Source organism: Echeneis naucrates, chromosome 13 (assembly GCF_900963305.1).
Source record: "Echeneis naucrates chromosome 13, fEcheNa1.1, whole genome shotgun sequence".
Classification (NCBI taxonomy): domain Eukaryota; kingdom Metazoa; phylum Chordata; class Actinopteri; order Carangiformes; family Echeneidae; genus Echeneis; species Echeneis naucrates.
Window position 1 is genome coordinate 19,211,043 of NC_042523.1, and position 105,394 is coordinate 19,316,436.

Consider the following 105,394-nt stretch of genomic DNA (forward strand, 5'->3'; position numbering starts at 1 on the left):
TTCTCAATGTAACCTTTTCTTCACCCCTACTGCTAATATTTACTACTTCACATTTAGTGCTACCAGGTTGCGATCACTGTATGTTTTCTGTATGTTTTGTGTGCATTATATCTTCTCTTCTCCTGTTGTTGTTCTCTCTTCATCCCTCTACCAAGTCCCCCCCCTCAGCCAAACTGGCTTTCAATGCCACTGCCTCTTTTTCTCTCTCTCCTGCTCTCAACCTGACCAGTCGAGGCAGATGGCCGCCCCCCCTGAGCCTGGTTCTGCCTGAGGTTCCTGTCTCTTAAAGGAAGTTTTTCCTGGCCACTGTGGCCAAGTCCTTGCCCTTGGAGTGATATGTTGGGTGTCTTTAACAACTTCCTAAAGACTTTGGTCTTAAAGTGCCTTGAGTGTGTAAAGAGGTTCACATCTAGCTTTTGAACTCTGACGTCATCGCTCCCATAAATCAAGACCAGAAGCAGCAGTTACAGTAAAATCACAAATTTACAGTATTAAGCGGGGCAAAGTTTGGCAAAAATTATTTAGAGATATGCCTGAACTGAACACATCAACTCTATCTCATGCAATATCCAAATCACGATCTCACAAGGCCAGTTAAGTCATCATTGAATATTTTATTTGCAAATGAAAGAGTAATAACTCAGAAGTCGTAAAAATATACATTTTTTACTTGTGATATTTACATGGATTGTTTTCATCAAACGAACAAACGAAAAACGTCCGTATTGTTTTACAAACCAAAGAGAAGCCACAGCAGAATAAACAGATGAGAGTAAAGAAAACCAAAGTGTCTTATATTTCCCTTTAGTAGAGCCGTGCTGAGCGTGTCTCCCTCTGACATCAACAACAACGCAGTCAAGAGAAACAGCCAACCACGCCGATCCCACAAAGGCCGGTTATGAGCATAGCACACAAAAAAGGGCAAAGTACATGAATGACAAAATCAAAATAAAGAAGACAAAAATAAAGCTTCATAAAATCTTTCTGTGAATATATTTACAATTGTAGATTTTCTTTTTTTTTTCTTTTTCTTTTAGCTGAATACAGTTATGTTACATCAAAGCAAAGCATTCCCGATCATCTGCTCAATCTCCTATGACATGCAGGTACCTTTGCTTTCCTTCTTGAGGTTGACTTCAGCCCCATCCGTCCACTGTCTTAAAAGTAACGACACATCACATTCTCTTAACTGAGACACAAGGCCGAACCACAAAGTCAGAGCACGACTTTGTCCTGCTCAACAGCTTTAATCAGAAATGAAACTGTCTAATAGAACATAAAACATTGTGGCTATATGAGATTCATACTCCTTTCATATAACGCAGGATTACCGTTAATGAGTCCGCGTTTACTGCACCTTTGAGTGGTGATCATAAGACTATATATACTGCCGATGGGTACTTTTTCAAAGAATGTTGTCAGATGTGTTGCTGACACTCTCAGTTGTGTAAAGACTTCCCACCTCCATTCTCGACTGTGCTGACAAAAGCTCCTTAAAATTCATCTGTTGGAAAGACCACAAGTTTGTCAGGCCATAAAGCCGCACACATGAGAGGAGAGATGCAACGCGAGGGCTCATAAACTGGGGAATCTGCCACCTGAGACTTGCAGTTGCTGGAAAGCAAATCAAAAAGCTTGGAGGAATTAAACAGCTGGAAGACTTGCATCCCATCCTCCACCTCCTCTGCTACTTTCATCTTTGGTGGAGGGAATTTCAGTGGCAGGAGCCTACAGCCCTGGCTCAATATCAGTCCTGTTTTACCTCTCCTCATTCTCCAGAAAAAAGTCTTCAGTCGTATGCTACCTTGATTTTTTTTTTTAAGATGCATAGCAGTGTCTGTCTGTCCTAGTGCATGTCTGTTTGCATGCATGTGTGTGTTGTTACAGGTGCTGTTTTTGTATATTTGTGTATGCATGTGTGTGCAGCTGTCCCCTGGGTGACGCAGTGTGGGCTGTCTCTTTCTGTGCTGCATTTAGTTTCCTGGTTCCATCAGTCAGTCGTAATACCTCCAGACATTCAATCCATCAAATTAATTCTGAAGGAGCAGAAATGACAAAGGTTGCTTTTTGGGCTTTTATTTGTGCAAACCGTATGTGTGTTCATGAGAGTGTGTTCGTGTGTTCATGTGCAACTGTGAATGTGCTTGAAGCATACACCTGTGTTCCCATGTGCATCTGGACGTTCCACGTGTGTTTGTATGTACAACCTTTACCTGTGTGTTTTGTATATAAATATGTGCCTTGAGATGACATCGGTACACCCAGGCCCAAGTGCATTATCGGTTAAGAGACAGCAGGAGCAAGGAGAGAGCTCACTTATGGCCTCCAGAGCTGACGCTTGTTTATGAATTATGGACATGCTTTGTCTCCAGATGCCACCCCCATAAGCGAAGAAAAATTGTGAAGCCAAGTTCAACGAGCATGGAAGTCAATGAAAATGAAAATAAACACTGCTAGTCTGCAGTCATATCTATTTGGATGGAGGTTACTTTGCCTGACTGGATCCTTCTCACTCATTGAATGGCTAACAAGAGAATGTGTGGGTGCGGCCCAAGGGCCTATACTGAATTGACATGCACACACCCACACATACACTCTCACACACATTCAAATACATGCATGCATGCATGCAAGCATGCACGCATACACAAACACACGCACGCACACGCATAGTAGCTTCCCTGGTCAAATACAAACCGCTGTCTCTAGTTGAATATAAAAGGCTTTTTTTTTTTTTTTCTTTCCCCAAAAAAAAATCTCCATCACTGTTAAGTCACAAGAAAAAGCCTGCATGTGAAGTGAAACCACATGTGCTTTCTTAGACGGATGTTAATATAGTTATATCAGGAGTGGAAATGTTAGCTGGATGGTGTGCTGGATTAAAGGTAAGGCCACACCAAAATATTTATCATTGCAGATTCCGTGGAAATTTGGAGGAGACTTTTTAAGATGATCGACTATAGTGTTGGTCAAGGCGGAAATATTGAGCCAGTGGTGATGCCTCAGGAAAGGGTTCAGTGAGTTTAATGAAAATAAATACTCCTTATAGGATTAATAAAATCCATACACAATCTTATTTGAATTTGGCCAGTGGTTGTGGACAGAAAAAGGTGTTTAGCCTTCCATATGCTTATATTGCTTCTATTTGTTAATATTTGCTTCACATGAATTCACGTGTATTCACAAATTGAACACACAATTCACAAAAGAGCACGGTTTAATTTCACTTTTGGGTTTTGCATTTGACTCATTTGTTTGGGGGAAACCTTTCCTCACACACCCTTATTTATTAAATTATATGACATCATGTGCGTATATCTATCTTTATGTACAATATAAAACAAGACTGATTACAGAATATACAGTACATTGTCCCGTGACATGGGATTGCTTTCTCACCACGGATAATTCACTCTGCTTGGTGCTTCCTAGGCTGCATGTGTTATAACTCGGGCAAGTTTGTAAAGATGTATCTCTGAGTATTTGCTGCTGTTGACCCTCAAAGCCGGATTGTGAACAGAGACTTAACCACTGGTGTGCTGAAGATAAGGACGAAGAAAGAAACCATCAAAGGGAAGAGGGATTGCAAAGGCACACTAGATAGGCTACTTGCCCTTTTTTCAGCTACTTTCAATCAAACTGCTCTGGGTCTCTCTGAGGATACGACTAAAGGGGGGACTGGCTGATAGCACAGCTCAGCCAATAGCCAGGCAGGACCCAATGATTCAGCAAGACAGCAATCGAGTGCCACTCCATTGTTATGGATCCAGGGAGAGTACTGAAAATGATAGCATACACACCCGATAAAATTAGAGTCTGCAGAATCATACTCCTCCTTCCCCTCATTCAGGATTAGTAATTTCACATCAAGGTCGATTCTTTGTGCCTTGGCTGGAATATTAATTCAGTACCTTACAGGAGGCTGAAAACAATGGGATCCACCGTCTTTGTACATCACACATTCATGGTGACAGATTTTGGTTTCACTTCAGAAATGTAGCACGTAAACACAAGAGTTTAAAAAAAAAAAAAAAAAGCAACGATAATAACCCATCCTAGGGATTGGTGGCACTTCTTAATATGGATCAATGCACACAGAACTGTCTGTCACCCTTTATAACCTGTCCAGAGAGAAGAGACACAGGAAAACAGAATAAAAATAAAAGAAAAACAAGTTCAGCTGGTCTACTAGATGCTTATCCCCTATACTTAAAGTAGTGACTCGCTATAGGCCTAATACATACTATTTAATTATTCAGGGAATATATTCAGTACCAGAAAAGGATGTCCATAAATGTGAATGTGGTGGTGGGAGGGGGAGAGAGGGTGGGGGTAACATCTCCACTGATTTGACTCTGCTGCCACTGCTTCATCCTTTTACCTGAAGTTTCCCCTGCTGATTGGTAAAGCAGATGAGCTGTTTGTGAGCCAGCTGAGTCAGTCTCAGGACCACTGTGGTCTCTCGCAGGTTCGTTATGAGAGCACGGAAAGACAGAGAGCAGTGATGCAGATGATGTACACGCCGCACACTGTTTCTGTCCACATGGATGGGCATTTTGGGCCCAGCCCTTGGGAGGCAAAGGGGTTTGTGGTTCCGGAGCAGGTGCTGGAAACAGCGAGTCGGAGGCGCAGGGTGACGTGAATCACATAATCACCGCGTGTCCCCTAGTCCCCTCCACCCAGAGAAAAAACTGGTAGCTGTCTGATGCTCCTGCACTTCCTCCATGTTTTCTTCTGGCTTGTATCCAGCTTGTATTTGTTGACAGGAGAAGCTCAATAGACTCGTTGGTATCAGGCTCGGGGTTTGGATCTACTTTATTATCCAGCCTTCCCTTTTTCCCCTTTTCTCTGTTGCATGCTTAACCGTTTGATTTGATAAATAACTAAAACTGTACTTCGGGCTCCTTCCACCTCACTGCACATGGTGCTTCCCTGTGCCTTCCGAAGCCAAATGAAGGAACTCAGAAAATAAGTTCTGCCTTTTACCCATGAGACACAAACAGTTGCATCTAGGGTCTTGTTTTTTCTTTTGTTTTGTTTGTTTTATGTAATTCAGAAGGGGGCAAGCATGTCGTATTTTCCCTTTTTAAATATGCATTCATTAAAAGTTTTGGACTTAGAGTATTGATTCTTTTAATTACATCCTTTAACTAGTTGCATTTCTTTGTTCATGGAAGAGTCTTTAGGAGGGGGCTAGGGGGCTTGGGCAGGGATGGGAGTCTCACATGGCTGCAGGAAGGGCATGGCTTTCAGTCCTACACAGTCTGAAAGGCCTTGGTCTGGGCGGGGACCATGAGGGTTGGGGGTGTGGGCCCAGACATGTTCCTAGAGTTGAATTTGGGAGTGGTAGGGGGCTCGGGGGTCTTAGGGGGCACCACTGTGTTGTAGGCTGGAGGGGACTGGGGGAAACCTGGAGGCTGTCCATTTTCCTTGAGTGCTGCCACAGCAGGTGGGCGGGGGCGGTGACCACGCTGGGCGCTGTTGTGCACCATAGACTGAGTGGAGGAGGCTCCAGAGCGTGAGCTGCCGGAGCGGGACGAGGAGAGAGAGTTGGGCTTGACCAGCTTGGCCTTGGGAGCCTCCGCATCCTCCCTGTAATTAGAGATATAGAAACACATGCACACACAGACAAAACATAGATAAAGGTTCATATGCATGAACTGTTCCTTTGAAACAGAAGAGAACAGGAGCGCGCACACACACACACTATTTTAAGACACTATTCACAGGAGACAAGTTTTATGTGGGAACCTCATGTAATTCATGAGATACCTCCCAGCCTTCGAGTTTCGCAAAAGTATTTGCATGGAATAATGAAATCTGCTGAAATCACTGTTCCCCTGATACAGTGGTTGAAGGAAAAAAGTTTTTTCCTGAGAACATAATGAATTTTACTCACAATTTCACTTCTGCTTGAGTTTTTTCACAGCAAATGGAGAATAAATATGTGGCAGTAACATTAGAATTCAGTTGAAAGGGGTACTAATCAACAAAACCGAGGTCATTTTGCTGCGGCTGTTACTTGGATGGTGTTAATATTTTTTTTTTTTTTTGTAGTTATGGATTATTATAAATCACGGACTCCAAGTCAGCACAGTGCGTGGATTGGGAGCCTGAGCCTAACTCGGCAGGGAATTTTATCTCATTAATATACAGCTCATGATTCGACAGAAAGTCAGAGACAGTGCTCTGTCTGTGTGCACAGTTCTATCCAGAAGATTTGAACCACCCCAGAGGAAAAAAAGTTTTCAGCAGCATTGTTGGGTTTGGGGGCAGCACGGCGGCAGAGTGGGTTTGCGCTATTGCCCCCCAACAAGAAGGTTGAGGGTTCAGTTCCTGGCCCTGCGACCTTTCTGTTAGCACGTTCTCCCCATGTTTGCATGGGTTTCCTCCGGGTACTCCGGTTTTGTCCCACCATCCAGAGACATCATATTTAGGTTCATTGGTGACTCTACATTGTCTGTAGGCCCCGCCTTTAGGCCCCGCAACCTGGAAATGGATGAGCGGTGGAAGATGGATGAATGAATGAATGTTAGGTTTGGCTTTAAATCCACGCCCAGGAGATGCACATCTTGTGTGGTCAGGTTCAGCATATTATTGAAAATGGTCTGAATATGGCAGAAAAAAAAAAAAAAAACAAACTTCATCACATCTACATTATTTACTTGAAGCCCTCCTTCAACCATGCTGCATAATTTAGTGTTACATCAGTAAATATGCTCCTACACCAACTCCAGGCTGTCACACAAAAGAATAATAAAAAAAAAAAAAGTTGTAGCTTTAGTGTCATTAGTGGTTCACAGGAACAACCAGTGAGCACAAGCATAAGAGTGAGAAATAAACACTATTGTGACCTGTCAAAATGCACACATGCACACATGCACACACAGGGAGACAGGCAGACAGCATCCAAGCGTGTATAGAGGCTGTTGCTGTGCCACTTTGCATTTGAATGGCTTAACTGATTGACTGATTGACATCAATGCTCCATCAGATCAACCTCGAGGAACGCTGAATGTCACACAAAAAAACAAACCCATAAAAGGAACAAAACAAAACTGTGGTGTGAATTGAATTTCATGCTGCTTTCCTTCTTTCTTTAAGCAGTCAGCAGAACAGAAATATTGCCTTGTTTGTATTTGATTCTTTTAATGTGTAGCTATTGTACAATTGCATTATCAATTTTTAATAGCCTATATAATTTTCAAACGATGTCTTTCTCCTCACATTTTTCTCCTAAGAAGGTGCATTGGACTCTATTTAATTTAAATTCATAGATAAAAGTAATTATGAAGAAAGACCTTTGGCCTGCAGACCTTCATCAAACCAAGCTCTTCATCTGTTCATGCTTAAAGATTTGACCTATTAGGAAATTATTGCATTGGACCTCAGCAGGACCAACATAAATCACCCATTTAAAGTGGACAGTCATTCACTGTAACACTGCAACTTTTTAAACAATTTGAAGTGCAGTTAATTAACACACAGCAACAGCTCTATAACAAAGAAAAAAAAAAAAAAAACCCACACACAGACTTCTAATCCCACCCAGTTTTAACATTTTGACAGTATAAAATGAGAACGAAAGTTAAATCAGAAGAAAGGAAGATGAATAAACCTGATCTCATTTGGGGTCTCCTCCTCCTCGTACTTCTTTTTCTCTTTCTTCCGGAAGACGAGCCAGATGATTAAAATGACGATGAGGATACCGAGGGATATACCCACCACCGCCCCTGCCACCTTACCCACATCCTTCACATCTGTGGACAGAGGGGGAACTGTGATAAGAGATAAAGTCACTTTCTGTCACATGTGCTGTTCTTGAGCATTTTTCATAATTTTCAGAAAAATGATTATGGTTTAAGAGGAAAGACTTCCACACTCTGTTGGTGACCCAACGGCCAAATACACTTTCCCGCTGTTTCTGCTGAGGTGGTACAAATGTAATTTTCCCAGCGTATGACCCCAACAGTCCTGCACATGTCAGGAAATGAATTAGAGCGACACTGGAACATAACTGCTGGAGCAGAGGTGGTGACCAGCAGTTTTGGTTTCGTTCAGCCCGTCATGTTTGAGCACTGGGAGGAAAATGGGAAGGGTGAACGGGCGGGAAGATAGAAAGGCAGAGAGCGGGAATAAATGTATTTTCTGCCAAAACTATAACCATCAATCAATGTGGCAGTGTGGCAGTGTGGCAGTCTGGCATGAGGTGAACACTGTGAGGTCAACTCTCCCCTCCCACCCCCAAAAACTTACGCTGCATTGTGACCTCAATGGTGCAGTTTTCCTCTCCCACGTCGTTGCTTGCCGTGCACCTGTAGACACCTGTGCTGTCCATGGTGAGATTCCTCAGAGTCACAATCTCTGGGTTCTTGAGATCTGGGAATTAAAAACCATAAATGCAGACATCTGGTGAGACAGTTGGTTTTTGCCACTTACTGATTGTGGTCAAGCATTCCTGCATGTCTGCTGTCGTTTCTATCAATTGCAGGACGTGAGAGGCCACTGAGATGCTTACTAAGGTCAGAGAGCGAGAGAAAGATAGACACACAGTGGGACAGACATCAGCGCCATGTTTATTTAAAGCCCGTCACACTGAAGAAGACTTGAGGAGAGTAGTGAGAGCGTGTCTAAGAGCGATGAAGCCCCACGGCCCCATGGGATATTTAGTCATCACCACCAATGACAACCATGTGATATTACCTTTCACCAGTCCCATAAATAATGGCTGCTGACTCTGTGTGTTATCGTCCAATGAAAACTAATTAGACTGAACAGGTGTTGTTTGGTGGAGGTCATTAATTTGAAGGTTTCCGTCTGGGCACTTGCCATCGCGGATGCCAGTTGAACATTGGAGACAGTTTGGCAACCCTGGGGTGTTTGTTACAGTTTAGAGAGTATACAAGGAGGCTGGAGCTGCCTTAAAATGGGCTTCCTTTGCTACAGACTGTCTGTACCACTATTTAAAAACAAACATGCTTGGTTATGATCCAAGAGGAATGCCAGAATCCACACCATGTGACTGAAGTGTGCCTCAGGGCCACAACTCTTTTTTGTTGTTTCTCAGCACAGAATGTCGTGGGAGCTGCCAGTGCAATTCTACATTTTGCATTTGATTCTCTCTGTTTTACAAACGATCCAAGATAATAGTCACTTCAGATTGACTTTGTACAAACAGGTACAATTCACTTGAGCCAAGCTGACATTTCAACGTCACAGACGTCTACATCAAATCATAGTATCAGCCTGGATTCTTGTGTTTGTATAACGTGTCCCAACAGGGCAAAACAAGAAGTAACAGACCTGCGTTCTGTTTGATTTCCTGGAGAAAAATGTGTGGTGCACCTAATGTGGTTCTAGGAGCATTACTTAAATTTGGAGGTAGTTAAAGAAAATAAAGGCATGAAGAATCAGTGTCCTATGCGAGACAATTTGAGCCTATCTAAGCGCTCTTGAGCAAAAATATTAAACTGTTAATTACCGCATGAATCAGCTGAGGAATGAATGGTAGGAGGATGTGGCTATACTGGGCAGATTTAGGTGCCAGTGTTTGCAAATGTATGAAAGTAAAGATGGGAGAAGGTGAAAGAAAGATGATGTGCTCAGCAAAACACTTCCTTGGATAAATGCAGCCTATAAAAATCATTAATATGAAAATGAATCCTCACAGCATTTCTCTGCAGAGAACTGAATGGTGAATCAGCGCATCACTGCAGTGCCAATTATTTTTCTTACCTATCAGCGCAAGGTTTGGCAGCTTGCCCAGACTCTTGCCTTTGTCCAGGACTCGCTCCCACTTGTAGCTGATGGGGTCTGAACCATCGGTGGACTTGCAGCTCAGCTTGACGTTACTGCCCTCCAGGAGCTCGCCGTCTTTCCAGCACCGCGGCTTGGAAGGCTTGACTATAAAGACACATCGGAATCAAACACAGTTCAATACCGATGTGAAACAAACAAGCAATTTGTTTTTGTCTTTGATCATACAGGAGATTTTATGAGCTACAAATCAATACAATGCTGACTTTTGCATCCAAATGCATCAAGCAGCATTATTAACATTATTACTTTTACTTACTATATAAACAAAGGAGAAGGATAAATTATATATATGTGTATAAGAGATATATAAAAACAACACCAAAGATGAATATGCAGCACCAGTTACACATGCATGCTGTGTTTATGCTATGGACTGATCTATGAGACCACAGGCTGAATTTATATATATATATGATTTATATAAAGTTTAAAAGCCTCATAAATTCAAATATCCAATTCACTATTGGCAGGTAGATTAGTGATGACAGTATTGTCTAAATGTCAAAAATAAGATGAATTATACTTTACAATTGACTATAAATAGAACATTTCCTGATGCATGGATTAACCCATAATGTAAAGTCAAGTGAAACAGTTCAACGCCTGTGCACATTACTTCACAATAAAAATAGAACACAATAAAAGACTTCATAAAACAAAGAGCATGGGCATAAAAGTGAGATAATAACAAAACAAAGGGGTTATTAAGGTGGTTTAGTTGCAATGTTTGAGCGTACGTGATAAACTTGTCTATATCCATTACTGGCGTCATGAGTTTTTATGAGGGATAGGTGGATCTCGTTTGCAAATGCAGTCATTTCTCAGAGCTGGTGACACACCCAGAAAAAAACAAAAAACAAACTGCAAACCAATCACATAGGGTGTGAATTAATGTGAGCCCCAAGCTGCCTGTGAAAGCTTGTGGTAATATGTTCTCCACAGGTCAAAGGTTTTGCTCATAGCTCATTGTCCAGTAGCTGGAGCTTGCTGAGCACCGTGCAGCTGCTCCGTTTAGAAGTCGCTGCTACACTGTGAATGCAGGAAAATGGCACACTCTTTCCTCCCTTCCAAGTGTCATATTTTTAGATCAGCGGTGAGCTAAATTTAGACATCTGTTTTGTATTTTTGTTGTGCCATCATATTAGCAATGTCGGCTCTCATGTATCTGGATGTTACTGCTCGTCAGCAAAAGAGATCATAAGTAACTCTTGAGTAATGCTGAGATGCAGCGACTTTGCAATAGCTGGAACATAAAGCCAGATAGCTTTTGCGCACCTCTCCCTCTGCTTGTCTAACCCTGCAGCTCTCAGAAGGAGAGTGTTTTCTGGTCACACACTCTGAGTGGAATCTCGTGAGAAGAGATGAGTGAGGAGCACCGACGCTTCATCTGTGCGTCTCGCGGCTCCGTCAGGGTAAGTTAGGCCTAACTGTAGCGGGGGCAGTCGGAGCACGTAACCTCAGACAAACACACCCAAATACAAATGAACTTTTCTTTACAGAGTCAGGCACACAAAAGTACAACACTTGCTGTCGACGCTTAAAGAAATGAAGTGAAAAGGTATGCAGATGCAAATCCACACACAGTGCAGGCATCCAGGCAGGAACATGTAAAGCTTGTCCATAAACACATACACAACTCTTAGAGGCACCAATAAACCCTGGCACGCACACAAATTCATACACTCGCGCTCTGTCTCATGCTAAGCCAGCTACCAGCTTGGCTGCCAAGCTATTATCTTAGTGTGGGAAGTGAGAGAAAAATGCAAATGTTCGTCTCTCTCAAAATCGAAAGTGTCACCGCAAAGCTGAGGGCAATTTGCAAAAATGGAGGCACTAACTCACTGAAATGTCTTCATGGAAGAGAGAGGAGAGTGAGAGTGAGAGGATTAACACACTGTTCCATTAGAAAACCAATAACCGCGGGTTGAACTAATCTCCCATGATGTTTTAATAAATCTCCTGCTTTTCTGACATTGAGAACGATCTCGCTCCTCCCGCCGGACTTTGTGGCTGGCTTTTGTGGCGAAGCCGTTCCTCTTTTCCAGTCTGTCCTTCAGAGTTGTTTAGGTATTTGCGATATGCAGGCGGAGACACATATTACCACAGCGCTAGCTGTAAAGCTAAGCCATTTATTACCATCTGTATATTGGACAAATGAGGGAAACAAAAAGAGTGAAAAAGACGGGGATAAAATATACAATGACGGCTTTGCTGTGGCTTATGGAGCCAAAACAGGCATTTCTATAGATGCTAAGGGACTAAGGGAGGACTTGCACAAGTGATTTTCCTAAGTAGATTATCAGTAGCTAGATTGATGAGAATTGCCTTTTTCAATGTAATTTTCAACAACTAAATTTCGTTAGAGAATGTACCTCAAACTTGATGAAGAAGAGTCTGTTGCCTGTTTTCTTATAGACCTTACAGAGGACAGAAATGCATTTAACTTGCTGCTTAGCCATGTAACTCAGTCCCTAACTCAATCAATCAGCTCTGTGCTCTTCCAGACCCAGTCGCATGTTTCTGGTCTCACCTCAACAACAAACCAATCCAAACGAACCCAAACAGCATGAGCAAAATCAAATCACACCGTCTGAATCAAATTGAATCATTAGATCAGTCAGCATGACGGAGGAAATGTGCCAGGCTAATGATACAGTGATTAGGTCTGTGTGTGTGCATGTGGGCTTGTATGTCTGTGTGTGCGCAGGACAAGGTGTAGGTGTGTACGTCCATTTTCCTTGTGCAGATGAATTCATAACCTGATGGCATGTGGGCAAATGTGCACCTGAGCGTGAACTGTCTGTAACTTGTGTGTGTATTGTCACGTGTCCTAGAATAACTCACCCAGCACAATGAGGTTGACCTGGCTCCAGTGGTACTTTCCACCAGTCTTCACTTTACAGTAGTATTCCCCAGAGTCGGTCAGCAGCAGGTCACTGATAAGCAGGGAGGCGTCTCCACTGAGGTACTCCCCAGCAAAGGACAGACGGCTGGCCTCGCTGCCCGTCGCCTCATTGGTGTACACGTGGCCCCCAAAGAAGGTGATGATCTAGAAATGGAGGCGAAGAAAACTACAGATTTATTTACATGTTCACAATCACAAATACCAGCTCCTAACTCCTTCCCCGATGGCTGGATCACTGCTCACCTGCCTTTTCCTTCAATTTAATAGAATTTAATAGAATGTTCTTCCCGGCTTGAGCTGGTAGGTATTTTATTGTTGGTGATAATTAATGCAGACAACTCCACAAATAAGGCTTTATATCTTTAACAATACATATGGTTGATTCAATTTCCATGTCTCAACAGTAATAGTCACGAGATCTGGCTGATAGCCTACCGTTAACATTTATTACTACATAACTCTAGTTTTGGTGTACGCACAGCTCAGACAAATCCATAGTCTCTCAGTGGGTGCACAATTTTGAGGAAAACAGAATGCCAGCAGTCATGGGTAACACTGTTAACAATCACTTTTTAATTAATTAACGTTTGGTAAATAATATTTTACAAATTAATGCATTTGCTGGAATGCCAGTGTTCATTTCGCTGATTGTCTGTGAGCACTGTTATCTCCTCGTGTTCTCTCTACAAGCGTAGCTGTCAAATTGACCAAATAAAAATGTATTCTGGGGCTGAGATGAAAGATTAACGCACCCACAGTGGCACTGATGTGATGTTAGCACAACGGCTAGAACAAACTAATGCCTCGTACCCAACTTACTCCAAAGTAAACAACCTGCGGGTTCAGACAGTAAAATCCCCTTCATATTTTTTTTTTTTTGTGTGTGTGTTTGTTTGTTTGTTTGTTTAGCAGCAGCATCTAAGCAACAGGGCTGAAAAAATGAACTGTAGTGTGTGTTTATCAAAGTCTCCTTTGATAAATGTAATAAAATGGTGAAATGACTTATTGGGGGTTCCTCTACAGTAATAATAAAATGTTACTGTAGAGGAAAAGCAGGCTGGATGTAGTTATACAGTCTGTTGGTATGTATGGTGTGCAGTGTGTGTAACTTCCATGCATGCATATTGATGGGCAGTATATAATAATGTGGGTACATGTTATATATGTAGTGTAAATGAAATGAAGAAGATGTAGAATATAAAAGTTGTGTTATGCGAACACAATCCGTTCTTTTTTTTTTTCATTTTTATTTTTAGCACACGATCTTTGGAAAGGCTTGGTCTTCCGAAGAAGTCTCCCATGATTTGGAACTTCACTGTGGACGTAAAGTTTGTGAACCTGTCCTGGAAAGCTTTCATTTCTTCTCCTCTCTGCCTGTTTATGGCTTTGTTTTTTCCCATCCTCTCCTTGTTTATGTTCACTCCCCCTCCCCTGATCTATTTCTCTCTCACTCCATTCACAAACACAAACAAACACAGCTGTCACAGTGGCCTATTGCTAAGGGCCAGTGAGAGCCTGCAGATGGGGACTGCTAAATGCCGGTGCCACAGCACATCAGCGCCGAAGAAACAGGGGCACCTGCTGTGATCACAGGTGATGACCGGCCGCGCACGCACACGCACACGCACACGTGCGTACACACACAGACACACACACATAACTAGCTCCTAAACAAACATGCACGGAAATACATTGAACGCAAACAGACATACATTGTGCCACAGCTGCTGGCACAAAATGACAAAGCCCTCACACCCAAACAAAGTGGGACATATTTTCAAAGCACCTGCTTATGGGCACGCTGCTGCTGCCCTCACGATCCGGACATTTGTTACGCACAACTGTTACTATAAGTTGGTTTGAGCCCTGCTATCAGGATTAGTGTATGCTGTTGCTTCAGGTTATGTTTGGGTATTTCTGAGCGGAGCAGAGTTATGAGACTGATAAAAAGAGAATTAAAATGACAGCGAGCATGAGGAATTTAAGGGTGTTTTAGTAAAGTGGCCTGGAGCTGTCAGTGTTGTTTGCAATTAAAATGAGTTGGTTTGTTTATTCAGTAAAATCTGAAAATACTAATACTGGGCATGACGCGTTACTGCCACCTCTGGCTTTTCAATGACCACGCTATTTTTCAACTATTTCTACTTCCTACAGCCTAAATATTCAAATTGACGGGTTGATTATTAATAAAATATTTTATTAACAACAAAGTAATTTCAAGCTACTGTTTTTCAGCTATTCTCTGATGATGGGGGATCAATCAGACCGTCTTATCCAAAAAATATAAGACGCTGTCATTTTGCCACGATCTGAGACACACTCCACTTTTTCACCGTCAGTGCGTGACACTTAAAAAAAATGCTCAGAACAGCTGAAACTGAAACAGTAAACTGTAAGCGAGAACTAATATCACACTGCTGCCGGTGTCATTTTTTAAGGGAGGATGTTAATTTGTGGAAGGCGTCTTGGCTTTACTGTTTCCTTAAAGTGAAATCCTTCCATGCTTGTGCGCACAGTTGTGTTTTGAGCAGCCGCACCATTTTATGATCCATCTTGATGAATGTGGAAGAACTTTGGTCATCTCCACACACGCCCAGTCTCTCACTCCTGTGTCCTAAACATGTGTAGCCTGTACATTTGCTAATGGAGGCTGAGTGTTGACAAGCTGCTCTTTCCCTCTCAACACAGCCTTCCAGCAGAACAAAAGAATGATTTATTCATCCAGCTACAGGCGCAGCCTCTGTTCTAATCAAATTTTCAGACATTTGATTTTAATTAATGGCGCCTTCAATGTTATCTTCCTGTTAAATATTCATCGCAATGTGGCAGCCCTACTCTGAATCATCAAAGCGTAAGACACTTGTTTTCCTTTTCCTTTCATTCCTTTCCCCTGCTTACCCCTTTCCCCTCGACGCTGTCCTCTTTCTCACAGCGTCACACTTCTCTGTGCTAACCAATACATCAGTGCTCGAACAAACGACTTCCAAAGTGAAAGGAAATCTCTTTCTTCCGACAGAAAGCCGGCGAGATTTTACGCTCTGTCTGTTATCAGTTACAGTGCTCACTTTGGGTGAAAGAGGACAATGACTCAAAACTGATGAAACGATACCAAAATGTTGTCAGATGCTATGAGAAAACAGAACTCACTTAAGGGCATTTAAGGACTTTCAGCCAGGTAAAAGTTGTGCTGCTGTTTCAGACGAAAAGTTATTAAATGCAATGACTTTTATAAGTTTTTTTGCAGCTTCTAGCCTTCAGCAAAATGTACCCAAGAAATGCTCGCTGTGAGTGAATGATTTTCTGAGCAGAGCAGAACATGCAATAATAACACAAATCAAATACATAGAAGGTTTTTGCCTCTTTTGTTTTCACAGAAGATTAGTTTGCTCATTCCTTTAGTTGTGGTTCATTTGTAGGTAAATAATTGAATAGACAGGGATGCTTATTCGTGATTAAATATAGTTCGATTTTATGATGTGAATCCTAGAAAGTCAGTGCGCTAACATTCCAGAGAAAGTGTTTTCTAAAGAAACGCATGCATGGTTTTCGTCCTACCACTGCTGTGTGCATGTTGTTGAAAATCTCTAGAGGACGTGCAAGGAGGACCTTTTGAAGTTTTAAAGGGAAAAATACAGCAGTAATATTACAGCTAAGCCTGAATTAAACATTTCCAGTAAGCTTAAAAGATTTTACTTAAAGTTTATAGTCAGTCTTGATATAATTGATTGAAAGTGATGAAATTCTTTTTGTGTTCCTAGAGACGTGGAAAGTCACATTTATAACTTTATGAACTGCAAATTTAAGATGTCAGGTTGTTCCACAGTTTGTTCTTTTCTGTGGTCTGTGTGGGCTACAAGGTCACACCTGGAAGATGAGTCGAGCAACGTTCTGCTACATGATTGGTCTTTTGTGGAAGGCACTAAAACTCCACAGTAAGTGTCATTGTAACTTTGGGCATTGAATTAATGTACAACTATTGTGGTCCTTGTTGGAAATCAATCGGTATGACACAAATGGAAGTAAGAATGAGTTGAAGGGGCTGTGGAGGTATCGGATGCAGAGTTTAGTTTTAGTATTTCATTTAAAGTACAAATTCTCTGCAATTATAGATGTCAGAGAAACAATACATACTATGTACATTTCCAGGATATTGCTTGTGTTAACCTCTTTGTATTAATCCCTTCTGACAACAGCACATTCTTAAGGTTTAAGAATACGTATTTATTCAACCATGATGCATCAAGGAGAAGAAAGATGAGTACGCAATGAGTGACATGTGCAGCCTGAGTGGAAACTCTTAGTAATGAAAGGAAATAAAACGTGTTATATTCTTTCACAGTCTAGCTAGGTCCCTAATTGTGAAATAAATAATAATTCATTGTTATTTTAATCATGATAAAATGAAATAAATGTAATGGCGCGCCAAATAATCATGGACAGCGGGGTAAAAAATAAGGATGCTTATCTCACCACTCTCTGTTTGGAGTTTGGTTTCTGCAGTAGCCACTCAATGTCAAGGGAGTTGGACGATGGGAGCTGGTGGTGGCATGGTAAGGTGGCATTGTCCCCAACAACTTTCTTCATCTCCGTCTGAGCACCCACTGAGAGCAGGCTAAAAAGAACTGAGAGAGAGACAGAGAAAGAAAAAAAAAAAAAGGCACAGTGAGATAGAGAGATGTCAGATGGGGATACTAGCTTGATGCAAACTTGAGACAAAAGACAGATGCTGCAGATAGCAAACTGAAACGGAAGACGCAGTGAGCGATATGACCCAGAATCCCAATCACTATCCGACAGATGCTGAGATATGTCACTTCCCGACACTGAAGAGAGACAGAGTGGGGATTCTTTTCACACGAGACGGAGCTTGGTATAGGAGGTCAGAGAGAGAGAGGTATTATGGTGATCTTTGTGTTAACCCCTTTTGACAAGGGCGGTCAAAGAACACATTCTTATTCACAACAACACCTGTGGGAGTTGTTGCCTGTGAAAGGGAAGGTACTGATATTGTGAGTGTTGAGGGACTGCACTGCCTGCACACTGACAATTCTACTGTAAGACTGAAGTGATAAAATTATAGACCCACTAAATTACTTTAAAGGGGACAAAATCCAGACAAGTTAGAGATTGGACACATCTCGAAACCTTTGAAAGGGAGTTGTGCATGCATGATTGCTTAAATACAGAAAACAAGCATACCAAATGTATTATCCACTCAGTAAAGAAGTGGGACTGCAGTAAAAAGTAGCGACTATTTTTTGTGTACCAGCGAGGGACTTTGGACACCAGCCAGACTGTCAGGGCCTGTGTCTCAGTAGGGGAGCAGCAAGGCTAATTTATTGGAGGATGCTGGACAGCCTGGTGGGCTTGAGGGGAATTAGCCAGAGGCGTCACAGAGGGTTTGCTGGAAGCTGAAGCTATGGATGTTTGTGTGTGTGTCTAGATGAGGTGGTGCACTGCTGAGATATTCAACTCCCTGCACCTGGTAGAAACGCTGTACTATGCTGCAGACCTCTGCTGAGCTTACACACTCACACGTGACAGATATTTTTTTGGCTTCACAACATTAAATGCAACTACCTGGCTTTAATTTAATTGGCAAACGAGCCAACAGCACTGGGGGACAAGGAGCGCTCAAAATAAAGTTATCCAGCCATTTGCTCATTTGGAATAAAACAGGACAGTACAGTTGTGCAAATATTGTTACATTTCTCCATTCCACGCCGCTCAATAGGTGCTCAGAGGTTAAACATATCCTCTTGTTTGTGCAGAATAAATACACATCGTGCTGTGGGACACATATTTGTACATTCACAGGTGCTGTTTCTGCAGTGGAGCGATTCAACCCAGAGCTAGTCACTGAAACAATGCCCCGGTGCTCTGCAGACACAATCACATGCTGCCAGTGGTCCCACGCGAGGCCAAATGCGGCCTGCGAATGCATCAGCACACGCTGGGTCCACTCACTTGTTCACCGGCTCAGGAGGCAACACCCTGTCCCGTAATTGATCTCCGGGCCAATGAAAATGTCAGGTCTGTGCTGTGAAAACAATGACTCAGTCCTGACACAGGGCGCGGAGGCAAAGAGCAGCCTCACAGAGACCATTTCTTTCAGCACGGCTCCACTCCCACAGTTGACATCATCAGTTTCTGCTTCGTGAGCCTTGGACTACACACCAGGATAAGTGGTATCAGTCAAATTTAATGTTTCCAATCTGCACTCCCCAGTTGGACAGAGAAACACATCTTTGTGGTTGGTGGAGTGTTTCTGGGGTTGGCCCACCTGTTCAGTTTAAACCATTAGTCAGCAGAAAAATAAGAGCTCCCGGACCCTGAAGGTATCCCCTTTTATGACTTTTTAATGCAGCATTTGCAGGGTCATTCATCTTGTGGGCTCCCCGCTGATATTAGTTTGGATGTCACAGAAAAGAGAGAGAGAACTTTGCAGTATTAAGATTATTGAGGGGGAAAAGCAGTTGGGCCATGTGTGTGTGCGCACAGTTGGTTGGACCAAATGGTGAATGTTAATGCTCTAGGGGTCTGCTGGGAGACCTGTGCCCATTTCCCCTCAGCTCCGCAGGCTAGCCTCTGTAATCGCCGCTCCCACACCCATCGGCAGCCTGAGGCTGGACCAGGCACTATGTAGCAGACCTGATAAGAAACCCCTGCTTCCTGTCTCGGCTCCCTCCTCATCCTTAAGAGCCCACTGCTTTAACTGTAGACTCCGTAAATGGAAGCACATATGTGAAAGCTAGATGGGGTCAGGGTGAAACCAAGGCATCGCAATCTTTTCCCCGCAAAAAGTACTTGACTTTCTATGAGCTGATTTTAAATTGACCTTCAAATGGTAACTTGGGTCATCTCGCACATGCTTCATGGATCCATGCTGAGAATCTGAGAAGCTTACACTGTTTGTTTGTTTGGTTGTTTTTTTTTACACACACACAAAAAAAAAAAAAAAAAAAAGGACAAAAAGCAAACAGGCTGTGTCTGTGATGGCAAGAAAATTGTCTTGATTTTTGCCAGAGAAACTTGGCAGATGAATCATGCAGGCTTGTTTTGGTTGGCACGTAATCACTCCCCTAGTTTTCCACATCTTTACGGTCTTGCAGGGGGGCTTTTGTGCTGTGGAATAGATGACACAGTACTCCAAAAATAAGCTTGCTTTGATCGGAGTGTGCGCTTGCATTTGGATTGGCCTCATTCACCGTGTGCACAGCTGGGACTGTTGGACTGCAAGACCCCTAAATTTGTGTCAACAGCAATTGTGAGTGACAACAGAATTCATTTCTGTGATAGCTGTGCAGGTAGAGTATGAAAGGAACAGTATTAACAGTCACGTTTGGATTTCTGACCTTGGCGCTTCAATTTACATTCAGGTGACCAACACGCAATAAAAAATGTGAACCATAGTTGCTGGAAGAAGCATGATAATATTCCTGCTCATGGTGCCTGTGTAAGCATTCACATGTCTTCATGAAATTTCAGAAGTACATGGGGAAGGCCAGCTAAATAAACACGACCATCTTGAAGGAGAGATAAATCTGGAGACGGCTTGTGATATGGTCATCCTTTCTTCTATTCCATTCTGTCTGCTATTTTCAGCTCCATTTGGCTCATCTTCATGCTTCCAATTGTGTTTAGGTTCAGACCTGACCCACGGAAAGAAAGGGAGGAAGCATATTATAAGGAACAAAAGAGAGTGGGAACTAACCCCAGAGGTTTAGAAAGAGGGAGTGAGTGTCTGAGTGCGAGGGATGGACACATTTGACAGAGAGAGAGAGGCTAGGGTGAAATATGGAGGAACCAATTTCTATGAAAAGGCCCTAGGGGGAGTTGTGCTCCAGTAAATCCGCCTTACGGAGCCCAGCAATCTTATTATAGTGTGGCCAGTGAGACGGACAGACAGACAAACGAGGCAGGCCCGGATCTTTCACACTGGCCAAAGTCAAGCCCCGTATCCCTTCTGTCAGCACGTCGGCCTGGCTGGGGCCTTTGCCACATCCAAAGCTTATGACCTCTGGTACTGAAACACAGCACATCACAAGGTTGGAGGGAGAGATCGCGGGGGGGGGGGGTCAAGCAACAGAGAAAAATGGGTTGAGGGATGGTGTAATGCCTTATTTTAAGCACTTACTGTAACTCATTGATGTGGAGGAAGGATTATAAAATCACAAAGGTGGTTTTAGACACAGGTTAGCGGATGCACAAAAGCAGGGAACGATGGGAGGTATCGCTGTTTTATTTACGCTGACAGTTTCCCGTTGTGTCCTTTCATGCTGTTTTTTTCCGGTGCACAATACATTTGCACCAAGCTTCGTTTTATGTGCATGCGTGACTGCCTGTGTGTATGATGCATGCTTTATGGGAACACACGCCTTGTCAAGGAAACTCATCCCCTACTGCCTGTCTGCCTAACAGAGATGGAAGAGGCTATCTTTCGCTGACAGTAAATCAGTGCCTTAGCGCTCAAAGCTATGATTTGCATAACACATGTCATCAGGCATACTGTCTGAAATCACATGAAAAAACTCGTATTGCCTCACCGCAGCAGGCAAAAGTAACAATAATGCTGAATGTGTTAAAAAAAAAAAAAACAGTAGTTAAATTTGCATTACTATCCGTACAAATTCCATAAAATATAGGACTTCATGCCCGCAACTAACCAAGTCGGATATAACAAATATAAATAAAATCCATCAATTTTTATTGCTGAAATAAAACTTGGTTTCAGCTGACTACAGGACATGCTGAGAGGAGTGTTGGGCTGATGAGACAATAGTGAAACACTTACAGCACAGCGTGTGTTACAGTTTAAAAGGCTGCGACTGCTGCCACCAATTGTACATCGCTCTTGTGTGACCTTAATTGGCTATTCAAATGCCAAATATATTTCTCATAAAATACCACCAACATGGCACACAGATATACAGATAGAAGGTTACATCTTGCCCTTTCCTCTTTCCGGATGTCTTTGAGGCTGTACAGAGGGGGACTAACCATGAAATCTTCAAATGTCTCTGCAGACAAGAGGCCGCTTCAAGTTGTTAGTGCAAACTGAGTGCCTACGAAAACAACCCCCATGCAACATGCTGGGAGAGAGTCCTTTATTCTTAAAGCCACAACTCCCTTTTTTAATTACATCTTCTTAAGGGGTAAGTCTCTTTCAATGTACCACGTTATCATGCTCCATTAAGACACATGTTTTGCATATGGCACACTACACCAGTCTCCTTGTAGTTTCAAGGTCCAACTCATGAATATGTTGCTTCTGTGAAAATCAAAGGGGGCTGTTTCTTTCCCTGACTGGAGGCTGGCTCTTTGAAGGGATAAAATCCCTTAATCCTCCTCGCCTCACACCCAGCGACCGACGCGCCGTTCTGCTGACACGGAGCTTTTGTGGGTAACACTTTGCAGTAAGGTATATAGAGTCATTACCAAAGAATCACCAAGGACAGAGGAACAAATAAGCTAATTAGCAATATCTTACATGTACTTCCTGAATAATTCTTTCCTCATTACTTATCACTAATTTTTATTCATGGCTGAAGGTACAGTATCTTGCCACAACTTGTCATCTTGGATTCCCGTCAAGAAAAGTCTCGCATCCTTCTGACCTACCTGTCGAGGTTTTAATTAACATTTTCTCATTTATTAACAAGTGCCACCAGCCAGGCATAACTGAGATAAAGAAATTTAATAAAATGAAATAAAATCCAAATATATTCAGATCCCATCACTTCTAGTCATAACTGCAGCTGCCCTACTGTCAGCCATCTATCTATTAGACATATACTGTAAAGTAATCATGAAGTAATACGAGAAGGTTACCAATTATAGTCCCACGATTCACAGAACTGAGAGAGCCACAAGAAGAATATGTTGCTTTATAAGAAAATTTCTCAAAGTGAGTGTCATCCTCTCAAGGGTTTCTAAGACCTGTGGCTGCAGCCGTAATGGGCGAGGTTGACAAGGAAAAGATAGAAAGAAATCATTTTCATGAGAATCCCTTGAACCTCAGGGGGTGGAGGGGTAGGCAAGTGGCAAAAGAGAGGGCGGGCCAATGGGTATGGCAAAAGAAATGAAATACCACTGAGGTCTGAATAATGTACAGCCCAGTTGTGAATGATCACCTCATGGTGCTTTTATTGCCTTTATTAGCATCGCTTGCATTGCTTTGTCATTGCCTTCATGCTGAGCGATAGGGATGCCATCCCACTGACAGATCACCAAAATAGACCCAAAATGAGTTTCACGACAAGCACTTTTAATTCCCCCAAAGTATTCCTCATTCATTCTCCCTCGGCAAAATGAGGAAGTAGGGAGAAGACGGGGGGGGGGGGGGCGTAATTACACCATACCCTAGAGGGAAGTGAAACCTGCTTACAGTGCTATACTGTGCTCTTATCAGCGCTGCATCTGGTGGCGTCACCCACACTCATGGGTGTAGCTGTCCGGGATGTTGCTGCTGCTCCATAAATCTTGCGGTTTTAGCACGCAGCGGCCCAAAGAGCACAGAGCTTCTCATAAAGCGTTCCATTTTGGTCTGTCATTCGCATGCAACGCTCAACAACCTGCATGACAAAATGCTGCGTGCTTTGCTCCCATCCTCCTTATTCACGTTTAGGGTTTCAGGTTTTGGTTTTCTTTATGAGAATAAGCACGCAACATAATTAGAGTGCACTAAAAAAAGACAGAGACATTGCACATTAATGTGGGCACTTTGACATTTAATTCTTTCCTCTCTTTAATGCGCCTTAAAAAAAAAAAAAAAAAAAAAAACAGAACACAGTTCCACACGTGATCAAGTGGAAAGAGTGACAAGAAGAAGACTTAGATGAACTCCTGTCTCTTGCTGAAAGAAAAACAGTGATTGTCATTGGCTGGAAGTTTTTTCCTTTTCTTTTTTAATTAAAAACCAATTCATCATTTTGGAAAGGATGGTCCCCATTTAAAATGTTAATTACAGCAATGCATCTTAGAGACTTCAGCCTGACTTGCAGAATAATCTCCAGAAGCTTGTGTGGTGATAAACCGTTTACTGTGTTACATTTGCCTTCAAAAAAAAAAAAAAAAAAAAAAAAAAAAGAAAACGAAAAAGACCATTCAAGACATTTTTCCTCCCTTTAATGTGTTGGGACTGAACGAGGTCCAAATGTCAAACGGTCTGTTTTGCAATAGATAACGCGCCTCAGTTAAATGGGGCTTGGACAGTGACCTCCTTGTTATGCTGCAGCAAGAGATCCTCCCAACATCTGGCAAAGCTTAAGCAAACCAGTGTGCGCGCACTCCCTTTGTTCTGCATGAGCGTCTCCAAATCTGAGCCTACACGGGGACACATGCAGCAAAGAAGAGAGCGAGTTAGCATCCAACAGAAACTTATCACTGAGGCTGTGTGCGTGTGTGTGCATGTAAAGGGCACATCCTCCCCGGAGCACAGCTTTGAATAAACCTGCTGTCTCCCACTGAGAAAACACATTTTAAAAGAGGATAGAGTCCTATGACAAATTCAAACATCTACACACGCCCGAAAGAGAAATCCAACATTCGCCAATGACATTTTTTTTCCAAGGACATTTTGCTGTAACTCATTCCACTAGCTAAGACTGAAAAGAAAACGACTGCTCGGTTTCAAAGCGTTAAGTCAGCGAATTGGGCTATCAAAAGAAAACAACTCCAAACCCAGTTAGAAAATGTATATTTGCTTTGACGGAAATCAAATTTCGTTTCCCTCACAAAAGAAATCTCCCTCCGTTCCTGCACAGAGCATTTCTCCTATTCATTCATTTTCAACAAGCTTTTGTCCCAGAGCTGAGCTTATTCTTGGCCTGTGTGGCATTAAGGTATTTTTGTTGGTGTGGCTTTGTGAATAGAATGGAAAATATTCATGCCAGAGCTCTCCAGTCTAGGAACAGACCCCACAGTATAGACAGCAGTGGTGAATGTTCTCTGCTGAGTTCAAGCTCTGTTTGACCCTGCAAGGCTGACAGATGGTGTGCTGAGAAACAAGATGAGCTGTATTCATTAAAACACCGTAGAAGACAGGTTTGCCTGCTGCTGATCAACTTAAAGCGTTCCTGGTGGGCATTACTATGGCATGATATCATATCAGCTAAGCACTGTTGGAGTTCAGACAGATGGGCCGGCGATGATATAAACACCCATAATGCCCACACAGCACATATAAACCACCGCTGTCTCCTACGGTTTTTCCATCAGGCAAGCAGAGATTTCTGCTCCTCTGGACAAAAAAAAAAAAAAAAAAAAATGTCCCTCAATTTCCCAGTTTATTTATGTGGTCTAATCTCTGTGGCTGGTAAGTATGTGAGCAAAGCTCTGCTCACATTGTTGGAATGGCTGGACATAGTCACTGACCTCAGCGGATCAATACTTAATAAGCTTTTGTGCTGCCAAGTCCATTTTGCTGCAATCTGCAATTTTTTGTGTCCATTAGGTTGAAAATAGAGCTGACTAGGTGTACGACCACAGGAAGTGGAATGCATCGTGGTCACCCAGGCTCTCCCTGATGATGGATGCGCCACAGCAGTGTGCGACCGATGAAAACTTCAAATACTATCCACCTCATGCACTATGAAGTATTACACCCCTGACTTTTATTAAATGCAATTCAGCACCCCCGTGGCGTTCCAAAGAAGCATTTAACAACGAGTGGGAAGACAATAAAAGGCACAGTAGGCTATATGGTTAAGTTCATTGGCACGTGACATCAAGAGGAACGGGAGAAATACAAGCCTTCAGCTGCACTATATTTGGAGCAGCGTTAAAGCTCAGCTTGAGAGGCAGCGGATGGAAGTCTGCACAACATTTTGGGAGCTCATAGTGAGGAGTGTGCAGTGATTCAGGATGCACTTCTTATTATTCCCCTTCTCATTCTTGCCTCTCTGCATCCACAGATTTAATCCTATCTTTTGGGTCGCTGAGATTATTTTTCACCATGTAAAGTCCCGAGTTCACCCGGGGTTAAATGGAAGAGTCTCTCTCAGAAAAGATGATCATTTACTTCGCTGGATCCACAGGAAAATAGGAACTGAATAGAACAGAGCAGCTCCCATGTTGTACATTTCATCAGTTAATTGAAAACAGACGGGACGCTAACTCCCTCACTCCATCCGCCCAGCACTGCGTCACTGACATATTAGCGCTGTCGCCAGTCCTATGGTATGCATCTGACATATCATTTTACTACATCAGTTAAGCAGAAAGTAACAAAGCGGGGGACTCCTCGGACACAAATACGGGGATGATACTGTTACAGCAGCTCACACTGTAGCTGCTGGTGCTGCAAAGGACAAAGAGGTAACCCATCCATCTGAGGCTGTGACTGGGAAGGACACGTCGATGGCTGCCGTTTCCCCAGAGGTAAGCAGATGCCACGCCTGTTTTGGCAGCTGCTCACTGAAAGGTGTTGACGGGTGGGGCAGTTAACAGAGGCAGAGTGGTGGCTTCACTGTGGCTGGGATGGCTAACAGGGGCTGCACGACTTCCAGGAAAGGCCTCATTTAGGAGAGCTAATGGACCAACCTTCCATCTGTCCTTACGATTAGCTAAGACCTTTCACGCAGGTTACTAATCTCAATCACCTGCTAAACACACAGATCATAAACGCACACCGAGAGTACAGTATAATCACACTGTAGCGGAACAAACACCCATAGCTGCTTTTTTTTTTTTGCCTTTGGCTGTTGCTAATTAAAAACAGCTTTTCCATAGAATGTACATGGAAGGAATTTACTTTTGCCAACGAAAAATAATGCTTTAGAAAAAAACTATTCTAGTTGTTAAAGGTCAGGCATGAAACTTGTGAATGACGCAATTCTAGATGGTTTATGTGCATCAATTTCTTTACACTCACCAAATAAAAGCCGCTAACAACCATAGCTGTTCTTAAGCAACAAGAATGAGTCCCTGTCTGCAGTTTAAAGCTTCTTAATGGTGATACAAAGGCAGCCACAGTAACACACATACACGTCTCCAAAAAATATACCTGACCTTTGTGCTGCTCAACGACACTTCTTCTTAACCTCCCCACCCCCCGCGCCTCCAGTGTCTGGAAAAGGAATGCCCACGGAGCCACATCCGAGGGCAGAGAGAAGATTGAAACCAGATGAATGGAACTCGGGTACAGCCTGCCTATATTTCACTCCCCAAAGCCTGATTAAAATGAGGTGCGGCTAGAGCTGGGAGAACGCAGCTTATTCGGGCTCAGAGAAGGACATTTGCTTGCAGTGACACCCTGGGCGAGATTGAGGAAACGTGGGCTAAGGTCACGACTAAAGCCTTTGCAACTGGCTCACACTGTCCCAGGAGACATTTCTTGGTTAAGCACAGCCAGTTCCTAAAGGTTCACCGATAAAATACATCCACGGCCCTCACTGAAAGGCAAATTTGGTCAAATACGACTCTGCCTGAAAACTGTGAGGTATCTGTAATCTTCTACGCTCCTTCTTCTTCTTTTTGTGTGCAGCAGTTGAGTATGTTTAAAGTAGGACAATGGCGTGGAAACTGTTAATTGACGTGCCAAAGGAAACGAGGACAATCTGTAAGAATTGTGGAGCAAGAATTGTGAGAATCATAGAGACTTTTCATACTGTATATGTATTCTAAAAAACAAAAACACTTGATTTAAAGATGATTGAGTTGAGATTGAGTTGAGATGATTTTAATCCATGTTTGAATGATGATTAATGTGTTTTTTTTTATGTTGGTGGGAATATACACTTCACCAAGGACTATAAAGGACCATGTAACCCATAAAGAACGTTGCACTCTTAAATGTTTAGTGTGCATGTCACACTAGTACTAGTACTTAAAGGATATGACTGTGTTTTCAAGATCTCTGAGGCATAATGTTCCCGTTTCTGTCCAAAGACATTACAGTCTGTGTTGAGCAATGTTTTCAACTTTCACCAAGAATTCACTTACGAAGAGAGAAGAGAAAAACAGCCGAACATGCCACGTGTTGTTTCCTACTGCCTCAACCACTTAATGCGTTCATCCAGCGGGCATGTCTTTACGCCATAGGCCGTGTCATTGTATGTGTATGTGTGGTTTTGTGTGTGTGTGTGAATGGAGGGAGCTTGCATTGTTTATAAGTATGAATGTGTGGAGTGATGCAGCATGGCAAAAGAGACAGGCGTGGGGTGGCAGTTTGGTTGTTGTCAAAGACGTGCTTGCTTTTGTGCGGCTGTTGACACTTGTGAGTGTGACTGACTGATTAGCGGCTTGTTTTCAACGTCTGTCTGCGTCGGCCTCTCCTGAGACAGCGAGGCACGGAGGGTGAGTTTCGTACTATTTTCTAGCGCTGGCTGCTTTTGGCATGGGCTCCTTCCCATGCACCTGGCAGGCCACACTCTCGACTTGATGCCAAACACCTTCTATCCCCTTGACGTTTTAGCTATGTTACCACTGAGAGAGTTACGGCTCGCCTGCCTGCCGCCTGCCTGTACACATCAGTAAATAAAGATGGGCTCATTTCATTTGGCCATAATGTGTAATCTACATTTGCTTGGTCAACGAGAGGTTAATCTTATTACCTTGTGCTAAATGGCATGCACGGGCTTTCTCTGACAAGATGAAGGCTAGACACGAGTTAATTAAAAGAGCAATTAAAAGAAGACAGTAAGTCTCACTGAACTGTGGTAGTATGTTTGCTCCCTCGACACCAGCAAAGTGGTGGTGAATACCACTATCCTACTGTAGTCTTGCACTAATAAACACACCACTTTTCATCACAGGCAAAGGAGGCGAGTAATGGCGGAAAAACAGAGAACGCTGGCACAAGAGCAGCTTGTTTTGTGGTTGAACATGTGCTTCAAACTAACCTTTAGCACTGGTTGTGGTTTATCTACTGTGTGACACCTTATTAAAAACACATCTTCCCATAGTACACGCACGCACACACTTATTATAGTAGTTAATCAAGTCCATGACGTTGTAAAGATCTGACATGCCATTAATTGGGACTGAACTTGTGTAGACTTGAATGTCGTAAAAAAAAAAAAAGTAAACACACACACAGACACACACACTGGAAGAAAAAATGAAATGAAATGGATAAAAAAAAAAAAATGACAATGACAAGGTAGTTCATACAATAAAATTTGCATAGCCGGTATTTTCTTTTTTGCTGGCTCGTTCCTAAGTTTATTAGAAAGTTGGTTTAATTTAAGTGCAAAGTCAGAATAGGGACACTTTAGGATTTAATGAATTTAACCATCTTCTTCATGTTCTCATTAACACAATTATAATTTTCAGTATTTGCAATCTTTTAGTGATGTAAAAACTGTATATAAGATACATATGACGGAAATTAAGAATGTGGTTGAAAAGTGACATCATTGTCTCATATTTACATTCTGCCTGGTGACTGAAACCATTCCTGTACTGTAACCAATTCAAATTAAAAACCCACAAAAAGTGGACCGAAACATGATTTCTACTATTCATAAAAATTTCAGATCTGCTTTCTCTCTCCTCCACTCACTCTCTCTTGGCATCTTATGGTTTGTTTCTCCTCCTTTAATAGGATGTACAATGAATAGCTAGCCTACCGTTACAAAGGCGAGACTCACTGAACTAGCCTGGTAGACCTCTGGTTGGACCGACATGCTATCTATAGCCATATACATTCATGTTTAAAAAAAAAAACAAAAAAAAAAACCCTAATTATTGTGAGAAATGCATTATATGGTAACACTGCAGGCTTTAACTGCACCACATCTCTTTGTTAAAAGAGCAACAGCCAATTGGAAAACTCTGACTCAGTCAGGTGCTATTCGGCTGACCAACGTTAGAAATATAATAAGTTGGTAAATCAGTCAGTCAGTGATTCATTCCGTCACAGACATTTGTGATTATAGGGCCAGTCACGCTTCGGCTGAACAAATACCCATTTATTTATGCTTTATGCCCTTTATGCCCCCTACCATCATGCAATTTCCACATTACCCACAATGACGCAGGTTTCACATCATAAAGCTTTTACATCATCCTCAGTGTGTAATCTAAGTGAACAAGAATTCTTCTCCTGCGTCATCTCCATGAAGACCACAAGACACTTTTTCACTGTTCTGTGTTAGCGCACAGGAAAGTGAGGGAGCTGGCGATGTAGCCTGCTAGCTGCCTGCCCTGTGGGTGCTACTATGGGCTCCAGCCTCCCTCCAGATGAATCATAAACAAGTCCTTTGGCCTCAGTGACTTAATCCCCTGTGACATCGCCACAGGGAGACGGAGGGAAAAGGGAGCAGAGAAATGAGAAAACATGCCCCGTGTTCAACTTTCAAGTGAATTAAACATTAGAATGAATGTGTATGAGGTGTATCTGAGGATACGCCATTGGATTAAGGTAGCAATTTAACACATAATAGCATCTGGATGTCGGGGTAGATATTTTGGTGGGTTAGGGGACAAGAGGACTTTAATTTTTGCCATGTAGAGGGAGCAGTCACTTCATCTCAGGGTTTACCTTTGAGCGCCCCTTTTTTTTCCTCCGAGTGTGTATTATGCAAATTCATGTCCCACAGTCCTTTCATTTAAATTTGGCCACACAGCTTAAGCTCGGTAGTCTACAGAGTGTGGCAGCTAAAGCTATAATCAACAGCGTGCTCCTTTTAGGCATGAGAAAGCATACCCAGGAGGGAGCAATAAATGGATTTATTTTAGGAACCAGAATGTAGAATCTTAGTTAGGGCCAGACATGCTAAGTGCTTTGTCCCTTATGCATCAGCCTTTGGGCAGTATTTCTTTCCTAATTATAAAAAGAACAAGGTGCTTGGAAAACGGTATAGGCAGCATACTCGTACAGAGGTGGGAGCGGCAACCAGCCTGCTGGTGCATTCTCTTCCTCTCAAACTTTGGGAAATGATTCTCTCTTTGCCGGCAGTCTGCAGGTTGTGCTGATGCTGGAGCTTTTGTCTTGAGATTAATGAAAGATGTTCGGCTCTTTGGCATTTTGGATCCCACACAAAGGTTAAAAACAGCGTCTGACCAGTGAAAGGTTTATGCGGTGTGCCATCGAGAACATGGAGGCTATTCTTTCATCCCACACGTTCTCTTCCATCTTTACCAACACAACAAATAGATAAAAAAAAAGTAATACTCTGCAGTATTTCTATTTTCTCTATTTTCTCTCCTTTCATCTGCCTCTCTCTTCTCTCTTGGGCTGAGAAATTTCATATCCATAATCCTAAATTTTAAGCATTTACATTACCATTACATTGCCATATGGCAGCATATTATTTTGAGGGGAACCAGGAAGAAATTATATGTATGTATATAGAAATGACGAAACGGTTTGATTTATTCTTAAGGTGCTTTTACTTTTTTGTTTTAGGAACAACAGGTTTAAATGTCTGGCTCACAGATAGGTCGGATCTGGGTGGATATTTTCTCAAAAGCTTCCTTAGTAAAAACAGTTGAGATAGTCACTCATCAGTCTGTATGTAGAGCTGAAATGGTGTATTAGGTTGGCCCTGAGATAAATCATAAAAAACCCCAAAATAAATCTCTTATGGTGGTGCTAAGAGAAGCAACTGTGGACATCAAATCTTACTTGACAGTGTTCAAGATTAGCACAGAAACTTCATACATGATTACGTAAAATGAAAAGTGCAAATCCCTCTGGCTAAACTGTGAGACACTGAGGAAGAGTGCTAAAAAAGACAACTTGTCCTTCCGTGTGTGATGCCCTGCTCAAAGAGACATGTGCCACTGGCTGATCTTTGCTGTGAATTACACTTCAGAGGCAGACTCCCCCTTCGTGCCTGCTCTCATATGGGAAATGGTGGATGCTGGGAAGCCTAAAGGGAAAGGTTACTGACCCCCACCAGCTCCCCGGCTCTATCCCCCACCATCATGATCTATCTTACATCTCTCTTATCTTTCAGCCTTGCTATACATAGAAAACCACACATACATACACACAAGCAGCGATTGCCATAAAACCCCACTTTTTTCCCCTGCATGGCGCCTGCTCAGTCGAGAGTATATAATGCCGGTGCCATGCATGGCTGGACCAATGCCAAGACGATGACGATGTTGTCCCCTGAGTTTAGACGAAGGAACAATTCAGACATCTCAGTTTTTTCTCCTGTGTGCCCCATGCTGGCCCGGTGCATCCCTAACAACTAATTCCATCTGAAGAGCTATCAGGGTTTGAGCAACATTACGGCTGAGATCAAGGCTATGACACAGCTGTGTTAAAGCATCTTCTACTTACAGAATCAGGGTTGTTAGGGATCTCGGACAAAGAGTTAAAAATTCATGTTAAAAGTAATTTAACATTGTAAAGTAATGTACAAGTAAATGAATCTGCCTCAGACACCAAATGTATTTAAGTTTGAAGCCTGATCATATGGTGTTTTCATCTCAACATGTGTTAAGGAAAACAGTGGAGTCATCCCATCTGCAGAATTCAATTATTCTAAACAAAGTACAAAAAAGACGTAATAAAAATTGCCTTCTGCGGATCCATTTGCAGCAGGCATGTGTTTATTTATCCCAAAGCAGCCAATCAGGAACAATTTATCTCCCCTTATCCCTGGTGGATTAGGTACTAATCTGTTTGCTGAGGGGAAAAGGATAGAGAGGGGGCAAAAAAAAAAAAAGAAGCTCTTCTCTCTTATCTTCCACATATTAATATTTCTATTAGTGGTGCCTTCCAGTGATGCGATGTGACACTTGTGGCTCTGCATGAGAGGCCAGGCTAATAGAGGGATAGCAGAGCAGGTCAGTCAAGAGAGACTGAGGATTTTGTTCCACCTGGGATCTGTCACCACTGGTTGTGTATGCGCAGCGTGCTTGCACCTTAAATACAGGGTGCATACGGGTGCACCTGCATAATCATGTGGTGTGGGCACCGTGAGAGAAATATCTGCTGGACTTGTTAATGCGCATGTTCATTCGGTGTGTAAGCAGTGCGATCACGGCTGCGTCGCATGCTGATTATGGCGCTCCGATCCAGTGTGTTGGGGAAGAGGCGTACTCCTGTATCCTTTAATGAGCAGAAGAGTGCAGCCCCAAGCGAGCTCTTGAAGATAAAACATCCAGTGTATTGCCAGAATGTCTTCACCTCTTCTCGCATACTGGATGGAACATGCATACCTAATTATGCATTCGTGTGAGCACATACACAGACGCAGGACATGCACCTAAGATCTTACTACTTCTGTTGTGCGTACCTTGCAGATTTGTAAGCACACGTGTGCATGTGAACTTGAGCGAGAGCGGAATGCTTCCCTAAACAATGTGGAATCGACTCTCGGAGTACGACCTTCAAGCTCCACTGTCCTTCGTCCCTGAGATGTCCTTTATCACGGCCTCGTTCCTATTGCACACTAATACAGTGGGAAGAAGTCCAGAGAGGTGGGGGGTGGGAATAACATCTGCATGAACATGAAAGCAAGGATAAAACAGCAGAATGGGGGAACTCCCCTTCTTCTTAGCACATCAACTCTGCATATCTAATGTGTTCTTGTCACTACAGCAACAATGTGCAATTCCCAGTGCTCATATGCACCATGCATCTCTAACTCTAACTAACAAACAGATGCAGGTCTACATTCTGTATGTATAAAGCGACGCATCACAGATGAATCTAACATGTTAATTTCCTCAGTAATAAAGGTGTTTTAGATTCTGATCACGGCCAAGTGGAGGCTGCGTCCCTCCTCCTCCTCCCCTGTACAGTATATGTAGATCATATCAACTGTTAAAAGGAGAAAATGTCTGATGACATTTGAAGGGCTGCGCTCATTGCCATTGAGTTCCCTCTGGCAATTTCCTCTCACAGTATTACATTCTTCACTAAAGAATGCAGGAGATTAAAGATAGTCAGTGAACGTCTGTGCTCTAGTTGGCCGGCTGCTGCTGTAATGTCACTGGATTTTAGCAGGAATTAGTTTTAATGTCACTCTGTCTCCTACACCTGAATGTCACTGGCTTTTAATCGGCCTGCTTGCGAAATGGCAGTGTTTGTGTGGCTGGAAGCTATGAATGGGAGTGGGTGGGATTACATAAACCGTCTGACACGTCATTGTATTCTAACTAGTTCCATGTTTAGGACCAATCTAGAGTGCGTCAAAGCCGCAGTGTGCCAAATAGTTTGAAGTATTTGAGCATCTGCCATTGCAAATGGACCGATCCCCAGTTCAAATGGACCGCTCCACTGCTGCATTGTTCCATAACTACCAGGAATTATGCACGCTGAGGTGTGAAGGAAAGTGCACCGCCGGTAAAAGTTTAGCTTTCTCTGCCAGAAAACATTTATAATTACCTATAAAAAAAAAAAAAACAAAATGCCAAAACGATAAAAACAACCACTGATGCACTGTGAAGTTTTACTCTACTGTACCCAGTGCAGTTCATTGGCGCAATACAATTAATAACATACAATACAAAGGCCATCATAAAGCCTATTATGCAGTCAGGAAAAAAAAAAAAAATAAAATACCGGTCTGTAGAAGCGGTACCCTGGGAGTAAAATATTCAGAGGTCAGAAGGGAAAACAGCCACAGCTGCTCTAAAGTCTATAACTGATGTGTTTCTGGGACACACACACATACACACACACACACACACACACACACACACACACACACACACACAACACATTCAGTCTCTTACTTTCTCACTCTCTTTCGCTTGCAGACACATATTTTGCCCAAAGCCCGAAAGGGTATCAGTGACATTAGAGGCCACAGAAATAACTGGGTGAGACCCCAGGTACCCATCATTGCATCCATTATGACTGAACATCCACAACAGATCCAAAAAGATCCGACATACACAGCTGGATCAAAAAGGGATGATTATTCTTTCTTTAGCTTTTCTGCTACAGTCTCCTTGCAACCTTTTTGGCTTGAAACTGTGATTGTGTGGAAAGACACACAAGCACACACACACATATCTCATCATGCAACAAAACTCTTGGCAAGCTCTTTCTCCCATTTGACCACCATGACACAAATGTGTTTGATAGGTGCCTCCACTTGTGCCAGACTACTGTCCTCACAATAGGCTCTTGACCGTGGCAGTGCTTCAGGCACATTGCAGTGAAGGGAGTTTCTATCGTTCGCTCACATAGATGGCAAGTCTTCAGAGGCAAATGGCTGTGTGAGGGCTCTCACATCATGATTCAGAGTTAGTATTTCCACTCCCCAGGTTATTCCAGCTGGGCTCAGTCTGGGCCGCATCAGACTTCCTCAACTGAATTGTTGGTCTGAAGGGTGAGGTAAACATTTAAAACTCTTCTTTTGTTCACGTTCATAGCTTCAAGACAAAGGTAAACTTTGCCGTGACAGCTTCTGTGATCTTCATAGCAAGTTGGCCAAAGAATGCAAACCTTGTGCGTGCTCATTGCGACTCCTTAACTCATAGGAAAACCCATGACATGCAAGAGGCCTGTCGATGACAGGCGCCTAATGATCCTGCTGGCTCAGGCAAAGGGACGAGTTTCCAAACCCTCGACTGTATTTCACCAGTCGCCCTGAGGAAACTGCAGATTCACTGTCAGTGGTTAGAGTTTTGAAATTCAACAGGAATCTGAGCAAAGGGCCAAATGGGAGTAGGTTGGCTTAATGTTACTGGAAGAGGGGAGAGAAAAAAAAAGAAAACCTTCCATTTTCAGCAAATAATATGAGTTGCTTTTGTATATAGAACCGGAGGAAGCACTTGGACTAGATAAACACAACAGGAAGATGGATAAACACAGGAAGAAAAGTCACATATATATCGAGAGAAATGAAAGCGTTCCATTGGGATATGTGCCCTTGTGCGTGTGAGGTTGGTTTTTTTTTGCCCCTTTAAATCTCTTGTGTATGTTTCTGGTGCAGACTGAATATGTTTCAGAAAGGGTGAATATACCGTCTCTCTCTGACTATACATGGAAATCAGTTTAAGTCTGGGTGTAATAGCTCATCCACCAAGAAGCTCAGCCAAGATAACAAAACGCGTCACCTCCACAATGCCAAGAGTCTACTCAGCTGCATGCAGGCGGACACACACATGCATACCCACAAATACAGGTAAATGCATGCACAAAACACACACACAAGAACGAACACACTACACTAACACAACCCTAACCCTCCAGCCTCATCCTGGTCGACCCCTCTGCATCTATGACCAACTGCCAAGACATAGTCCATTGTGGCTCAGCCTGAGCTTTGTTTGGATTAGCTGAGATAGTGCAGAAACCCTTCAGTCCCTGTGGCTGCACAGCACACGTCAGCCTGCTGCTGACACACGCACGCACTTTGACATGACATCCACTGAAGCGAGTGCTCACACCCACACATATACATTCAAACCCCAAAAACACTTGTGTGTGTGTGACCACACAGCATTAAGTAAATTTACTTTAGCCCCCATAGATAAACACACACATACACACACACACACACACACACACACACACACACATGCCAAGCGCACACAACACTAGCCAGTCATCTGGCCTTATACAGGCATGGTAGCGACCCATTGCCTTTCATGGGAGCTGACCTCCTGACATTCTGTCATCTGGCTCCATGTTCTCTGCAGCCCCACTGATTCACAGCAGGAGAGGCGGGTGGGGGGGGGGGGGGGGGGGGGGGGGGGGGGGGCAGAAGGAGAGAAAGATGGAGAAACAGATTGCAAGCAGGGGTAGAAGGATGGAAAAGACAGAGTGGGGGGTGGGGGGGGTGGGGGCAGATATAGAGGCAGAGACAGATTAAAGAACAGGGACACACAAGGCAGGAGACAGAGGGGATGAAGTGTGCTCTCACAGTGTTTAGGTTTTAGTCACTTGGCACCAACCTCTTCCCCTCACAAAGCCTCTGTTCCCAGACTCCAAAATACCTGAGAGAGTCCCACAAGATCCAAGCCGGCTGGAGATGGTCGGACTGTGACAGCATTGTGCAGAACAGTATGTGCCTCCCACGTCTCAACAGCTAAAGTTAATTCAACACTAAGCCCCGTCTTCATTGCAAATACGGAGTCGTCTTTTTGCAGATGAGCACGGTCTGCTGACATAAAATAGGCTGGCACTTGTTTTGCACGTTGAGCTAATTGGATAAGGCTCAGGATAACGCAATGTAATAAAACAGAATTTTACAGATATCGTATGTCTGGACAGCGATGAAACTTGACATGTTAAAATATTCATTGGAGAAACCTTGAACTTAATGAAAGAATTTGCAAAGTAAATCCAGGCGATGTCAAAATACAGGAAAAAAAGAAAAGATTGAAATGGTTAAGGCCATGTGAGTGTAACTGAACCTGAACCAGTGTACCTGAGAAGGAAAATGCCAAAAGTAATGGTATAGCTCAGTTCACTCCTTCACACCTTTTAAGCAGATGGATCAGTACACTGTTCTCTGGGGGAGAAAGAAATATTTACCACTTTGAAATCACAGGAAGATCTTACCAATCGCAGGCAGGCATTTTACAAAATGAAAGTAGATGCAGTCTTGGACTTGTTTAATTTAAGTATTTAATGTGTCCACAATTTTGTTTGCAGCTGAATAAACACATTCAGTCTTTTAAAGCAGCCAAGCTATAAAGTCCATTTTTGGACTATAATTAATATAAAAACTGGCCTCTCGGTGAGTTAAAACCAAATATTTGATGCACAATGATGAATGTTTGTTTGTTTGTTTTTTTTATTTATGGTATGGAAATTTAAATAATACAGACCCCTCCAAAGCAGGATTCTGCTGTGGATTGGGCTATTTACGTGCGTGAAACAGAAGATGAACAGACGTGTATATGAACCAGCTGAACTTAACAACCTCCACGGAAACAAATGTGTTGATTTTTCTCATACGGTGTTAAATTTGATACCACTGGTTGGGAACTGCTGAACTTTCTGAAGTGAACGAGACAGAGTCAGACTGTATCTAGGCTATCAGCACTGTGGTTATAATGATTATTATTGTGACTGTTATTATGACTATTTCCTGTCTGAATAATTGCCACCCTACTTTGCTGGGTTTCCCAGGCTTTCACAGTTGGATAATATTATTACAAGTTTAATCTCTTTCAATTATCTAGAGTAATTCTTTTCGATATGAGGCACTGCTTTTTAAAATAGGTCTGCAATTCAGGCTTTAAAATTTCTTTAACCAATAAAATTCATGTAAAAACAATTATACACAAAAGTAAAATTATGGTTTTCAATTAAATTCAAGTCCTCTCTTGACAGTCTGGTAAAGGTTTGTTAAAAAGTCTGATTTCTTGTTTGCTCAGATAGCTCAGATTGCTTTCTGTACACTAAATGCAAGCACAAAGGAAAAATGGCGAGAGGGAGCACAATAAATATTCACTCCTAAGGAGATGTTTTACTTATATGTTACGTAATTTAAGCTGCATAAATTTGATAGTAACATTCCAGACATGTACTACACGCAATAATCATAAAGATTCTGCACGCCGCCTGTGGAAGTGCAGGACAGGGGACTTGTGAGATTCCTGTAGTACTTAATATTCATTATGAATTTATACTTTAACGACTTGGACATAAAACTGGGAAGCTATGAACCAGCATGGAATGAAAGGAAGTTAAAAGCTAGCGTCAAGTGTTAGCATGTTTAAAGGGAAGTAAGTGAACCAAAAATTTGCACTGTTAATTTACTAATACTATATATTCCTGTAAATTCCACAATTTTTTTTTCTTCTGCTGGGTTTTTACATTCAGACCTCATGAAATTCAGTCAAATGGGTCATCGTGAGAAGCACTTGAGATAAACACCCCAGCTGGACTTTTTGCTTTTGATGCGTTTCTGCTCCGTGCTGAAAAAATTGCAATGAGAAACAAAATTCTGTGCGCAAACCAGATGTGTAAATTTACACATATAACAGCAGCATTTCTCTGCTTTTGTGTTACAAAGTGTGTGGTGGCACATCCCTACCTTCCCTGCTCCTACAGGAGGTTCTGGTTGACTAAACAATAAGACTCTAGTCTCCAGCATGACTCGGGGGAGTCATAACTGACTCATTATAAATGAATGAGCCGGGTTGAGGCTACAGTACATATGCACAGCATGACAGGCACTGTGTAATGGAAGGGACATTACAAACCTTTTTTCTTTTTCTCTTTTACCAAGTTGAAGAGAATTCACAGTAAAGAATATTGATTTTTAGTTCAATCTTCAAAACTTAAAAGTATTTCAGGAGCAGCTGGGTGGACGTTTATGGCTGTTTTCTAAATGACTCCACCTTATGCGTTCAACCCGGAGATGGAAATAAAACAAAATGGGGACAGTCTGAGGTGGGCGGTAGCATAAGTTATGTATATGTATGATGTGTGACAGTGAGGACGGTGGGTGTGGGATGACGTCCCATGGTGGAAGTGAGTCACAGGACAGTGTCTTGGCCGAGTGGTCCTTTCAGAGACACGCTAAGGACTCTGAAGTCTGTGGAGGAAGAAGTACGTTGGTCAGCAAACCATCAAGGAGCCGGTGTTATAGTGCGGCTTGAATGTCTGCCAATATTCTCCCGAAGTCTCTTCCATGAGCGAATACACATTGATAGGAATAGTAGGTCGTGATTCAGGGTTACAGAATGACCATTAAAAAAGTGCCTTCCTTCGTGCAGTAGGCCCTTTCAGCGTGTGCCAGCGATATACTTCACTCTGGACCTCGCTGGCTGAGCCCTGCAGGAAAATAATGCATGTTCCCATCAGTCATGCTACACTGCAGTGCTCCACAACCCCCTCTGCTTCCACGCACCCTCGACCCAATCCATCATTCCTGAGTACGATGGCTTCAGGGCGCTTTTTGGGACCTCCCTCTGAAGGAATGAGGGGAAACAAAAGAGAAGAAGTTAAAAAAAAAAAAAAAAGGGAGCAACTCAGAGTTAGAGACGGAGAGACAAGACGGCCAGAGAAGGATATAAAGGAGACAGAAGAAGGCAGAAGGCTCCCAGTCGGAAGGTGTGCGTGGCAGACTGCAGGAGGTCTCTCCCATTCTGTTTCTCTAACGGCTCTCTGCTGATCTGTGCTTCTACATTTTATGGCTCGCTTGAGTTGAAGCAGAGTTTTGTGTTTAATTCTCTTTGCCGTTCTCCACCCTGTCCCCATTGTCTGCTGTTCTCCCAGGAGGGCAACGCCGTCTCTATCTGATGTTCCCTTTTCTGCTGTTGCAGTTTATTTCCTGCTTTCTTGTTTTTTCTCTTCTTGTACTCTCTTTCCTTTCTCTCTCTTCTTTCTTTGTCCACACTATTTTTTACTTCCCCAGTTTCCTTTCTCTTCAGTCCAACTGTATCCATCCCTTTATCCTCTCCACCCTCTCATTAACACACCATCTCCCACTCTCTCTTCCTCTCTCTTGCAGCTTTCATCTCTCCTCTGTTTCTCTCGCTCCCCTCCACTGTCTCATTAGCTGACAGCTACAGTGGTGGTCTTATTAGGGGGCCAGATGAAACCCAGAGAGTGCTGTGACCTTTGTTTCACGATGGGGCCACTATCAGTGACAAGCCCATGTTGGCTGAGGAGCACACATATACACAGGCGCATGTGTGCATGTACAAAAACACACGTTATCAGCTAATAGGCCACACAAAGCCATCATGAACACCTAGGCGCACACACAAATGCAACACATTCTGACATATCATGGTCTGAGTGCATTTCGGCAGCCTTCAACCTTCACAACCTTCAACCAGCTATTCGCCAAGGCTAAAGAGGTGTCACATTCAGCAGAAAGAAATGACAGCCATCTAGCCCTCCCCCCTCTTTCTCATTCCCTGACAAGATCCAATCGAATGGCCAGGGAGGGGCGTGGGGGTTGTGAGGCCGGGAAACCTGCTGGAGTCCTTGAGCGGTATGCACACGTAAACAGAACACATGATACACACACACACACACGTAGGGCCATGCAGTAAATAACACCGATCAGCCTGTGTTTTAATCAGTGTCAGGGACACATGGGTGCACCCTGTGATGCTAACAGGCTATCCTTCACCGCGGCGGTCTGCAGAGGGGTGGTCGGAGCATGGCTGTGCAGACCTGTAGGGTCACAGATCAAGCCCTCTGGTTGATTCCCTCAGGCATGATAGTGATAAGTTAGCAGAACACTGCACCATAAACCCAGGAGGAAATAACCATCAGCCGAGAGGCCTAACAACCTTGAGCCAAGACATATCAGCAAGATGAATACAGCCAGTGTACGCATGCCTTCATTCAATCTATCTCCTTCATTGGATCAATTGCTGGTAACTTCACTGCTATTGGTCAAACGTGTAATATAGCTGATTCAACACTTTGAGACGGAGGAGCCAATCAAGAGCACTTGGGAACCTCCGTTCAGATGATTGCAAAGATCCACCGGATGCCAGTGCAGCAAGAGAGAGGAGACAGAGTCAAGACAGTGATTGCTAATTGTCTTGATTGGCATCCTTTTTCTCTTGCCTTAATTCAGGCAAGGTTGTTTTTCTTTAGTAAGAACTTGTAGGAACAATATTATACCCCTGTAATGATGTAATATCATACCTTAGGGCATGTGTACGTGTCTCAGATCATTAGAAAAGTAGGAATGTGTACAGAGGGGAAAAAATTGGCAGAGAAAAAAAAATTTGATGATTAAATACACAACATCATGAGAAACACGTCTTTGGATTGACGTTGGGACTGAAGTTGGGGAAAACGAGGGCCAAGATGCAGACAATGTTGCTCACAAGAATACTGAGCCGAACTTCACGGTGCCAAGCTTTTTCGCATGTTGTAGTTGCTGCAAGGGCCATATTCCTTGAATGTCCACAAACATCTGGTACCCAGCCCATCCAACCTACCCCAGCGGCAACTGGAAGAAATCAGACTCTTCCAGCCCCCTGGCCTCTGATTTAAGGAGTCTAACTGGGCCTTCAAAAGCTTCTTCTTCTCAGCTAAGTCACATTCTGTTTCTTCTCTAACAAAATGAACTCTAACCACAACCCAATATGAAGGCGTTTCCTTCTGCAAATAACTGCCAAAAGAATTTTGATAACCTTGTTTTGATTACAAACTTAATATACTGAGCAAAACTCTGGAATTGCAGTACATCTGAATTGCTAATTCAAAACACAACCCAAAAAGGTACAGCTCTACCAAGAAGTGATTATCACTGATGGGGAACATCTTTAGTGGAAAAAAAAAACAAAAAACAAAAACAGAAGCTTCAAATAAAAACATCTTGATTGCATGCTAGAGGATTTACACTGGCTGTCATCGAGAGATTCTCATCTCCTCTTGGATTGTTAGCAGCTTTATTGTGATAAGTAAATTAGCAGCTCTGCTGATGAAGTAGAGCTGAGGTGTCAGACTTCATAGCTTCCAGAGCAACAGAACAGAAACTGTTCGTTGAACCGTTTGACTTGAGGCATCCTGCCTCTTCCTCGGGGATAGACAAGGATGAAACAGCATAAACCACACTCTGTGACCCTCTGAGGCTCATCTTCAGTGGCTCTCTCAGTAAGTCAAACCTCACTCTTTCACTCACTAAATCATCTTATAATCAGTCAAGTCTGGGTCTTAAGTTTCACTGTCGTTCTCTATTTGCCTGGCTAATTTTCTAAGACATGCCGGTGATGCAATGACTTTTGTGAAATGAGCCTTTGTAAATGCTGTCTTGTCTGATTAGGTTGCAGGTACAGCTGCTCAAATTTACCTGGTTTATCCATTTAGGAGGGATTAATGCGCTTAAACACCCCTTCTTCTACACAAATGACTTCCACTCTGCCCTGTCTACGACCAGCATGGCAGTGTGAAGGGTGCCAAGCTCAATCTGAGAGTAATGGGGGAGGTGTCTCTCTTGCTCAAATGGATCATTGCGCTCCAGCTCCCAGGGTGAGGCAAGAGATAATTTGCAGGGACAGGCAAAATATCAAAGCAGACACTGATTTAGCTGGATAGCCAGGGTCCCTAACAGATGCACTTTAATGTACTTGAAGAGAAAAGGTTAACAAAAGTCTTCTAGGTGCAGCAGGAGAGAAGAAGTCCAGAGGGCTTAGTTCAACCGCTGCAAGTACAAGTTCACGTTCTATTAAAACCCAAATTAATTCTTTTTCCTGCTTAAACTAACTGTGATCATGTCTAGACAGCAGGATTCAAGCAAGAACATATTAAACAGAATAAAAGAGGTCAACTACACTATTAAACAAGCTGATTAACATAAACTCCAATCACCCATAAGGGCGATTGGGGAGACAAGGTTTCACACTTAAGACCATTATGGCCCGATGTCGTACTTCCTCCTTCAGCTTTTTGTGCTGTGGCTCAGAAATTGCCACCAAGAGCTCCATCTGGAAGCGCCATGAAAACTCCAGTGATAAGGATCATCTCCCACACTGGCCACTAGCAGCATGGCTTCATCATCACAAACAGTCATTCAGCAAGCAATAAAGCAAAGAAATGGGCTGCGATTAAGCTGCCCCGAGCATATACTTTTTTTTTTCTCTCCCTCAAATGAAATGCTCCATAATAATTCATTTAAGCTTTAATCATAGGGGGTGCAGTCATGGGATTTTTCCAGAAACCGGAGTTCAGCTTAAGTTCCCCACTTCCCTGCTCCTTCAGACTCGTCCAGAATCAGAGGTAATAAAATATTTAGCTTTGTGTGACTCATGCATCTTGGGAATGATTTTCAGACCAAGTCCAAAGGGTTCGTTTAGTAGATCAGCTTTTTCCAAATGAAGTAGATGCATAGAAACTCTGGGTGGGTTTTACAGACGAGAAAGAAATCAAGTGGAATACTTCAAAAGTTCTGCTGATTGTAGTTTTCTCTAGCTCCAGAGGCCAGCTACACAAACAACCAGAAACTGTAGAGCAAGCACAAATGGAGTCCTGGATATGAGCTGAAGAATAACAGAGAGGATAAAGGCCCCCCTTCTTTGGTGAGCTTTCATTCCAAGCTTCTGGCCTTTCTCACAGTGAGTCCAAGTTAAACACACCTCATACAAAATGCTGTGTAATAATCACGATGCGAAGCCAAGAGGGAGAAGCACCACGAGCAGTTTTGTCTCCCCCAGATTATTTGAATAAACTGGGAATCCTATTTTAGGGACTTGTCCAGTTGCTCCACCAATATCAATGTACTGTTAATGGCTCTTCCCCAAAAACTCAAAAGCAGCTTCGGCAATATTTTTAAAATCAAGACATACAAATAATCTCTTTCTGTTTGCTTTAAAAGAAGATTAATGTTGCCAGTGGATTACACAACCTATTTGTGGATTTGAATTTTAGCAATTTGTAAAAAAAACAAAAACAATTCTCAAGTAACAATGATCTGCTCCATTTTTCCCTCAACCCAATGTGTCCTTTAGGCATTTTCTTCAACAAAGTGCAATCAAGCTTTTTTTTTTTTTTTTTTTTTTTTTCAGTTGTTCTTTAGGTTGTTATATAACTGTGACTGTTGAGCGTAGGAGTAAGACGTTTACATGAAGGGTCAAGAACTTTGTGATTCAAACCTTCTGGGGTGTGGGCTGATTTGATGTGGGTGTTCCTGAAGGCAAAATGACAAAGAATCATAAATAAAAAGCAGCATCATATAAAATGCAGCACACCTGTCAAGGATGAAATAATAGGGTCTGTGCTCCAAACGCCTATTATGGTCTTTGGTCTTGGCTGTGGAGAGATCTCGTTCTGGCTCGGTCACACCTTAATCTCCAAAACTGTGGGAGTGACAGACTGAGTGGTGAGGAATAACACACACTCACATCCACAGACACTGACAAACAGAGCTATTAGAGCTGCAGTGAGGTTGTTGCCCCCCCATTCATGATTATAAGCTTGACTTAATAAGCGAAGGAGGGGCTCCAGGTGTCTTTAATTGTGCATTAGGTCTGTTTGTTATGACTGACTGAGGGCTTCACAACAGGATCTGCTAAATAACCTAAAACATGTGCAATCCAATTTTTTTCTTCTTCCTTCTAAGCAAAGTCTTTTTATCTGCCCCACATTCAGTTGCTCTCCCCTTCTCTCGCCTCTCCATCTCCCTGTGTTCCTCCTCATTCTCCGTCTTTTTCACTCCTCTCTCTAAATGATAGAAAAACTGTAACACAAACTGAGCTCCCAACAGGCCTGAAGACAATTCAGGGGGAGCTTGGGCACACAGTCGCTAAAAATGAATACCAAAAATACATTGTAATAAAAACTGGCAAAAATCTGACCAAATTTATGGTTGCACATATGGCTGCCATCACACTTCACCACAATCATGTCATGTGTAGTTCAATAACAAATAGTATGGAACAGTTTCATGCAACAGTTGCCAATGACAACAAAGAAGTAACTGCAGTCATAAAAATGACCATATGAAACACAAGCATCAACAATAAGCTATAGCTGCTATTTGCCACTGTTTCAGTTTGCATTGTATTAAATGTACCTTCCAGTGCATAACCCAAAAATTAGGAGGTTAGGGTTAGAGTGAGTGTGAGATTACAACTCAAATTGGACAATACAAAAGAAAACACAGCACCAGGTATATTTAATTTTCCCTCGTTCGTTGGATTTTCCAGAAACAAAATCCTGTAGGTCTGAGTTAATCATTTCACACATTGATTATTTAGATGTTGGTAGAATTTCTGAAGAAACACGAAGAAAAATCAAGGCCATCCAACATCTTTCTAAATAAACCCAAATAGTTTTCCATTTGTTCTTTGCCAACTGCTTACGCTGTAAAACCAAAACTATGAGCAGGAATCATGGGAGCTGTACTGGGAACTGTGGTCATGAGCCCAATTTCAACAGCAACTCTTTGTCCCTGTTGTCTGCAGTTACTGCTGATAGACGCACAACTATATGAAGCCTGTGGATGTTTGTACTTCATATTTCTGTGGTTTTCAGTCATGAGTTTACGCTTCCTCTAAATCTTTTTTTCTTTTTTTTTTTAGAACTTACTTATTTATCTAAAGTGAGTCAGCAACAGCTTCTTTCTTTATTTCTAAAACGAAAATATAGACACAAAAATGGGTGGACGGTGCCATGTAACTGAACCAAAGGTAGTTACAGTGGCTGGGGAGGGAAGAAAGATATTAGGGAGAGAAGGCTGCTGCAAGAGAAGGTCATCTGCTATATAAGACCATCTGTAAATGTAGCTACTATATAAACCAGAGAGGGGAACTGCAGTCAGTTAGTGATAACAAAAAAATATTGGTTGAAGGGTCAGGGAAGGCCTTGGACCAAAAGAGTTAAACAACAAAAACCATCATTCAGCGACTTCAGTAATTGCATAGTGGAATGTGTTCAAAGGTGAGGTAAAGCTTGAAATCATAGTGCTGTAATCCCACTTAAGCCCATGATCTCATGAAAATGAAGGCTCTTGCAGAAATACTGAAGTTTGAAATTTTCCTTGTTTTTCTCCGGGGTTTTCTGTCATCCGTGATTCAGATTCCTCCGATGGGATTTGAGTATGTCTGTGCCGGTTGACGAGCGATTACACCTCACGAACGTCTGTGTTGATCAGCCTGAAACTCTGCACCAAATGAAAATAATGTGAGTGCCAGACTGTATTCCTAATAGGGAAAATATGCGTCACATGACCCACTCCCTCACACTATTTCCCTCTAACAGCAGCTATACTGTCACGGGAAGGCAGATGATTGATGAGATCAGACAGGGAGAAGCTAATGGTAACGCTAATGTACTGAGAGGCAAGCACACTAATAAATCTATAAATAAATATTCATAAATGCATTCTTGTATGGCATATGGAAGAACACACTTATAACATCACATAACGATCCTTTCCATGAGTTTGTAAAAACTATCATACATACGTACAAAGCATTCGCCCGCAGATGCATGAGAATATTGATTCTGGATTTATCAAATCAAATTAAATTAGATTTGATGTCCCTCCTTCAAGAATACACAAAGCCGAGCCCACATACAGATTCAGCCACTTACACACAAGTCTCTATAGTGTAATATCTGTGTAGCATCTGTCTGTGCCTGGTGCAGTAGTAAATAACCCATCCCCTTGAAGGGAGGGCCCTGCTAATGAAGTCAACTGTATGCCACTGCACTGCGTAACTCACTGAGGCTGGCCGGCCGCAGCACAGGGCTCCTGCTCACCGGGGCACTCTGGCTTGCTTTGCTAGTGGCTTGTACTGCGGCGGCATGGATTGCTTTGTGAAGAAGAGAGAGATGAGAGATCCTCAGCTTTTAACTTGGGTCCTCTCCTCTCATTTTCACTCTCGCTCTCCATATGGCAGAGATGTCTCTGAATGCAGTCATTAGAAGTCCTCTGATAGAACTGGAAGCACAATTGAACGCAGATGATGTAGACAGATAATAGGAGTCTCTCCAGCATGGGGGCCCTCCTACTTAATCATGCCGCACTATCATCTTGATGTCTTTGTGGCGTAACATTGTTCCCTAGTTTGGAAGATGAGGTAAATCGGATTCAGAAAACAAGTGGATTAACTTAATCACCCCTCAGCTTTGACAATGACCTTCGCTTCTGAGGCATAATAAGGATTAGTTAGAAGTGGAAGGACATATGCCACGCAAAAGAAAAAGATTACAGTTCTCCCGTGACAGAATGATTGAAATGCGCTATTCACCATTCCGTCATGGTGAGAGGCTGTGATAAGAGACCATGAAAGCACTGCGTCATAATGCTTGGTTGTGATATTTGAAAGCAAACTAAGTGGTATTTGTAAGGCCGCACATTAAAATGCCTTCAGTGTAGTGCTCTCCAGTAGAAATTTGCTTTAAATCTCTAGAAATGTGCATAAACGTAGCACAGCACCAACAGGAAGGGATGAATTCACATATACATTAGGGCTATTGATTCCAGGCTGGCTAGCATGCATGATTCCTGCCATCATTGTGAAGGAAATGGTATACTATTTCTTATGTCCCGCACTACATTATCGATCCACACACAGGAAGGAAGTTATTCTCAGGAATGTATGAAAGACAATACAGGTGCACCACTGCTCAACAGGACATTACAGTCATCAAGGCCACTCAAATTAATAACAGACATTGACCTTCGGACTGACTTATGGGAAAGGCGAGGTCAGCTGGGAATACAAGGTCACCAGGAGCACCGCTAAGGGCAAATGGAAGAAATGAGCTTCAATGGAAGGGGATGGATGGGCATTGATTTCCAGTGACACAACGGGCTGATCAATTGGCCACCAACCAGACATGTCCTAACAGGATGTTTGCTTCACTGGAAACTGGACCTTTTCAAAAATTAAAACAACAACAACAAAAAAAAAGCTTTGGAGAGAATTTGGAGGAGGGGAGGATGTACTGATGTAGGATCAGTGGAGGACGCAGCTGTCCAGCAGTGGTGGTGTTGTTGTTGTCGGATGTTGGATTTATACTATTGTTGCCGTTGTCAGCTGGAGAGGGGTTATCTATGAATGGAGGGAATTATTGTGGGAACGCGGTGTGTCTGTGTGCACCTCTGTTGATGTGGCAGTAGATCTTTACACATACAGTGCATGCACACATTTTCTGTGTGGCAGCAGTGTTTGGAGCTGTACACAGGAAAACATAGTGCAATCCCTTAACTCCTCTTTTCTTTATATATACCTCTTTTTTTCTGTCTTTCCCAGCATCCCCCTGTTCTTTCCCTTTATGCGCCTCTCTTCATTCTCTCTGCGTCTGTCCCACCCCCATCCTCCTCCTTCTCCTCCTCCAACAACAAGGTGCCGTTTTGAGAGGAATGACATTAAAATGTGGTGACTGCTGTTACATAAGGGGAGCTGGTTGTTGAGCTATGTCTGCATGCGTTTATGTGCCTTTCAATGTCTGCACTAACAGTCTGTGTCTTTTTGTGTGTATGTGTTCCAACATCTCTCACAATCTTTGTGTGCAAGTGTATGAACAATTGTGATTCTTATAAATAGCTGTTCAGATCATAGCTGTGTCTGTCAGAGAGTCACATGCTTTGAAAGGTGCACTACATGTCTCACATAAATGTCTTGATGAGAGGGAAAGTGGCACTCTGTGTTGCATCAGGCCCGCTGTAGTGCGACATCACTCGACACACTGGTCTGGAACTGGGGAAAAAAAATAACATGCCATACGTGCTATTTCCTTACTATCTACTGCAAGTCGTGCTGTTCCTCTCTCATGTCCTCATATCGTTATGGATTATAAATTCATCGCCCAGCATGTCTCCTCGACAAAGAAACCCATCAGTCTCAGCAGTCGGCATTTGTCCTGTGTGTGTGTTTGTGATGTGTGACGCAAGCCACTCAGTTCAAAGAGTTGTAGCACACACGTGCACATGCATGCATCTCATTGGGTCATGAAACAGCAGCAGCAGCAGAACCGGTATTGCCTCTTTAGAGGCAAGCGTAAACAGAGTGATTGGACTGCTATACTGCAGTTGCTCATGCTGACTCACCCTGTACATTACCAGTGAGGGAGGGATGCAGGATGTGGCAGAGTGAGCATGGGGCTCTCATAAAGTGGTCTCATTGCGCCGGTTCTCTTTCACATCTGTTTCCCTTCCTCCACCCTTTTCAAGGTTATCCAGCAGGGGCTTGGGGGTGGGGGTGGGGTCAGCGAAGGTGACACCTGAAGCAGCAAGAATAAATATCCGTGGACAAATGATGGCCCTCCAATAGAGCCCTGGCTGTGATTAGCGATCAGTTCCTGTGGCTGTGGCGTGTTCAGCCAACAGCAGGGGAACTGCTATGAGTGTGTTAGAGGAAGTGTTACTGCGGCGTATGAACTGGCTGGTTGGCTGGAGGCGGGGAATGCGACGTGCGGCCGGGACGCTGGGGGCGAATGCACCATTTTTCTAGTCCAAAATGAGCCCAATGTCATAGTGACAGCACAACACTCCTCCGAGGGCACCATGAGCCAGGGGGAAAAGTGATGGATGAGTCGCCAAGCAGCCTCTCTTGCTTCATCACTGTGTATACATGCACACACGTATACACACACGCTCAAGCGCAAACATGTACTCAATCTCAGGGGAATACATGCACATAGCATACACACACTATGACATACCCTGCACTATGTTCACACCATGGAATTTGGTAATCCACACACCTGAACAAACAGAATACACACTACAAATATATGGCAAGGCCATCTGGGGAGACACACCTACACAAACACATGCATGTGCACACTCGCTCTGAGTGATTTATTTGTGTCCACACAAGTTACAATAATTCACTGGGATATAAACATTCCAGATGCAGATATTTACAGAGGTTGTCAGTGAAACATGCACGTAAACACTCACAGATAAAGCACACAGCACTGGCTTCATTATGACTGCAGCCCGGGCTAATGCCACAGGATCAATGACAGATCCTCTTTCTCTCTCTCTCTGCCCCCTCTCATTTCTCTGACACAAAAGCAATAGTGGGCTGCCATGCAGAGCACCCTGCAGCATTTATTTCTTCTACGACCGAGCAGTAGCCTCCAATAAGGCCCTTGGGTTACCCCATTACCCTCCGCCCCATATCGCACCAGCCAGCCCACCACTCAACCACTCATTGCATCAGCAGAGTTAGGAGGATTACATTCAAAGGCAATTACTCAAAGTGAAGAAAACTGCTGCAGAAATGTAGAACCTGTAAAGCTGCTGGAATTGTTGCTTTCAGTTCCAGCCTTATAAAAGTATTCCATTAAATGGAGTTCATTGCAATCAGAAATCCTGCAAGATATGAAAAATTCCACAGTTTAGATGCCACAGTTGTACTGAGCAATGCAATAATTCTGAAGCATCATAAGCATCTATGATCTGATTACTGCATATTTACAGTAACTGCAACAGATTACAGATGTCATCTTTTTGGAATCAGATTATTATAATTCCATTACATCTAATCAAATACTCCTCCTCAGCCATACTGAGCTCACAGAAAGCAACATCCCCGACAGTCCTCGTGTAGATGCAGGTCTGCACAGGCAGGCAAGAAGAAATATGGCTGGCCTCTGGTGAGCAAGGCGCTTATAGCTGAGTGGCCATCCATCATGACCCTGCGGCAGAAAGCCATGCACACTGAGCCCGGTCAGACCGCTTGTCTCACAAGAGGGAGAAGCGATTGGAAAGAGACAGGACAGTAAGAGAGGTCTCATAAACATAGTCCCTCAGGATAATTCGGGGGGTCAACATGTAAAATCCTCAAACACAGCGTAGCAGAAAAAATATCTGGCCTCTCAGATTGATGGACTGAGCTTCCGTGCTTGCAGTGTTTTCCCGGAAGCACAATACACACGAGTGTATGGCTATGATTACTTGTAGCCAGCCCATGGCTGGGAGTGGATGGCGGCTACAGTCTAAATATTAGGATTAATGGCCCGACTGGTCAGTATAGTGAAACATCATTCATACTACTATTGCATTCCAATGTCACGCAGGCAAGCATAGACATGACATAAAATATAGTGTTACTTTTTCTACCTTCTGATCAAATCGCTGCACACTGTGACAGATTGGATGAATAAACAAGAAGTGGGATCACATCAGCTCCACTATAAGTGAAGTGAACAAAAATCAATATATAGAATAATGAGGGCTTTCAAAAGCTATGTTCTGCTGGCCATGTTAATGCATTCAGACGATAATGAGCGCCATAATACATCAAATTTCCACCCACTGGACTGCGCAGGTTAAATGTCTGCGCCCGCCCCCCCACACACACACACACATCTATAAACACTGCTCTCTTTTTGATGAGATGAGCAGATGAAGGTGATCCATGATCCATGATCCACGATCACCTTCATCATCATCAGGACCATTGAACAGTCAGAAAAGGACAACAGGGACATGAGACAAAGAGATGAAGAAGAAACCCAGTTGGGGAGGGAACGCCTATCCAGGTTTCATGTGACCTAGCACGATAACTGAAATTGATAATGATTAAAATGCGCCGGCACCGTTGCATCATGATTTCCCCAAAGACCCTGCACATTACAGTCACCAGACGACAAAATGGTGCTAACTTGCATGTCAATTAAAAAGCTCTCCCAGTACACTTAACAGGGGCAGCACACACTGACATCACTTCAGAAAAAGTGCACCCAGCTCTGTCTATGATCATGAGGGGGCTGTTAGGTTGTCATAAACGACAGCACTGTTATAAAGCCAAAAGGTTAGCGGTTTGATCTGCTGTAGTATTTTAGTTAACTACGGCTCCAACACATGGGAGCACATGCTAAACCGAAAACTGTTGTTCCATTGTCCTGTACTGCTGTTGTTGTTGAACTGAAAATTTAAGTCATTTCTCAGTGAAAAGCTGTCACAAAGGTTCTGTCCTATAAATGTGTGCAAAAGCAGATGAGGTTTGCGATGAGCAAAAAAAAAAAAAAAAAGAAAAAAGAAAAAAGGCTGTGTATGTGTGATGACGTTGTTTTCCGTTCTATTCAGTATATTTTGCATGGCATGTAACCTGTCCTGGCCAGTGACGGTAATTTTAGCCCGAAGCAAATACACGTGGTGCAGCCAACTGCTAACTGTGCACTTTTTCTGCCGCCCTTGCCAAGACAGATCTTTACTGTCCTGTAACTGAAAACTGTAACCCTGTCATTCTCCAGTCCTGCGACTTCAGAGGCATCTATGCCTCACACACGGCCGCTGTAATCTCCCAATATTGATCCAGTCACATGGAAAAGGCAAATATGTTGAAGTGCACAGTGAATACTGCACCAGAGAGCTGAAATGTGACACTAAGAGGGAGCCACAGTGCTCATTTTGTTCTTCTTCACCAACATGCCGGATCTCTGTGTGGCTGAAATGCACGTTCGCCTGTCTACGTGAATCTCGCCCGGTAAGTTGTGACAGCCACACACTGTGGAGGAGTCTGCAGAATACCGTCATTGATTTCGAACAAATCTGTCTGGACATCTCGTCTCTGTAGTTTGGTTTAGCTTTCCACGGCTAATGAGCAGCCGCCTTCGCTCACTGCCAAGTGAGACGTTCTTTTTCGGGTCCTATGTCAGGAAACGCTGGCGATTCATTACCAGCGAGGAGAGATGGAGGAGGGAAATAAAAAGAGTGTGATGGTTAAGCCTGAGCTTTAAGACAGACAACTATGTCCCATAATCCCTTCTGAGCAGCCGTAAGCCTTTCGTTATCGCTCGTTAGAATTGTGCATCCCTTAAACATATTAACTTAGACCCTAATGCAGGCCCCTTTTGTATGACACAGCAGCTGCTTGTAGCAGCCAGTCACTGGGCTAAGAGGGAAGAAACACGCTAATTGCTGTCAAACTCATTTAATTGGGTAACAATTGTTACAAGAGTGTTGTTTTTTTTTTTTTTAAATGGATGCTGATTACCAGCACATTTTTACAGCAATCAACGCTATCCTGGAAAGCTCTTGAGGCAATTGCAATTCCAGGCTATCGCTCAAACAGAGAGGGATCTGATGATAAAACCAGACATGAGCACACAAATTGACAGCCACTCCATCAAGCACGCATTTACATGCTTATATATTCACATATTTTTGCTTTCCTCCTGCCTCACATGGATCGGTCCTCTAGTTATCAGTGCACACATTTTTTAAAAGTCTTGTGGGACTAGGCTCAGAGCCACATCTTCAATCCACTCCCCTGTACTGTACAGTAAATCTGCAGCCACAGAGCGAACCACTCCTCATTGTGTTTTTCAGCCACCCCAAAATCCTCTCAGTTTCTAACAGGTGGGGCTCTTTAGCTCCACAGACAGCTCATAACATGAAATAGTACCTCTGAGATCACATCGGCCCGACACCCACCAAACGATGACGGTCCAACCTGTGAGCTCGCTGCTGTTTCTGGCACATTATTACGTTATGGTTAATAAACACTCATAGGTTGGACTGCGCCCATCTTTGAACTTGACCTTCATTTTGTTTTCACACTGATAAAATTTGCTCCGCAGACAGACAGGTATATAAACATCTGCTACAGTAGGTGTCTCCAGGACCACACACACAAACACACACAGAGTCACAAGATGGAAACAAGGTAAGCTCCATTGTCGCGGCCGGTAACAAGGTAAAAACTCACAGGGGACAGGGTTGTGTGGGGAATGTTGCCATTGTTGATACGCTGTACACTGCTGAAATTACTCCAATATTTTCAATAACTGACTTTTTGTAAGTATAATTACTGAGATATTTAGTGGGTTTTCTGAGGCATAGATAAAATATCAGACAGTATTTATTCTGTAATGCAGAGAGTAAAACTAACAGTGCAGAACGTGATCCCTTAAACACTGCTGTGTTGGCTGTTGGTATCATCCCAAAATAATGTGCATATATTTGTGCCACACAGTTATTGTCTGCCATGGCTTCACAAATGGAGTACACAAGTAATTTCATTTTCGGGTTTTTCTTCCATTTCATTTGTAGTGATTGAGTGCCCATGGATAAGTAAAGCCTGACGCTGCCTCTGATCTCCAGTTGTGGTAAGGGTCGCACTGACAAAGGACCGGGCGACCACCACAACAAAACGGGGCCCGTTATATATTCTGACTGCAGCGTGGCTAAGATGTGTGGTGTTTGCTGAGACAGCAGATGACTTGCCATGCTCTCTTGGCCCTTTGTTCAACCAAGGCAGGATATACTTAATTGCCTCATTAGCAAAAGGGCCAGTGAGAAGTTGGCCTCTTCCACATTGTTCAATGTCAAGAGTGCAACCGAGAGGAAAGGTTAATCGAGTAAACAGCATCTCCCTTTCCTAAATGGAAAAATGTTTGTTTTCTAGTATGACGGGTCAGTAGCCAAAAGCTTCATTTTGCTCCACCGTGACCACATTATGCATTTATTTTTTTTCTTATCTTTGCGTTTTCTATTCTAACCTTCATTACTCCTAATTTCAGAGTATAGCACCGCTTGCTGTTGCTGTGGGGTAACTCCCAAAGCTGTCTTTTTAAAACTTGGACCTGTCGAGAAAGCACAGTCATCATGCCAACTTCAATTATTTTAAGAGCTTGAATTTGCAAACTCTGCTGTTTCCTCCTCCACAGTGTCTTTGGAGCACAGACAGGCAAATCCAGCCAAATGCTAACACTCTTGATTTCCCTCTTGAAGAAAGACACACAAAGTAAAACCTATGTCTGCTGCTGTGAGAGAAAATGCGAAGTCCAACAAAGGCTCATGTTTTAAAGATTTTATTTTGGCTTTATTAGAAATGACAGCTTGAAGAGTGACAGGAAATGAGGGAGAGAGAGTGGGGAATGACGCAGGCCGGAACCTTGTAGCCACCTCTTTGTCAGACACGTGCTCCACCCGCTTCGCCACCAGCGCCCAAACAGAGCCTCATGTTTAATCATCTCAGAGACGTCGAGCTCAGGGTGCGGCACAGTTTTGATTCACTATTTCACTGCGCACACTTTGAAGCACATCCATATTCTTAACGGGCAACCGCAATAAGACACTTTATAGTGTGACAACAATGCCAAACCATGACAGGAATCTTGAATGCAGTCCTAAGGCCCCGTCTGTCTCTGGACAAGTGACGAGGTGCTGTTGGGTCTGACAAGCAGTGTGATGGGCCAAGCAAAACAAGTGCACACTAAAAGAGGAATGCACAGGGAACATGCCATTATTATTGCAAAGTTGTTGCCATCTATATGCCAGTCTCTGAGGTGCACTCCATTACTGCAGTCAGTTTACACAATCACACGAGCACCACTTGCCTACAGCTGCAGAGTGCTTGTGTCTATAAGTGTTTAAATGGCAGTAACAAACACGCTCAACCTTCACTTTATGTTCAAACCAATCGAATGTTGGCTTCCTGATATCTTTAAGGAAATTAGTTCCATCATGGGAAAAGCACTGTATAGGGCCTTGGAAAATTATTTTTCAAAAAAATATAGAAACCGCCAGTTTCTGACAGTGGATATGCTGAAAAAAAAATATGCAGCTGCACATTTGCATGGGCAGCATAGCGTAAAGGCTCCATTTCATCAACAAGTCAAGTCTAACGAGTTGGAAATAACCGAGGCAGTGGTACCATCTGTTCTGAACCTCTTTGCTGGGAAAAAGGGAAAAAATAAGTGGTAGGACTGGAGCGGGAAACACTTTCTTCAGGTAATAGATATTGTGCTTCCACCCAAAGCCTGAGCTCCTGAATAAACAATTTTATCTCCTATCACCTGTGCTAACAAAGCACTCACCGTTTTGGCTTAATAAAACGCTAACATGCTGTTTTATATGAAATGCTGAAGCTGTAATAGCTGTAGTACAATCAGTGGAATTACATACTTAATATATGGACCACTTAGAAATTGATCAGCAGTATTAAATGTGCAATGTTTTTCACAGTGCTATGACGGGCCAAATATCTGGCACTGTCGTTGGATAATCGAACCATTCTTTGCATAACATCCACTGTGAGAGAAGAGCAACCCAAAGGGGGACCTAATTTATTGCTTTTGACAGTTCCTATGACATGAGGTAAGGCTCTGATGACCAAGGATTTCACCCCTATAAAGGATTAATTAGCAGAATTGCATATCTTGCAGAGCTTTAAAGGCCAAAGTTTTATTGCAGTCAATAAACAGATTATGATTATGACTCAAAGTTACAGTGCAATCTGAACTTTTTTTGTCTCCTCGTTTTTCCCCTCACACTCAGTATAGATCTAAATATGACAGATAGCTCAGGCCTGACTTAAGCTATCGTGCTAAAAGTGGAGAGGTATCCTCCAGATGGTGCGCCCGTCTTGTGTAGGTAACCACTTTGTCTTCCACCAGTCTAATCAAAGGCCACCGAATTCCCTCCTTTTCAAACACTATCCATCTTCAGGTCTTTCCTTGCTGATCGGTGATGACCAAAAGGTGCTGAAGATAAATGTCTGAAGGGCAGAAGGGCCTCTGCTGATTAAAGCCAGTAACGCTTTAGGGAAGACTGGCAAGCAAAAGAGGAAATGGAGTGAGAAAACATGGCACGCGGGTTCACAACACCTAATGGAGTATCCTGCTTGCTGGGCTAATAGACTGTTTCAAATTGAAAGGAACAGCAGGCGTCTAAATAGAGGGATGTGGAACATTTCCTCCTGTTCATTCAGTCAGCTCCCAATTGGAAGATAGTAAAAAGAAGAAAGAAAAAAAAAATCCTGCCAGGGTTGCTATTATGTGGTGCAGAGCAAGTTGCTTTTATCCAAGTGCAATTAATTCTGAGGATTGAATTACAGCTAAATGAAAGAGAAGTCAATATTTTGTACATCTGCATCACACTGGAATAAATTAAATCCATTTCATAATTCTTCCTGTACGCATGAAAAATCCATTGCTTTAACGCTTATGGGGATGACTCCCTGTGGTCACAGGCTCGCTGTGAACTGAATTCTCTTGGTGATTCCAGTTTCAGCCGTGCGATGCCATTTGAATGTCCATGATGATATTTCGACACGATAATCAATAAACACAGCGTGAGCTGAGGAACTGCACAGGTTGGATTCTGACGTGAGCACCCCACGAACAATTAGATCACTAAGCGACGAGTTAGACGAGATCAATTATCGGCAGATGGTTTACAAAGGATTTGATACTGTCACTCACGGAAAGTGTTAGCCAAGCACGCTACCTGCCCTGCAGTGATGGCGTCCAATCAAGGTCCCCTTTGTCGAGCAAAAAGAGTGATTTCACATCATCTTGACTTGACACACAATCAGCGCGGTTGGGCTTTGGCCAGCCATTGTCATGGTAACAGGTGACAACAGAAACCTTGAAAAGACACAGGCTTGACCTCCACTGTAACACGAGCAACGTCACCCCTGTGTTGTCGCTGGCTGTAAATATTTCATCAATCGTTTTCCCTCCTTTGTGTCACTCACGTAAGCACTATGTTAAGCTGCTTGAAAGTGAAAGACACCTCAGCGATTGGGGATTTGGATTTTTGAGCTGTTTATTTTCTTGCACAGTTGCATTGAGCAGCTGCACACTAAACAGAGGCATACCTGGTTTCAGAGACAGAGAACATAGATCAAAAGCATGTTCTGCTTAGAGAAGACAAGCACGCCAGCTTTATTCCACGCTGCCAGTTTTCAATAAGGCAGAAAGCACTTGAAAGCACCACAAAAGGACACTGAGATGATAGCATCTCAACCCCCACCACTGATAAACAAATCATTTTAAATGGTGCTTTTGTGAGATGTAGGAATTTTGATCACCTTTGCTGTTGCACCCAAGGAGCACTTGGTTGGTGACGGATGGAATCCCATTTTCAGTAAATGTCAATAGCTGTAAAGAATTAACACCAGAGCAGACCTTCGGTGGGGTGAATCAATGGTCGACAACCTGATTTACTACCTCTCCGAGAGCATTGCTGTTTATCCTAGCGTTTTGTTGACTCTTTGATATCCTCACTGCTTCCATAGAATGATCACAGACCTTCATTGAAACATTTATGCCCACAAGAAGCAAAATCACTTCACATTATCTGAGAAAATAGTTGTAATGCACTTGCTTCATTGAACTTCATGGTTATTCACTAGCACATATAAGGCAGGAATCCTCTCTTTGAAGCACATGGCCATGCGCCGAGACGTTACAAGGAAAAACAGGTAACCCAATACAACCTTTTAGTTGCAGAACTAGGTATTAGGTAGGCATTAGAGATGTTGGCTTTGGAGTAGCATTGTCTTATTTTTTGGAATACATGGGACATCTGACAAGAGAAAAAATACACAGACTCAAGTAAACGATGATACGGTATCATTACTGGGAGAATATTGGATTCTAAATGGTGTAAAACAAAAGGTAATTATGCTAATTACGGGAGGTGAAAGCAAACTGAGTTTATAATCCATAGTAGCCAGGGGCTCCTGGGATATGATAATATGAAGCAGCAACAATCCTGGCGCTTTAATGCAAGGCCAAAGACTTCTGTTCTTAGTGCTGAAAAAACATTTGAGACTTGGACCAGTTAGTGAGCAATGTAGGAGCTGCAAGATCAAGGGATTCAAGAGGAGGAGGTCTGCTCTGAAGAGTGACTGCTGCTCTTGAGACACTTCAATCCAACAGCCCTGTTTAAAGCAGAAGCATCAAGTGTAATGTTACTGAATAATTTCTTGAATATGTATATATATTTTTTTATGTCAATTCGCATTCACCTAAAGCCCCAGGTGACTTCTTGTCAGTTTTGTCATTCTAGTCAGAGACATTACCCAGCAAAAATAAACCAATCTACAGACCATAGTCAGATACTAATCATTTCTATTGGCAGAGACAGTCTGTGAGAAATTTTAATAATTGACTGAAAAACATTGTGCCTATTTTAAGAGCAGTGTTTCGTGTTTTTTTTCCTGCTGTCAGAATGTTAAAGGGAAAATGCAGCATCTCCTGCTTTAAGCTACAGTTGACCTTTAAATATTGAACTGACACATTGACTTTAAGAACCTAACCAACCACTGTGAATCCCCCAACATACGGACTTATTGTCTTATGATCAGATTATGTGTTGCAATATCTGTTACAACACATGTCATGAGTGAGTGTTATAAAACCCCATTTCATTTGTGCAGACAGTGTTGCTTGCCAGGTTAATACATTTTTTGATTAATAGATTCTGAATGCCTCAGTATTAATTCACTAATTACCAAAGCAATTAAAATGTCATTTGCAAAACTTTTAGGAAGACCATCCTAACAATGGGAATGTTGACTGTTGCAAAACTTAAAAGAACAGAGTCTCAGAATTTTTGAGTGTTGCTCAATAAAAATGATCTCATGTCTGAAATATTGTACAGAGCAGCACGCATGTACAATATGAATATGTGTATTAGTTCATCTCCTCAAAATGCCTTTAGTTGTCTGCGTGCTGTACAGCAGAACAGCGAGCGGTGTAGCATACTGTCATGTGTAGACTGCGCATGTGGCTCCAGTTAAAGTGAATGTGAGCCTCTGCAGAACATCTGTCAAAGATTAGCATTGAAGTGAAATAGGCAGTTCCTGTTCATACGTTCCAAAATAATCTGGCAGTAATTTTCCCGCTGAAGGATGAAAAGGGGGAGGGTTTATAGGTCAAAAACACTGCACAGACCCAGCTCTGTTTGAGCATGTGTCTCGCAGTTTTACAAGAAGCAAGTGACAAAAGGTCCATACAGAGTATTTGCATGGAGTAAAGCTTGGAAACCATGAAACACCAGTGGCGAAGAAGGAAAGAAGTGAATTCAGAGAAGGCCGAGTCAATTCCACCACCGTGGGCTTCATTTCTTTCTTTCGTTTCTATCTTATATGGCTTGGATTCCTACAAAAACACTGCCAACCTTAACCCTCAGCAAAAGCACTTAGCTCATAAACCAGGTACACTTTTGCCTGCAAACGCTCTTATTTCAAACATGGCATCCGGCTGGCTGCGACAGACAAGAAAGACCTTCTGACTAAAAGCACCACAATCAATGAAACATGAAGAATCCCTCAGGTACGGAAGGAGGATGGATTGTTATTCAGGGAAGCACGCTGTCATTCAAAGGCCGCACACATCAGAGGGAAAGTGCTTGGAAGGCAAATCAGTGTTTGTTAATGATATGGGTCAATTGTTTTGAGGACAGCTGGACCTCTGTGCTCATCTGCGGGTCTCTTCAGTCAACCTTGGCCGTGGCTTTGTATTCCACAGAGCTCTGCCCTTGCTGATCCATTCAGATTTGCCACTTTTGCTTTGAGTAATACAATCCTCTCTTGATGGAAATCTGTTTACACTTTGTTCTGCATGTCAAATAGCTGACATTGTAGGTGAAAGGGAAGTCATTTCACTATCTGGAGCAATGCACTGCTAGCTATTTGCTATTTCCCCTTAATAGCTGCAGCTGTACTGTACTGCGGCCTGCAGCTTGAATGGAATATTTACTGGATACTGATTGTTGAACACATACTGCATGTGTATTGTGATGCTTTGCACCAGCCGCTTGCTCAGTCTGGGCGTGAGAAAGTGTTGACATGGCTGCATCGCATTTATCAAATAAACTTTGAGCAAATTAATTACACTCACCGACTGAAGTGAGACTGAAAGTCATTTCAAAGTTTATGCGTCTACAATGTGAAACGAAGGTTGACTTCAATGCACCGCACATAGCTCAGCACCTAACTGACAAATGCTTTACATATCGTGCAAATCCAGATCCAGCACAGCAGATCTGCCAAATTCATCACATGCTCCCGAAAAACAAATATTTTCAAAGCTGAGACTATACCCATGGGATGCCATATGATAAGGTCGAAGAATCATGTGAGTCAAAAGGGGATCAAAAGGAAACCTTAATGTATGGTAACTAGACGTCAAATATCGAAACGTCTCTGGGTTTGAAGAAATGTCAGAAGTCTGTGCCTGGGTGTGTGTGTGGGAGTGTGATTCAGGCGCAAACACATCAAGATGTCACTTCATAACCTCTGGCTCAGGAGGCTCCTGTCATCTTCACATTTCAGAGATCCTCTGCCTACCCCAGCAGACATGCTAAATATAGAATGGGGACAGAATTTCTGTTTGGAGGCACTGCTCTCTTTATCTACATCGAACCATTTGACACTGCCATCTTCTCACTGTTTTACACAGTATACAGTATAAGCCCGCATACAGACGCACATCCATTGACTTTCTGGGGGGGGGGGGGGACTGCGATCCACTCCTCTGATCACTCACATTGTGTTGTCCTTACAGACTGAATCTCAGGCAAACATAAGACACCCCTCGAGTGTGGATGCAGAGTTCGGGCTCTCACATAGAAAAGCTGCTCATTCGTTCCAATTACATTTCTGTCAAGCGACTTACACTCTGTTATTACTTCCTGGACAGTCATTTTCAAATTCCCCACATTCAGAATCATTTAATCCTGGCACAAGGACAGATAAGCAATCCATCACGAGTCTCCTTTACCTGGCTGGATCTACCACTGCACCAAGAGTTCTTTTATTTGACCTTGTTCTGTTTTTTACTTTCTTTGGGCAGAGTTACCAAAGGGAGCTACAGAAGTCTCTGTGGCAATTAATTGTCCTACTTATCTGTAATGTGAACAATGGATATTACATCTCCAACACATATTAAATTAAGGATATCTCATGACTTGCGAGGCCAAAACCAAATAAAAAGGAAATGAGCCTCTATTAATGACTATTGATTCTTTTATAATAAAACAGCTACTGGGTTTGGTGTTGATCTTGAATGAGTACAGGCTATAACTTTAGGAAAACGTCCTTCAGCCAGGCACAGCAGAGCAGCCTAGCCTGAAAAGCTACATACATTTCCTTGCTCTTTTAGCTGACTGGCAGATGTTGGTCCTGCATGAGAGATCTGTGTGCCGGGATGCAACTGTACTGGGCGTTCAACCCTAATATCATTTTTCTGTCGCATTGAATTGCTTTATACAGTCATATCTTGTGGCATGACAAAAGAAGTACAAAGTGCCTCACCATGGCAACAACAAGACATTACATGCAATACTTCACATAGTCTGGCAGTTATTTTGAGAAAATCATGGTGTTATGTTTAGTAAGGGAATAATTTGCTGTTGTGCCATTTAATGTTTAAAGTTGGTGACTTTGAATTGGTCCTTTTAAACAGCATAGCCACCATCATCATAAAGCCACTGGTATCTGGATAAACTGAAAGGTTTGCTTGAAGAGGACAGAGGAGCAAAACCACAAAATAAATAATATTGGTATGCAGCATCCAACGCTGAGTCAGCTCGCTCAGTTAAACCGAGGATCACTGACCATCACCACCAAGCACATACTCTGGATTCACCGCAGTCCAGTGTAACCCCGTCCAAATAGATCCTCATGTTTGCTGGGCCACAGAATATGCCGGTTTTCCACTTTCTATGCTGTTTGTCTTTTTTAGGGTCATAGGGGTACTCGCGATTTTCCCAGAATGCTTTAAGCAAAGGGCAGGGTACTCCCCTAAGAGGTCACTGCACTGTGGAAGTAACTGAATAATGCGGAGCTGAAGATAACAACCTCTTTTAGGCATTTACAAGCCCAAAGCACAAGTCACATCAAGCAGAAGCAAATAACATCAGTTGCACGTCTGAACAAATCAAATGAAAAGTTAAACACATGTGCTGGTGTCTTTTTCTCTCTGCACTGAAATATGAACCAACAGTGGACAGGAGCACGACTTTTGGACTAGAGCTGACGAACCGCCTTGTTTGTCACATTTTCAGTCACTCTCTAATCTCGGTTTTCCACAGTTATGGTCAAAGCAGGGGAAATAATCACCCCCCCCTTCTGTTTTACTGAAGGTGATGAGTGTGGAGCGTCTTACTGGAAGTCATTTTTACACACAGTCTCACAGTAACTTCCAGTCAGTGGGATCTCAGTGGAATTAAACAATGCTCTGGTGCTCCGTACCTGGAGTCTTTTCCAGGCTCTCTCTACATTACTGCAATAGCTGCAGCAATAGTGGAAACAACAGCAGATTTGATATCAGTATCAGTAGTGGTGCTATTGCTGTGCTGATCGATGACGCTTTCATTGATGATCTCAGGTAACTGACATTTTCAATGAAGCTTAATTTCAAATTGGAAAAAAAAAAAAATAAATAAAAAAATATATATATATATATATATGATGATTTTGCTGAATTATTAAGATATTCTCTTCAATACTTCACATCACAACCGGCATATGGAAAACATCTTTGTGGCTTCTGTGTGTGCTACCTTTTAAATCCTTTGCCTGTTTAAAAAATGTCACAAGCCTGGCGTTTATCTGCAGGGAGGCACGCCGCTGTCCTCCCAAGCATGCAGGTGCATGCTAAATAAATCTGGGCAGCAGATTTCAAGGGAGGGGTCAGGTGAACTTTTATCCTCTTTCATTTTTCCCCGTTTTTTTGAGAGCTCCCCCTCCCCTTTACCACCCCTCTCCCCTCCCTCACCTCCCTCCCAAACCAGAGCAGTGTGTGGTTTTGGAATGAAGGCTGACTTGTGCTTGTCCTTACAATACATACATGTCAAGGTACATTTTTATTTATGATCATGTGCAACAGTAGCTATAATGTATAGAAAATAATAATATATTCTGACATCATCCTAAATGGCAGCTGGAGAACATTTAGTGGGTGATAAAAAAAAACAAAAAACAAAAACATTGCAGAGAAGAAAAAAATCATTGTAAATATAATGATTTGAGACATCCTCAGTGACACATGAGAGGAAGCATCGCTTCTTAAACCAATTGGTGATCTTTGAAGGGGAATGGGAAGTGACTTACCCAGAAACAAAGAGCGAAATATTGCAGACATCACGGCTGGAAATCCCAATGTGCAAACGGAGCTCGGAAACAATGCGCTCAGGCTGCCTTCACATTCATTCGGCCGACCTGAGAGCGGCCGCCGTCAGCGAAACGAGGGGCGAAATCACCGAGAAATAAATCTTCATGGAGCGTGTGAGTCCGCGGGCATCATATGTTGCACACGCCCGACACATCTAAACCTCCCGGAAAAAAGAAGGAGAAGAAGAAGAGGAAGAGGGAGAAACGTGGCTCTTTCTCTTCATCGTCATTGTCATCGCAGGATACTTGGCGTCAAATCAAAGTTCCCCGGCTCTGTCTGGCTCTGGCGTGGGACGTGTTGTCTCTGGGTCCCCTCCTGTCTCCTGCCCAGCAGTCTCTCCTCCTTTCCTCCTCCGCTGCACAAAATGCCAGAGAGGAAGAGGAGGAGGAGGAGGAGGGAGCATAGGTGGATGAGGAGGGGATGCTGAAGGATGGAGACCTCTAGAGTCTGAAGTTCTCTTACGCAGCCCGAACATCCTGCTGCTGGCTGCTGAGGGCTTTCATGTGAATTGAATTAAAGGAAAAAATGATGTTACTAACAATAGTCTTACACCATAGAACGACCTTTTTAGTGAGTAGGTCTGCTGCATGCAATGAGAATATAGAATTAAAAAAATAAAATCTTATCTTTAGCCATTTAAGTCTTTCGTTGATATCAATATTGGAGCAAAATTGTCTTCACTGCCTTCTAGTTTGTAATCTAAAATACTGAAGGGTCTCAATAGTACTGCAGGGCTTTTATTTCATATGGTTTCACATTACTCTGTATTTTTTAGTGTTGTGATGATTTGTCACTCAGGCACTCAATCAGCAGATTAATCGATCGATTTAGAATCATTCTTCATGATTTTCTTTTCTACATTTTTGTTTCACATGTAAACTGTCATCCAAAAAAAAAAAAAAAAGCAGTTTGAAATTAGACAGATATTACTGATGGACTGAATCAACAGTTAGTATCATTGTTACACGAAGCACTGTCACGACTCTACAGTGATGTAAGACTTTTGGATTGTTAGTCTAATGGTGTGATTCCAGAAGAAGAAGCAATCAAATTCAAAAGCATGAAACATTTTCTGGGCTATTTATATTTTGCAGGCAGTGATGATGCACACTTGTGATCAAAGGCAGTTTTTAAACCGGAAGGCATGTTTTTGTTCGCTTACCATTTCTTATTCGTTCACGAGGTTTGTCAATTTTAGGATTATTTTAACCAATCTTTTCAAATTTGCCACACCAGATTCATCCCGTGCACTAAGTCACGGTCGTGTATGTCAGATATCTCAGTAAAAGAAAAGGAAGAGTGACCTAAGTAAGGCAAACAGACAGTAAAATGGGTATGGGTAGTTGTGAGCTGATTGTGTCTTTACAAAAATCCCCCCCCCAAGTGGCCTGCTCTTCAGCACCAGCCTTCCTCCTGTCCTTTCCGTTCCAATAACTAGACATGCACACGCATTCCTTTCTCTCTGTCGCTCTTCTTTTCCCTCCTGTCTTCCACAACGTAAACACGGAGACACAAAGAAACACATGTACACAGTGTGCAGTTGATGAGACACCGCAAGAAATACAAAACATAAGAGAGGCAGATAAGACACAGTGAAGTGATGTCTTCCGTCCTGTGTGGCCGGGTATTTTGTGTTCTAACAACTCTTGGCATCTTTTTGTCTTGGCTCTGTTTTTCTTTTGAATTACCACCTGAATTTAAAAGGTCACGGTCTCGTTGCAACTCGTCTCTGGAAGTTTAGTATTCACAGACACAACCCTCTGCACGGCTTGGCGAGGGTGCAGAAGCAAAAACTGCTCTCAACTGTAGCAATATCAGCTGTCAAACAATGATGGATGGTTGGTTGCAACAGACATGCTTGCCCCTGTAATCACAAAATTCCAGATACAGAAACACTTGATTGAAAAAAGAAGCAACCAATAACCAAGATATATTAAATCTATGTTCAAAGTTCTTTTTTTTTTCTCCTACAGCAGGATGGGATGTGGTGGCAGAGCAGACTACGCAGCTGCAGGACGCATTATACAGCACTGAAGTTATCCTTATTGCTCCTTTAAAAGATGACCTTATGTACAAAAAGTTGAGCAACTCCACATGAGAAATGAGGGCAGATCCATCGTTGATAGCGGTGATTCTGCGATCTGTTCCTCGTCCTGCATGTAATGTAGATGGTGCCATGGTAGGCAACCTGTCTGCGTTCGGTGGCTTGGCCTTGGTGCATGATATAGCACCCCAATGCAGATGGCCTCACAGATGGTTGATATTTATACCATGGGGCCTTGAAAAGTCACTAGTGTGGAAACTGCTCTTTCTCCCTGATTAGTTTCACATCACCAGGAGCACAGCAATCCCCATACAAACCATTCCCCCGTTTCACACTGCACTCCGAAATATATGACGAGCTGTGAAATTTACTTAAGACATTAAAGAAAAAAATGGCGATATTATTACAGAATAAATAACATTTGCTCTGCTCTTTTTGAGGTGGTGATGTGTTGGGACATCAACCCCCCCCCCCCACACATACCCTCTTCTTTCTTTTTAGTGCATGAAAATGTAATCCTCCTAAGTGCAGGGTCCATGATTTTTTTAGAAATCTTCCAGACCCAACACGGCTTGCATTTTAGCCGGGAGTACTCTTGACTTATGTACTTTAAGTAGATTTGCAATTTAAAATTGGAGCAACACAATGCACCTTGGATTTCCTGGCAGAGACAGAGTGCTTCTACAGCAGTGTTCCTGTCCGCCAGAACAGCTGTATCTCCCTCATCATGACATCGCAGGGATGTTTGTGTTTTGTTGATGCACGGGTGCCACCATGCAAACACACGCGACTACTCCAGGATGCCACGCTTTGGCCAGCTCTCTTGCCTGACCTCATCGCTGTACAGTGTAGGGAGTAGGGAGAAGTGGATAGTTAAAAGGATTTTTCAGTAACAATAATAGAGGTGGGGAAAAAAAAAAAAAAGATTTTTGTTTAGACTCTCTATTTTTAGCAACCAGTGTGATGCTCTGCTGATAGTGCTTCACGGCTCAGAGATCCTTTATAATTTAATGAGGAAGAGGGCGGCCCTCTGAGATTTATGGCAAGCATCTCAGGGCGGCATTGAGCACTTGGTTTATTGATTCAAATTGGATATTTGTTTATGTGTCAGTAAAGCTCTTTCTCCCATGCCCCGTACGAACCCCACCTCGGGGGGCATTCAAATTGTCTGATTTTCCTTTAACCAATAAAATAAATGCACTTCTGGTCAATGCTCATTATTTTAGCTCCTCTTTAAACAAATAGCTGATCCTTGACAATCAGAGTTGAATTGAACAGCAGTGCTGTACAGTGCAGGGAGTAAATCAGCTGATAAAAAGAGCCAAATTAGACAAGTGTGTGTGTTTTGTTCGCTTTCTCTTGTCATATGTGTCATGACTTCTACGCACACTAAACCAAGATCTTAGAGCAACAACCGTGTGATACAATCTTCATTTGAATTTTTTACGTTCTAATTTAATGTTCTACAGTCTAGATAGGGAGATTTTGTAAAGAGCTGAAAGTTTCTACATTCTGTGTTTGTCACCACCGCATATCAAATTTAAACTGCAATAAAGGACAAGAAGCTAATGCCCATTTTAAACCTCTTCATGTTCCACGGTCCCGTAAGTGCAGCTGTCTCCTTGGACTCTGAAGCCCACTGAGTTCAAATGTGGATGTGCCTCCTCAATTTATTTATGAGCCTTTCACGGGAAATAAGAGGCAGGGAAGGATAGAACTTAAAAACATATTATCATGCTCTAATTAAAGGAGTGGTTGGGATGATGGAGCCCAGTTTTATTTGACATCTCTCGGCAGAGTCTGAAGGTAAGTGGATGTGCTGAATGGGAATGATTGACTGAATGAATGAATTCATCAGCCAAACCAAGAGTACACGGCTGAATAAAGCAAACACACATGATGGTGCCATTTGGTGGAGAGCAATAAGACTGATGGTTGTTTATTTCGGATCGCACAGCTCTGACTTTGGGAAAGGTAATAATGTTAAATTGTAGCCTGCTCCAATCCTGGATAAACAGATCAATCACGTCTGAATATAATTTCCACCACACTGCTCGCTGCATCAGAATTTGTTTTCCTCAACACTGGCAATTTCCACACCGGTGGATAAAGAAAAATGCTGCATCCTGTCTGTTTCTAGAAACCACCCCAAAAGAAAAATCTAATACATTATTAATTAGATAAGGTTGTCTGCTCTATTTAAACATGCTTTTGCATTAGTAAGAGAGTTTAGAGGAACACCACACTATCACCACAATGTAACCTGAGAACTGAAATACTGGCATTTAATTCAAAAGTGTATCTTTATGACCTCATTTCTGACGCCTGCCCTGACAACTGCTTGTAAGATCACTAGTGATAAAAGAATACAACCTCAGCATGAGTTCAATCTTCTGTGTCTCACTTTTTTTTTCTGTCCTGAACCATTATTAAATGTTCTGACAAATAAGCCTATGCAAATGAGAAACTGTGTCATCCCTCTGACTAAAGCTCTCTGACAGAAAAGAACCTTTGTGTTCATTGCTGGGACATTAGAGTAGCCTTTGTATGAAGCTTAGAACGCCGCTACCCGACAAATTAGCTGATTTGCTTTGGATTTAAATGTAAATTGGATGGCTTTTTTGCCATTGATCGCTTTGCCTCTTCAGGTTTATTGACACAGGATGGAGAGCTCATGAGTCCGTTTTTGTTTAGCAAACAAACAAGGTAGGCTCAAGTGAGGAACGAGTACAAAGGGAAGCAAGTGAAGTGCCTGAGGGTGTTTGTTTAATTTGGGCGATTTTGAAATTCCTGCCTATTGTCCAATCCCAAACATGACGATCACTGTTGGTGCCCTTTCCTTGATGAAGTGGTCTCCACCCTGGTCAATGGGGAGTGACTGATGTGAGCCATATGGTGGTGGAGAGATGGCATAAATCAGCAGACGCTTTGCATCTTACTGTATGTGAGGTGTGGGCGTAGCTGGGAGGCATCCATCTTCAGCATGTCTCTATTCATCACTTGGGGAAATGACCAAGCTGTTGGTTAACAGCACGAGGCAAATTTAAGAATTACCCCGAGTCTTACACAGTATATCCATATCCATGTGTGTGTTAACAGATTTCTAACACAAACAGATCTCCTTGAAGATTTCAAGGGGCTTTTGAGCAAACCTCTTCCGTTTGTCTGTTAAGTGACTGAGGGACACTTCTCCATCTCCTTATAGCTGCTCTCTTGACCAGTGGAGCCTACAAGGTAAACGACTTGCCCCATCGATTTCAGGACTCTTTATTCATACATGTGAAATGGTATCTTGCTGAGAGAGGTTGTTCATGTTCTTCAGGAAAAAAATGCAGTTACTAGAACAATTATTCTCACATGATGGTAGTCAAATCATCTATGTCAGTGAAGTTAGATATATACAGTAAAGAAAATAACGTCTGCGTGTTAAAATTTTACCTAAAGCCGCTTTGTCAATACTTTTAAATCAACAATTGTAACAATATTAATAAATAATCATCAATGTTTTACCATTTTGGTTGACTTGTACCAAGACTCTGTGAAAGCTGTCCAGTACCAGGCAGCAAACAGACACAATTAACAAAAAGAAAAAAAGAAAAAATAGAAAAGATTGGCAACAAATCAGCTTCCAGCCTGTTTCCACAACCCTCAATTCACATCCAATTCAAACCCCATGTTACACCTAAACAAGCACAGGTTTAAAAATGGAAAAACAATAAGGACTCTATTTTTAACAGCTTCTATGAGATACTGATGAATGAAATAAATTTGCAAATAAGAAAAGGTTGGATGTGAGAGTTTGTGGTTAAATGTATATTAACACATTCTCACCTCACCTGTCTTATGAACTAAATATATATCAAGGTGAAAGTGAAGTAAAATGAATATGTATATTGACATTACTGCTAATAGTCATAGTCAATCATATTTTGAAAGAGTGACCGACTCACTGTGTGCAGGATTTCCTGCTCTTGGCTACTTACTTCTACGGTAATGTAATAAAAATAATGTAATATGGAAACTGTGACATAAACATAGCAAAATCTTTATGTCATCATTATGTAAAGCAAAACAAAAAAAAAAAAAAGAAAGAAGAAAAATCAACAAATAAAGTCACAAAGAGTTACATTTTTATTTTTGAACGAAACAGAGCAAAGGATGCACGATTATGACGTCTGTGCTTTGAGAACTGACCGAATAACCTCAAAATTGGGAGGGGGGGGGGGTAAATTTTCTAAAGGACGGAAAAAGCCAAAAATAAAAAATAAAAAAATACACAACACAAAACAATATTGGTCACAGACAATTTCATGACCAGAGACTACTTTAGAGCTCAGGCAATTTCCTAGAACAACTGTGGGCTCAGGCATGACTGATGCAGGGACCAGGAAACAAGAAAATATACCAAGTTCAGCATAAAGCTGTGATACCCTTATTGGAAAAAATGTGATGTACAAATGTCTGACTCTGCAGAGATTTATTTGTGATACAGATGATCATGAGGCATCACTGTGACTCACTGGGCATGTGCTGCTCTGATGAAACAGCTCTAATGCTCTATAAATATGTTTTTCCTTCTCGGGGATTAGGGGAGAAACACATTCCTCTCTGCACTGATATTGTATCATCACAGTGATAAAGCAATTAGAGGAGCCTTCCAGAAAAATACCAAATGTGGCCAACAGAGTCCAACCACACACACAACATATGCACACACACATACACACTAACACTCTCTGTGTCAGTTTCAGTGGGGAGCCCTCGGGGCCTTGAAGGCCTTCAGAGCAGGCCAAACATTTCTGCATTTGAAATGGAATATTTAATCTCTTATTTGTTATTTTCTAATTCTGAATGTAGCCTTATTAAGTTTTGATTCAGATATGGAAGGTTCGCTGTCCTAAAACCAAGTTAATAGTTTTCCTATGAGATTTTTCTTTCTTATTTGTTACCTTGCCAAATAAAAAGTTGCCTCACTCTTGTCTTCATAGGTAGGTATGGAATGGACCTCACATGGTGATTCTCAATACTTTTCACTCTTTTGATTGGTGGACCCTTACACAATATTTATTTATTCATTCATCTTCTACCACTTATCCGTTTCCGTGTCACAGGGGGGAGCTGGAGCCAATCCAAGCTCAGATTGGGTGAGGGGCGGGGTCACCCTGGACAGGTCGCCAGTCCATCACAGGACCAACACACAGATGCAGACAGACACCAACAACCACTCACACTCACACTCACAATCAGACCTACAGACGGTTTAGAGTAACCCGTTAACCCAAACATGATGTCGGAGTACCTGGAGGAAACCCACACAGGCACGGGGAGAACATAGACACTCCCTCACACAAGAATGAACTATGCATTCAAGCTTTTGGTAAAGTTTACTCTAAATTTACTGTGTAGAATGTTTAAAGTGGCAAATTAACATGTATAACTTTGTGTTTGGCAGCCCTTTTTTTTTTTTTTTTTTTTTTTGCATAGGCAGTAAACTGGACGTTACAGGGAAATGGATCAGTCTGGCTAGTACTGCTGTAATATGTCTGAACCTCTTAGAGAGTTGCAAATGTTGTGATTGGTTGCTTTTGAAACTTACTGAGTGCAGCTCACTCTTAGCTGAAGACATAGCTATGGTGTCTGTGGTCTGACAGCACCTGGCTGGGAAGCTCCAAAGAAAGGGGTCTTCACATGGGCGTCATGTTCGCATCACTGCTGACTTGAGGCAGAGTCAATATATACCTTTGACTATTAGGTCATTTGACATGGGGGTGACAAAAGCCAGATCGTGTAGAGCTTTTCAAAGTAAATTCTAAATACTATTCTCTACGGTCATTAAGTTTTATTTTATTTAATAAAAAGAAAAAAGAAAAAAGGACAAACTCCGAAATTGTGGCCCAAAACCCTCATGAGAAGCCAGGTTGGGTCGATCGGTTGAAGACCTAGCTCTAATACTCACAGCTCAACACTGCTGAGCTCTGATGTGTGCGCTGTTTGGGCTACTTAGCATTCGCAGTAGGAAGCTGCTAATCACACTGAGGAGATTTAGGACCATCTGTAGACAACCAGGAACTACACACTTAAGCAAATCAATCAATCGGTTTGTTAATTCCAATGATTTCCGCATGATTTCTTGACCTTAGCTATTGAAAGCAACAGTTTATGTAGCACGCATGCACACGTGAAAAATTAGATTGGTTGTGATGATCATACAAAAGAAAACGGGAGATGTGAGGCTAACGATGCAAGTTAAAAACTGTCCCCTTTTCAGCTGCCATTTTCATGACGCTGTCAGCAAAGTTTGAATGATTGCTGCCGTCAACTGACTCACACAGACCTGTTTTTATTGATGGATGGGATGTTACAGCCACAGATTATCAAAAACAAAGCAGCCGACTCTACAGATAAAAAGTTCATTTCTGGTTATCAGCGTTTCAATTTATCACCTTTCTGGCTGCGAACGCAAGGCTCCATCTCTGTCCTGACCTTTCAGGCTGGGTACAGGTTTCATTTATCAGCAAAGTTAGAAAAAAGACATCTCTATAGAACATCCCTTCTTGTTCCTGATTGAAGTTCAGCTCTGGTTTTATCCACGTAAATCAAAAGTTCAGTCTGATGCCTTGGCAGTGCCACTCTAATGTCCATCTTGATTCTCTGTCTCCTTCCTCACAGATGAGTCTATTCATGGTCTTCCTAATTTGTCCTGATGGGATCTTACTATTTTCACACTGAGAGCTCGAGTAGGACAAGTTGTGGTGGGAGTAGCCCCATATTGGACGAATGTCAGCTGGGCAGAAGAGGCATAGGTAACCTGTCTCCTGGGGAAGGTTGCCTGCATACGAAGTGGAAAGCTCAGCTCTGCATGTGTGGTTTCCAATAACAAAGGTAATGAATATGATAATGGAGGTCCAGGCTGCCTTACATGTCAATCATGTTTGAATCAGGCAAAGTGGTGCATACTATGGAAACGATCACGCTTGAGTAGATGTAAATACTCCAGAGACGTGGGCAGAAGAAACACAATCAAATGCAGCTCCAAGTCCTGTGTCCTCTGGGATGCCTTGCAGCTAACTCTAAATAGAGATTGGTTCAAACCTCATGCTGCGACAGTAGTGTGCTATTTTCATTTGTTCAAAAGCAAAAACAACATAAATAGGCAGAACTGGTTGAATATGAAATGCAGATCTATTTCTAAAAGACTTGTTCTTCATAATTTATTGAGGTTTGTTTCAAAATATTTAGCATGATGCAGTGTATGTTCAGAGACTGATGTGGTGCGAGACGGCTCGTGTGCTGCTGCTGGCTAAGCTTCAAGAATTATATCCTGTTCTGGAGTAACCTCTTCCTTTGTGTATGTGTTTGTGTGTGTGTGTGTTTTTTTTTTTTTTTAGTTTTTTTTATCCCCAATTAATCGTTTCTGGGTGTGTAAATGTGATTTATGGATATTTGTCCTGTTGGTGCCATTTCCTACAAATTCATTACTGATTAAAACATGACAACTTGATGCATGTCCTTGTTTCTTTATTGTCAGGGAGTGCATGCTAATAGCTAATTGGCTAGAGTTAGACCTGTTGTTTTGCGGTGGGATGGTTAAATGATTGACAGTTCAAATATTAGAGGGAGACAATTTTGACAATATTCAGCGTAAAAAATTTCTCCAAATATCAGGGACACAGTTGGTAAAAGCGGTAATAGTGGATGTTTTGATTCTCTTATTGTGGGTTTCAGTAAAAGTGCCAATCAGGGGCCAACCCAAACGATATTTAAATAATTTTTTCCCTTTAGCCATATGTAATTTTAAATAAACTGTCTAAAACCAGTTAAAATACCAATGCCCTCATATCGCTAAAGATTATCTGTAATATTGGTATTTATCTGAATATTTCTCAAAGGGAAATATCCAGACCAGATAAACCTGAATGATGACACCGTCGATTTTGTTTTATTCACCATGAGCCAACAACTTGTAAACCATTGCATTTTTAATACACACGACACTGCATTGCACTGAAAAGGTTGGCAGAGATATGATTCCACCTTACATCAGCTCTGGAGATTGCAGGTTTTGTGTGCCTTAAAGTGCTGTTTACCCAGTGAAATACAGGTTGTGACACTTTCTCACATATAATGAGTTTGGGCACTGAACTGGGGTTTTATAAGAAACAAATTAAAACCTAGCATGAAGCTGTCACTTTGCTTTAGTGTGGAGGGCTGCACACTAAATATCACCTAGCTCATTAATGTACCGAGCGTTATGGCTGCTGCACATTTTAAAAGAAGGAAAAGGGTATTTTTTTCATAAGGACACACTGTGATGTATCACACTTAAATCCTGGTTCGTATTCACCTTACATTTCTGAGCGTGTGTATTTCAATTTGGTAGCTTAATCAGTATGTTATATATTTAATAAGCTAGAGAAGGAACATATTATACTGGTATAGTTTTACTCTGGAAAATGGTGAAAGTCGGTTTTATTGAACGTACACTTGCAAGATAAGGTTAAACAAGGTATTTTTTTGTACACGACATGCCATTTCTGCATGACTGAACTGGTCTGCATCACGTCAGGTAAACTGCCACACTATAGGTGAATAACAGGACTGTGTTTAATGCTTCTAATGCAAGTGCTCATTAAATACGCTCAACAAGGAACTTGAGTAAATTAAAAACAAAATGTCTTCCTGGTCTGCTTCCAGTGGGTGTGTTCACTTGCACCGCAATCCACTTTGATCGTGCTGTAACACCATGAGTGCTTGCTGCCGTTTCATTGTAAACACAAATTGAGGATTCTGACTAACATAACACTGACTGTGGCCCCTGATTTGCGGCCCCACAAAATGAATTCTCTGGGCCGATGCCAGCTGCGCAGGCTCTTAGTCTTCTCGTTCTGTCACTTCCCCTCTTGTTTTCCATCCACACTCTTTCATAACCTTCATTCTGGCTTTCTCTGCTCCTGTATGGTGCATGTTATAGCTGAGGCCGACATTACAGGTCTTCGGTCTAGATGAAATCTTTTCAGTGGCACGGAAAATCCAGATCTGTCCTCAACTCAAATGTGACATTAGCTTCTGTGAGGGAGGTTCATAATCAGACATGTAATGGGGGATGCATCAGACTATTCATGGACTGAATGAAATGGAACAAGAAAATGATGTGTTCTGCCCTGGGCTCGCATTCTGCATGCGGTAGCCTTGACAACACTGTTAACTTCAGCCTCGAACACGGCCGGTGAAATGACCTCCGCGCTGCCATCAAAATACAGATAGCTAAAAGCCCATATGGCTGTCAGAATTATACTTGTCACGTTACCCACCAGAAATTACAATTTGAACGCAGAAGGGTTAAGTCACGCTGTTCTGTTTTTTTGTTTTGTTTTGCTCTTGTGTTTACAGAGGGACACGCAGAAGAGAGGAGCAAATTAACGGTGCTGCTACACTTCAGGTAGGACTGACAGCTCACAAATTGGATGTTTTTACAGCATGATATAATCACACAGTCATATCATCCTCGTGTCTTTGTCTCCCTTCAAAAGTGTCCCAGAAACAGTATGATCAAGGCAATCAAGACATTATCTTATCTGATGATTTCTAAAGAGAGACAGTATTGTGTGCGGCTGAAGCAATAAGCTGAAATAGGGGAATGTAAAAAGGAAATTTTTTCCTCCACCTGTTTCTCCTCTTTTGACAGGATGGAAAGGAATACTTAGCAGTCAAAGGCCAAAACACAAAACAAAAAAAAAAACAAAAAAAAAAAAGGGGAGTGAATGGAAAGCAAGTGGAAAGTGTTGAAGCCAAAGAGGAAATGATAGTCAAACAAAACTGTGAAGACAAATGTTTGAAGAGAGAGAGAGAGAGAGCACGTGTGAGAGAGGAAGAGGGAGAGAGACAAAGAGATGGTGAGCTGCTGCTTGCATAGTGGAAGAGGAGGGGTTCTCTGCCTGCATTAGCACTGCAATGTCAGGGAGGACTTGTGTATATCGCAGACTACATGAATGGATGGATTTTCGCCTGGCGCCTGTGAGAAACTATTTTAAAGCTTGGCTATGTGCTTAATTAATTGGCTGCAGGCTGAGTCCATTTAAAATATGTAAGATCAGTTTTCTAAAAATAGACCTCACACAAATCTCTGATGCTCTAATATATACTGCACTGCTCCGTTTCTGTAGCCAACCTTGGCAGCTTCTCGTCCGTTGTTGTGAGGGAGCTAAAGGCCGTGGACAAGCATTGTGATTTATCAGCACGTGGGCATAAAGGTGGACGGGGAGTTGAAAGAGGGGGCAATGCACTGATGCCCAGCCAGCACATGGAACAAATCGCAGCAGTACACGACAGTACACAGCACGCTCTGTATGGAACAAAAAAAAAAAAAAAAAAAGGGGGGGGGAAGAAAAAGAAGGGATCAGGGCCAAGCACCAGCTGTTAAAAATAGCTGCCCTCCCTGGCATATTTCTATACCTTCCAGCAGTTCTCCACCTAATAATAGCAAATATACACACATAGCTCAGGGCCACTGCAAACAGCGTGGGGAGCGGCAGACTGGCACGCCTGGAGGATAGATGTGCTAGGTTATGGTAATGCTTTTGGAAGACAAACTTCCTCCTCGGGCCATACAGCTCACTTCACCCAGTCCCTTAGCCCTGTTTAATGAGCTCCAACAGACAGAAATGGAGTACATGGAGAGGAAATGGAAGGCAAAAGACGGTATGGTGATGTATTGCTCGTCTGCAGCAACCAACAATCATTTCCAGACATGCCATAAAACACACACACTGAGTGAGAACTCACCTTGAGCCTGGATGATCATAACGCGGGCTGAGCATGGAGCACTCTTAGATGGAAAGCTTTAAGGCAAAACCATCAGAACCTCAGATCACTTAATTGTGCAAATGCCAAATTCAATGACTCTAATTATATCCATTTCACTTTACCACTATAGTGGCAATGTCATGGTCAGGTGGACAAGACTGTAAGGGAATAGTCCAACAAATGATGGATGCCTCCCTCCACAATGGTATAACACTAAATAGGTCTTTTAAATTCATTAAATATGTCCCTTACTTTGGATAAGCCCATGCAGGCCAGAACCATTATACTTGCAGATGACTCTGGCACGGCGCAGGCTGAAACTCATTCCCAAAGATTTCACATATCTGGCCACTGTGGCGGAATATCCTCTGTCACTTGCTGTTTGTGATTGGTGAATATACAATGTGTATTTTCCCCTGGCACGCCAAACAACCGGGAAAAATATCTGAACATTGCATGGACATGAGAGTTGTGCTTGAAGGAGCACACTTTTTTTTCCCTGGCTGAACCTGAGGGATGCTCGTTGAACTGAGAATGGTTTATGTGTGATTCAGCAAACATATTACTCAAAATGTGACAGAAAAAAAAAAGAAAAAAACACATGAAAAATGAAGGAACTCAGAAAAATGGTGTGGGCTTGTGTGCCACTTGAAAAGGGGCATCAGTCTCCCACAGCAGATAAAATTCAGAAGGCTATGGAAAACAAACACAGGTAGTCATCTGCAAGATGATTTCTAATTTGCTATTTGCCTTGGTGATGTAAAAGTGACGCTGTTACAAGATAAAACATCCCAAGGTGTAAATTGGACGTGCAGTATAACAGGAAGTCTGTTGTTTACGACACGTAGGTCTTGATTATCTCTACCACTGCCTCTACAAAAGATGTTGATGGCATTCTTTGACGCAACATTGCATCCATTTACAGAAAACAGAATTACTTCAATGTGTGGATGCCATTTAACAGGCCATGAAGAGGTGTGAACCAAACAGCATAAAAGGTCATTTTTATGCAGAAAAGCAGAAAAGCAGAAAAAAATCATGTCTTTTCTTGATGTGTCACTATGAAGTCATCCTGAGGGCACATTATGAATGTACTCCTATTGGGGAGGGCTAATGCAAGACGTTCTAAAGAGGAAACATCAGTGAGACTTAGCCACAGATTCAGGAGGGTTTGAGTTTATTGAGCGCTAAAATTGATCATTATTTTTGATGTGGTTTGTTAGCCTGTAACTGGCAGTGTACGACACAGTGTCAGCTGCTGTACTAACACAAACTCTTGCTTTCCGCACTGTTAAGTTTTCAGTGAGAAAGGAGGTTTCCTCAAACACAAACCTCTTTCATCAGAGCCAGCTAAATATTTGTGTCTCAGTCAGACCCAGACTAAAGAGTATGTTGCACATCGAAATCGGTAACTAGCAGATGTATCGGATCAGGAAAACACCATATTGACATGTTAATGAAGTGAAAAACTTCATTTCCGTTTGACTTTAAGACATTTTACCAACATCCAGCATCATTAGAAGCATCTAAACACAGGCATTGAAATGAGCCGATATCTAGAGTATACATAAGTGATATTGCCCTCAAATTTCTTGTTTGAAAAATAAAAGTTGCTGTAAAAACACATCTGCACTTGTGTTCACTTCGAAAAGGCAAATTGATGGTCTTTCACACATTTGTATGTTTTAACACACGCACAAATAGAGCACCAATTAATTTTTTCTCCCTATCTCCAATAAATCCTCCACAAAAACTGAAACGATGCTTTTTAAATCCCAAGCGGCGGTGTCATAATCCAGCAAATTCAGGAGTCTAATTGGATCTTTGAAAGACCCAGAATAGTGGCAGAATATTAAATACTAGTGCTGTCAAAAATTCTGTAATGGAAAAGGGGTCAAGTGGAAAAACCATCAATGACACGTAGGCCTGCTGTGGCCTGGGAAGTCATTTTTTGCAAATCATTTACCTCTACGCAAAAAAAAAAAAAAGAGATGTGGCCAATCACCAGTGTCAAACATTAATGGTGAAGTTAAACTCCGGAACAAATATGAGAGGTCGGCTCATCCAGATATAGACACTGAGGATTGTAACATGGAACCTAGACAGTGATTATAGCCTTTCTGTCCAGCAGTGCAATGTGAGCATCCAAGTCAGCCATTTTTACTTCAATATACTGTGAGTGAAGGTGCTCGGACACAGAGCATCTTCAATCTGTCTCATTCCGCAGCTCAATGGATCTGACCAAAGGCACAGCAACTCACTTCCACACAACTTCTTGGAATAGCTAACGTCTGATGAAGACGTAAAGAAATAGGACCAACAAAGTACACTAAATCTCCAAGCTGTCCTTTTAGAAATGCCAATCAGGCCTGCTTGAAGTTATTGTGGCTCAGACGCTGGCTAAAGGGCCTGATGTTTGAAAATAACACCTTTGCGAGTCATTACCTAAATTTTGCTCAAAAATAACTCCCTGAAAGTCCATAAACCAGCAGCGGAACATGGGAGTTAAAAAGCAAATCTCATTTACATTTCACAGTCACAGTCTCTGCTGCCAGTATTATTTATTGAAAATGTTTTTGAAACAAGAAAAATAGACAAATGAGGACAACTCGAGGGATATCAGATGTTTGTTAATTAGCTCATTGTGCGCTCTTATCTACACAGCTATTATTATTGTGATCTCCAAAAGAGATAAAAAAAAAAAAAACCTTCTTAAAATTTGAAAGAGCAAAATCAAAGGCCACTTAATACTATAATTGTGAAATCTAAAAAAAGTCTGTTGGTGGGAGTTTTGTTGTACGAGACCACTCGCCCATACAGTAGATTTGTTAGGTTTCTGGCTTCCCCTTTCATCCCAAGAGATTTTACCATCAAGTTTCCGTGACATCAAAGTTATTGGGGGCATTTTCATTTAATTAGAGGCTGAAACTGGTATTGTGCCACTGCCTTCTCCTTATCATTGGAGGTGATGGCTCCAAGCAACTAGTGATTACCTCCCCATCATTTCTTTTAACTGTGCCTCATGCCATTTCGCTGCTAATGGCTGTCATACTTGGAGAAAGCTGCAATCAAAGGTGTTTATGAGCGGAAATATTCATTTTCCCCCTTGAAATATTCTTCCCTGTAAGAACATTCCGACAGGTGAGGAATTGGGGCGTCTTCACACTGTAATCACGCCCGTGCACACTAATGAATGCAGAGGCTGATCCACTTCCCAATCTGCCCAGTGTAATGAAATGAAGAGAAGGCCTTCCCCTGCGGCACTAGCCTGTAAGCCAAGCTAACACGCAGGCATGCCACCGCTGTGACTTGCAGATTGGATTTTCCTTTAAATTATTCACAAATTTCTATCTACAAAAATGCCTCCTAAAAAGCCTGCTGTATAGTTTCTATTGATATTTTATTTGCATTTAAAGTGCTGGTTGTAGTTCAGGCGGGTGGTCGGCCTGAGATGGGCCTGGCAGAGGTCTCCACAGCTTCCAGGTACAACAAGCTGAAATGTAGGCTGCAAAGATGCTTGTTCTGTGATCATTTAGGTATGAGAACATACATGGCACACTGTGTGTTTGAAAATTGTGGGCTGCTGAATGTCAAAATGACTTTTCCCTTTCTCACTCTGACACACCTCAAACAATTTGGAAACCAGGAGGGAATTCATCCTTTCTCTTGTGAGTACAACAGTAACAATATTCTGGATGACAAACAAGAAATGTCTAAACAGCTTTCTGAGGGCGCTCACTGTATTTTTTATGCAGGTAAAAACTGGCAGTTCAAATGTTTTCATATGCTGATACAACTATTCTTAAAACATCAAAACGCCCCAACAAAGCTCCACAAAAGCCTCCCTCGCCAGACACTGGGGGCGCAGCATCTGCAGCCTGTCATGAGGCGAGCATTAAATTCTCTGGTTTCTGGTACCTGAACGAATCGCTGAAAAGCGGCACTCACTGAGTACGGCAGTATCTCCAAAATGCAGCAGCACCAATCGCATGCCGAGCCAAGTTCAAGATTTGAGTATGCGGGTCATGTGCCAGTACAGAGAGCTACGAGCACAGTGCACTGGTGTAGAAAAAAAGCCTTGTGAGGAACAGGGGTCAAAGGTGAATAACTGCTGGATCCAGCCGGAAGGAGGATTTATTGCAGTAGGGCAAAAATATTTCATTTGTTTAAGAATAACAAAATGGACGAGACGTGAAGATTTTATTATTACCTACAATTGCCGAAATGTGTAATCCTTATTGCAGGAACTGCTGATATCACGTGGAGGTTCTCTGACTGCTGCTGATGCCTCCATCAACATCATCACAAATTTGAATTTCCCCAATGCATTAATAAAGTATTTATCTATAAATGCATCTTCAAAGTAAACCGAGCACGCTTTTCAATATGCCGACACCATCCACTGGTGACATGCATGATTTGGTCACGCAGTTCCTTACAGCCTTGGGGAATAAGGCCAGATGATTGTACCAAAAACAGTGTTGTTATTTTTGTTTTTTTTTTCTATTATATTCTTATTTATATTCTGATGTCGCTTTGATATGCAAGTACTCATGTACTATTATGTGCATACCGATCAGCAAAAGGTCATATTCTCATTACAGATTCAAGGATGATGGCAAATTGGAAAGATGATGCTATTATCTTGGATGCTAAACATTACAGATATGGCTGTTTACTTTAGCCTTTTCTCCCTCGGTAATGTTTATTATAGCCGAAGTGTTTACAGACACGATTGTGTTTGATATGTAAAGATATATAAATATATATATATAAAGCTTCTCCGGAATATGGCTTTGACTGGGTGATGATCGGAGAAACTTTCTGATCTGGCTCCTTTGCTGTGAAACCTCTATCACTCCTCCACATTTTCTGTCCTTACCTCTCATTTCACCTCCTCTCTCCCCCAACAGTGTTGAACCTATCAACCCCCCCCCCCCCCCACACACACACACGCAGTTTACACTCCACTGAGCCGATGTCATCATTCCTACATATCTTGCCAGGTAGAATTGGCCTCCTTTTCTCCTTCCTGTTGTTCAACAGCTAAAAATAAAGCTCCCTTTTTGTGGAGCTGCCACGATGCTCCAGTCTGGTCCTCTGCAGGGCTTAAAACTTCACTTCCTGACAAACAGGCTCCACTTTGAAGACTCTGGAACAAACCGGGTTGCCCGAATGTTTGAGTCTGGATCTACAAACATTTTTGAGGCACCATATTGATCAGCTCATGATGAACATTATGAAGTGGAAAACAACATTCGGCTAGATGATTGCACATCAAATCTAACCAATTCAAACCAAATATCCACAATCAACCAATCATCTTCAAGCTATCGTCAAATAAAATGATTCAAATGTTGGACCTTTGCTCGAGTTGTGAATACCACCCAAAATCAACACCACCTCCCAGAGTGTAGTGAGTGAAAGCTAACTGTTACTGTCACGATGACATTATATGATGAAATTCTTAACTATTCTTAACTGATTATTTTTATATTTTGGAGTGGAAATATTTGCAGGTGGTGATGGACGAGCAGGAGGATATTCTACTGAAAAAAAAAAAAAAAAAAAAGCGGTTGATTTAAAAAAAAAACAACAAATAAATGTGAACTTGTTCATATTTGGCACTGTGGACTTAGTTAAAATAAATTTACCTACGAATGCACATGACCTTATTTTTATGTGTATGAACTGAACTTTGAGCTGGTTCTTTTAAAGTACGAACTGTTTGCTAGTTTCAAGTCTTCAATGAAAAACAATCTTCACTTTTGAAATGATGGTACAAAAAGCAGAGTGTGGATTAAAGCAGGGCTACTGTGTGAATGACAGTGTCAGTTCCACCCCCCACTCCTCCTCAGCTCCACTTTTTGGTCAAATATAGTTTCTTCTGGCTTAAAACGGGGGAGGGGGGATTCTGATACTGGTATTGACATCGGACAGTATTTAGCGATTTCGTTTCATTTTGCACTTTGACTAAAGTCTACATCCACCCTCTCTTGCAACTTTACACTGCAGTATAGTGTAAAAATCTGGGATAACAGGTTTCAAGAAGATCTCCCTCAGGGACTGTCTTTGTTAGCTCTTGTAGAAAGTAGTTCATAAGAATCGTTAGATCATTGCTGTGAGTTAAAACTCTGCAGGCCATGTTCCACTCTCCTCTTTAATCCACACTATGTGTACTGTAAATGAGTAACTCATTTTTACATCATGACAGCAACTTTGTTGAACTTCTTAAGACTTTCGCTGTCTAACAGGCACAATTACAGCTCAAAGTGTGCTGAGTAGAAGAGAACTGACAACAAAAGAACAGAGATCTATCCATGCTTGAAAGCTTAAAAGCTAAAAAACTGAGTTTTGTTTTTTTATGAAGTAATTCACATGGACATGAATGCATTTTTTTCTTTGATCTCAGGATCCAAAGCACTTTTGGCAATAAAAGACATTCAGACAGGCAGAGATGCAAAGATTTTCTTTACAATTTGAGCCTTTCAGTTGATTGCTATCGAAAACGGATGAATGAGACGACTTTGAATCGGTCTGACTGCTCAGCTGCTTAGTGTGATGCCTTGATGCACTTGAGGAAGAAACTTAAGTGTACGACAATGCTGTTTTTGGGATGTTTTCAATAATATATCATTGAACTAAGTTAGCAGCCGGATTGTTTGTTCCTGCACAGCCTTGTCTTGTTTCAGCTGTACCTACTGAATGGGGAAAACGAATGACAACAGCACGGCTGGATTCATCAGCTGAGTTAAAATGTTTCATGACGCAAGTTCTGTAGAACTATGACTTTAGAAGGAGTTTTTGATAAACTGCCCCACTGTGACCCATTGCTGCCCAAATGCTGCAGCATTTGGACATTCCTAGCAAAGATTGGTCATGACCTTTGCAATGTTCAAATTTGTTCTATTCTCATTTGAGAATATCATTTTGAGAAAGTCTTAAATAACATAAGATATCTTGTTACAAATTGAATTTCTCACCAGCATCAAGCCCCCAAAATAATATTGCTGCTTCTAGGCTCCGTCGTGTCCACATTTAAAACAAGACAGTGTCCTTCACATTTAGGAAAAACATTATTTCTGACCCTGTTGTCATACACCCTGGTGCAGGTGGTTGCTCACCTTGATCACTGGGCAAGTTCACCAGTGAACAAGCAGACACCTAATCCATGTTTCTACACAGATGGGAGAGGACAGATGGAGATTTTAACGGGGCAGCTGATGTCCTTGGGCACAAAAAATTTAAGTCGTTTAGTTGGAAAGTGGGTAGCCTATCTGCTCAACACTGTACTTTTGGTGAGTGAGTAACCGTTTTAATTCAAGCTCCAGTTTCAACCTATTAGTATGCAGAATGAGACAAATGTCATGTCAGCACTGACGTTTAAACATTTAAAAAAGAAGAAAGAGCCTCGCTGTAAAGGGGTTCTTAATAACTTGCATTGGATTCCTAACTGTAGACACATTCAATATTCTTGTTCTTACTGCAAGAATACAGCTGATATGACTTCAACAACAAGCTTTGACTAATTGGTTGATCTTAGCAGGCCATGAGGTCAAGTATGTTAAACCCTGCAGGACTACGCCTCTTCAATTCTCCCACATCTTATTTCTCTGCATTGATTACTTTATTTCACCATCAAGATGTTTCTTCACCTCTAGCTCAGCAAATCCAGCAAATAGAGTATAATCAGACCTCTGATTGATCTTAGCTAAATCCTTTTTTCTTTCACTGCAGTGATAAACAGAAACATGGCTGATAGAAACTGAAAATATTTCTCGCTGTTTTCGTTTCGTTTTTTTTTTTTCCTGTGTCAAGATTTTCTTTCTTCGCTCTAAATTTTTTAATTTGATATACAAAGGTCAATGCTTAATCTTAGTTTCAACTAAAGATTGTATCAGAAATTACTTTTTGGTTAAATTTCTAGACACTGTTATTAGTAATGTTTCTTAAAATACATCGATTTCCTGCAGTTATCCTCACTCTTCCCTCCCCTAGCGATGCCTCCCTCATTCAAAGTATTAACCATCCAACAATTGTACGTGTCTGAGACAGAACCAAAATAAAGCAGCATTTCAGCCTCTTGATTTTAAAGGACAAAGGAAGAATCCCTGAAGAGTCTTCTTTAATGGAAATTCGGAGAGTTGCCTTGTCTGCTGGCAGGTGTCATTCACTGGGACCGGTTGTGTTTGCCCTGGAAGGACACACTGCCACCACTTTGTGAAAAGAAAAAAATAATAATCCAACTTTTTATGTAATTACCATGTGATAGGAGGAGGGCTAACAAGCTTAGGGACACGTTTTGTTTATGCACTCCTCTGGCTAATTTCTCAGCTGCAGTGTTGTTTACTTAGTAAACACAATTACAGAACACATTACTCTGCCAATGTCGTTAGGGACACACTCTACAACATTTATTGTTTATAAAGTGAGAAACTGATATTAAATTAGAAATTAATCAATCCATTGAAATTATTATCATTGCTTATCAAGATCAACTACATTGCACACTAATATAAAAGGCTCACCACAAATGATGCTGTTTGTGTACCTGCACACGTTGGTTGTGGGGGGGGGGGGGGGGGGGGCTCCCTCCAATCATGTGACATGACTGCAGGGAAATGAACAATGAATCTCAGTAGCTAATCGCTGCTCTCTATTGCATGACATGTCAAACCAAAAAATGGATCCCGCAGGTGCAGTTACTGTAATCAGGCTGCTCAAAGCAAATGGAGGAGGGAACCAGGAGGAGGGAACCAGGGGTGGGGGGTGGCAGAGTTACGGAGAGGCAATGAGAGAGAAACTGGCTTCAAAGCAGTGGACAAGTAGGTTGAGCTCAGTCAAAAGAAAAAGTGCCGGCATTTATAGAACTCCTGCCTCAACAACAACCCAAGGACGAGCACGTCTTTGAAACTGACCCAGAGATGTTTTGGTTCATTGAATATATTCTCATCCAGCTGTCAGCGTAGTTTTTACTAATACCTGCAGAATTCTCTGTGGCTGTGGATGCACTGAAGGAGCAAAGGAGGAGGGGCAGCAAGTGACCTTTTAAGTACAAGAAGGTGCTCTCAATTAGCTGCATATCAGAGCGAGCAGGCTTGTCTCACAATCCCTGCGGACGAACACTTTAATTACATCCAAGGAAGGTAAATATATCTCTCTATTACTGTGTTAAGAGAGGAGCTCGGAGGCCCTGCATGCACATTGATATCAGAGCAATTTAAATCCCATAATTCACTTAAAGATTCAGAGACACTCAATGGCTTTCAGGGCAATTTATAAATATATGCACAACTTCATAAACCATGTGATTTTTGGTATTATTGAACCTCATCACATTCCCAATTATCCTTCAAAATTAAATAAAGCAATGATCTAATTAATTTTAAAGATAATATAAATCGAACTGACCTCTTTATTATTCATTAAATATGTTTAAAGCTTGTAGAAATTCATTTAATTCCCAAGAACGCAATCATAAGAGTAGCAGCCGGGTAGCTTAGCTTTGTTTAGCACCTCTGAAGCTCCTTCGAAAAATCGAAGAAGATCGTTCGAAGATCATTTGTTTTATCCGTACAAAAAAAAAAAAAAAAAAAAGGGGTTATGTGCCAGACTGTTTCTTGATGAGAACCAGCTACTCAGTACCAATGACAGCTAACAAGGTGACCGCAGAACTCTTCATTTAAGCCACAGTAATATAGTAGAATAACACAAAATAGCATAGCCTGTATGCTTCCCTGTCAGTTTAGTAAAATGTACTGTATAGCAATATGGGCTTTGAAGCACTAAAGCGCAGCCCATTGACACCGAAAGCTCGGTAGTTATGTCTCTTTGCCAAGATGAAAGCACACTTAGTGGGCATGCTGTAACCTCTGAAGCCCATTGTATTTCCCAGCCATGCACACACTTAAGAGGAGCAGATAGATTCAAGAGGGTCACCTTGGCTTGGATGCTGTCACCTCTCTGCCGGCCTGCCCCGCTCTCTTTCTACTGAAGCAGCAATCCTCAGAGTATGAGTGATTGCGTGAGTGAGTGCACGTGTGTGTCGCATTTATTATCACACAGTCACACAACCCTCGTCCAAAGCCTCACGTGAACCAACGCTTCGCACTGCTACGTCTCCATCAATAGACAATTACCTCAGTCAGGTGGAGAATTTATCAGCGGGTTTGCCTTCACAAGAGAATAATTTGCAAATTCAATTGAGTGAAGCAAAAGGTTAATAGGTGTGAGGGAGGCAGAGAACATAAATAGTTAGCAAAGGAACTTGACAGAAATGGATTCTCAGATGAGAGAGGGTTAACTAAATTTTCTCCCCAGTGCTAATCTTTATCAATATATCAGATAGCCAGATGGCTGGGAGTCCTTTTGGGAATTGAATAAATGATGGACAGAAGCGCTTTTAAGATGGATCAAGAGAGGGGCAGATGCAGAAACAACACACTGAAATTCCTCTTTGTGAATAATTACATGAATAACCATGACCTAAACAAAAACACCCCCAGCAAAAAAAAAAAAAAATGTACAATGAGGTATTTTCTAAAAAGTAATTAAATGTTGTTACATACAGGATCTACATTTATATTCATTTAGAAAAGCTTCAACAAAGAAATGAAAGGACAATTCCTACTGGATATTATTGTACTACTGTTCCAAAACAGTTTGCTGCCATGCTTGCAATGGTGCTGGGAGTCTCTATAACACATTGAGTTCCATTCATTCACTGTAGTGTTTGATGTGGAACTAAAATTTGAATTCTCAAACGATGCAATTTAAAATGTTATTGAGGGTGGTCCCCCCCCAATATTGAAAAAATAAAAAAATAAAAAGATTTAATTAAACTTATCTGTAGAAATAGTCACCTCGGGGCTTTTGGGAATCCAGTTACCACAATGCAGTTTGAGTGAAATCTTGTTTTACGGCAAAGAATGCAAAGACAGCCACTGAGTTAAGTGATAATTTAAGACATCTGTCTGTTTGCAACTTCAGCATTTAGGACCCTCCTGCTATTGAGTAGTAAGAAAGATTTAATGTCAGTCTAACTGATGGCAAGAGTAAAGGTGAGCATTGCACTCCTGAATTAGACCAACCAAAAATGTTATAGTTTTATTTTCTGGTAACGTTTGCTCTATCATTAGATACGACTGAATTTCAATGAATTAAAAACTAAATTATCAATGAGTACAGAGTGCAGAATGTCTTCATCTGAAGCAAACCGTGAAATGCTATGTACAGTCATCACAATGGTGCACTGCAATTCATACAATATAAACAGGAGCAGGGAGCAGAGAAAACCATGCCACACTGCAGAAGCATCACCTGCTGACAGAACAGGTCCGTGTAGTCCACTCGCTTAGCATCTCAGCATAGTCTTGTCTAAAAATACTTGATATTTCGAAGGCGTAAAGCAAATTCTCAAACAAAAACAGAGCCTGTGTCTTTCCGCTGGGATGGGGTAATCCCTGGACATCTGTCGGTGAGGCGTCCTGAGAGATGGGCCTGTGGAGAAGAAAGTATGGCCCTTTTTTTTCTCCTCTCTCGGTCAGTGCCTTGCTTGTTAGGATGACAGCCTACGTCTTTGTTGGGCTAATGGCAGTGAAAGCAATTAAAGAGAACAAGGAGAGCATGTGGGCATGGCAACTCTCATGATACTGCTTCATAAAAGTGAAGTCTTGGCTGACGGAAATGTTACTTTAGGAATTGAACCATTTCAGAGGCAAATGAGGGCAACTAAGTGTGTCTTTGTCTCTATCTCACACACACACACACACACACACACACACACACACACACACACACACACACACACATACAAACAAAAACATAGGCACACTCAGAGGAGGAGGCAGAGAAATGACGGAGAGGTGCGAGACGTGAGCTTCCTGTTCATGACAGTTTTCTTTCACGCACTGTGAGGCCAGGTTATGTGATAGATGCCAAACTTTAAATCTCAACCATGCAGGAATTCATCCGTTTACACTTCAGCCATGGTTCTGTTTTCTGTTAACTGTGTTTATCTCTGATTGTAATGCTATTATTAGGGAGAATTGTGATATACTGCAACTATTGCATGAAAATAAGGAGGCGGCAGAGGCTTTTAAATTGGTAATTTCTTTGTGGAATATGTTTAAAGGGAATTAATTTGAAATAAGACGGTGTATTAAAGTGTTTACATTTCTATGAAATAATGTTTTTATTTTAGAGTACTGCTGTATCATACTACCTTTATGTGAGAAAAGGAATCGGTTAGTTGGCTTCATGTCCTGAGTTGAGCTGACCCCTTCAGAGGACAACATTGGTAACTGTGTTTTTTATCAGATCATCAGTAATCTGTGGCAAATCTCATTTTATATCAGGCTTCAGACACCTATTAACAGGGATTACCATTCCTTTATAAATCCATTCATTTTGTTGTTTACTTGTTCCTGCCAGCCAAGATACACATTTACCATGGAGCCCAGCCAAATGTTTTAGGCTATGTTGTTTTATACTCAACACTTATTTGGCATTAATGAAGAGAAGCTGCACAGAAAAAAAAAAGGGGGGGGGGGGGGGTGAATGATAACATGTTAATTTTCTCTCCTCTGTCTTATGAATATTGCACTGCAGTATAACACTGCACTTCTGTTTTGTCAGTTGTTGTGTAGCTGCATTCTGAAAATAGTAATGTAAGAAACAATGACACTTGCATCAGAATTTACAACCGGCAATTTAAGCAGAATAACATACCACAAATACTCGGTAAGCCATTAAAAAAATATTACGAAATAGCTTCAATGTCAGAGCAACTTCTGGTGTAAAAATATCTAAAACTACTGAGAATAAATGATCGACGTTATGCCTGACGATACATACTTTGTTTAGGTGGCTTAAACATAAGGGGGAAAGGCCACACAGAGTATTCTAATATTGCAAGATACTATTGCAATGTAGATGACGCATTAAAATTCCCTGATTTAGTGTACGACAATAGCAATAAGCACTTTGAGTTCCTCTGACAAAGCATTGAAGGCACTGTGATTGGTTTAATTCTAGTTGCACAAAAAGACTGCTATTAATAGTTTTGAGACTTAATAAGAACCTTTTGAACAATTCATCCTGGTCCACCAACCATTTTTTCCATTATTACGATGGCAAATGTTATGCTCCATAAATTGAATATGCATCTTGCACTTTGGATCATGAAAACAGAGCCCACCTTGTATAATCATATTCATTCACAACAATAATTTTTCTCTCACTAACAGAAATTACGATTGAGCAAACGTTAAATGCCGTTGGCTTTGTATAATGTTTCTATTTCATTCTGTGTCAGGAAAAAAAAGGACAATTCATGTCCACGTAGTCAAAAGCAGGATATAAAATTTTATATGCTTGGATGTGAGTTGAGACTGCATTGGATACAAGTTATAATATAACACTTTTTTTTTCTAATTTAGTGTGCACATGTTTGTGTGTTTGTGTAAGTTGAGGTTATCATGCATAATTCATGTCTAGGTATGGGGGGGCTAAGGTGAGAATGTAATTTTGCACTAAGTCATGGAACAGCGGCTGAGAGGATACTAGTGGGGTATCATGGGCCTCTTGGGTGAGGGAGCTACAGCATAAATAAATGCAAATGTTGGCTAAGTGCCCACATAAGGAACCATAATTGCACAGCTGGACCAGCTTCAACTCTCTGCACAGATAAAGAGAGCAATACGTCTCATTCTGTGCCCTGCAACCAGCAAATTATCAATGTGACTCTTGCTGGAGAGAGTACATTCATTTAGTTTCAACACAAAAACTCCGAAGCATTTCTGTGCAGCCTTGTTGTCCTTCACACCTTTATATCTTTGAGGCAATTGTGTTTACATCCAGACACGTCTTCCTGAATGAGGCCTGCAACTGAGCCAGTTACCTTATGGCATCAAACAAGCAAAAACCCAACAAGGGAAACACACTCCAGATAGCAAGTTAAAGTGAGCGTCATAATTGGAGTAGACACTCAAGTTGAGCTGGTGGGCACACAGATCGCACAGTGTTACACCACATGCCTCTCTCTGATAGAATTCCTGCCCCTTTATATTTAGTGAGAAGCATCAGTGGAGATAAGTAGAAGATTTGTGGTTTCCCCCCACAGGTATTTTCAATTCACCTCAGGCCAAAGTCAGTCCCAGACTACAATCCAAGCCCCAAGATACTCATCTGCACTGCTCACTTAGGGGTAATGGGGACTCTTGCCTTTTAGCACCTACACAAGTGAGAAAAACACAGCACTGCTCAGAAGTTAAATGTACTTTTGAACCACCACTATTACAGATCATTATTTATTAAATGGCACTTAATAGGCCTTGGCACCAGGCATCAAAAGGTTGCTGGTTGTTGTGGTGTTGGAGAGAACAGCAGAGAAGAGGACTGGGTGCTTCATGTGTTTCAAAGGAATGGGTCAATGCTGAGTAACTGACAGCGCTTAAATGTAAACAACTGACTGACTCGGACACTATGACCTGATCGCATATGGGAAGTGTCAGCCAAAAGGAGGAGACCCTTTTTTCAGTACGGTGACCTTCAAGATTCTCACAGATATCTCAGTTATTCACTTTTTGCCAGTCTCATGTGTATCAAAGTGCGTGCACAAGGAGCTGCTAAGAGCCTTTTGCCGGTGAGCCCTTCCCCTCACAGGATCCTCGCCTGCCCCCATCCATCCCCCTGTTAGCCTCTGAGGGATGACTGAAGGGGTGTCGAAGACAAGGTGTCCAGGATTTTTAGGATCTTGTCAAGACTGGAGGTTGGGGGGCGGGGGTTAGTTTGCACTTGTCAACAGAGGTGCAAGCCATCATCAGCTTGCAGGAAATACAATATGATAGGCATGGCCTAGCATCATGTGGTTTCCCTATAGTTGCTGCTATTTGGGGAGGCTGTCCAGACGGTTACTAATGACCTTTGTCTGCCACCAGCTTTGCCTTGAGGGGACCGAGGAATGGTTTGGTCAGATGGTCCGTGAGGAAAAAGAGAGGAAGTTGAGAATAGAAGTGAAGTGTGGCGGTGCCCTCCCCTGCAGCAAAGAGTATTCTGCATTTTCGCACAACGAAGAAAAGAAAAATATGGTAACGGACAACCTGCCTTCCTCTTATTGACTGATCATGAATTATTAATGGGCACACCAGCTCCCTTGGCACAAGCATAATGTGCTATTTTAAAGGTTTCTCTAGTCAAGTGGTTGTGGTGGAAGCAATAGGAACAATTACACAACATGAGAGATAATTTAGAGAGAACAGACAATGTCCTTGGACGTGATCCCTCCTGACTTACTGTGTTCTGTGACTGTGTGTTTGTGTGTCCAGCCCATTAGATGGGCACTTACAGGACCAACGGTTTCCATTAAGCCTGCAGATCAGCTCTCTCTGTTTTCAGTGTTGATTTGCTGGGACTGACTAGCATGCAGTTGTCAGTCATTACACCAAAGTCCATCCACTAGAGCGTGTCTGGTCGACTCGGGAGCATCAGCTTGTCATCCCTGGAGTATGAGAAAGAAAAGACAAGGGGAGAAGGGAAGGGGCAGGGGCGGAAGGAAGAAAAGTAAGATGAAGTACGTTGTTGTGAACTTAACTTGAGATGCAACCAAATCCATCCAAACATGATGACAATGTGCCTGATGCTAAGCTGTAGCTGTAAGAGCCAAACCAGAATCTACACCAGAGAGTTGGGCCTCTGGAGTGAATTAAATGGCAACGATGAGCAAATGTGACAGAGCTATCATGAGAAAGGAAGAACAACGGAGCATCAGGCATGAATCTGATTTAATCAGAAGTGAAATGGGAGTAATCCCTGCGCTAGGTCTAAGAAACAGAAATGCACATGGCAAGAACAGCACAACCGAGTCATCAGTCATGGTCATCATCTGCAGTCCCTGCCCTGAGGAGTCGGCCCAGGCTGTAACGATGGAGAATAACGTTCTGACTCAGCATCCCGGCCTATTGGAAAGGGCAAGCGCCATATTATGAAAGTAAATTACTCCTTACTCAGTTGATCAGGCTATGAATTAATGATTTTTCAAGGTTATTATTTCAAAGCATTATTACAGCAGATTGTTTTTTGTAGTGCAATGCTGTCCTGAGGCACCACTGGATCATTTCTGAAACAGTCCATCTTTGATTTCCTGCCTGTGTTGCTCTGAAAAAGTACATTTATTATTCTCACCTTAAAAAGCCTTAAATCATCCAATACGCTGAAACTGTTTCACTTTACATTTGTTTAATATGTCATTTACAGATTTAGAAACTGCTTTTGTAGGCTGTCATCAGTCAGTCCAATAAGCCTGTCAGGCATTCTTATGCAATGACACTTTGTGTTATTGCAAGTAAATAGCTAAATGCTATCTTACTGCAATAACAAAAATCACACAGGCCTGCTCACAGAGGAAAGGTACCGAAACAAAAACTCAGCATCTAATCATAGTTCTTCCTTAAAACAGACGAACTGTGTTAGTTTTTTTTTGGCAATTTTTCTACATGAAGCTTAAACAAAAGAAACAAAGATACAAAAAAAATACATCTGCAGGGTTTTGGGCAGCTTTTCCACAATTCAACTCTTCAGTGGTAACCATGACGACAAAAGTAGAACTGACTCAGATTTATCGGCATAAACCTGCAAAGCGACAAACAGTGGTGACTCTCTATCATTAAAGCGGGCTGAAAGTCTGAGTGACCGTCCCTTTCTCAATTAAGTGTATTTCTTCAGTCCATAAGGGTCCACACATGAAAACCTTTGAAAGGTGTTCAGTCTTCAAGTATTCAGGATACCAGCACCTTCTTGAATTACTGGAAAATACTTTCTTAAAAGTATTTAAGTAAGCATATTTCGAGTAGTTATGTGTATATTTACCCGCTACGCAACAGAACAGACGTCTTTATTACACGACACTGCCACCACAGCTTGTAACATCAGACAGAAGTGTTGGCTTTGTTTAAGTTCTCAAATAAAGAAACAAAGCATGTAAGAAATTAAGAACATAGAAATTAGGAAGGAACTCATTACGTATACACGTGCTAACTTAAGTGGGGCATTATGTCGAATTTAGTATGACTATCTGGTTACAATTAAATTACTAAAGAGTGGCAAAATATAAAAAAAACTTTTCAGTAAATCACACCAGTGTATCTGTGACATTTATACTCTCCACACATCCTAGACACCAACATGAATGATGTAACTGTGATCTATGGATGAGAGTTTATATGTGGTTCGTTTAATTATTCTGCCTTTCTGAAGAATAATATTGTTTTCACTGCTTCTTCACAATTATCAACAGACTCTCCATGAGCAAACCACGCATGCAATGATATAAATGATTAATTTGCAAATGGATTGACTTCTCTGTGGAGGCGCACTGTCCTTTCTCTGCAGCATCACCATTTCCCCCACTTGCATCAATCATGCTTATGTCCCATAATGCAATCAAAAGCTTAATGGCAAACACGGCCCAGCAGCACAGTGCTGATGCAGGGCATTTTTCTTGCTGGCATAAGTGGACACATAAATAAATGAGTTAGGGTAATCAGGGAGTAGAGATAGTTGCAGCTTGGGTTGTGTGTGTGCTCGTGCCTGTTTGGGTGTATATCTGTCTACGACGTCAGCCCAATATCGATCACATTCACAGTTGCAGTGACCACGTTGGGCAGCCCGCCTGCTCGCTTGACAGGTGTCCTTGTCGGCCTAATTTTTCTTGCACCACTTTGTTTCTCCTCCTTTACCTCACTGAGGCGCAGCACCCTAGAGGGCTGCTCGTGTGACAGGTGTCCCCGCTGATACTGAAAGCACCGACAAAGACAAAGGTGAAACAGCAAGATACCTGCTTCCACCGCTCCCTCTTTAATATGTCACAAGTGACCTGCACATTTTTTGTCACGTTAGTGTTCAACAGACGTGTTAGCACACGTGCAAACATATAGACGCAATCAAACACCACAGTGTCCTCACTTGACTGGATTAAGGTCAAGTGTGAAGCGGCGCTGTGTGTGAACAATCTTTGGAGTAGCTCGATGAGCAGCTGTGTGGCACATTGCAGGAAGAGAGGTAATCACTATTTACAACGCAAAGGCTGCTTGTTGTAAGGGATACACTACAATGATGCAAGGCAGTCTTGCATGAAATTGAAGAACTGACATACTGTGTTTTCATCTTTTTTTATTTGTTAGCTTTGCATAGTTCAACAACAAGCCGAGGCAGTCGCTCATTCAAGAGGTGAGAGCGTGCTATTATTTCCCCTCTTTCTCTCGTGCTCAACTTTCTCCTTATCGTTCCACTAAATGGGGCAGGTGACTGGAGCAACATGCTTTTGTACAACCTGAGAACTCGTGTGTGTCGTTGCATTCCTGTGACTGAGTCAAGGAGACCTTCCTTTGACATTTTACAAAAATATGTCTAGGAGAATGGGGTGATAAAGGGGTTTTGGGAAGGGACTGTCAGCAAAAATATATATCAGCATGGGGACAATACACAGATGACGCTTCAGTGGTTCACCATGTTCTGGCAGTTATTCACAACGACAACTTTTCAAACACTGATTTGCGTGATCTTATCTCTGCAATAATGGATTCATTCCAGTCAACTGAATCGACCTGGGTCACGAAGCATATATTTCAGGGTTGTGTCTAAACCGCTAAGCTGGTTGTCATGTAAATTTGGCTGTTGTTCACTATGTTGACTGTTTCACTTCATACAAATGCAAATCTTGGATGCTGGAAAACTGTTGGCCTTGAACTTAAAAAAAAAAAACAAAAAAAAAAAACATTCTCTCAAAATTCTCAAATTCATGTCTTGATCTTTGAGGATTGCTTGTGGTTTGCAAAACCTTAAAGGTGCTTTATTTTGTATTTCCCATTAACACCCCAGACATAGAAGAAGACAGTTATGTAGCTGGTATTTAACTTTTTTACTTCTCTGAACCATTTTCATACTTGATGGAAAAAGTGGGTACTTCTGTTTTGGTGAATGAACAGACGATTATATGCGTCAGAGGTTTTTGTGTTGCAGAATAATTCCCCCACTTTTACAAATGTGTATTAAGTTCAATAGGTTCACTGGTAAAGTCCAACTGCTTTGCTCACATAACCTTTAAGGGAAGTTTTATGTGCTGTCTGCAACCGGCCCTTCATGAAGTCAGTGAAGATGTTCTGGCAGGGGTGCACACGGAGGTGCTATCAACTTGACAGACTCCAGCCTGCAGTGAGTGTTTTAAGTTTCTCCATCCTACTGACCTGCACCGCTGTCTCTGTGGTACAGTTAAGGGGGATTTATTGCCAAAAGAAATTTTTCATTTGGAGTAAAAGAACACCTGCCTTTTCTGCCCGAGTAGTTTGATTTTCTTTTTCTTGTTTTATAGCTAAAACAATTTAGCTGAAATTGACTGACATCACTCATGTCATTGTTCACTCTGCATTAATCTTGTCTAACCAGGGCTTCTCTAACTCTCTCTGGCATGTCCCCTCCGACCCCGTCAGCTCAAGAAGTGTGGCATGGCTGGCCACGATTCAATTTTAACAATGCTTGATAAAATTGTTCCTGAATGATGAGCTGTCAAAATTATAATTAGAGATAAAATACAGAGTAAAACATCATTAAATGATTAAATGTGTTTCAATTATGAAACTGAAAATAAGAAAAAACATGAATATGTTTTCTAACCTTTTCTTTAGTCCTGTTCAGCAATACAAACATTTTTGTCTTTCACATACTCCTGTTTTATACTTCATCTGCTTTCCCTCTCACTGTGTCCATCCTTCCACCTTGACTTCTCCCACCGGCCTCCTCTCCCTGCAGTGCAGTCTGTGCAGCGCACTTGAAAAGCTCTCATAAAACATTTTCTTTTTTTCCAGCAAAGCGCATTCTTGTGTATCCTGTCCTAAACTCTACATTCCATTAAACCACAGATCCCTAAGGTTTATGATTAAATGGTTTTCATGTTCTCTCGCTTTTAGTTACACACTTGGCGTGTGGATAGCAGGAATACTCACAAAGAGAAAGGGTAAAAAATTACATAAATACAATGTCTTTCTTATATTGTTGTTTTTTACTGTGATGCTAGAACAATGAGCACCCTGGAAGATAAACAGACAATATTACACACAAGAGTCAGTGTGCAGGTACGCCGACTTCCTGCTTTAAGGTCATTGGATGGGATTTCCCTTAAAACAAGTAGCTGCATTAACAGAGTGAGCTGAATCAGAAATAGCAGTTGATAAATTTTACAGTCTTGCAGCAGTCGTCTCTTAGATTTCACAGTCTAGTGGACGTAACACTCTTGTCAGATAAACACAATCAACAACACAATCAGTATCAAACATGGTTGATATCAGTATCAGATATCAACAATGTTTGATAGTGGCAGCTATCATCTTCCATCTTTGTTTCTCTCTAAAGTAAGGAGATCAGGTATATGAGCCAAAAGTCCTTCCAAATATGAGAGTAAGGCTTTTTTGAAAACAGCCACCCTGTTGTAGTTCCCACCTGCTGTAGCCAGTGCATGTTTGTAATCAAAAGGTTCACAGCTCACACAGATAAATCAGCAACATTCAAATGGCTACTCATCAGATTCTTACATGTTAAATGTACCAACACAATAAAGCAATACAATATATTTAGATATTTAAGGAAGTTAGGCCAGCACCTTGTTAGCCATCCACAACTGTTAGCTCTGAAACACTTCACTGATATTAACACAAGTCCATTTGAGCACAGAGCACTGTTTGTCTAGCTCGACAAAGACCTCTGATTAGATAACGTCTTCTTTCACTGACGTGATTTCTTGAGGTCGGAGGTTATCACCTGATTTACAGCCGAAAGGTGGTTTCGGCATTCTTGTTCGTAAAAATGACTGTCTAGTCCAGATTTAAAGGTACATTAATAAACACGTTCACTTCTAACACAGTTTCAACATAAGTATGTGTGTCTGTGTGTGTGCAGACGTGTTGTGTTTTTTATCAGCATCCTGGCTCTGTGGTTGCCATGGTGTTGTAGCTTTTTGGTTTAAACCTTCTACATGCGCTATTTTAAGATTATTCATTCACTGTTGTTTTTAATTATTTTTTAAGCAGCTGTGCTGAAAATACCCTGATTGTAAAAAAAAAAGAAAACAACATATGATGCTTTGGCACAGATTTTAGGGCCATCGCTTGAGATTTCAGTCAAAAAGACCTTCAAGACATTTGAGGGAAGATCTAAGAGAAAGCAACACAGAAAGAAACAGCAGGGGTGAGCCTAATTTCTACCACGGGACCAGAGCCATGGTGGTGGCTGAACAGGCAGCAGGGGAGAGACACTGTGGGTACCACTGCATTGGTGAAGCGGGAGGTGGAAACTGGGTGCATGGAATATAAAAAGCCCTAACACTGTTATCGTTGACTGTCTGTGTGTGTGAGATGCGATGTGACAGCTGAGCAGGGCTGTGAGGGCAGAGATGAATTCACAAATGGGAGCCCCAGGGACCAGTGGGTTAGGGAGGAGGGAGGTGGGAAGGGGTGAAGGGTGAGGGGGTGACGGTGCATGCAGAGGGGGGAAAGGCGGGAGGGTTGGGAGGTTATCGAGGGCTTCAAAGGGTAAACTATCTGCAGTGCAGCCAGAGATCTCTCTGCCCTTTGTTGCCATGTCGAAATAAGACTATCTAATGGAACATGAACAATTTAGCATTTTTTAGCTTATGCTTTACTGAAACTGCTGTGACACAAAGATAGCTCATAAAAAGAGGTAGCATTCAAGTTAACAGCATGGTCAGTAGTTACGGCACCACAAAGCTACTCTGAAAAAGTAATAGCTCTCCTGAATGCGAGTTAAATGAGGAGACTGATAACTGATAAGTGATTTGAATTTATCTTAAAAACGAGATAAACAGCGAGGCTCGACTTTGTCCAAAGGAAAGAAAAACTACCATCCCCTCTAAAACTCACAAATCGTCATCTTTTGCTACATCTGGAGTGATTTCCAAGAGTGTCAGCCTCAGTAGCGACAAAACAAGAAATGCATATGATTACTGACAGTAAAACCAGAAACTGACGTGGTAGAGTTCCATCCTGTGAACTTCAGAAGCACTGCTAAGCATATGTTGCTCCCAACTTTCTATTCTATGGGCTAAGATCAACCAACTGGCTGCTGGGTGTAACTTGGGCGCTCTCTTATATAACTCTTATATAAGTATAAGTTTTGATAGTCAAGTGAATATATATATATATATACACACGATATTGAGCTATTCGTTTAAAGACTGATTTAAGCTGTTGTATAGGCAAATTGAAAATTGGCACAAACAGGCTATTTTAAGCTTCAGCACATACTCGTTCTACCTGCTACTCCAGCAACCCTGCCAAATTCATTTTTCATGCTGTTAAAATGGTATTTAGAAATTCATGATGCACTAATGGAGTATTATTACTTCTTATCAGCTGTCACCCTGATTATTCCAAAAAGGTTGTAGTTTATCCAGAGGGAATACTTTCAAATACATGTGTCAAATAGCTTTCTCCGTGTGCTATTCTAACAAAAGAATATTATATGTTACACTGGATCAGATGGATATCAGCCTATAAATAATGCATATAATGAGCTCCAAGACATTCATAGCTGTGAATTAACACCATTTCTCATTTAGCTTTGGTTATCACATTCAGCTTTCTTTCCATCCTCCCATCTCTCTAACCTCAATGTGACGCTGCCCTGCAAAAGAGTCTGTCCTGTCCTTCCCTCAGGACCAATTCAGCAGAAGCCAGGTGAGCAGAGAGCTGTGGATTCCAATCTTCCCTGAACGGTGTCACTCTGTTACTGGACCTGTTTAAAACACTGGCCCGGTGCCAAATTGCAAATGACATTTGGCATCCGTCTCTCAACTCATCACTGCTCTGTACCTCCGTCCATCTCAGCCACAAAAGCACACAAACTCACAAAAGCACAAGCTTCATACCCAGAACCGCCTCTCAGCACATGCAAAATTAATCACAGATGCCACCAAGAGTGAGTCGACATCACTGAGGAAGCAATATGTGTGTGCATGTGTGCACATCCATGCGTGTGTGTTCAGCAAGAAAGAGAAAATCCGAAAAACCATTTAGCATTTTATAAAGCTGCACCGTCTCCAACTCAGCTGAGCCCCATTAATTAAAAGGACATGCCCCGTTGAAGCCCAAATGAAATCTCACTCTTATTCACAGCAGAAGACGTCTATAAGAATGATCTTTTCCCTGCCCCTTGGTAAAACCATGTAATCAGGGCCACAGACTTTATCATAATTGGATGAGGATGATTTATGCCAGGTAGAAAGAAATGATTCGAGGGAAATCTACAAACCCCCCCAAATAACACACACTATAACTCTCACACGCACTTTTTCAGCTTTAAGAGGATGCCACAGACCGCTGTAAACACACGCCTGCATCATAGTGACTGAGCTCTAGCATATCTTGATTGACATTTTCATAAAATTGGGAGAGACAGTTGTCACTGCCTTGGCATGTTTGTGTTTCAGAGGGCTTAGTTTACACTCAGTTTCTCAATTTGGAAAAGAAATTGAAAGTGTGCGTCCAAATGCCATCTGCTTGTGTCTCTATCTACACTTTACATGTGTCTGAGTCTGAAATCTCATTCACAGCATGCTGAGTTGATGGTCCCTAATACGTCCTCCTGCACGGTGAATGTAGAAGACTTTCTTCCATTAATGAAAACTGAAGATTCCACTTGGGAGGAAAATAGAGAAGTTCATTATAAATATTCAGTGGATTGATTTATTTTTGCCTCTGTGGGAATGTTTCAGAGTGGCTTGGCTATCCACAGTCTGGAAGAGTCATGTAACTTCTAAGTTGCTTTATATATTGAGTCCTGACTCAACATTTCAGCCATGTGGCTGTGGAGCAGAAGAACACCATCTTGTTGTGTGAGCAGATGATTATGAAGGCGCCTGGCTGAGCATGTGCATATCCAGGCCTGTATTTGCATTCATGTTTTCATTTATGTGCTAGTAGTATATACAATTTCCTCGACTGTCGCTTGCTGCAGGTTTTCCAGCTTATCCAGCGTACATATATTCCAGCAGCTGCACTCTTTACCCCCACAGAAAGGTACTTGTCTGAACAAAACCTTCCAACATATCTTTCTGTAAAAGGTAAATGAAGCTTTGCCTTGTTGTGGACCACACATCAGGGGGTGGAGGAGAACCTACTCAGCACTGCAACACGGCCGGGAGGCTTTATTTTAGAAAAATCTATAAAACTGAGTGATGTGATTCAACTAGAAAACATTATAAAATGATGTCATTTCATGAATACATTGTAACCATGTACGCTGTAGGACTTAGTGTGTGTGGCACAGATATATACTGCTTGTTGCCAGAACTCTACGTTTTTAAACATATGCAAACTCTGCAGGATTCTTCATCGACAGCTCGTTAACTTTCATCACAAATTTAATGAGAGAAAAAAAAAATAGACGGCAGAGATGGTAATAATGTTTACCCCACCATATATTGGGAGCGGATGCAAAGCTAATGAAATGGACGACACACAGGACATGTTGCTGATACAATGGTAATTACCAGCTGCTGCCACTGCAGTGCTCACTCTGCCTTAGTCACATGCTCATAGCCCTGAGCGTGACTTCGGCAATACTCAGAGCAACTCTTCCCTGAGCTCTCCTCTCCATGCCTGTCACTGCTCCTGTCGATCTCTGCCACTTTACTGCTTTACTCTATTGGTCTTTGTAGTCTGTTTTTCCTTCCTTCCGCAGACTTTTACTGCATGACTATTCACTGTTTATCTGTGCAAAGTAACCAGGATCGGAATCGGTAATATTTTATTCTTCCACAGGGGAAATTTGATGGGCTTGTTCAATAAATGTGTGTCTTCAATATATAAAGCTACAAAGCTACAATATTATAATAAATGGATCATTACCCCCCCCCCATTGTTACAAACTTAAGATAAAATAACCATAAACAAAAATATTTTGTGATCATTCTGTTATCGCGTTTCCATTATGACTCTTCAGTCGTCTTTTTCTCTAAGCCTCAAGGCTACAAGTCTTAATCACACTTCCTTACTGCAAACACATAAGCCCAAACCTGCATAAATCCAGTGATGCAGTGCATTAAGCAAAACTTGCTGATTCACATGTTTGCTTTAATGCCACTGTTCATGACTCTTTTGACTAATTGATTGGACGGATGGATGAATTACAGTAAGAAAACAGTGATAAACCTGTTGTGTTTTCCTACTATACTGCTTCGACTGTAAGGAACAATGCTATTATGCTATTGACTGGGTGTTCAAGAACCTGCTCCGCCCTGTCAAAGTCTATTACTATTCTAAACATGCCCATTCCATTAGCTTAACAGCACACGTCTGACTCAGTATGATTAGCATATGCTAATATGTCTGTAGGTGAAATACGTTGGGAGTAATTACTGTGCCACGAGCGGGGGAGAGTTTTAAAATTGCAGTGCATTGATTATGTTAAACAGAAAAGACCATGGGGTGGGGGGTAAATGGATGCAATTCGGCAGAGGTACGTTGTAAAGTCACAGGTGCTTCATAGATCGTGTCCTGCTATGATTATATCGCTGGATGACAAAGTTTGATTTGCTCGGATGGTGTAAGCTGCAGTACCTCAGAGATAGTCAGTAGGTCAATACCATTCACTGTTCCAAACTCAACAGACGGCTCATTAAGCAAAGAAACATGGTTTAACAACTAACAATTATGCGCAGAATCTAGCACTGTGAGTGGAATTGTAACACCTGCAGAGACCCTTAAAGCTAATTTCGGAGAAATCCTTTGAGTGAGACATTAACTCAGCACAAATGATATGAAAAACTCAATTAACATTTAACCAAGTGATGAAATACAACAATACAAACAAGTATGCCTCTGGGCGCCGTGAAAATAAACCCTCATTAGCCAGATGGAAATTATTAAAATAAGATAATAAGAGGACTTCCCCCAGCGCAAGGCTGTGCTGGGTGAAAAAGTTAAAGATGTTGCTTTTGTTTATCAAAGATGAATGTTAAAGAATATTCAGAAGAAGAAAATATTTTATTTCTTATGTTAATCCAAACCAGTTTGAGCAGGTACAGAAAATAGATTCAGGTTCTATTTTTGTTAGATACTTCTTATTTTTGTTTGTCATTGCAAAAAGAATAGATCTCATCCACTCTGCTAAATAATACTTGTGGTTTTATACTATTATATTAGTCAGTGGGTTTCTCCAAAGTAGATAACAATATTGATTTCGGTGTTTGCGGTCTTTGACCTACCACACAGCTTTCTTATCTCCTCACTGCATCATAACAGAATTAAAACATTGAGAGCAGAGTTTGGGATCGCAGGGGGAAGTGTTGCTACCAGAGTGGTGATAGTCCCAACCTTTTCCCTTTTCATGTATCGCCCATTAATAAAGTAATATATCATTGTGAGCGCTGCTTATTCTCCCTCTGTCATTCTTGCTCTGCAGTGAGGGCACTTCAGCACTCTCCTGACCCTGCTGATGAATAAAGAATTGGTTTGGGATGAGTCCTTCATCATTAAAACCCCCTCACTCCACTTGTCATATCTCTGAATCTGTTGAATTTGAATTTCTATCTGTTCCCATCAGTGACGTATTTTTCTCCCCCACAGCCCGGCAGTCTGTTGAAATACGTTAATATTGTGGTTTATGACTTTGTCCAGACTCCTTGTGAGACACAAAGAAAGCACTAAATCTACTATTTATATATGCTCCTGTACTATGACATGCTCACAAGATCCTGGTTGTCAGATCAAAATATGTAGTCCCATAAAGTGGAAGTATGTGCTGTTATTAGAGCCACATGCATAGCTGTACAATATATACATATGATTTATGGAGAACAGCGTAACCCCTGTGATTTCCATCTATGTGCGCTGCTATAATTACGCTCAACTGCATTTTCCTTGTACTGGTTTCATGGATTGTTGTGCATAATTTACTTACTTCCCAACAGATTTTAAATAGGAAGCATCTAACCACAGAGTAACCTTGACACCTTGACAGTGCAGTTACATCGCTGTCTCAAAGTGCAAATATGCAAATTCATTTCCCTTTTACGTGCTCCTGACAAGGGCTGCAGTTAGAAGTCAGTGAATCCTCTCTGTTGTTTTTATTAACATTGATATCGGAATGCAACAAATGGCTATTGAGTTTGTTGGCAATGCTCTGATTAGAGCGAGATACAAAACAAATGCTTTCCTGAGTTGTGAAAAGCTGTGATTGGATTGCGTACATGCAGGGGAACGGATACGTGAGATTCTGTTTTAGCTGAAACAACTCAAATAGCTAGCTGGTCCAAATTCATTTCCTCACACGAGCCCTTTAGCACTATAAATAGGCCTACACGTGTTGTCCTGGGGATTAGATGTACAGCTGTATGATACAGTTTCTCTTGTTGAAATCTATCTAGATCTCTAACTAGATCACTCTTAGGTCCATATTACAATATGACTGTCTTGTGATGTGTCCTCACTTTACAGCGCGCACATGTGGAATATGAGCCATCAGTAGTTTTCCGACTGCTCGGTATTGCAGTCTCCACTAGTTAATGTATGAACCTCTGCTTTTTGTTGCCAGAGGGACAAAACCTGCCCCCACAACCAGAAACAACAGACAGAGAAAATAAAATTAATATTTCATAGAGCTCCAACGCCTGTCAGACAAATTTATGTGGACATCCCGTCAATAAATGGTTGAAAGATTGATAGAATATGATGTCCCTGGGTGGAGCATGAAGCAGCTGGTGGGAGTGTTGATACAAGTGCTATTTTTGGAAGATCCCCAGTTCTTTCCTTTAATCTAGTTGGGCAGGCAACTGATGCATTGTTGCATGCATCTCTGCGGTCTGGGAAAATGGAAAGCAGAAGGGCATAATGCGACTGGAATGTCCTATCTTGGTCACGGTGACTTAAAAAAAACAAAAAACAAAAAACATCTCATTGTTTTCCAGTAGATGCTTTACATTGTTATCTAGACTGGACGTGTAGAGTGTATATGTGGAAAACAGAAATTTGATCGCTTGCGAAATACAGTTATGGGAGTTAAATCAAACGTTTCTTTCACTTTAGATTTCTTCAGAACTGTATTCAGGGTGGACATTTTTGCTGAACTCAAGGAAAAGTTGGTCCCACATCGATACTTTTAAGTATAGATTTATTCTTAAATGCTTAAACCTTGGCCAACATCAAGGTGTGTTACACAGTTAACTGAGTGGACTGACATGTTCACATTTAAAAGTAATATCTATCCCTTAAACACAGTATTTCACCTGGTAAGATACGATTTTAAAATGTTTCATAGAAATTACACCGTACTTGAAATAAGAAAAAAAGTTCTATACATCAGACCACATGATTAGTTAAATCGGTTATCAGATCAGATCTGATATTTACATATATTTAATTCTCGTTTGCATAAACTTAACATACTCTGTGTTGCATAGTGAATACATAAATAGTAACAGCAAAATTTAATCTTAAAAGATTCAACCTCCTGTGTAATTACTTCAATATACTGACATTACAGATGGTGGTCTCGCTGACTACTTTTGAGTTTAACGCATCACTTGCTTCTTTAAAGCTTTTAACCCAAGTAATCCATATTATAGCTTGTGATTAAATTAAGTTACCACTAAATT

General features: G+C 41.9%; 1 protein-coding gene across 1 annotated transcript; it reads right to left on the bottom strand.

Annotated features, from left to right (window-relative positions):
- Positions 1 to 594: 594 nt before the first annotated feature.
- On the bottom strand, positions 595 to 64,231 carry clmpb (CXADR like membrane protein b). The gene is made up of 7 exons (XM_029518290.1): positions 63,827 to 64,231; positions 17,195 to 17,346; positions 12,664 to 12,868; positions 9,736 to 9,903; positions 8,257 to 8,379; positions 7,619 to 7,760; positions 595 to 5,592 (listed from the first exon to the last, which is right to left on the bottom strand). The coding sequence occupies exons 1-7, from the start codon at positions 63,855 to 63,857 to the stop codon at positions 5,256 to 5,258; spliced, it is 1,158 nt and encodes a 385-aa protein (XP_029374150.1). The 5' UTR covers positions 63,858 to 64,231; the 3' UTR covers positions 595 to 5,255.
- Between the last annotated feature and the right edge of the window lie 41,163 nt (positions 64,232 to 105,394).

What these genes read in the sequence shown, in the direction of transcription:
- clmpb (XM_029518290.1), bottom strand. Translation starts at nt 63,857, where the DNA reads ATGTCTGCAATATTTCGCTCTTTGTTTCTGG. An exon ending in CAAACTCCAAACAGAGAGTG is followed by an intron (nt 12,869 to 17,194) that starts GTGAGATAAGCA and finishes CTCCATTTCTAG; the next exon opens with ATCATCACCTTCTTTGGGGG. An exon ending in CATTGAGGTCACAATGCAGC is followed by an intron (nt 7,761 to 8,256) that starts GTAAGTTTTTGG and finishes CTCTGTCCACAG; the next exon opens with ATGTGAAGGATGTGGGTAAG.